Source organism: Notamacropus eugenii, chromosome 7 (assembly GCF_028372415.1).
Source record: "Notamacropus eugenii isolate mMacEug1 chromosome 7, mMacEug1.pri_v2, whole genome shotgun sequence".
Lineage (NCBI taxonomy): Eukaryota > Metazoa > Chordata > Mammalia > Diprotodontia > Macropodidae > Notamacropus > Notamacropus eugenii.
The window spans coordinates 14,253,156-14,397,334 of record NC_092878.1 but is presented as its reverse complement, the minus strand read 5'-3'; the positions used below and the strand labels follow the sequence as shown (position 1 = coordinate 14,397,334).

The 144,179-nt window shown below is 37.0% G+C and overlaps 7 protein-coding genes across 7 annotated transcripts; all 7 read left to right on the top strand.

Moving 5' to 3' along the window:
* The first annotated feature begins 15,924 nt into the window (after nucleotides 1-15,924).
* LOC140513452 (olfactory receptor 11G2-like) lies at nucleotides 15,925-16,860 on the top strand. The gene has a single exon (XM_072623143.1). The coding sequence runs from the start codon at nucleotides 15,925-15,927 to the stop codon at nucleotides 16,858-16,860; it is 936 nt and encodes a 311-aa protein (XP_072479244.1).
* Nucleotides 16,861-35,355: 18,495 nt separating this feature from the next.
* Nucleotides 35,356-36,291, top strand: LOC140513185 (olfactory receptor 11G2-like). The gene has a single exon (XM_072622589.1). It carries the CDS (start codon nucleotides 35,356-35,358, stop codon nucleotides 36,289-36,291), a length of 936 nt encoding a protein of 311 aa, XP_072478690.1.
* Nucleotides 36,292-66,175: 29,884 nt separating this feature from the next.
* On the top strand, nucleotides 66,176-67,126 carry LOC140513190 (olfactory receptor 11G2-like). Its single transcript, XM_072622601.1, has one exon. It carries the CDS (start codon nucleotides 66,176-66,178, stop codon nucleotides 67,124-67,126), a length of 951 nt encoding a protein of 316 aa, XP_072478702.1.
* Nucleotides 67,127-88,508: 21,382 nt separating this feature from the next.
* LOC140514067 (olfactory receptor 11G2-like) lies at nucleotides 88,509-95,805 on the top strand. Its single transcript, XM_072624052.1, has 2 exons — nucleotides 88,509-89,436; nucleotides 95,771-95,805. The coding sequence occupies exons 1-2, from the start codon at nucleotides 88,509-88,511 to the stop codon at nucleotides 95,803-95,805; spliced, it is 963 nt and encodes a 320-aa protein (XP_072480153.1).
* A 99-nt stretch (nucleotides 95,806-95,904) lies between these two features.
* LOC140514066 (olfactory receptor 11H4-like) lies at nucleotides 95,905-105,363 on the top strand. The gene is made up of 2 exons (XM_072624051.1): nucleotides 95,905-95,980; nucleotides 104,369-105,363. The coding sequence occupies exons 1-2, from the start codon at nucleotides 95,905-95,907 to the stop codon at nucleotides 105,361-105,363; spliced, it is 1,071 nt and encodes a 356-aa protein (XP_072480152.1).
* A 17,266-nt stretch (nucleotides 105,364-122,629) lies between these two features.
* LOC140514065 (olfactory receptor 11H4-like) lies at nucleotides 122,630-123,785 on the top strand. Its single transcript, XM_072624050.1, has 2 exons — nucleotides 122,630-122,648; nucleotides 122,809-123,785. The coding sequence occupies exons 1-2, from the start codon at nucleotides 122,630-122,632 to the stop codon at nucleotides 123,783-123,785; spliced, it is 996 nt and encodes a 331-aa protein (XP_072480151.1).
* Nucleotides 123,786-139,306: 15,521 nt separating this feature from the next.
* LOC140513477 (olfactory receptor 11H4-like) lies at nucleotides 139,307-140,269 on the top strand. The gene has a single exon (XM_072623193.1). It carries the CDS (start codon nucleotides 139,337-139,339, stop codon nucleotides 140,267-140,269), a length of 933 nt encoding a protein of 310 aa, XP_072479294.1. The 5' UTR covers nucleotides 139,307-139,336.
* The last annotated feature ends 3,910 nt before the right edge of the window (nucleotides 140,270-144,179 follow it).

The following is a 144,179-nucleotide window of genomic DNA, read 5'->3' as shown; positions in this document are numbered from 1 at the left end:
GCCAATAGAGATGGCAAATTCTAGTGAGACTTTTTAAGGGTGAGTGACATCGGTACCCAACCCCTTCATGATACCCTTCCAGAAAAACTCTCTAGAGATCTCTGGTTAATTTTTTATTGAGGGATATTTTGAAAAAGATGGCTCATGAAGGTCCAACTGCTGCACAAAATCCTTATTTTTTCAGAACTGAGGTAAAATTTAGGTTTAGTTTCTTTATTAGTTTATTCCAGGGATTAAGGCAGTTTAGTTTTGATTAAATTACCTCAGGCAGTGGGATGGTTTAGCTTTGTTTAAGTTTTCCCCAGGAATGGGATGGGTCAGGATTAAGATTAGGTTTTGGTTTTCTTTTTAAGTTTAACCCTAGGGATGTTGACATATTATGGATTCCTGTGTTCCCCCTGTGAATAGATTTCTGGTAGCCTCTGACCAAGAGAATGCTCTTCATGGTTATGAGAATGACTAATCAGCATGCTATTGAATTAAATCTTCAAGGAATTCAAATGGTGGTTTGTTTTGCCTCCCAAAATTTCAGCTTTTTTTAATTATTGCAAGTTTGAAAAAATTAAGCCCAGGAAAAATGTGTTTGTCTTATCACTTTGTCTATATTTTTGTTTCTTTGTAAAATGTAGAAAAATCTTTGTCTTTCATCATATTTAGTGTTTCTGGTATATTCAATTAACTTGAAAGATTTCTGAAAGCAAAATGCAGTCAGTCAGAAAAATTGCTAAAAAGCTGTAGCCAAAGAGCTTGGTATACAAGGAAAGGTTAATGAAGTTTCATACTTGAAGCTGTTGTCCAGGTAAGCAGTAACTCATTCCGCTTTAGGCCTTCAGTGGGAAATGGTTTTTAAAAAACTACTAATAGACTTTGGAGCTTGGGAGATTAATCATTTTAATATTGTAAACTCCTAAGACTTTGGGTAATTCCAGAATGTTACACCTTCTGAAATATCATAGTGAGTTTAGGGGTACCATTGTGGAATTTGCTGGAGGGAAAAAGAAAAATTAAAATCTGTAGAGGTTTTAGGAGTAAACAGCACCTAGACAATTCCCCCTCTCCCCCAGAAAAATGTTAGGTCTATTGTTTTAGGGTAAAGGAGGAAGCAGCTAGTTTGAAAGTGATCCCAGGATGAAGAAAAATAAACAAGTATGCAATTTGCAGTTTATATTTGCCTGATACTTAACCCTTCCTTGATCATGAAAAAAGAAAATATTGTTTAAATCAGGGAGTAAGTTAAACATGAGTAAAATTTATTAAGGAATGGAAAGGGTAATTTAAAACACAAAGGGCCTATGAAGAACTTCCTGAGTTCCCTCATTCCAAATCAGAGACGTCCTCGACTGCTCTAGATCACAGAGCCTCTCCCTCTGATCATTTTAAGCCCCCTCATCTCAGCACAGGTTCCCACACAAAGGTGCTGAACAACAACAACAATGAAAGCTGAAAAGATTCAGGGAAACCTGAGTTACACTCCAGTCTCAGACATTTATTAGCTGTGTAATGATCTTAAACAAATTATCCTATCTCTCTTGCCTCAGATTCTTGATCTGAAAAGAGGAGAATAATAAGGGGCTTTTGTAAGGATAAAAATATAAGATTTTATAAGGTTTTTATAAGAATCCAAACATAAGTTTTATAAGGTTACTATAAGGATCAAAATGATATAACGATTGTGAAGTGCCTAACACAGTAACTAGTCTATGGCAAATACCATATAAATGTTGATTATAGTTATTTTTATTTTTTTGTTTTGATGAAGTTATTCTATACTGGATTTTAAATGCTGTTAGTATAACCCCCCAAAACAACAAAATTAATTATATTATGTACAATAATTTGGAAATTTGTTGAGTTGAATTTATGTCATCTGACTAGTAAGTTTTGTTTCACATTTTTAAAACAGTAATGCATATGTTTTTATTGTATCTCTATTCTCTTTTATATTGTAGAATTTGACAGACCATTGGATAAGAACTGTTAGAAAAACAACCTTTTTTGCATTTATTTAGAATTTAATTTTCCCCCAGTTACATGAAAAAAAAAAAACAATTTTCAACAGTTATTTTTAAAACTTTGACTTCCAAATTCTCTCTTTTCCTGCCCTCCAACCCCACCCACCTTGCATTGAGAAGATAAGTAAATCAAATAGTTTATGCATGTGTAGTCACTAAAACATATCCAAAACAGTCATGTTGTGAAAGAAAACACAGACAAAAAAAGCAAGAAAAATAAAATGCAAAAAGTATGTTTCAATCTGCACTTTTTGTTTTTTACCTTGTTTGGGATACAGACCTAGCAGTAGTATTGTGAGCTAAAAGGCATGGTTTTATAGCCCTTTGGGAATAGTTCCAAATTGCTCTATAGAATCATTGAATCAGCTCACAACTCTGACAACAAAGCATTGATACCTCCTCCAACATTTGTCATTTACCTTTTCTGATCTAATAGTCAATGTAATAGATATGAGGTAGTACCTCAGAATTTTTTTAATTCACATTTCTTCAATCAAAAGTGGCTTAGAATTGTTTTTCATATGGCTAGATATACCTTTGGTTACTTCATCTGAAAACTGACTATATCTTTTGATCACTTATCAATTGGGCAATGGCTCTCATTTTTATAAATTTGTCTCGGTTTTTTGCATGTTAGAGAAATTAGGCCTTTATCAAAGGAACTTGCTTCAATTTTTTTCACAGTCACTATTCCTAACTGTATTTCCCTCCATCCTATTCTCCCTACCCCTGTTTAATCTATTCTGTCTCCTTTCACCCTATCCTTTCTCAAAAGTGTTTTGCTTCTGACTACCCCTTCCCACAATCTTCCCTTGCTTTTCTCATCCCTCTTTCTCTTACACTCTTCCTCTCCTACCTTCTTATATGGCAAGATAGATTTCTATACAATTGCCTGGGTGTCTTATTCCCCCTTTGAGCCAATGCTGATGAGAGTAATGTTCACTCACTCCATCTTACCTCCCTCCTCTTCCACTACACAGTAAAAGCTTTTTTCTTCCTCTTTTATGTGAGAAAATTTACACCATTCAACCTCACCCTTTCTCTTTCTCCCAGTCCTTCTCTTATTTTTTAGATTTATTGTTTTTATTTGTAAGGGCTTTTTATTTTTACTTTTTAGATATCATCCCTTCATATTCAACTCAGACCTATGTCCTCTATCTATGTATACTCCTTCTAACACCCCTAATAATGAAAGAGGTCTTATGAGTAACAAACACCATCAACCCATGTAGGGATATAAACAGTTTAACCTTATTAAGTCTCTTGTGATTTCCCTTTCCTGTTTACCTTTTTTATGCTCCTCTTGAGTCTTGTATTTGAAAGTTGAATTTTCTATTCAGCTCGTGTGTTTTTCATCAAGAATATTTGAAAATCCTCTATCTCACTGACTGTCAATTTTTCCCCCAAAGGATTATACTCAGTTGTGCTAGGTAGATAATTCTTAGTTGTAATCTGAGCTTCTTTGCCTTCCAGAATATCATATTCCAAACCCTCCAATTCTTTTATGCAGAAACTGATAAATTTTGTGTTATCCTGACTGTAGCTCCACAATACATGAATTCTTTCTTTCTGACTGCTTCCACTATTTTCTTCTTGGCAGTTTTCATTTTGGGATGTCATTGAAGAACTGATCAGTGGATTCTTTCCTTTTCTATTTGACCCTGGTTTTCCGGAATATCAAGTCAGTTTTCCCTCATAATTTCTCTAAAGGTGATGGCTAGGCTATTTTTTTATCTTGACTGTCAGATTGTCCAATAATTTTTAAATTACTTTTCCTAGATCTATTTTCCAGGTCAGTTGTTTTTCCAATGAAATATTTCACATTGTCTTCTACTTTTTCATTCCTTTGGTTTTGCTTTATTGCTTCTTGGTTTCTCATAAAGTTTCTCATAAAGCTTCACTTTACTCTATTACAATTTTTAAGGAATTATTTTCTTCAATGAGCTTTTGGATCTCCTTTTCCATTTGGTCAATTCTGTTTTCTTTCAAGGCATTCTTCTCCTCATTGGAGTTTTGGATCACTTTTGCCATTTGACCTTGTCTGTTTTTTAAGGTACTGTTTTCTCTGGTATTTTTATGTCTCCTTCACCAAGCTATTGACCCTTTTCTCACGATTTTCTTGCATCATTCTCACATCTCTTCCCAATTTTTCCTCTACCTCTCTTACTTGATCTTCAAAATTCTTTTTAAGCTCTTGCATGGCCTGAGATCAGTTTGTATTTTTCTTGGAAAATTTGGTTGTAGGAGCTTTGACTTTGTTGCCTTCTGAGTGTGTTTGATTTTCTTTTTCACCATAATAACTTTCTATAGTCAGAGCTTTTCTGTTCTTTGCGCATTTTTCCAGTCTATTACTTGACTTTCAACTGTTTTAAAGTAGGACTCTGGAAGGAACACTGTTCCAAGCTTCAGGGGTTTTGTATAACTGTTTTCAGAGATACTTCTAGGGACTTATAAGTTTTTAGTTCCTTCAAAGGTGACAAGATCTAAGGGCAGCTGTTTTCTACTTTCCTGGTCTGTGTCGTCATCTTGTGAGTGACCACAAGTCCTCTTTTCTGCCCTGGAACAGTAAGGAGGGTACCCACTCCACTGTTGTCATAAGCTGTGGTGTGCTAGTACTCCTTCTCACCCTGCTACTGCCACCTGGCACTTGGATTTGAATGTGGGCAAAGCAACAGAGGCCTGTCTCAGAGCTATCAAAGAAAATCATATTATCTCCTTCAGACCAGTTGTTCAACTCCCTTAATATCTGTGGTCTGAGGGACTCAGAAGCAACTGCTGCAGCTACCACTGTTGATTTAGTCATTACCAAGGTCTGCTCCTAGCCTGCTGGGGCTGTGCTGTGCTGTACTGGCAGGACCTGGGCTGAACTGCCCTCCACTCCTACCCTGGAAAAATAAACCCTTCTTGCTAACCTTCTAAGGTATCCCTGGTGTCTGTGCACAGAGAGAACCAGAAACTGCCACTACTGTGAGTGATTCAGTCACCACAATGCCTGCTCTGTGCTTGTAAGACCCAGTCTGTGCTGGTGTGGCCTGCACTAGACTGCACTCATCTTTCAAACTGATGCAACAGATCTTTCCTTCCAAATTGTCTTGGGCTGGAAATTTGTTTTACTCCATCTCTTTATGGGTTCTTCTGCTCTAGAATTTGTTTAGAGCCATTTTCAAAAGATATTTGGAGGATTTTGGTGGAAAACTCAGGTGAGTCCCTGCCTTTACTCTCGCAATTTAGCTCCACCCCCAAAAACCAACTTTTTAACTGGAAGTTTCTCGAATATGAATTGTTTTTAAAAGAATGTGACAAGAAAAAATAACAATTTACACAATAAGTTTGTTGTATATTTGAAAGAAATAGCCAATTGTCAATAGTAGATTTGCAATTTTGTGTACAGTTTTTATTATATTATGTTATGGTGGGAAAACCTGTAAGTACATATGAAAAAGATACTATCTAAGAATCAATAAATAGAAGTATGTATAGTATAATCCTACATATACTTTTCTATTTGTATAGCCACCTTAGAAAAAGGGGAAAAAACAAATGCCCATGATAATTCTGTTGTATATTTGAATGTAACAGCAAGTCATACATAGTAAATTTTCAGTTTCATGTATAATCATGTTTTTATTACATTATGTTAGAGAAATGTCTTTTTTATACCATAAATTAAAAAGAAAACTTAAAAGAAATAAAGAAATAATAGTCTTCTAGCAGTATTCAAATAAACCAATATCAGTATATATCTTGAAAATAGATATTTGAAAATATTTAATGGAGTATATTTGGTTTTCAGGAAGATAATAAAAATATTACCACAACAGTGAATTCTCATGTAAAATATGTTGTCTATCAATTATAAAAATTATGAAAATGTGTAGGGTAGTCTCAATGTGTAACTTCAATATACTAATATGAGTCAACTATGCGATATTTGTTGTATGTGTGAAACCCCACAATGTAGTTAGTTTTCATTTACAAGTAAAGGGTAAATGAAATGTAACTCTTAGGTCAAGATGAGAAGCTGATAATGGTGAAGCCCAATCTGTGATTAATGAAGTTTTTCCATTTGAGATAAAACTCTTAGGGCTATACTTTACTATTGGTTTGATTTGTAATTACAGGGGTAGTTGTCTGGCTGTCATGCAGCCAGTAATAGAAAATGGCAAGGGATGCAACCTGAGAACTACAGGTAGAAAAATTTTGTACCTGGACAAATTTGAAGGGACAGCCTTCATATGACCTAAGATAATAACCCCTTGACTCAATTTCCCCATTGTACTATTTCCTTTCTGAACAGGAAATCATCCACCTGCTTAACCTGCCTTTTGATACTCTGTGACTAATTGGTGACCTGTCAAATATGACTAATGCCTGGCATCAAAGAGAGTTAATGGAGTTTTTACCCTCTTAAGATAGAGGTCAGGTCAGTCTGTGCCATTAAAGGGCCAAGTCTTAATATGGTTATAGCTGCATCCCTCCTTCTTCTTTCATATAAAATTTCTATAATAAGAGAAAGTGAGCAGTACAACTTTTGTAAGTACAATGCTAAATCTGTTAGTAAAGTGATACTGCTCTTATTTCTGAACTACTATAATAGGAAGGAAATTCGAAAAATCTTGAAATTTTAATCAGCATTTGTGGTCAAATTATGATATATGGATGACAGCCTCCAAAAGTGGAATTAGACAAAGTAATGAGACAAAGATGTAATGAAAAGTTTTCAGATTAAATGGAATAGTAACATTGAGAAACAGGATTGGGCTCTTTTCTTATACACATATACATATATATATATATACACACATGTATATACTTATATGTGTGTATACATATATACATAAACTTGTATATGTGTATGTATACACATTCATAATATGGATATAGATATATATCCCAAATATATCTTGTGTGGAAATTCAGATTTTAAGTATGTTTCAGTAATAAGTTCTCAAAATTGCAATAAGGATTGTATATACAAAATTTATCGACAATTGTAAAGAAAGTGAAATTATTTTCCCATTTGTAAAGTACCTGTCTGATAATTTAAAAGACAGAAGGGTTCATTTTATGGTTAAACCTACATGAACGCTTTTTAGATTCTTATTTCAGGTACAGGACTTGGGCAAAGATAGAAATAGCAAGCATTACATTAAAAACTAAATTCTCTGAAGCCTCAAATTTGAAAAACCAAATTTTATAGATTATATTTAATTGTATTGTCTTGTTAATGACAGATATTATTAGCAGAATTACCCAGGAATCTCTACAAGTAATTTGGAACCAGAGAAGCAGACTCTTCCTCAGAGCTGTCCTGAGAATGAGGCATATTCCAGAATTTCCAAGAGAAGGTATGCAGGAACCAGATGACTACATAAGACATTTGGGACCCAGAATGTACTGATTAAAAGGATATCACTAGTGATACAAGGAGATTTGATGCTAGTTAATATTGAGGATCTTATTGTACTGTTTTGTTCTTTTGTTTTACGGTGTTTATATTTCAGTTTTCTTGATTACCTTGATGACTTGTACATCTCCCTGTTACTCCATCACAAGCTCTCCAAGTAGTTTGATCTGTAACTTGAGTTATATAATTGTGATTATGGCTTACAGATAAGTGATTGAGGTAAGAGGAGTGGGCTGCACCACCACCATCCCCGCTTAAATCAAAAGGAAAATTAAGAGGATTAGAAAGAGAAGTGGTTAATTGCAAGAACTGAGTGAATCACACTGACTCCATCTTGTGACTAAATTTTGGAGTTACCTCAGTTGCTTTTCTATTCAATTATGGGTCTAGTCCAATTTCTGCATTGTTAGAAAATTTTATTCAATTGTGGAAATCGGGAGAAAATCTTGCTCCATTGTTTGAACCCAGCCCTGTTTGACTGGGAATCTGGAACATTTCTGCCTACTCCTTAGAGAGCCTTAACTAAGGATCTAGATTATTTTGACCAGAAAGTCAATCAGATCCTAAGGTTGATGCAAAGAGTTTTCTCATAATTCATATATCTCATGCAACCCATAAATATTATTTAAAGACTGACCCCATATTGATCAATCAATTATTGTTTCCATGTTCCTTTGATTGTTTATAGACACTTGGTGGGGGGAGTGGGACACCTCTTTTTCTGAATTCAGGGCATTGTACCTGTTTGCTCTCCACCTCCCAATTTACAAGATTCTTAATTTTTCACCCAATTAGTAATCAAATTACCTATTATATTGCTCTTTTTAAATTAATTGACCTTATTTGAGTAAATGTATTAATGTATAAAAGTTTGTTTCCTCTTGTATTCAGGAATCAGTGCCAAAGTTGAGGAAGGTGACTGCTCCTGGTTTGTTGGAAAATTAGCATTCATTGCTTAATAACCATGCTTCTAGTCAACTACATTTGTAATATCAGTGTAGTCTTTTGTTTTCTCCACTTTGACTCACTCCAGAAAATGAGTTACCAAATCTTATCATTTCTTATTGACATCTCTCTGGTATGCCTTCATCTCCCACTAAAAAAATGCCACCCTAGTTCAGTTCTCTTATCACCTCTCACCTGGACTATTAAAACAGCCTCATAATTATTTTCCCTACTTCAATACTCTTCCCAATAAAAATGATTTTCCTAATGTACAGATATGTTTATGTCACACATACCTTAGCTGATAAACTACAGAAGCTCACTGCTACCTCTTGAATTAAGCAGAAAATCCTCTGTTTGATTACTAAAGTTCTTCACATTCGGTAACTATGTTGAGGAACCTGTGGCCTCCAGGCCAGATGTGGCCCTCTAGGTCCTCAAGTATGCTCTTTGAATCAAAACTTCACAGAACAAATCCCCTTAATAAAAAGATTTGTTCTGTGAAACTTGGTTGGACTCAGTCAAAGGGCCATACTTGAGGACCTAGAGAGTGACAAGGCTCTCAAGGCCACAGGTTCTGCACCTCTGCTCTGGACCATTCCTATCTTTCAAGACTTATCACACATTACTCCCCTTCACAGTTCCTATGATCCAGCCACGCTGGTCTATTTGCTGTTCTTCACACGTCAGATTCCATCTTCTTTCACCTTGCCTTTTTGTATATTCTCCCTCCTCACTTCTCTCTTAGAATTCTTCACTCCTTTCTATTTATTCAATATTTTCTTTCTCCTCAAGTATATGTAAAACATTTTTAAAATTCAGATTTTTTTCAATTTGAGTTCCAGCATCTCCCTTCTTCTCTCTCCCCCTTCCATTGAGAAGTCACGCAATTTGATATACTTTATGCATGTGCAATCATGCAAAATATTTTATATTAATCATGTAATAAAAAAAATACAGATTAAAAATAAAGGAAAAAAGGGTGCTTCAATCTGCATTTAGACTCCATCAGCTTTTTCTCTGGAAAAAAAAAAGCTTTTCCATCCTAAGTCCTTTGTAATTGTCTTTGATCATTGTATTTCTGAGAACAGCTAAGTCATTTACAACTGTTCATTACATAATATTGCTGCTACTGTACACAATGTTCTCCTGATTTCACTCATTTCACTTTGTATCAGTTCTTTTAAGTCTTTTCAGATTTTTCTGAGTGCATCCTACTCATCATTTCATGTAGTACAATAGTTTTCCATCACACAAGTTGTTCAGTCATTCACTGACTGATGAGCATCTCCTCAGTTTCCAACACTTTCTCATCTCTAAAAGAGCTGCTATAAATATTTTTGTATACATAGGTTCATTTATTTTTAGTTTTTAAACTCTTTGGGACAAAGACCTGTTAGTGATATTTCTGAGTCAATAGGTGTCCTTGGTTTTCTAGCCTTTGAGCACTGTTACAAATTGTTCTCCAAAATAGTTGAATCAATCCACAACTCCACCAACCGTGCATTAGTGTCTCTATTTTCCCACATCCTCTCTAACATTTGTCATTTTCCTTTTCTGTCATATTAGCCAATATTATAGGTGTAGGGCGGTATTGCATAGGTATTTAAATTTGCATTTCTCTAAGCAGTAGTGATTTAAACATTTTGAATATGACAATAGAAGTCTTGGATAACTTCATCTGAAAACTGCTAGTTCATATACTTTGACCATTTACCAATTGGGGAATGGGTCTCTTTTTTTGTAAATTGACTCAGTTCTCTATATATTTGAGAAATGAGACTTTTATCAGAGAAACTTGCTATAAAAATTTTTTGACAGTTATGATTGCTAACATTATCTTTTCCTTCGTCCTATTTTTCCCTGTTAATCCTTACTCTCTCCTGTCATCTTGTCCATCTTCAAAAGTGTTTTGCTTCTGACTACCACATCCCCTAATCCACCCTTCCTTCTATCAGCCTCCTTTCCTTTTATATCCTCCCCACACACATATACTCTTGGATGGTAAGAAAGATTTCCATTCCTAACTAAGTATGTTATTCCCTCTTTTACCCAATTCTAATAAGAGTAAGGTTCAAGCACTCCCCCACCTCCTTTATCTCCCTCTCTACTGTAAAGGCTCTCTCACACCTGCTGCTACCTATTCAGTTGTCCCCAAGGCTTTACCCCCTTAACTGACTTTTCAAACAAAATAATAACTTGGCTCATTGTAATGAATGCAGTTGCAATCCAGGGAAAGTCTAACTGAGCAGAGAAACGAAACAGAAGAAGAGAACCGGAAAAAATCACTCAGTACATAAACAAGCTCTCTTTATGATAGAAGAACTTTCTAGGGACAGGTCCTGAGATAGAAAGAAGTCACCGAAATTTAAAATTCTGGAGCTACAGGCTATTCTGAGCACATGATCTCCCCTCACTCATGTGTCTTTAAGGAAGGTTTCTCTTGTGCCCACTCTCACCTGCAGATGCTGAGCCCATTGCTTTAGGTAGTAGAACAAAGATTAATTTGTTGATCTTTGTAGATTGTGATGTTTATTATATGTGCATTTGTTTTGATACATGAGTCCTTATGATATTTAGTATTATCTCTTTTGAATTTATTGTTAAATGTTTATGATTAAGGCTTAAAGGTGTAATTATGGTACATGGCTTTGTATAAACAGAATCATGGTGCTGGAGGTTTAAGGGGAAGCAAGATGAGTTGGTGAAGTATATTCCCACATAACTGGAAAGAAAGGCATCTTTAGGGAGAAAATCTAGGAATAAGGCCAGAGGAATAAAGCTAAGGACAAATTCTAAGTCTTCTAGCAGACGTGAAGTCCCCTTACCACAGGATACTTTCAGCTTTGCCCATAATTAATCATAGTAATAATTCCTGGTGAAAATTCATTATGAGGTTTGAAACATAACTAGATTCTCATTTGATAATAATGATGGCTAACATTTACATTACAATTTAATGTTTGCAAAGCATTTATATGCATTATAGCATTTTGATCCTCACCATAATGCAATCAGGTAAGTGCCATTATTATCTCCATTTCACAGATGCAGAAATTGAACTGAGAAGGGTTCTGACTGGTCCATGATCACATAATAAGAGCCTGAGGTAGGATTCAAACCCAGATCTTTCTTTCTGCTCTGTCATGCTGTCTCCACACAAAGCATGAAATATGCTCTCAGTAATTTTTTTCTAATCAGCCAACCTACACACATTAACAAATAGCTTTGAGCTCCAGGGAGGAAGGTGAAAGCCTCTTATAATTATTATCTAAGAATTTCCAAAGTCAAACCTGTCTCTATACTCAAAGAACTTAGATTATGCAGGGGAAGCACATTACATAAATGAATAGAAATTAATTAATCAGGAGAGAAAGCATTAATGCCTGGGAACTGGAGTGGGATGGGGGATTAGTGGTAAAAGGGGAAGTACCCCAAAGGCAACCTTTTCACATAAAATAAAGGGTATCTTTGCAGGCAAGCAGCCTTTTCAACTCACTCCCCCACTCTCCACAGTGGCTTATTCACACTTTTTTTCCCTCCTTAAACTTCCCATGGCTCTCCCAGAAGAGCAAGAGTAGAAAGTGACCTATACGAGTGAAGAAGATCACAGACTCATCCAACTATAATGTAGTTAAGTGGTAAAGTGGATACAGTAATGGACCTGGAGTTAGGATGATCTGGGCACAAATCTAGCCCAGACATATACTAACTGTGTGGCAATGGGCAAGTCACTTAACCAATCTCAGTTTCCTCAATTATAAAATGCTACCATTATAGCACGTGTTGTTCTACATTATTTTGAAGATCAAATGAGATAATATTTGTCAAGTTATAGATTGGTGCTCAGACCTTCTTGGAAAAAATCAAAAAAAGTACTGGTGTTATTTCCCAAATGTCATAGATTAGAAATAAGGAAGAAACCCAAAGGGTTTTGCTTTTTTGGATTTTTTTAAGATTTCAATACGATGACTCAGAAGCGGCAAGCTCTCAAGAGGAGGAAAAAACTGGAACAAAGTTATCCCTAGACACTATTCTTCTTCTGTAGATAATTAATTGACCCCTCAAAGAGTAGAGTTTGGACACGCCCTACAAAGCAGTTTATACATATACCCTTCCCTCCTCCAGCAAACACTGAGATAACATCATACCAACCCCATGGTCACTGCCTTTCTCTAGCCTGGTTGTTAGATTGAACACAAGTTTTACAGCAAGAAAAAAACAATCAGAAACTAAGAGAACCTCAGAGCTATGAGGGACTTGTGAGTTCATCCAGTGCAACCCTCCTCCTTGAAGCATGAATCCTCTCCAACCATCACCACAAGAGCTCATACTTCCTTTGCTTGAAGACCTCTACTGATAAAATCTGTAGCCCTCAAGAGAAAAGAAGAAAGGGGAATTCTTGACTCCAGGTTTCTCTGTAGTTCTCCAGCAAAGAAGGTGATGTAGCACTTACAGCTAATACAATTGTCTAAATACAGAGATTCCCAGGCTCAGTCTGAGGCTCCCTCTCTGTCTGGTTACTGGGCAGTTGATTATGTGGTACTTTTTCCCTCCAAGGGGCATTTTTATATATCACAATGGAGAATATATTCATTATTTGTGAGGGCTTTGAGCACAGAATGCATGAAATGGGAAATAAATTTTAACTATATCCTCAAGCCCTCACCAAAGCAATGAAAGACCATTATTTACCATGCTACTTATCTGAATTAGACTGTCTGAGTTAGGCAAACTCAGGGTGTGTGTGCGTGTGTGTGTGTGTTGGGGAGGGGAAATCTAGTGCTCTAGCAGTCTCATAAGTGTCCTACTAATGGCAGAATGAGTCCATCCAACCCCTACTATAAATACACCTAAGCAATCAGCAATGTCTTCACCTAACTGGTTGCAATGGAAAAGTCCTTCCACAAACCTCTGAGTCTGCTTCTTGAGGTTCAGTGAGTTAGTTCCCCTCCTAATCGCACTCTCTAAAGCCATGTGTAAGGCCCATGATGCAGGAGAGGGGTTTGCTCAGGTTTTGTCTACAGAATGGGAAACCAGCGAGGGGAAATTTCAGTCAAGTAGGATAGGTGGTAAGCTGGTTCTCACACTAATAATAACAGGTGATGTTTCCATAGTATATTAAGGTTTGCAAAACCCATTTGGAAGCACTTTGTGTATGGGTTTCACAATGATCCTGTCGTGTGGATGCTGTGACTTGTACTATCTCAATTTTAAAAAAGAAAAATATAGAAGCAGTGTGCCATAGTGAACTGGGAGTCAGGCTTAGAGTCAGGAAGACCTGAGTTCAAATCATGCTGAAGAGTCCTAGGACAATCACTTAGGCTCTATTTACCTCAATTCCCCAGAACTCTAATAAATAATAGGTGGATTGAGATTTGCCTTCATGTGTTGTTGAAATCACATATATTTGCATAAAAATGAAGAAACTGAGGTTCATAAAGGTTAAGGCACTTGCCCACAGTATTAGTATTGGAGTCAGAATTTGAACCCAACTTTTCCTGACTCCAAGTCCCACAATATATTCTCCCATGATGTGATATCAGATTCAATTACAACAGTTTTCATTTCTCTATCAAACTGGTTCAGTCTGAGTAATTTGTATGTATACACACAACTTCAGAATAATTCTACCTGTGTCCCCATCCAATATGGCACAATGTCCTGTGTAAAACAAATATTGAAGGAAGCTCTGCTTCCAGGTCACTAAAATTAAACTTGGGTGAGCCCAATGGGACAGTGCTTCTCTAAAGAGCAGAGACTTCACTAAAGTGTCAGTCTTGGAATCAGGAAGATGAGATGCTCACTAGCCATGTGACCCTGAACAAACCATTTAACCTCTCTCAACTTCAGCTTCTTTATGTGTAAAATGGAGATGATAATAGGACCTACTTGGGAGGAGAAAATGGCAAACTTTCAAGCACTATGCAAATGCTACCTGTTATTACTATCACATTTGGGTAAATAATGTTGAACTCAATGAGAGCCATAATTTAGAGCTCTAAAGACTTTTGATATCCTCAGATCCTACTAAGATCAAAGAAAGTAAGTACTTTAGTCACGGTTGAACAGGTAGTAACCAGATAAGCCAGTATTTGTACCCTAGATTTATGACAAAAAATCCAGCTCTGCATTTGACCCTGAAGCTGTCTTAGATGCAAACTATTTTTGTAATCCATGCACTCTGGTTGAATGTCCTGGCACAGTGATAATCTCACAGGCATGGCAGTAAATGAACTTTTCTTTCCTTCTCATGTTTTCTGAGAAACATCTGAGTCACATCTTCAGACAATCAGAATTACACAGAAAAGGAATGTTTTAGAAAATTATTTGAAGAGTTAAAATGAAATAAAATAGATATTTCATAACTTTCAAAAATATAAAACCCTTATATGTATTTTATATTACCTATCAAACATACAAGCCGCATGGCCATCGGTTACTCATGTAACTTCTCTGTGCCTCAGACACTTCTTTCAAAGTATAAATTGGAAAAGATTTGCAAAACAGATCAGTAGTAAGAGCTTCTAAATTAGAAGTTCCCAATGCTAATTAAATGAGACAGAGCTTCCCTCTTTCCCTCCCTGAAAGAGGGAGAGAGACTGAGACAGAGAGAAATAAGAGAGAGAGAGACAGAAAGAGAGGGGAGAGAAAGGAGAGAGAGAAAGAGAGAAAGAAATGAGAGATGAGATGAGACAGAGATGATAAAGATGCTAGTAAATATAAAGACAAAGAAATACATATATAAGTGATACAGATATGGATTAGATAAGTATGGATATCACTGTAAATATAGGTTAGACATAGGATATAGGACATAGATAAATGACACTAATTGATATTGCCAGTAGATGTGGGGACCTGATTAGACACTGAATCACAAAAGAGCAGATCTAAGAGAAAACTTGGAGATCACTTGATAAGCTATTGTCATTTTACAGATGAAGAAACTAAGTCCCTGAGAAATTGAGTAATTTATCGAAGGATACATAGTCAGTAAATAGCAGACCTGGGGTTGAAAACTCAGGGCTTTGACTTCAAGTTTACTGCCCTTTCATGATAAATGCTGGGATTGGATGGTCTCAGCAATCACTTCTTCCTATCTGGGAGTCAGGAAGCTCTCCCTTCAAATTCCACTTCTGTCACAAACTGACTGTGTGACTTTGGGGAAACCATTTAACCTGTCTATGTCCCAGGCAACACTCTTATACATTTGCATAGCCAATCTGGACTGGTAGAAAAACTTCCCTATATCAATGAAAATTCGAAGAGCAAGAACCATGACTTATTGAGGCTTGATATGTATGTGTGTGTATACATATACACATGTGTATGTATATGTATGCACGGGTATACACATACATATATGTATACACACACACAATTATATATATAATTGCATATGTACTACATATAGTACAATATTCTGATTGATTAAGAAATTTGATTAAGAAATGTTTGTCGTATGTAAATTTGTTATTAAGATCTTCAAAGAGCTTTTCCCATTGGTGAACATTTTTTCATTCAATAATTGCTATTTTTTTAATGACATGCAGGAAAATGAATGTCTCCAACACCTACAACAACTTTAGTGATACAGATGGTTTCATCCTCCTTGGATTCCCCTGTAGCAGAGACTTTCAGATCCTCCTTTTCATACTGTTCTTCATCATCTATATCATGATCCTTATAGGAAATGGTTCTATCATCTGTGCTGTGCGCTGGGACAAACGTCTTCATAACCCCATGTACATCCTCTTGGCCAACTTCTCTTTCCTGGAAATCTGGTATGTCACTTCTACTGTCCCCAATATGTTGGTCAACTTTCTCTCTAAGACCAAGATGATTTCCTTCTCTGCATGCTTCCTCCAGTTCTACTTTTTCTTCTCCTTAGGTGGTACAGAATGCTTTTTTCTGGCCATTATGGCATTTGATAGGTATCTGGCCATCTGCCGACCTCTGCATTACCCTACCATCATGACAGGACATCTCTGCATCTGTCTGGTGGTCAGCTGCTGGGTGGTTGGCTTCCTCTGGTACCCGGTTCCCATCATCCTTATTTCCCAATTGTCCTTCTGTGGTTCCAAGGTCATTGACCACTTCCTATGTGACTCAGGCCCACTGCTAGCTCTCACCTGCACCAAGGCCCCTTTGATAGAGTTCAGCTGTACTATCTTGACTGCTTTGATCCTGTTTGGACCCTTCCTCTACATCATGGGAACATATGCCCTGGTCCTGAGAGCTGTGTTGAGAGTTCCTTCAGGAGCACGTTGGCATAAAGCCTTATCCACCTGTGGGTCCCACTTCACTGTGGTGTCACTGTTCTGTGGCTCTGTGATGGTGATGTATGTAATGCCAACATCAAGCCATGACGCAGGAACACAGAAGGCTGTGACCCTCTTTTATTCTGTGGTGACCCCACTTTTAAACCCTTTCATATATAGCCTTAGGAACAATGAGATGAAGGATGACCTGAGAAAATTTCTGGGTATATAGGGTTGAAAGTCTTAGCAAAAAAAAAAAAAGCCTCAGAGAATCATATTAATTTTAGATTCTTTCTTCAGGGAAGTATCAAGAATAGCCAGCATATATCGTGGCTCCATTCCCACCATTCCAGCTACATTTCCACTCAGATATCTCAATAAGACCTCAACTATCCAAAACTGAATTTATCTTTCCCTCTCAAAAAAATTTCCCGTTTCAAATTTTTTAATTGTATTAATAGTACATCCATTGTCATAGTACTTTGACTCAGAAATCTTCTTCCCTTCTTACTCTTTTCTTTCTCTCAGACTGTATTTCCTCCCCAAGGTTATATCTTTACAAAATTTCTTCACATCTGTCCACGTCTACATCTATATCATTGCAATCTTCATTACATTACCTTGAATGATTCCTGGCTAGGCTATTATAATGGATTCCTAACTGGTTTTCTTGACTTATGTAAGTGCAAGTAAGATGGAATTTTTGTTGTTTACTTTTTGGAGTTCAGTTTCCCAGGCTCATGCTAAATTGTAAGCATCTGAAGGATCAATCTCCTTTGAACTCCAGTAATTCACAGCTCTACTGAGTCAAGTAGGTTTGGTGCCTTCTGACTCTGAGCCTATTAGTGGAAAGGGTATATACAAATTCTGAGATGAGATACAGACTTTGGGACTTGCTTATGGAAGTATGTTTACCTGTGAAGTATCCCCTGGACCCTTTACACTCCCCACAGCTATGAATGTGAATCACTCATCAAGGCTTAGAGAGGAGACATCTGAAAGAGAGAGGAGACTTCTGATACCAATGCTTATAAAAACACTGGAACAATGGACTAGGATAAAGTGCTAACAGTGAGTATGGGACTAAGTGAGGTTGGGATAATTATTTGTTATTGTCTGATTATTCTATTACTTTGCTGTGTGCTGAGTTCAGACTGAAGCAGCCCCTCTCCATGTGTTGTACCACAGTTGAGGTGGTGCAAGCTCAAGATAGAGGTTGGGAGCAGGAACCCTTGGAGCCTTCTGTGCCTGGACTCACTCAGGAGAAGGGAAACCTTGGAAGGTAGCAGTTCCTTCCCCATGATGTGGGACATGCAACAGAAGTGGAGAGTTGTCTGTGTGTGAATCCAAGCAGGACCCCAGAGCAGTCAGCCCCAACATGAAGAGGAATCCAGACCTCTTGAATCAGTTCAGAGATGAGAATAAGACTTGGCAGCAGGGCAGGAGTAGTAAGAGTGCTTTCCTGCCACATTCCCCTGGGATGAGTTGGGACCCAGGGGGTCGAGTTGCCTATATTGTGATGGGAAGTATTATAACCCTCAGGGAGACAGCCTGCTGACCCAGCTGCCCCTCAGTACTTGGAAGCAGGGACTGGAGCAGTGTTAAGAACTTGGACATGTGGCTCATGCTGGCAGTGGTGCAGATGAGAATACCAGATGGGAGCCTGAACCAGCAGTATGGAAAGGACACACCCCTAAGACAACTTTAATTGGACATTCTTTTTGAACATTCTCTGATCTAGAAGTGAATTGTGTTGTGTTCTCTGCTAAATCTGGGAATGTGCTGTGTTAGGGAAGACCTTGGCCTGGGATTTCCTGATTGTATAAACAAGTGTAAAGTGTGGGGTATGTTATGTTATGTTGCATATTTTGAGTATATTTGGGGCCATGTGGCTATCCTGGTAATTATTTATTATGTTATGGATTTTGATGTTATATTGTGAATGCTTTAGCTTCTGAGCTCAAGGTTTACTATCAAATAAATGGAGAGACTATTACACTTTATGGTTCAACCCTAAATACATTAACAACAGCTTGTAATGCTAATGAGATTACAAATCTTCCCCATCATTTAATGGGCTCGCTCATTAGGGGAAGTTTGATTAGGGGAGTCCCACACATTCTCTTAGTTTCTAATGCACTGGTTCTTAGGAGTTGTGATGACCTCTGGCTCTGAAGAGTCCATGAATATTCTGAGGTAAGGATTTACTTTGGGATTTACACTTTGGAAGTGTTTCTTTGGTCACAAGAGACTCTGGGAAGCCATTAAAGAGTCTGTCAGCTTTGAAAATCCAGAGATTGGTGCTTCTCCCTCTAGTAACTATGTATGTATGGTCCTTTTCTATCTGTTGATTTGTAATGCATGTACTGGTTAAGTTCAGACAGTTGGAAGCTCTGTCTGTTAGCTGATCTTTGTTTCTCTATCTTTTCTCTGAAGTTCAGGGTACTGACTTTTCTCCTGGACTAAGTAAATGATATATGTGCTTGATTAAAGTGATTGTTCACCCCTCAAAATCTGCATCTGTAGAAATGCAGATCTACAAAACAACTCTGAGATACCACATCACACCTATCAGATTGGCTAACATGACAAAACAGGAAGATGATAAATGTTGGAGAATGTGTGGGAGAGTTGGAACACTAATTCATTGTTAGTGGAGTTGTGAGCTGGTGCAGCCATTCTGGAGAGCATTTTGGAACTATGCCCAAAGGGCTACGAAAATGTGCATACCCTTTGACCCAGCAATACTGCTTCTAGGACTGTATCCCCAGCAGATCATAAAAATGGGAAAGGGTCCCACATGTGCAAAAATATTTATGGCAGCTCTCTTTGTGATGGCCAAAAACTGGAAATCAAGGGGATGCCCATCAATTGAGGAATGGCTGAATAAATTGTGGTATATGAATGTACTGGAATACTATTGTGCTATAAGAAATGATGAACAGGAAAACTTCAGAGAGGCCTGGAAAGACTTAAATGAACTGATGCTGAGTGAAAGGAGCAGAACCAGGAGAACTTTGTGCACAGCAACGAACACAGAGTGCAAGGAATTTTTCTGGCAGACTTAGTACTTCTTTATAATTCAAGGACTTAAATAATTCCCAGTGGTCTCTTAAGGAAAAATGCCTTCCACATCCAGGGAAAGAACTATGGAATTTCATGGGAGAATGAAGCAGATCGTTTTCCTTTGCATTATGTTTTGATTTGTTTTATGATTTCTTCCATTCATTTTAATTCTTCAATGCAACATGACTAAGAGGAAAATGTGTTTAATAGGAATGGATATGTAGAACTTATATAAAAGTGTATGGCATCTCAGGGAGGGAGTGGGAAGGTAGAGAGCAAGGAGGGGAGGGAGAGGAAAAATCTAAGATATATGGAAGTGATTGTAGAACACTGAAAACAAGTAAAATAATAAAAAAAGAAAAGTTAAAAAAAAAGAAATGCAGATCTAAGAACCTGTGAAAGCAGGCTCACCTGTCTATGTCGGGGTGCCTGCTTTTTCACAGCTGACCTCAAGTGTGGTGTTGGTTGGTGTTCTAACTTGTCACATCATTTCTCCAATCTTGTCTAATGTCTAATATTCAGGAATCATCTTCTTACTCCTCTGTTCAAAAAGATTCAGTGGATTCTCATTTCCTTCAGGCTAAAATAAAAGCCTTGTTTGGGACTAGCACAGTGTTTTTATTGGGTTAGCAGAGGAACTGGCTTACTGTTCCATGAAATGAGGACATTCACAGTGTAAAGTATGTATGCTGTGTGTTCAGAACCAAAGCTGCATTGAAGTTGTACATTGTGTCATGGGCAAACCCTGCCAGAAACACCTCTTATTCTTTACACATTTGATTTTCAATTAATTTTTGGTCATTGTACATTCAGAAACCTTTCCATATTGCCAAATTTTTCACAGCTCTATATCAGTTCAAAACCAAAAGTTTCACAAGTCCTGGTTTAGAAAACTGCCTCTAAAAAGAACTCGGTGATTGAAATCCTCCACAATCTGACTCCAGTCTGTTTCTAGTCTCATTGTGTCTGTTTCCAACTCTGTATGGGTCACCATCACCCAACACAACTCAAGCTTGAAACACATTTCCTAGACATTTTCTCTTCTTGATATCCTTACATTTCTTCTGGACTCAGGTGCTTCCTCTAAAGCAATGTACATGATACCCCTCAAAAAAGAGCACTCTCTTCCTCAAAGTTCTGATAACATTTTTGCCTAGCACTCTCTTATACATTTATCACATTATACCTTACATTTATTTCTGTGCATATCTTATCCTCACTATCATATCTCAAGTTCCTTGACTACATAGTCTGTTGTTTTTCCTCTTTATGCCCCTAGTAGCTAACAATGTTGTGCACCTGTATTTAAAGCACTGAATTGAGTCCTGTTACCAAACTGCAGGAACCTTTGAGTCTCTTAACTTTCCTGAATTTGCTTCTATTTGTAATTTCACAACATAAAATATACACATCCTCTCAGATTTAGAATCAAGGAAGTCATCCATAATTTCTGAGTTCTTTGGGGAATTGTGTATTGTGTTTCTCATTATCAGAAAGGAATAGAAAAGTAGAGGTAGGAAGACCTTGCCTTATCTTACTCACCCTATTTGATACCATGGACAGTGTTTAAAATTTCTTCTTTTAAAGACCTAAATCATGACTAAATCAATAAAGTAATGTTTTCATTGGACCATGGATTGGGCTTCATGAGCTGATATACTCATGGTTGAACAACATGATGTACTAACAGCTAATAATGAGTGCCAGATAGGGGAATCACCAGCTCCTGGATGTAATTTTTGTTGGACATTGTCTTACTAATTATAACTTTAAATATGCTGAAGAATGTGTATCAGTACATGAAATTTCATTCCATAGATTATGAAGAAAACTTAAGGAAACAAAGGAAAACTTAAGCTGAAATTCTGGAAAACATTCACCCAGTTCAACTAAACCTCTCCTATTGTCTGTTCTCATTTCTTCCAACAACTTTTCATAATAAATTCAATGCAATATGTTTCCAATATATCTCAAAATCGCTTATAATTTTAAAAATTACGGTCTTCTTTCATAAAAGAGACATTGAATATTATCAACAACCAGCAATCGAGAGGATTTGGCGGAAGTTGCAATAGACCTCTTGGAAATTCCCTTCTGAAATATTATGGTGAGTTTTGGGGTACCATTGTGGAATTTGCTGGAGGGAAAAAGAAAAATTGTCATCTGTAGAAGTTTTAGGACTAAACATCACCTAGATAATTTCCCTCCCTGGAAAACTGTTAGAGTTACTGTATTAGCATAACTGAGGAAGGCAGATAGTTTGAAAGTAATCCCAGAGTGAAGAAAAATAAATAAGTATGCACTTCTCAGTCTAAATTTGCCTGGTACTTAACCCTTCCCTAATGATGGAAAAAGAAAAGTGTTTCAATCAGGGAGCAACTTAAACATGAGTAAAATGTAATTAAGGAATGGAAAGGCTGATTTGAACCAAAAAGGGACTTGTGAAGAAGGACCACCTCAGTTCCCCATCCCAAATCAGAGACCTCTATGACTCCTGCAGAACAGAGACCCTCTCCTTCTGATCCTTTGAAGCCCTCTCAAATCAGGACCCCTATAAAAAGGTGATGTACAACAACAACAAAAAATAAAGGTGAAAAAATTCAGGGAAACCTGAATTACACTCCAGTCTCAGAAATGTATTAGCTTTGTAATGATTTTAAGCAAGTTATCTTATCTCTGTTTGCTTCAGGTTCTTGATCTGAAAAGAGGAAAATAATAATGGTACCCACCTCCTAGGGTTATTGTAAGGATCGAAATGATATAATTATTGTTAAGTGTATAACATAATAACTAATCCACAATAAATACTATATAAAAGTTGACTATAGTTATTATTTGTGTTTTGATGAAGTTATTCTACACTGGATTGTAAAAGTGATAAGTATAAAATACCAAAAATAATAAAATTATTTTATGTAGAATAATTTGCAAATTTATTGGGCTGAATTTATCTGACTAGTAATAAATTTTGTTTCATATTTTCTGTACATGATATTTTGTATGTTATTATTGTATTTCTAGATTATTTAAAATTGTAAAACTTGAGAGACCATTGAGTAAGAAATGCTGTTAGAAAAAAAGGTTTTAATTTTTTTTTGCATTAATTTGGTATTTATTTTTACCCTATTTACCCTATTTATTTTTACATATAAAAACAATTTTCAACAGTTGTTTTTAAAACTTTGAGTTCTAGATTGTCTCTTTTCCTCCCTTCTAGCCCCCTCCCACTGAGAAGGCAACTAATGCAATATAATTTAGGCTTGTGTACTCATGAAAACATATCCATAATAGTCATGTTATGAAAGAAAACATGGAAAAAACTCAAGAAAAATTAAGTAAATAATGTATGCTTCAATCTGTATTCAGACACCATCAGTTCTTTCTCTGAGGAAGAATAGGCTTTTTCATCATAAGAATGTCCGAGTTCTCTTGGATCATTGCATTATTAAGAATAACTAAGTCATTCATATCTGATCATCTTACAGTATTGCTGTTACCTTGTACCCAGTACATTTCAGTTTGCATCAGCCTATACAAGTCTTTCCAGGTTTTTCTGAGAGCATCCTGCTCTTCATTTCTTATAGCACAATAGTATTAGATCATAACTACATATCCAAACTTCTTCAGTCATTCCTCAATTAACAGGATTCCCTCAAGTTTTAATTCTTTACCCCCAGAAAGAGTTGTTATAAATATTACTATACATGTGGATCCTTTTTTTTAATTTTTATCTCATTTGGGATACAGACTTACCAGTGGTATTGCTAGGTTAAAGTCCTTATAGCCCTTTGGCAATAGTTCCAAATTGCTCTATAAAATCATTGAATCAGTTCACATTTCTGACAACAATGCATTGATGTCTTATTTTTCCTTCATTCCCTCCAGTATTTGTCATTTGCCTTTTCTAACCTAATAGCCAATATAATAGATATGAAGTAGTACCTCATAATTGTTTTAATTTACATTTCTCCAATCAAGAGTAGCAATATTTTTATTCAAATATCTAGAGATAGTTTTGGTTATTTCATCTGAAAACTGACTCTATCTTTTGATCATTTTTCATTTGGGGAATGGCTCTCATTTTTATAAATTTTTCTCAGTTTCTTGCATGTTAGAAAAATTAGGCCTTTACCAGAACTTCAATTTTTTTCACAGTTACTATTCCTAACTAATTCCTAACCAAAAACATTCCTATATGCAATTGCCTGTGTATCTTATTCCCTCTATGAGCCAATTCTCATGAGAGTAAGGTTCCCCTCTAACCTCCCTCCTCTTCCACTCCACAGTACAAAGCTTTTTTTCTTCTTCTCTTATGTGAGACAATTTCCACCATTCTACTTCTCCCTTTCTGTTTCTCCCAGTACATTCATCTTTCACCTCATAATTTTATTTTTTTGGTATCATCCCTTCATATTCAACTCACACCTATGCACTCTCTCTATATATACTTCTTCTAACATGCCTAATGGTGAAAGAGGACTCAAGAGTAGCAAATTCCATGAACCAATGCAGGACTATGAACAGTTTAACCTTATTAAGTCCCTTATGATTTCCCTTTCCTACTTACCTTCTTATGCCCCTCTTTAGACTGGTATTGAAAGACAAATGTTCTATTCACCTCATTTTTTTGTCAAGATTATTTGAAAATCCTTTATCTCATTGAATATCCATTTTTCCCCAAAGGATTCTACTCAGTTTTGCTAGGTAGGTCACTCTTAGTTGTAATCCTAGCTCCTTTGCCCTCCAGAATATCATATTCCAAACCCTTCAATCCCTTAATGTAGAAGCTTCTAAATTGTGTTTTATCCTGATTATGGCTCCACAATACTTGAATTGCTTCTTTATGGCTGCTTCTAGTACTTTCTCCTTAACCTGTAAACTCTGGAATTTGGCTACAATATTTCTGGAAGTTTTCATTTTGGTATTTCATTCACAAGCTGAACAATGGATTCTTTCCATTTTTATTTTACCCTCTGGTTTTAGAATATCAGGGCAGTTTTCCTTCATACTTTCTGTAAAGATGATGTCTAGGTTCTTTTTTTAACCATCGCTGTCAGATTTTCAAGTAATTTTTAAATTATCACTCCTAGGTCTATTTTCCAGGTCAATTGTTTTTGCCAATGAGATATTTCACATTGTCTTCTATTTTTTCATTCTTTTTGTTTAATTTTGTTGCTTCTTGGTTTCTCATAAAGTTGTTAGATTCCATTTGCTCTATTCTAATTTTTAAGGAATTATGTTCTTCAGTGAGGTTTTTTACCTCCTTTTCAATTTCACAAATTCTGTTTTTCAAAGCTTTATTCTCCTCATTGGAGCTTTGGACCTGTTTTGACATTTGACCTAGTCTCTTCTTTAAGGTACTATTTTCTTCAGAATTTTTGTGTCTCCTCCACCAAACTGTTGACTCTTTTCTCATGATTTTCTTTCAACATTCTCATTTCTCTTCCCAATTTTTCCTCTAACTCTCTTACTTGATCTTCAAAATTCTTTTTGAGTTCTTCCATGGCCTGAGACCAATCCATATATTTCTTGGAGGCTTTGGATGAAGGAGCTTTGACTCTGTTGTCTTCTGAGCATGTTTTGATATTCTCTGTCACCATAATAACTTTCTACCATGAGAGATTTTCTGTTCTTTGCTCATTTTCCCAGCCTGTAACTTTAGTTTTAACTGTTTGCTAAAGTAGGGCTCTGAAGAGAACATTGACCCAAGTTTCATGGATTTTGTGCAACTGTTTTCAGAGATACTATCAGGGACCTATAAGTTTTCAGTTTTTTCCAAGGTGGCAAGATCTCAGGACAGCTGTTTTCACTCTCCTGGTTTGTGCTCTGGTCTTGTGAGTGACCCTATTTTCTGCCCTGGAAGTGTGAGGAGGGTCCCCACTCTACTATGGCCACAAGGTCTGGTCTGCTAGCACTCCTACTTGCCCTGATACTGTCACCCAGGACTGGATTTGAGCATGGGCAAAGTAACAGAGGCCTGCTTCAGTTCTAGCAAAGAGACCTTTGTAATCTCCTTTGGACCAGTTGTTCAATTGTTATACTATCTGCTATTGGAGCCACTGCTGATTCAGTCATTCCCAAGGCCTGCTCCTGGCCTACTGAGGCTGCACTGTACTGGCAGGACCTGAGCTGGAATGCACTTCACTCCAAGCCTGGCACAATAAACCCTTCTTGCCAACCTTCTAGGTTGTCCCTGTTGTCTGTGGGCTGAGAGGTCCTGGAACCACCACTGCTTTGAGTGATTCAGTCACCACTCTGTATCTGCTGAGGTCCAGGCTATGCTAGTGTGGCCTGTACTGGACTACCCTCCTCTCTCAAACTGATGCAACAGATCTTTCTTGTTGAACTTTCAAATACTCTTGGGCTGGAAATTTGTTTCACTCCAACTTTTTATGGGTTCTACTGCTCTAGAATTTGTTCCAATTCATTTTCACAAGGTATTTGGAGGGTTTGAGAGGAGAGCTCTGGAAAGCCTGGCCTTTGCTCTGACAAACTGGCTCTGCCCCAGAAACCAACTTTTTTATCAGGGTGCTTTTAGAATACAAATTGTTTTCCTAGGAATGTAATAAAACAAATAAAAATTCATATGATAATTTGGTTGTATATCTGAAAGGAATAGTAAGCTGTCTATAGTAAATTTACAATTTCATGTGCAATGATCTTTTTATTATACTATGTTATGGGGGAAAAGCTATAAAGGATGTATGAAAACAGTAGCTATCTACATCAGAGAAAGAACTGATAAATACAAGTACATATATATATATAGTATAATCCTACATATACATACATATTTGTGTCTACTGGTAGCCATCAGAGGAGAGGGGAGAAAACAAATATACAGCATAATTCGGCTGTATATTTGAAAATAACAAGTTGTACGTAGCAAATTTTCAGTTTCATGTATAATCATATTTTTATTGTACTATGTTAGAGAAATGTCTGTTTTATTCCATAAATTAAAAAGAAAATTTGAAAGAAAAAAAGAAGTAAAGTTTTTCCAGCAATATTCAAATAATCAATATCAATATGTATCATAAAAATGGACACTTGAAAACAGTTAAATAATTAATGGAGCATATTTGATTTTAAAACAGATAAGAAAAAGGTTACTATAATAGGGAGTTTTTCATTTCAAATTTTTTGTCTACCAGGTACAAAACATGAAAATATACTGAGTGATTCATTTCAAGTTGTAACCTCACTAACATGAGTCAACTAATAGGTATTTGTTGTAAATATGAAACCCCAGAATGAGAATAGTTTTAATTCATAAGTTAAGGGTAAATGAAATGTAATTGTTAGGGAAAGATGAGAAGCTGATAATATTCAAGTCCATTTGGTGATTAGTGAAGTTTTTCCATTTGAACTAAAACTCTTGGGACTATAATTTACTATTGTTTTGGGTTTGGATTACAGAGAGTTTTCTGGATTGTCATGCAGCCAGTAGTAGAAAATGGCACGTGATGTACCCTGAGAACTACAGGTAGATGTTTGTGCCTGGAAAAATTTGAAGGGACAAACTTGGTATGACTTAAGGTAGTAGCCCCATCATTCCAAATTGTTTTCCAGAATGGTTGAATCCATTTCCAACTCCACCAACAGTGCATCATTGTCTTCATTTTTCCCACATCCTCTTCAACATTTGTCATTTTCCTTTTCTGTCATATTAGCCAATATTATAGATGTGGAATGTTATTGCAGAGGTATTTAAATTTGCATGTCTCTAACCAGTAGCAATTTAAGAGTTTTGAATATAATTATAGAAATATTTTTAACTTCATCTGAAAACTGCTTGTTCATATCCTTTGATCATTTATCAATTGGGGAATGGGTCTTTTTTTGTAAATGTGACTGGGTTCTCCATATATTTGAGAAATGAGGCCTATGTCAGAGAAACCTTCTATAAAATTTTTTGACAATTGTGATTACTAACTTTATCTTTTTCTTCCTCCTGTTTTTCCCTGTGTTTCCTTACTCTCCACTTTCATCTTATCCATCTTCAAAAGTGTTTTGCTCTTGATTACCATGTCCCCTAATCCACCTTTCCTTCTAATGGCCTCTTTTCCTTTTATGCTTTCCCCACACACATATTTTCTTGTAGGGCAGGAAACTTTTCTATACCTAACTATTTATATTACTCACTCTTTGACCCAATTCTGATAAGAATAAGGTTCAAGCAATCTCACCACCTCCTTTATATCCCCCTCTGCTGCAAAAGCTCTCTCATACCTCTTTTTAAAGCAAAATTTACCCCAATTATATCTCTCTCTTTCCCCTTCTCTCAATGCATTCCTCTTTCTCCTCCCTTAATTTTATTTTTTTCGATAACATCCCATCATATTCAGCTCAACACCATATACTCCTTCTAATACCCCTAATAATGAGAAAATTCTTAGGAGCTAGACTTATTTTCCAATGAAGGAATACAAATACTCAAATCTTACTGAGTCCCTTATGATTTCTCTTTCCTGCTTATGCTTTTTATACTTCTCTTGAATCTTTTTTTTTGAAAGTCAAAACTTCTATTTATCTCTGGTCTTTTCAGCAGGAATGCTTGGAAGTCTTCTATTTTATTGAATATCCATTTTTTCCCCTGAAGGATTACACTCAGTTTTGCTGGGTGGGTAATTCTTGGTTGTATTTCTAGGTTCCTTATCCTCTAGAATATCATATTCCAAGTTCTTCAGTCCTTTAATTTATAAGGTATCAAATCTTGTGTGATCCTCACTGTGTTTCTATCTTGTTTGAATTGTCTCTTTCTGGCTGCAGTGACCCATACACCACATTTGTGCAAGGCAATGGACCTCTGTCTCCAGACTCAGCAAGGGGACCCCTGTAATCCTTCTAACCAGTTATCTGACTCCCTTACTGTCTGTGGACTGAGAGCTTCAGAATCTGCTGCTGCCTATTCATTAGCCCCCAATGCTTCCTGCTGGCTTCACCTCCTTAACTGATTTTCCTTACAAAATAATAACTTGACTTGTAATGAATCAAGTTGCAATCAAGAGTAACTCTAGTTGAACTGAAAAATAAATCAGAAGAGAACCAGAAAAAAAAAATCACTCAGTACATAAATTAGTTCTCTTTCTGATAGAAGTACTGTCTAGGGACAGGTCCTGAGGTAGAAAGAGGTCACAAAATTTAAAATTTTGGAGATACAGGCGATTCTGAACAGATGATTTCCCCTCACTCACGTGTCTTTAAGGAAGGTTTCTCTGAGTACCCACTCTCACTTATAGATAATGAGTGCATTGCTTAAGATAGTAGAACCAAGGTTTATATATGTAGATTGTGATATATTTATTATATATGTATTTGCTTTGATACAAGAGTACTTATGATATTAGCATTATCTCTTTTCTTTTATTGTTAAGTAATTTATTATGATTAAGGCCTAAAGGTGTAATTATGGTAAATGACTTTGTGTAAACAAAGTCATATTGTTTGAGACTTAAGAGCAAGCATGGTGACTGTGGAAAATATATTCCCTCATAAATGGAAAAAGAGGCATCATTAGGTAGAAAATCCAGGAATAAGGTCATAGTAGTTCCCCATAAAGTTAAGGAAAAATTCTAAGTCTTTTAGAGGATGTGAAGTTCCCCTACTACAGTATATTCTCTGCTTTGCATGTAATAATAATAGCTCCTGGTGAAAATTCACTATGAGGTTTGCAAGATAAACACATTCCCATTTGATAATAACGATGCCTAACACTTACATTACTGTTTAATATTTGCAAAGCATTTCTATGCATTGTATCATTTGATCCTCACAGTAATGCTCTCACGTAAGTGCCATTATAATCTCCAGTTCACAGATGTACAAATGGAACTGAGAAAGGTTCTGACTGGTACATGGTCACATAGCTAATAAGTGTCTGAGGTAGGATTCCAACCCAGATCTTTCTTTCTACTCTGTCATGCCATCTCCACACAAAACCTGAGATATGCCCACAGTAATTTCTTTCACATCAAAAAACCTGTACACAATAACAGGTTTACATGTCCAGTGGGGAAGATGAAAGCCTCTTCCTACATTTATTGTCTAAGAATTTCCAAAGTCAAAACTGTCTCTGTACTCAAAGAGCTCAGATTACATTGGGGAAGTACATTACATAAATGAACACAAACTAATTAATCAGGGGAGAAAGCATTAATTAGTGGAATTTGATGTGTGATGGAGGGTTGGTGATAAAAAGGGAGGACCCCAGTGGAGACCTTTCTACATCAAATAATAGGTACCCTTATGGGCAAGCAGCCTTTTCAACTCACTGTCCCACTCTCCACAGTGGCTCTTTCACACTTTTCCTCCCTCAAACTTCCTATGGCTCCCCGAGGATGAGCAAGAGTAAAAAGTGACTCATACAAGTGAAGGAGATGACAGATTCATCCAAATATAAGTGTAGCCAAGTGGCATACAGTAATGGACCTGGAGTCAGGACTATCTGGGTACGAATCTAACCCAGACACATACCAACTATTTGGCAATGGGCAAGTCAGTTAATCTACCTCGCTTTCCTCAATTATAACATGTTATCAATAGAGCACCTGTAGTCCTAAATTATTTTGAAGATCAAATGAGAAAACATTTGTAAATTCATAGATTGATTCTCATACCTTCTTGAAACAAATCAAAAAGAAATCACTGGCGTCATTTCCCAAATATCACAGATTAGAAAGAAGGAAGAAATCAAAAGTTTGGGGGTTTTTTTTCTTAGATTTCAATACGATGACTCAGAAGTGGCCAGCTCTCAAGAAGAGGAAAAAATCGGAACAAACTTATCCCTAGACACTACTTTACTTCTGTAGGTAATTAATTGATCCCTCAAAGAGTGGAGTTCAGACACTTACTACAAAGCACGTTATACATATACCTTTCTCTCTTCCAGGAAACATTGAGATAAAAACACCATGGTCACTTTCTTTCTCTAACCTGGTTGTTAGATTGGACACAAGTTTTGCAACAATTAAAAAAAAAAATAGGAGACATAGAATCTCAGTTATGAGGGACTTCTGAGTTTATCCAGTGCAACCCTGAATGAATCCTGTCAAACCATCACCACAAAAGCTCATCCTTCCATTGCTTGAAGACCTACAGTGGAAAATCTGAAGCCTTCAGGAAAAAAGAAGAAAGGGGAGTTCTTGACTGCAGGTTTCTCTGTAGTTCTCCCACAAAGTAAGTGATGTAACTCCTTCAGCAAATACAGCTGTCTACATGCAGGGATTTCCAGACTCAGTCGGAGGCTCCCTCTCGATCTGATAACTAGGCAGTTGAGTATATGGCATTTTTCCCTCCAAGGGGGATTTTTATATATCACAATGGAGAATGCAATCATTATTTGTTAAGGGGTTTGGGCATAGAAGGCATGAAACGGGTAATGAATTTTAAAGGTATCCTGAAATCCTTCTGCAGAGCTATCCACACCAAAGTAATTAACGATCATTAATTGTACTGCGCTACTTATCTGAATTAGACTGCTGGGGTCAGGCAAATTTGGGGGATGGGGGGTGTCTGTGTGTGCATATGTGGGTGAATGTTGGGGAGGGGAGATCTAAGGCTCTGGTAGTTTCATAAATGTCCTACTGATGGCCAAGCAAGTCCACTCAACCCCTACTATAAATACACCTAAGCAATCAGCAGTGTCTTCACCTAAATGGCTGCAATAGAAGAGGCCCTTCAGACACCTCTGAGTGTGCTTTTTGAGGTTCAGCCAGTTAGTTCCCCTCCTTATCACCCTCTACCAAGTCAAGTGTAAGGTCCATAACCCAGGAGAAGGGTTTGCTCAGGTTTTGTCTACACAATGGCAAACCAACAAGGGGACAGCAGTAAATAGGGGAGGTGGTGAACTGGTTCTCACACTAAAATAATAGCTGATGCTTATTTACTATACTAAGGCTTGCAAAAAAAAACCCTTTGTAAGGTTTTTTTCCTGTGGGTCTCACAATGACCCTGTGATGTAGAAACTATGCCTTGTACTATCCCCATTTTACAAAGAAAAAACATAGAAGCAGTGTGTCATCATGGACAGGGAACTGAGCTTAGAGTCAGGAAGACCTGAGTTCAAATCTTGCTGAAGAACCCTGGGCAAATCATTTAGGTTCGATGGACCTCACCTCCCTAGAACTCTTCAATCAACGATACATGGCTTGAAATTTGCTTTCATGTGTTGCTGGGATCACAGATGTTTGCATACAAATGAGGAAAATGAGGTTCATAAAGGTTAAGGGACTTACCCACAGTATTAGTTTTGGAGTCAGGATCTGAACTCAACTTTTCCCGGCTCCAAGTTCAACAATATATTCTCCCATGATGTGATACCAGATTCAATTACAACAGCTTTCATTTCTTTATTAAATTCTCTATTAATTGTACCTGTGGCCCCACCAACTCTGATACGATGTCCTGTGTAAAACAAATAATGAAGGAAACTTTGCTTCCAGGTCACCGAAATTCAATTTGGGTCAGCCCAATGAGACAGTGCTTCTCTAAAGAGCAGAGGCTTCACTAAAGTATCACTCTTGGAATCAAGAAGATGAGATGCTCACTAGTCTTCTGACCGTGGACAAATCACTTAACCTGTCTCAGCTCCATCTTCTTTATGTGTAAAATGGAAATGATAATAAGACCTACTTGAGAGGAAGAAATGAGGTAAGATATGGAAAGTGCTTGGCAAACGTTCAAGTACTGTGTGAAAGCCACCTATTTTTATTATTACATTTGGGTAAATATTTCTGAAATCAATCAGACCTGTAATTTAGACCTGTGAAGGCCTTTGATATCTTCAGATCCGACCAAGATCAAAGAAATTAAGCGCGTTAGTCAAGGGTGAACAAGTGGCAACTAGAGAAGCCAGAATTCGGACCCTAGACTTGTTACAAAACAATTCAGATCCATCTGCATTTCACTCTGAAGCTGTCTTAGACACAAGCTATTTTTGTAATTCATGTACTCTGGATGAATATCATTGCACAGCGATAATCTCACAGTCCTGGCAGTACATGGATTTTTCTTTCCTTCTCATGTTTTCTGGGTAGCATCTTAGTCACTTCTTCAGATAATCAGAATTACAAAGAAAAGAAATTTTTCTAAAGATTATTTACAGGGTTAAAATGAAATAGAATGAATCTTTCATAATTTTGAAAAGTATGAAACACACACATATATATATATTGTATAACTTCTCATACATACAAACTACATGGCTATTCACATAAATTCTCTGTGCCCCACACAATTCTCTCCAACTATAAATTAGAGAAGAACTGCTGAACAGGATCAGTAGGAAGAGCTTCTAAATTAGAATTTCCCAGTGGTCATTAAATGAGAAAGAGAAGGAGGGAAAGAGGGAGAAAGACAGAGACAGAGAGAGAGAAATGAGAGAGGTAAAGATGAGATAGAGATGAGGGAGAGATAAGAGAGAGAGACAGAAAGAGATGAGAGAGAGATGAGAAAGAGATGAGATATCAGAGAGAGAAATGAGAGAGAGATGAGAGAAAGAGAAGAGGCAGAGAAAGAGGGAGGGAGATGAGAGATAAGATGAGAGAGACAAAACAGAGATGATAAAGATATGAACAGATATAAAGATTAAGAAATAAATACATAGTTGTTATAAATTTGAAAGTAGATAAGTAAGATTATCACTGTAAAGATAGCTTAGATATGGGAACAAATGTAGATGGAGAGAGGGAGAGAGAGAGAATGAAAAAAGAGTTCAGAGATCCTTTTTCACCACAAGGTATTATTACTTTTGAAGATATTTCCATCATATATTTCCATAAGGTTTTCTTTAATGGGAAGCAGCAGAAGCATGATCATCAGGTCCCAGGACTCAGAGCAGGAAAGGAGTTCAGAGTTCATCCAGTCCAACATCCTCATTTGCTAAATGAGGCCCCAAAGATAAAATGACCTGAGCCAAGATCATAGAGTTCATAAGGAGTTGATCTGGGAATCTATCCAAGCTCCTCTCACTACAGATCAAATGTACTTTGGAGTAGACCCAAGGGTACGAGTGGGGAATCTCTGATCTTTTATTAAGGGGATATGTTTTCTGAAGCTTAGATTCAGTCAAAGGGCCACATCTGAGGAACCACAGGACTACATGTGGCCTAAAGTCTACAGGTTCCCCACCCTCGCCACAGGGAGTCTTCAAAATTGTATAGTGGGAGCACTGAGCTTTCTCTGCAGAACTGACAGATACTGAGTGGGAATCAATACACACATGAACATCTAGGATCAGAGTTCTGAGTGGGTGAAGTAGTTTGACACCCACAGAATTGTAGATCCAGAGCATCAGGAAGTCCAGAAAACCAAACACGTCTCCCCACCAACTTTCAGAGGGCTTGAAATCTAACTACTAGAAGTAAATGCCCTTCTTTCTTCAAAACTTTTGGTCTTTGCAACTTCCATGTTAAAAAATGAAAGCAACAAGGGGAACATCTTAATGACATACCACCTAGCCACATACCAGATTTATTATTACAGTAGACTAAAATCTAATCTATAAGGAGACTTGAGAAAGTAAGGGTCCTGGGGAACTCATAGATTGCAGAAGGATTGCGAGAATAAAGATGGTAGATCATTAAAGACTAACTTTAAAATTCTAAAATTTTGTACACCCCTGCCCAAGCCTCAATTATGACTTGCAGAAATTGCTGAGACAGAGATGAGAAAGAAATAGACGTATGTCCCTCAAAACTTTATAATGTATCAGTTGACAGATAAGCCATATTTTAAATATACAAAAAGACAAATGAGAGGGCATCCCAAATTAAATCTTATACAGCTTTTTATAAGAACTGTTACGGAAACTGACTTCATAAATTAGAAGTTAATGAATTAAATGGCACCAATTCACATTGACAATAGGTGGGGGCTCGATTAGACACTGAATCACCCAACAACAGATCTCAGAGAAACCTCAGAGATCACTTGATAAGGTGTTGTCATTTTACCGATGGGGAATCTGAGTCCCTGGGAAGTTGAGTGCTTTGCCAAAGGATGCATAGCCAGTAAATAGCAGAGTTGGCATTGAAAATTCAGCCCTTTTGACTTCCAAGTTTGCTGCTCTTTCCCAATAAATGCTGGGATTGGATGGTTTCAGAGAAAACTTCCTCCTATCTGGGAGTCAGGACAATTTCTATTCAAGTTCCACTTCTGATCCATACTTTCTGTGTGACATTGGGGAAAACATCTAACCTCTCTGCACCACAGGAAGTTCTCTAATACATTTGCATAGCAAATGTCAATGTGCACTGATAGAAAAACTTTCTATACCAATGAAAATCACAGGTTGGGTAAAAAGAACAATCCAAAGAGCAAAAACATTGAGTTATTGAGCCTATATAAGTGTGTGTGTGTGTGTGTGTGTATACACACACACACACACACATATGTATATCTGTGTATATACATATATAGGTGTACATATATACATGTACATATGTGTATGTGCATGTATACGCACACACATATATATATATAGACAAAATTGTATATAATTGCATATATATCTAGAAAAATATTCTGAACTCAGTAGTTGATTAAGAAATATTTGGTGTATCTAAATTTGTTATTGAGATCATCAAAGAGCTTTTCCCACTGATGATCATTTTTTCATTCAATCACCTCTAATTTTTTTTTATAAATCAAAACCAGGAAAATGAATACCTCCCACACCTACAACAGTTCCAGTGATACAGATGGTTTCATCCTCCTTGGATTCCCCTGTAGCAGAGACATTCAGATCCTTCTTTTCATACTGTTCTTCATCATCTATATCATGATCCTAACAGGAAATGGTTCTATCATCTGTGCTGTGCACTGGGACAAACGTCTTCATAACCCCATGTACATCCTCTTGGCCAACTTCTCTTTCCTGGAAATCTGGTATGTCACTTCTACTGTCCCCAATATGTTGGTCAACTTTCTCTCTAAGACCAAGACGATTTCCTTCTCTGGATGCTTCCTTCAATTCTACTTTTTCTTCTCTTTTGGTACTACAGAATGCTTTTTTCTGGCCATTATGGCATTTGATAGGTATCTGGCCATCTGCCGACCTCTGCATTATCCTACCATCATGACAGGACATCTCTGCATCTGTCTGGTGGTCAGCTGCTGGGTGATTGGCTTCCTCTGGTACCCAGTTCCCATCATCCTCATTTCCCAATTGTCCTTCTGTGGTTCCAAGGTCATTGACCACTTCCTATGTGACCCAGGCCCACTGTTAGCTCTCACCTGCACCAAGTCCCCTTTATTACAGATCACCTGGACTATCTTGACTGTTTTGATGCTATTTGTACCCTTTCTCTACATCATGGGAACATATGCCCTGGTCCTGAGAGCTGTGTTCAGAGTTCCTTCAGGAGCAGGTCGGAGTAAAGCCTTATCCACCTGTGGATCCCATTTGACTGTGGTGTCACTGTTCTATGGCTCTGTGATGGTGATGTATGTGAGTCCAACATCAGGCCATGATGCAGGAACGCAGAAGACTGTGACCCTTTTTTATTCTTTGGTGACCCCATTCTTAAACCCTTTCATATACAGCCTTAGGAACAATGAGATGAAGGATGCCCTGAGAAAATTTCTGGGTATATAAGGATTAAAGTCTGAGCAAAAAAAAAAAAGCCATAGAGAACCATATTAATTTGGGATCTCCTCCTCAAGTATCAAGAATAGCCAGCATATCTCCTGGTTCCACTCTTACCTTTCCAACTACATTTCTACCTGGATATCTCAATAACACCTCAAGTTCAACTGTCCAAAATTGAACTTCTCTTTCCCCCTCAAAAAAACTTCCTCTTCCAAATTCCTTAATGGATTGATATTACATCCATTGTCATAGTACTTTGACTCAAACTCTTGCACCTCTGTTACTCTGTTCTTTCCCTCAGACTGTATTTCCTCCCTAAGGTTATATATCTTTAAAAAAAATTTTCACAGCTGTCCATGTCTACATCTGTATCATTACAACCTTCATTACATTACCTTGAATGCCTCCTGCCTAGACTATTATAATGGATTCCTAACTGATTTTCTTGACTTGTGAAAGTGCAAGAAAGATGAGAGTTTTGTTGTTTTCTTTCGGGAGTTCAGTTTCCCAGGCTCATGCTAAATTGTAAGCATCTGAAGGATCAATCTCCTTTGAACTCTGGTAATTCACAGCTGTGCTGAGTCAAGTAGGTTTGGTGCCTTCTGACTCTGAGCCTATTAGTGGAAAGGGTATATACATATTCTGAGATGAGATACAGCCTTTGGGGCTTGCTCATGGAAGTATGTTGGCCTGTTATTAAGGACCCCCTGGAACCCTTCCATTCCCCACAGCTATGAATGTGAATCACTCATCAAGGCTTAGAGAGGGGACATCTGACAGAGAGAGAAGACCTCTGATACCAACCCTTGTAACCACACCATAACACTGGACTGGAGTAAAGTACTAAAGGACAGTAGGGGGCTTAGTAAGACTAGAATAGTTATATGCTATTTTCTGGTTATTGTACTATTTTGTTGTGCCCAGAGTTCAAACTGGAGCGACCCCTCCTCATCTACTGTCCCAGAGTTGAGGTGGTACAAGCCCAAGATGGAGAATGGGGGCAGAAACCCCTGGGGCCTACTGTGCCTGGACTCAGGCTAGAGAAGGGAGAGCTTGGAATGCAGCAGTCCCTTCCCTCATGAAGTGGGACATGGAGCAGGAGTGGAAAGTTCTCTGTGTGTGAATCCAAGCCTGAGCCCAGAGTGGTCAGTACCTGCAGGAAGAGGAATGTGGAGCATAGAAATCAACCCCAAGTCGAGATCGAGACTTTGCAGCAGGGCAGGAGTAGTAAGAGTGCTTTCCTGCAACATTCCTCTGGGATGAGTTGGGACCCAGTGGAGCTGTCATTATAGATGGGGGGGGGGAAGTATCACAACCCCCAAGGGCATACCCTGTTGACCCAGCTGCCCCTCAGTTCTTGGAAGAAGGGGCTGGAGCACTGTTAAGAACTTGGATTCTTTGGTTCATTCAAGCATGCATGCATCCAAGAGTGCCAGGTGGGAGTCTGCAATAACAGTGTGAAGTGAACATAGTCCCAAGAGGACTTTACTTGGACACTCAGTTTTGAAATAATTGTAACATAGGGGTGGATTGTGTTGTGTTCTCTGCTGCCCCTGGGGAAGGGCTGTGTTAGGGAAGACCCTGGCCTGGGATTCTCTGATTGTATAAACAAGTATAAGGTGTGGGGTATGCTATGTGATGGTATATATTTTGTGTATATTTGGGGCCATGTGGCCACTCTGGTAATTATTTGTTTTGGTATGGATTTTGATGTTATATTGTGAATGCTTTAGTTTCTCAGCTCAAGGTTTACTGTTGAATAAATAGAGAGCTTATTACAATTTGTGGTTCAACAGCAGCTTGTAATGCTAATAAGATTACAGATCTTCCCCACCTGTTAATGGTCCTGCTCATTAACGGAAGCTTGATTAGGGGAGTCCCACACATTTTCTTAATTTCTAATGCCCTGGTTCTCAGGGATTGTGATGCCCCCTGGCTCTGAAAAGTGTATAAATGCTCTGAGGTGAGGATTTGCTTTAGAGCTTGCTCACTGGAAGTGTTTCTTTGGCCAGAAGAAATTGTGGGGAGATGTTAAGGAGCCCCCAGCTTTGAAGTTGGCCCAGTTGACTTGGATTTTACTGGCTAGTTTCCTTTCCTGCCCTGTCTTTTTATTCCTTTGCTTTCTTTTTGTTTCTTTAACTTTTTTTTCTTTTTGTTTGTTAAACTTTTCTTTCTTTTCCTGACCTATCCTGTCTTTTCCTTTCCCAAAACCTTAAACCTACTGCACTCTGAAGCTTGGATGCCAATGGGCTCCTGCCTACAGGATCATCTGGACCATCCTGGCTTTAAGTGATTATCAATAGTAACTGTTGCTGTTTCCCTCCCAGCCTGATGTCTTTTCTTTTTTCTTAGCCTCATTAAAGGGGCCATGCCCTGGCTACTTCTTAAACAGGCCTATTCAATGAATAGGCATCACCTCACCCTAAGTGAGTACATGCAAAGACCTTGGCCTAAAGGGCCCAAGGTCTCCCATTGCATCCTGGGTCATCCCCAGGGACAGCTAGGTGGTGCAGTGGATAGAGCACCAGTGTAGGAGTCAGGAGGACCTGGGTTCAAATATCACCTCAGACAGTTGACACTCACTAGCTGTGTGATGTTGGACAAGTACCTTAATTCCAATTACCTCATCCTGGGTCATCTCCAGTCATCCTAATGAATATCTGGTCACTGGATTCAGATGGCTCTGGAGGAGAAGTGAGGCTGGTGACCTGCACAACCCTCCCTCACTCAAAACAGTCAAGTACAAGTCATGTCATCATTTCTCTGATGGCATGGTCTTCTTCAGCAACAAAGGATGAACACAACTACGTATGCATGGTTACACAGTTTTCTTTCTGTTAATCTGTGATGTATGTATTGCTTAAGGTCAGACAGTTGGAAGCCCTATCTGTTGGTTGATCTTTGTTTCTCTATATTTTCTCTGAAGTTTGGGGTGCTGATTTTTTTTCTGAACTAAGTGAATGATACATGCGCTTGATTAAAGTGATTGTTGGACCCTCAAAAGTTCTTTTCCTTTTAGAAATGCAGATTTAAGAACCTGTGAGAGTAAGTCCTCCTGTGTATGTTGGGGTGCTTGCTTTTTCACAGCTGTCCTCAAGTGTGCAGTGTTGATTGGTGTTATAACTTGTCACTCTAATTCTCCAGTCTTATCTAATGTCTAATGCTCAGGCATCATCAACTTATTCCTCTGTTCAAAAGGATTCAGTGGATCCTCATTTCCTTCAGGCCAAAATATAAGGCTTGTTTGGTACTAGAGCTGTGTTTTTATTGGATTAGCAGAGGACTTCTTAAACTTTTTCCACTTATGACCTCTTTTCTTCTTTTTTGGAGGTTGACTAGTGTTACATGGCCTGAGGGCATCCACAGTGTAAAGTGTGCATGCTTTGCGTTCAGAACCAAGGCTTCATTGAAGCTGCACATTGCATCGTAGGCAAAACCTGCCAGAAACACCTCTTGCTCTTAACACATCTGATTTTGAATTAAATTTTCATCATTGTACATTCAGAAACTTTTTACTGTTGCCAAATTTTTCGCAATTCCATATAGGGTCAAAACCAAAAGTTTAAGAAGTTCTGGTTTAGAAAACTCCCTCTAAAAAGAACTCAGTGATTAAAATCCTCCACAATCTGGCTCCAGTCTGGTTCCACAGTCTCATTGTGTCTGTTTCCAACTCTGTGTGGGTCACCATCACCCAACCCAACTCATTCCTGAAACACATTTCCTAGACATTTTCTCTTCTTGATATGCTTACATTTCTTCTAGGCACAGGTGCTCCCTCTAAAGCAACTTACATGATACACCTCAAAAAAGAATACTCTCTTCCTCAAAGTTCTGATAACATTTTGCCTAACACTCTCCTATACATTTTTCACATTATACATTATATTTATTTTTTGCATATCTTATACTCACTATTATATTTCAAGCTCCTTGAGGACATAGTCTGTTGTTTTTCCTCTTTCTGCTGCTAGTACCTATCAATGCTGTTCGTGTGTATCTGCAGAATTGAATTAAATTCTGTTACCAAACTTTAGAAACCTTAGAGTCTCTGACCTTTCCTGGCTTTGTTTCTATTTGTAACTTCAGAACATGTAATATATATATATATACATATATGTATATGTACACACATACACACAGATATATATAGAGATATAGATACATATCTATATCTATATGTGTACACATATATGTTTTCTCAGAATTAGAATGATCCATAATGTCTGAGTTTTTTGGGGAACTATGAAATGGGTTGCTCATTAACAGAAAGGAATAGAAAAGTAGAACTAGGAGGATCTCATCTTATCTTACAAAAACTCTTTGATACTATAGCCAATGTTTAAAATTTCCTCTTCTAAAGACTTACAAGAGTGACTAATTCACTAAAGTAATGTTTTTCATCGGACCATGAATTGGGCTTCATAAGGTAATGTACTCCTTGTTGAACAACATGCTGTACTGAAAGCTAATGATGAGTATCAGTCTGGAGAATAACCAGTTCCTGGATGGAATTTTTGTTGAACATTGTCTTATTAAAGTCTAAAGTTCTTAATATCCTGAAGTGAGTATATCAACATGAAATTTCATACAGAGAATTATGAAGAAAAGTGAAAAGAAAACTTAAGCTGAAATTCTGGAAGACATTCACCAGGTTCAATGAAACCTCTCACATTGTCTGGTCTCAATTCTTACAACACCTTTTCATAATGAATTCAATGCGATATGTTTCCAACATATCTCAAGGTTGTCTATAATTTTAAAAATTAGGGTCTTCTTTCAAAAAAGAGACATTAAATATTATCATCACCCAAAAACCAAGAGGATTTGGCAGAAGTTACAATAGAACTCTTTGAAATTCCCTAAGGTCTTTCATATGAATCCTTAACAGTTCCAGGTATATCAGTGAAGATCTTGTCATGCTTGATGCTGACAAAACTCCTCAGTCATTCTGTGAAAGGTCTTAAACAAGGTTCTGTGATCTTGTGTTTTGTTACTGTAGAAGATATGGAGGATTACCTATTGCCAGGAAGGATTGTACAAAGGAGTGGACAGGTATTCAAAAGGTCATTGGACGTTGGTCTCCAATTATGTTCTAAGAAGATACCTAATCCTGAGTGTAAGTGTCCCATGACAATCGGTGAAAGATTCATTATGCCAAACTTATTTGAGTTTGAGTGCTCCTGAATCTGTTGGTGTGTCTGTCTGTGTGATAGATCTATCATGTGTCTAAATTTGTCACTTCATGATAACTTTTTCAAGAAGGTTATTTTAAATGTTGATATATAAGATGATAGCTAATGGAAATGGCAAGGTCTAGTTACACATTTTAAGGATGAGTGACACAAGCACCCAACCCCTGCGTGATAGCCTTCCAGAAAAACTCCCTAGAGATATCTGGTTAATTTTTTATTGAGGGACTTCTCTGTGAAAGACTGTACGTGAAGGTCCAACTGCTGCACACAATCCCTTATTTCTTCAGAGCTCAGATAAGGTTTAGGTTTAGTTTTTTATTGTTTGCTCCAGGGAATGTGGAGTTTTGATTAAGTAACCTCAGGCACAGGAGTGGTTTAGTTTAGTTTAAATTTTCCCCATGAATGGGATGATTCAGGATTAAGATTAAGTTTTAGTTTTCTTTTTCAGTTTAACCCTAGGGGTATTAAAGGATTATAGAATCCTGTGGTCCCCCCCCTTGAATAGAATTCTGGTAGCCTTTGACCAAGGGACTGTTCTTGATAGTCATGAGAATGACAAAACAGCATGCTATTATGTGACATTGTGCATAAATCTGCAAGGGATTTAAATGGTTGTTTGTTTGCCTCCCAAAAAATTCAGTTTTTTTTTTAATTATTGCAAATATGAAAAACATTAAGCCTAGCAATTATGTGTTTTTATCATTTTATCTATTTTTTTGTTTCTTTGAAAGATGTAGAATAATCTTTTGTCTTCAGTCTTATTTAGTGTTCCTGGTGGATTCTATAATCTTGTAAGATTTCTGAAAACAAAATGCAGCCAGCCAGAAAAATTGCTAAAAAGCTGTAGCCACAGAGCTTGGCATACTGGGAAAAATTAATGAAGTTTCATACTTGAAATAGTTGTCCCAGCAAGGAGTACTTAGTCCTATTTTAGGACTTCAGTGGGAAATGGTTTTTAAAAAACTACTAAAAATATCTTAATAGATTTTGGAAGTTGGGAGATTAATCATTTTGAAATTGCAGTAGGGACCTCTTGGGACTTTTGGTTATTCCAGAAACTCAGTCCCTTCTGAAATATCATAGTGAATTTGGGGATATCACTGTGGAATTTGCTGGAGGGAAAAAGAAAACTTAAGATCTGTAGAAGTTTTAGGAGTAAACAGCACCTAGATAATTTCCCCCCTACCCCAGAAAAATGTTAGGGCTATTATTTTAGAGTAACTGAGGAAGCAGCTAGTTTGAAAGTCTTCCTAGGTTGAAGAAAAATAAATAAGCATGTAGTTTGCACTTCAATTTTGCCTGGTACTTAACACTTCCCTGATCATGAAAAAAAAAATGATTGTTTAAATCAGGGAGCACTTAAACATGAGTAAAATGTAGTTAATGTGGAAAGGGTGATTTACATCAAAAAGGGGCTTGTGAAGGACTCTGTTTATTTCCCATCCCAACTCAGACACTCCCATGACTCCTCTAGAGCACAGATCCTCTTTCTTTTATCCTTTTAAGCCCTCTCAATTCAGGTCCCTTATAAAAAAGTGCTCAATAACAACAAAAAATAAATAGAGCTGAAGAAATTCAGGGAAACCTGAGTTACACTCCAGTCTCAGAAATTTATTAGCTGTGTAATGATCTTAAGCAAGTTATCTTATCTCTATTTGCCTCAGGTTCTTGATTTGAAAAGAGGAAAATAATAATGGTACCCACCTACTGGGGTTGCTATAAGGATCAAAATGATATAATTATTGTTAAGTGTATAACATGATAATGTTTAATATAAAATTTTGGAATAATCTCTTTGTTCTCTCTGAAGCAAACTCAGAGAATGCCTCTTCCTATGTCAGCAAAAGCCAGCCAAGGCTGACTCTACATTCCTTAGGAGACCTTTAACCTAAGACACTACATATACTATGTTTGTTATGGTATATTAGTGGTAAAGAAAACACAGACATCTTAGGTCGTAATTTCTATTGAACTTTGCTTACCCTTTCCTATGTCAGTTATCTGTTTAGGGCAGGAAGCCTGCCACTCACTAGTGGTGTGATTTCCTTCCTTGTCACAAAGACATATGTTTACCCAGCCTGGAATCGCAAGGCCTGACCAACATTACTTTGTTAATTGTCTTGTCTTACTAAATTTATGATTTGTTCAACTAGGAGAGTTCCTTCCTCTCAGCAAAATGTATATAAGCCAGAAGATTTCTGCACTGCGTAGCCAGAACATTTCTGGCTCCATAATGCATTATGTTACCATTGTCTTTAATAGGGAATTGATCAATTAATTAATTAAATCATAAAATGTATGCAATTAGCCTGTTGCCTTTTCTTTAACCAAGTTTTTAGGTCAACAAACACAATAGCTAGTCCACAACAAATACCATATAAATGCTGATTATAGTTATTATTTTTGTTTTGGTGAAGTTATTCTATACTGGATTGTAAATGTGATTAGTATAAAATACCACAAATAATAAAATTAATTATGTTATGCAAAATAATTTGGAAATTTATTGGGCTGAATTTATGTTATGTTGACCTGAAAACTTGTTTGGAGAAAAGGCAACAGGCTAAATGAACACATTTTATGATTTAGTTCATTAATCAATTCCCCATAAAGAAAACAGTTGTATAGTGCTATGGAGCCAGGATCAGAACTGGCTGACTTAGCACAGAAATTGACTGTCTTAAGTACATTTTGCCAGGAGAAAGGAGTGCTCACATTGTAAACACATTGTAATTGGGTTTTGTGATCCCAGGCTATGGGCATCTTCCTTCCATAGCATGCCTTTGTGATTCAAGGTAAGGAAAAGTCCCATCACCCAGATTGCAGACATCCTGTCCTAAACAGGCCTTTGAAATGTTTATTCACAACCCAAGGTGTAGGCATCCTCTAAACAAAGGAGACTATTAGGTCCAGACTCTTCTTAATTCAAACGTTGGCCCTTATTAAAGTCTAAAATTTATATTAAATATTAACAGTTACCTAACTAGTAATAAGTTTTGTTTCATGTTTTCTTCCATGATATTGTGTATGTTATTGTATTTCTAGATTCTTTTATACTGTAAAACTTTAGAGACCACTGGGCAAGAAATGCTGTTAGAAAAACAATGTTTTTATTTTTTTGCATTAACTTAGTATTTAATTTTTCCCCAGTTACATGTAAAAAACAATTTTCAACAGTTGTTTTTAAAACTTTGAGTTTCAAATTCTCATTTCTTCCCTCCCAACCTCCTCACAATTGAGAAGACAAGAAACTCAATATAGTTTATGCATACGTAGTCATGAAAAACATATCCATAATAGTAATGTTCTGAAAGAAAATACAGAAAAAAAACTCAGGGAAAAGAAAGTTAAAAAGTATGCTTCAATATGAATTCAGACAACATCAGTTCTTTCTCTGGGGATGGATAACCTTTATCATCATAAGTCCTTCAGAGCTGACTTGGATCATTGTATTACTGAGAATAGCTAAGTCATTCATAACTGATCGTCTTACAGTATTGCTATTACTTTATACCCAGTACATTTCACTTTGCATCAGTCTATGCAAGTCTTTCCAGGTTTTTCTGAGATTTTCTGTATTTCTTACACTCCAATATTATTACATCATAATTATGTAGCACAACTTGTTCAGTTATTCCCCAATTGATTGGCATCCCCTCATGTTATAATTCTTTACCCCCAGAAAAGAGTTACTATAAAAATGTAAGTACATATGGATCTTTTTATTTTTGTTTTTATCTCATTTGGGATACAGACCAATCAGTAGTATTACTAGCTAACAGATATGGTTTTATAGCCCTTTGGGCATAGTTCCAAATTGCTCTATAGAATCGTTGATTTCCTCCAATACTTGTCATTTACCTTTTTTGACCTAATAGCCAATATAGTAGATATGAGGTAATATTTCAGAATTTTTTAAATTTGTGCTTTTCCAATCACTAGTGAGTAACAATATTTTTATTCATATGGCTAGAGATAGCTCTGGTTACTTCATCTAAAAACTAACTATATCTTTTGATCATATATCATTTGGGGAATAGCTGTCACTGCAAATTTGTTGCAGTTTTTTGCACGTTAGAGAAATTACACCTTTATTAGAGGAATTTCCTTCAATTTCACAGTTACTATTCCTAATTGTATTTCCCTCCATCATATTCTCCCTACCCCTATTTATTCTATTCTCTCTCCTGTCACCCTGTCCCTTCTCAAAAGTGTTTTGCTTCTTATTACCCCATCCCCCAATCTTCCCTTTCTTCTATCAACCCCCTTTCTCTTACACCCTTCGTCTCCTACATTCTTATAGGGCAAGACAGATTTCTATACCCAATTGCTTGCGTATCTTATTCCCTCTTTGAACCAGTGCTCATGAGAGTAAGGTTCACTCACTCCCTCTCACCTCCCTCCTCCTCCACTCCACAGTAAAAGGCTTTTTTCTTCCACTTTTCTGTGAGACAATTTAGACCATTCTACCTCTTCCTTTCTCTTTCTCCCAATACATTCATCTCTCACCCCATAATTTGATTTTTTACATATCATCCCTTCATATTCAACTTACACCTATGCCGTCTATCTATATATACTCCTTTAATACACCTAATAATGAAAGACATCTTATGAGTAACAAACACCATCAACCCATACAGGAATATGAATAATTTAACTTTATTAAATCCCTTATGAATTCTTTTTCCTGTTTAACTTTTTATGCTCCTCTTGAGTCTTGTGTTTGAAAGTCAAATTTTCTATTCAGATCGTGTTTTTTCATCAAGAATGTTTGAAAATATGTCATTAAATATCCATTTTTCCCCAAAGAATTATACTCAATTTAGTTAGGTAAGTCACACTTCATGGTAAACCTAGCTTCTTTGCCTTTCTGGATATCATATTCCAAACCTTACAATACTAAATTTTGTGTTATCTTGACTGTGGCTCTACAATGCTTGAATTGTTTCTGTCCAGCTGCTTGCAGCATTTTCTTCTTCATCTGGCAACTCTGAAATTTGGCTATAATGTTCCTTGCAGTTGTCATTTTGGTATCTCATTAAGGAGCTGATCAATGATTCCTTCCATTTCTATTTTACCTTATGGTTCTAGAATATCAGCAAAATTTTCTCAGATAATTTCTCTAACTATGATGTCTAAGCTCTTTTTTTGATCATGAGTGTCAGATTGTCCAATAATTTTTAAACTATCTCTCCTAGATCTATTATCTATTTTTTCCAATGGGATATTTCACATTCAGCTCTATTTTTTCATTCTTTTGATGTTGTTTTATTGCTTCTTGGTTTCTCATTAAGTCATTAGCTTCCATTTGATCCATTCTAATTTTTAAGGCATTATTTTCTTCAATGAGCTTTTGGACCTCCTTTTCCATTTGGCCAATTCTGTTTTGGTTTTTTTTGGTTTTTTATGGCATTATTCTCATTGAAGTTTTGGACCTCTTTTGCAATTGAGCCTAGTCTGGTTTTGAAAGTACTATTTTCTTCAGTATTTTTGTGTCTCCTTCACCAAGTTGTTGACTCTTTTCTCATGATTTTCTTGCATTATTCTCACTTCTCTTCCCAATTTTTCTTCTACCTCTCTTACTTGATCTTCAAAATTCTTCTTGAGCTCTCCCATGGCCTGGGATTCATTCATATTTTTCTCGAAAGGTTTAGATGTAGGAGTCTTACTTTGTTGTTTCCTTAGTGTGTTTTGATATTCTTTGTCAACATAATAACTTTCTACAGTTAGAGTTTTTCTGTTGTTTGCTCATTTTCCCAGCCTATTACTTCACTTTTTACTGTTTGTTAAAGTAGAGCTTCAGGGGTTTTGTACAACTTTTTTCAGAGATATTTCTAGGGACCTATAAATTTCCATTTCTTTCCAAGGTGGCATGATATAAAGACAGCTGTTTTCCACTCTTGTGGTCTGTGCTCTGGTCTTGTGAGTGACCACAAGCCTTCTTTTCTGCCCTGGAACAGTGAGGAGAGTCCTCACTCCACTGCAGACATAAGCTCCAGTGTGCTAGTACTCTTTCTCAACTGGTATTTTGATCTGTGTCAGCAAAGCAACGAGTCCTGCTTCAGTGCTAGCAAAGAGACCGTCATAATCTTCTTTTGTGTGTTTATTCAACTGCCTTACTAGCTGTGGTTTGAGAGCCCCAGAAGCAACTGCTGCTGCTGCCACTACTGGTTGAGTCATTCCCAAGACCTACTTCTGGCCTGCTAGGGCTGTGCTGTGCTGGCAGGACCTGGACTGGACTGCACTTCACTCCTACCCTGGCACAATAAACACTTCTTGCCGACCTTCTAAGTTGCTTCTGGTGACTGTGGACAGAGAGGTCAAGAAACTGCAACTTCTGTGAGTGATTGAGTCACCACAATGCCTGCTCTCTGCTTGCAGGGGTGCAGTCTGTGCTCGTATGGCCTGCACTAGACTGCACTCATCTCTCATACTGATGCAGCAGATCTTTTCTGCTTACTTTCCAAGTAATTTTGGGCTTGAAATTTGTTTCATTCCATCTTTTTATAGGTTATGCTATAGATTTTGTTTAGAGTCATTTTTAAAAGGTATTTGGAGGGTATTGGTGGAGAGCTCAGGACAGTCCCTTCCTTTACTCTTACATCTTGGCTCTGCCCCAAAAAAACCAACTTTTTTTGCCTGGATGCTTCTGGATTATGAACGATTTATAAAAGAATGTGATTTTAAAAAATTTACACAATAGTTTTGATGTATATTTGAAAGGAATAGTAAGTCCTCTAAAGTAGATTTGCAATTTCATACACAATTTGTTATTAAGGGAAAAGCCATAAAGGACATATGAATAAAGATACTATCTACACCAGAGAAAGAACTGATAAATAGAAGTATGTATACTATAATCCTATGTGTACATACCTATTTGTGTCTCATGGTAGCCATCTCAGGAGAGGGGGAGAAAACAAAAATTTGTTGTACATTTGAATGTAACAGCAAGTTGTGCATAGTAAATTTTCAGTTTCATGTAAATACATGTTTTTTTATTATACTGTGTTAGAGGAATGTTTCTTTTAACCCATCAATTAAAAAGAAAATTTAAAAGAAAAAAGAAGTAAAGGTTTTCTAGCAATATAAAAATGAACATCAGTATATATGTTAAAAATAGATATTTTAAGACATAAATATTTAATAGAATATATTTGGTTTTAAAACAGATAATAAAGAGCTTACTATAATAGTGAGTTTTCACTGAAAATTTTTTGTCTACCATTTAAAAAATTATGAAAATGTATAGGGTGATTTCGTGCTGTAACTTCAATATACTAATATGAGTCAACTATCAGGTATTTGCTATATATATGAAACAGAGTGTGGTTAGTTTTAATTTATAAGTAAATGGTAAGTGAAATGCAACTGTTAGGGAAAGATGAGAAACTGATAATATTCAAGTCCAATCTGTGATTAGTGAAGTTTTTCTACTTGAGATAAAACTCTTAGGGCTATAATTTACTATTGTTTTGATTTTTGATTACAGGGATAGTTGTCTGGATTTGTCATGTAGTCAGTAGTAGAAAATGGCATGTGCTGCAGCCTGAGAACTACAGGTAGATGTCTGTACCTGGAAAAAGCTGAAAGGACAACCTTTGTATGACCTAAGAGGACAACCTTTGTATGACCTAAGGTAATAACTTTTTGACTCAGTTTCCTCATTGTACTGTTTTCTTTCTGAACAGAAAATTACCCACCTGCTTAACCTGCCTTTTGATATTATCTGACTAAATGATGGCCTGTAAAATATGACTAATGCCTGGCACCAAACAGAGCTAATAGAGATTTTATCCTCTTAAGGTCCTCTTAAGAAAAGTCTTAACATAGTTGTAATTGCATCCCTTCTTTTTCTTTCATAGAAAATTTCTGTAGTATGAGCTGGAGGGCAGTAGAAGTTTTGTAAGTACAATACTAAATCTGTTAGCTAGTAGAGTGATACTGGAACATTTCAGAGTTACTATAAAAGGATGCAAATTTGAAAAACCTTACAATTTTCATCTGTATTTGTGGTCAAATTATGATATATGGATGGCAACCTCAAAAAGGGGGAATTAGACAAAGTAATAAGACAAAAAATGTAATGTAAAAGTTTTCTAATTAAATGGAATAGTAAATTTGAGAAAGAAACAGGATTAGGCTCTTTTCTCTAAGAATTACTTACATACATATGTAGACACACATGTATATACTTACATATGTATATACATAAATATGAGAGTGCATATACATATGCATGTATACGAGAGTGTGTATATACATATATACTTAATATAGATATAGATACACATCCCAAATATATCTGGCATGGAAATTCAGGCTTTGAGTAATTGAGATCTTCATAAATGCTTTTTAGATTCTTATTTCAGATTCTTATTTCAGGTACCAGATTTAGGCAAAGATGGAAATAGCAAGCACTAAATTTACTGAAGCCTTAAATTTGAAAAAGCAAATGTAATAGGTTATTCTAAATTGCATTGTCTTGTTACTGACAGATAGTAGCAGAATTACCCAGGCATCTCTGCAAGTAATTTGGAACCAGAGAAGTAGAGGCCCTTCGGAGCTGTCCTGAGAATGAGACCTATTCCAGAATGTCCAAGAGAATATATGTAGGAACCACATGACTACATGAGACATCCGGGACCCAAAAAGTACTGATTAAATAACTGTCTGGAGTGCATTACTAGGATACAAGGCAATTTGATGCTGGTTAATATGGATGATCATTATTATATTACTTTGCTTACTTATTATTTATTATTATTACTTATTACTACTTATCATATTTACTATATTACCTTATGTTTTATGGCATTTATTTTTCAGTTTTTTTTATTACTTTGGTGACATGTAAAATCTCCCTGTTACTCCACCATAAGTTCTCTAAGTAGTTTGATCAGTAACATGAGTTATATAATTCTGATTATGAACATATTTTTTAAAAACTTATAGGTTTGACTTACAGATAAGTGATCTGGGTGGAAGGAGTGGGCTATTCCCCTCCCCCTTAAATCAAGGGGGGAAATTAAGGGGATTAGGAAAATAAGTGATTAATTGCAAGAACTGAGTGAATCACACTATCTCCTTCTTATGACTAAATTCTGGAGTTAGCTCAGTTGCTTTTCTATTCAATTTTGGGTCTAGTTCAATTTCTATCTTGTTAGAAAACTTTATTCTACTGTGGAAATTGGGAGAAAACCTTAATCCACTGTTTGAACCTAGCCCTTTATGACTGGGAATCTGGACTACTACTACTTATTGCTTAGAAACTGTTAACTAAGGACTTAGGTTGTATTGACCAGAAAGTCAATCGGATCCCAAGACTGATGTAAACAGTTTTCTCATAATTTATACATCACAAATGACACATGTATCTTATCTGAAAACTGAACCCATACTGATCAATCAATTATTGTTTCCATGTTCTTTTGATCTAAGACACTGGGACACCTCTTTTTTGGAATGGAGAGAATTGTACCTATTTGCTCTTCATCTCCCAACTTAAAAGATTCTTAATCTTTACCCAATTGCTAATCAGACTCCATGGTGTTGTATTGTTTTCTTTTAATTAATTGACCTTATTTGAGTAAATATTTTAATGCATAAAAGTTTGTTTCCCCTTGTATTCAGGAACCAGTGCCAAAGTTGAGGAAGGTGACTGCTCCTGATTTGTTGGACAATTAGCATTCATTACTTATTAACCATACTTCCAGTCCACTACATTTATAATATCAGTGTAATCTTTTTTTCTCCACTTTCACTTTCTCCAGAAAAATGAGTTACCAAATCTTTTCATTTCTTATTGACATCTCTCTGGTATGCCTTTGCCTCCCACTCACAAAACTAACACTCTAGTTCAGTTGTCTTATCCCCTCTCACCTAGACTATTGCAACACCCTTATAATTATTTTCCCTGCTTCAATCCTCTTCCAACTACAAGTGATTTTCCTAATGTACAGTTATGTTTATGTCACACATACCCTAGTCGATAAACTACAGTAGCTCACTGTTACCTCTTGAATTGAATAGAAAATCATCTGTTCGATTATTAAAGTTCTTCACACTCTGGAAAAGGGGTGGGGAACCTGTGGTTTCGAAGCCATATGTGGCCTTCTAGCTCCTCAAGTGTGATCTTTGAATCAAAACTTCACAGAAAAAATCCCCTTAATAAAAAGATTTATTCTATAAAACATGGTTGGACTCAGTCAAAGGGCCACACTTGAAGACCTAGAGGGCCACATGGAATCTTGAGGCCACAGGTTCCCCACACCTGCTCTGAACCTTTCCTATCTTTCAAGATTTCTCACACATTACTCTGCTTCACAATTCCTGTGATCCAACCATAATACTCTATTTGCTGTTCTTCACACATCAGACTCCATTTTTCTTCACCTTGGCTCTTTGGTATATTCTCCCTCCTCACCTCTTTCTTAGAATTCTTGACTCTCGAGATCTAACAATGCGTATTAACCCCTGCCCTTCAGATAACCAGATTACCCCATGCTTGGCAATATCATTGAGAGTTTTGTCACAAAATGCATTTGAATTAGTTTTCCACAGATATTTTTATCAATACTACCAAACTGATCTGACAGTACTGCACATTTCAATTTTTTTTCAGAATTTTAGTATATTGAGGTTTTATTACATTCAAGTATATTTTTCTTTATTTTAAAATAATATGGAATGAGTTTAAAAATCCTATTGCTATCTGAAACCAATTGGATCATCTCTACATTTGATTCCATAGGCCTTCCAATTTACACCATGGGACACTAAGACCAAAACCATAGCTATAGCTAAGAGGACATATGTGTGTATACCTATATGTATAGATGTATGTGCATGTGTCACTACATGTGCCTTCTGATATACATGCATTGGACGTAAAATATGCATTGTGTTGCTGTGTCTATCTTCACACTGTGTACTGATGTACTTGTCATTAATTGAACAGTTGATTTAATTGATAGCAATTTCACTTTGAGCAAATATTTGAAGAAGAAAAATTACTATTGACATGATTGTTTTAAACATTTCCCTCTACATTTTTTTCTGTAGAAATGATTGAGATTGTTATTCTTCTAAAATAAAACTATATGGGCAAAAAATGGTTTTAAAGGTATATATAGAAGGCTGTGCTAATAATTCAACAAAAATGGGGAAAAAATAAAGCATAAAAGACAAAAAAAAAAGAATTCTTGACTCTCTTCTATTGATTCAAAATGTTGTTTTTCCTCAATTACATGTAAAACATTTTTAACATTCGGATTTTTTTCAATTTGTGTTCCAATCTCTCCCTGCCTCTCTCTTCACCCTTCATTGAGAAGGCAAGCAATTCGATATAGTTTGTACGTGTGCAGTCACACAAAATTTTTTCATACTAATAATTTAATTTAAAAAACAGACAAAAGAATAAAGTTAAAAAGCTGTGCTTCAATCTGAATTCAGTTTTTTTCTCTGGAAAAAACTTTTTCATCATGTCTTTTGCAATTATATTAGATTATCATATTACTGAAAATTGCTGTCATTTGCAGCTGATCATTGCATAATATTGCTGCTACTGTACACAGTGTTCTCCTGCTTTTGCTCATTTCACTTTGTATCAGTTCATATAAGTCTTTCCAGGATTTTCTGACTGCATCTTACTCATCATTTCATATAGTACAATAACTTTCCATCAGAGTTGTATATCACAAGTTGTTTAGCAATAAACCAATTGATAAGCAACCCCTCAATTTCCAATACTTTGCCACCTCTAAAAGAACTGTTATAGGAGGGCAGAGTCAGGATGGTGCAATAGAAAGACAGACCTGTAGAAGCTCCCCCCATAACCCATAAAATAACTGTAAAGAATGACTCTGAACAAGTTCTGGAGCAGCAGAGGTCTTGGAATGACAGAGTGAAAGAGATTTCCAGCCCAAGACCACCTAGAAGGTTGACAGGAAAGATCTATTCCGCCAGACATGGAGCAGAGCACAGCTCAACATGGGCCAAGGCAGGGGTAGGACCCAGAACAAGCTTCAGGGCACCACCAGCAACAGCAGTTCTCAGATTGTTCAACACACAAATGCAAAGACAGCTTCAGGGGTCAGTGAGAAAGCTCTTAGTGAGAAGGGAATGTGATCTGGACCCACCAGCAGCAGCCACTGCAGTGGCAGTTTTCATTATTGGAGCCCTGTGCTGGAGACCCTGGGGAAACCGAGCCTTGGATCTGGGTCTCAGATCTGAGTGACTCTCCTGAGCTGAGGAAGAGTGCTGGTGGTGAAGCTGGTGGAGGTTCTGGAGAGGGAACCCTGTAGACACATCCTGGGCAGAACAGAGTGCCTGTGGTTGCTTCCAGACAAGAGTACAGTCCAGGAGAGAAGTAAACTCCTCTCCCTTGATTGTACCACCTTGGAGGACCTGAGAACTTACAGGTCCCCAGTGCATACTCTTTTCTTGACAAAGGACACAAAAGTCAAGTAACTGGTTGGGGAAATGCCAAAAAGGGGGGGGAGGGGAAGACTATAGAAGGTTACTTTCTTGGTGAACAGGTATTTTCTTCCATTCTTTCAGATGAGGAAAAACAAGGCATACCATGAGAGGAAGACATAAAAGTCAAGGTTTCTTCATCCAAAACCTCCAAAATAAATATACAATGGTCTCAGACCATGGAAGAGTGCAAAAAGGATTTTGACAATCAAGTAAGAGAGGTGGAGGAAAAATTGAGAAGAGAAATGAGAGAGATGCAAGAAAATCATGAAAAGTGAGTCAACAGCTTGCTAAAAGAGACCCAAAAAAATGCTGAAGAAAAAAATACCTTTAAAAATAGGCTAGCTCAATTTGCAAAAGAGGTCCAAAAAGCCAATGAGGAGAAGAATGCTTTAAAAAGCAGAATAAACCCAGCAATATCACTACTAGGACTGTATCCTCAAGAGATCATAAAAATGGGAAAGGGTCCTACATGTACAAAAATATTTATAGCAGCACTCTTTGTAGTTGCCAAAAATTGGAAATCAAGGGAATGCCCATCAATTGGGGAATGACTGAATAAATTATGGTATATGAATGTAATGGAGTACTATGGTGCCATAGGAAATGATGAATAAGAAGACTTCAGGGAGGCCTGGAAGGACTTATATGATCTGATGCTGAGCAAAAGGAGCAGAACCAGGAGAACTTTGTGCACAGCAACTACCACAGTGTGCAAGAGTTTTTTTCTGGTAGACTTGGAACTATGTAATAACACAAGAACTTAAAAAAAAATTCCCAATTGTTTTCTAAGGCAAAATGCTTTCCACACTCAGGGAAAGAACTCTGGAGTTCATTCACAGAATGTAGCAGATCATGTTTGTGTGTGTGTGTGTGTTTGCATATTATGTTTTGATTTGTTATATGATTTCTTCCATTTATTTTAGTTCATCTGCATAGCATGACTATAATGAAAATGTATTCAATAGGAAAGTATTTATAGATCCTATATAGAATTGTATGCCATCTTGGGGAGGGAGGAGGGAGGAGGGGTGTAGGTGTGGATGGGTTAAAATCTAAGTTTTATGGTAGTGGTTGTAGAACATTAAAAAAAATAAATAAAATAAAATTTTAAAAAAAACACAAAAAAAGCAGAATTAGCCAAATGGAAAAGGAGATTCAAAAGTTGACTGAAGAAAATAGTTTTTAAAAAATTAGAATGGAGCAGATGGAAGCAAATGACTTTATGAAAAACCAAGAAATTACAAAACAAAACCAAAAGAATGAAAAATTGAAGACAGTGTGAAATATCTCATTAGAAAAACAACTAACCTGGAAAATAGATCCAGGAGAGAAAATTTAAAAATTATGGGTTGAAATTCATGATCAAAAAAGAGCCTAGACATCATCTTTCATGAAACTATCAAGGAAAATTGCCCACATATTCTAGAACCAGAGGGCAAAATAAATATTGAAAGAATCTACTGATCACCTCCTGAAAGAGATTTGAAAAGAGAAACTCCTAGTAATATTGTAGCCAAATTCCAGAGTTCCCAGATCAAGGAGAAAATATTGCAAGCAGCTAGAAAGAAACAATTCTAATATTGTGGAAATACAATCAGGATAACACAAATCTAGCAGCTTCTGCATTAAGGGATCGAAGGGTTTGGAATATTCAAGAAGTCAAAGGAGTTAGGATTAAAACAAAGAATCACCTACCCAGCAAAACTGAGTATAATACTTCAAGGGTAACAATGAACATACAATGAAACAAAAGACTTTCAAGCATTCTTGATGAAAAGACCAGAGCTGAATAGAAAACTTGACTTTCAAACACAAGCATCAAGAGAGGCATGAAAAGGTAAACTGGAAAGAGAAATCATAAGGGATTTTCTAAAGTTGAGCTGTTCACATTCCTACATGGGAAGGTAATATTTGTAACTCTTGCAACTTTTCTCAGTATTTGAGTAGTTGAGGGGACTGTACACACACACACACACACACACACACACACACACACACACACACACACACACACATACACACACACGCACGCACACACAAATGTATATGTATATAGACAGAAGTCACAGGATGAGTTGAATAGGAAGGGATGATATCCAAAAAAACCAATATTAAGGGGTAAGAGAGTAATGTATTTGGAAGAGAAAGAGAGAAATGAATTGGGGCAAATTATCTCTATAAAAGAGAGTAGAAAAAGTTTTTTCAATGGAAGAGAAAAGGGGGGAGGTGAGAGGGAAAAAATGAGGCTTGCTCTCATCACATTTGACTTAAGGAGGGAATAACATGCTCACTCAATTTGGTATGAAAATCTATCTTACACTACAGAAATGTAGGAGAGAAGGGGATAAGTGGAGTGGGGGGATGATTGAAGGGAGGGCAAAAGGGAAGAGGGTGTAATTAGAAGTAAATGGTTTTGGGGAAGAACAAGGTGAAAAAGAGAGAATATAATAAATGGGGAGCAGGATAGGATGGAGGGAAATATAATTAGTCTTACACACCATGACTATTATGGAAATCTTTTGCAAAACTGCACATATATAGCCTATACCTAATTGCTTGCCTTCTCAGTGGAGATGGGTGGGGAGGGAGGGAAGGAGAAAAGTTTCAACTGAAAGTTTTAGGAATAAATGTTGAGAATTGTTTTTGTATACAACTGGGAAATAAGCAATACAGGTAATGGGATATAGAAATCTATTTTGCTCTACAAGAAAAGAGAGGAGATGGGGATAGGAGAAGGGAGGAGTGTGATAGAAGGGAGGGCAGATTGGGGAAAGGGTAATCAAAATACATGGTGCTTTGGGGTCAGGGGAGGGGAGAGATGGGGAGAAATTAGGAACTCAAAATTTTGTGGAAATGATTGTTGAAAACTAAAAATAAATAAACATAATATTTTTTAAAAAGAACTGCTACAAATATTTGTGCATATATAAGTCCATCTATTTTTAATTTTTAGTCTCTTTGGGACATAGACCTAGTAATGATATTGCTGTCTGAAAGGGTATCCTTGGTTTTATAGCCTTTGGGCATTGTTCCAAATTGTTCACCAGAATGGTTGAATCAATTCACAACTTCACAAACAGTGTTGTCTCCATTTTCCCACATCCTCTCTAACATTTGTCATTTTCATTCTCTGTCACATTAGCCAGTATTATAGGTGTGGAGTGGTAATGCTGAGGTATTTAAATTTACACTTCTTTAACCAGTAGAGATTTAAGCATTTTGAATATGACTATAGAAATCTTGGATAACTTCATCTGAAAACTTTTTGTTCATATCCTTTAACCATTTCTCAGTTGGGGAATGAGTTTTTTTTGTTTGTTTTTTGTAAATTTGACTCTATTCTCTATGTATTTGAAAAATGAGGCCTTTATCATAGAAACTTGCTCTAAAAAATTTTTTTGACAGTTATGATTACTAAAGTTATCATTTCCTTCTTCCTGTTTTTCCCTGTTTATCCTTACTCTCTCCTTTCATCCTGTCCATCTTCAAGTACTTTGCTTCTTACTACCACCCCCCCAATCCACCCTTGTCAGCCTCCTTTTCTTTTATGCCCTCCTCACACACATATTTTCTATTGAGTAAGAAAGATTTCTATACCTAACTATGTATGTTATTCTCTCTTTGACCTAATTCTGATAAGAGTAAGGTTCAAGCACTCCCCCTACCTCCTTTATCTCACCCTCTACTGTAAAAGCTCTCATATATCTTTGATAAAAGATAATTTACAATCATTTTATCCCTCCATTTCCTCTTCTTTCAATACATTCCTCTTTCTCATCCCTTAATTTTATTTTTTTAGATAACATTCCATCATATTCAACATATATATATGTATACTCTTTTTAACTGCCCTAATGATGAGAAAGTTCTTAGGAGTTACATTATCTTACAATGAAGGAATATACACAATCAAATCCTATTCAGTCTGTATGATTTGTCTTTCCTGTTTATGCTTTTTTTGCTTCTCTTGAGTCTTGTATTTGAAAGTCAAATTTTCTACTCATCTCTGGTTTTTTTCATCAAGAATGCATGAAAGTCTTCTATTTCATTGAATATTCATTTTTCCCCTCAAGGATTATACCCAGTTTTGATGGGTGGGTAATTCTTGGTTGTAATCCTAGTTTCTTTGCCTCTAGAATATAATATTACAATTTCTCTACTCCCTTAATTTGGAAGCCATCAAATCTTGTGTGATCCTGTAGCTCCATCTTTTTTGGATTATCTCTTTGTGGCTGCTTACAGTATTTTCTCCTTGACCTTGAAGTTCTGGAATTTGACTGTAATATTCCTGGTAGGTTTCATGTGGGAACCTCTTTCAAGAGGTAGTCAATGGATTCTTTCAATTTCTATGTAACCCTCTGCTTCAAGAATATCAGGGAATATATGATTTCTTGAAAATGATTTCTAGCCTCTTTTTGTCATCATGCCTTACAGGTGGTCCAATAATTCATACATTATCTCTCCTACACCTATTTTTCAGGTCAATTGTCTTTCCAATGAGATGTCTCATATTTTCTTCTATTTTTTTTCATTCTTTTCATTTTGTTTTATTGTTTCTTGATGTCTCAAGAAGTCATTAGCTTCCATTTGCCCAATTCTTATTTTTCAGGAATTATTTTCTTCAGTTATCTTTTATACCTCCTTTTTCATTTGGCCAATCCTACTTTTTAAAGAGTTCTTTTCTTCAGTGAATTTTTATACTTTTTTTCCATATGGCCAATTCTTCTCTTTAAGTAGTTCTTCTTTTCAATGGATTTTTTTTTACCATTTGGCCTATTTTGATTTGTTAAGTGTTATTTGCTTCGATATTTTTTGTGCCTTCTTTATGAAGAAGTTGATTCTTTTTCCATATTTTCTTGCATCACTCTCACTTCTTTTCCCAATCTTTCCTCTGTCTCTGTTATTTGATTTTTTAAACCCCTTTTGAGCTCTTCTTGACATTAGTTTTTCAATCTGAGACCAGTTCACACTTTTTTTTGAGTTGTTGAATGTAGAAGATTTAATGTTGTTGTCTTCTGAGTTTGTGTTCTGCTCTTCCTTACCACAATAACAATTGTGCAAGGTCATATTTTTTGTAGTTTGATCATTTTTCCAGCCTATTTCTTGACTTTTGACTTTATATTGAAATTGGACTCTGTTTTCTGGCTGGAAGGAGCACTATTTAAAGCTTCATATTTCTTTGCAGCTATTTTTAGAACAAGTATTGGGGGGGGGGGGGGTCTGTAAGTTTTCCATTCTCTCAAACTGTTGTGACCTGAGGAGAGGTGTGTTTACTACTCTCTTGGCCTTGCCCTGGCCTGTGTGTGGCCACAAGCACACATTCTTTTTTGCCTTTGAACTGTGACCAAGTTCCCTGCTCTTCTGCAGCCAACACTCTGGAATGCTAGTGCTCTTCCTCACCTTAGAACTGAGACCCAAGACTGTGACTCAGATACAGCACTCGGGGAATGCAAAAGAACTCTGCATCCAGTGTGAGCAAAGGGACCCCTGTAATCCTTCTGACCAGTTATCTGTGCCCCATCTGTGGGCTGGGTGCTCCAGAGTCTCCTGCTGTCTATTCATTAGCCCCCAAGACCTTCTTCTGCCTTGAGCTCCTCAACTGACTTTTCTAACAGAATAATAACTTCACTTATTGTAATGAATCAAAGTGCCATCAAGAGTAAGCCCAGTTGAGCAGAGAAACAAATCAGAAGAGGACCAGAAAAATCACTCAGTACATAAATTATTTCTCTTTTCGACAGAAGTACTTTCTAAGGACAGGTCCTGAGATAGAAAGAGGTTATTGAAATTTAACATTTTGGAGCTACAGGCTATTCTGAGCAGATGATTTCCCCTCTCTCATATGCCTTTAAGGAAGACTCTGTGTGCCCACTCTCACTTATAGATAATGAGTGCATTGCTTCAGATAGTAGAAAAAAGGTTTCTATATGTAGATTATGATGTTTATTACATATGTATTTGTTTTGGTATCTGAGTACTTATGATATTAACATTATCTCTTTTGTTTTGTTGTTAAGTAAATGTTTATGATCAAGGCTTGACGGTGTAATTATGGTGAATGACTTTGTGTAAACAGAATCATGTTGTTGGAGACTTAAGAGCAAGGATGATGATGAGGGAAAGTATGTTCCCTCATAACTGGAAAGAGAGGCATCTTTAGAGTGGAAAATCCAGGAATAAAGTCATAGGACTCCTCTGTAAAGCTAAAGAAAAATTCTAAGTCTTTTAGTGGATGTGCAGTTCCCCCACCACAGTATACTCTTGGCTTTACATGTAATAATAATTGATAATAATAATACCTCCTGGTGATAATTTGCTGTAAAGTGTGCAATATAAATATATTTTCATTTGATAATAATGATGACTAACATTTACATTGCTTTTTAATGTATGCAAATCATGTGCATACGTCATATCATTTGATCCTCACAACAATGCTGTCAGGAAAGTGTCATTCTTATCTCCATTTCACAGATGCAGAAATTGAACTGAGAAAGGTTCTGACTGGTCCATGGTCACATAACTAATAAGCGTCTGAGGTAGGATTCAAACCCAGATCTTTCTTTCTACTCTGTCATTCCCTCTGCACACAAACTCCCCACTAGCCTGAGATATGCCCACAGTAATTTTTTTCAAACCAACAAACCTGCACACATTAACAAATTGCTTTTGCTCTCCAGGGGGGAAGGTGAAAGCCTCCTCTTATAATTATTGCCTAAGAATTTCCAAAGTCAAAACTGTCTCTGTACTCAAAGAACTTAGATTAAATTGGGGGAGTACATTGCATAAATAAATATAAAGTAATTAATCAGAGGAGAAAGCATTAATTCCTGGAATTTGGTGTGTGATGGGGGGGTTGGTGGTAGAAGGGGAGGTCCCCCAAAAGGGACCTTTTCACATCAAATAAGGAGTACCCTTGCAGGACAAGCATCTTTTTCAACTCACTCTGCCACTGTCCACAGCTTTCTTTCACAACTTTTTCACCCTCCTCAAACTTCCTATGGCTCTCCCAGGATGAATAAGAGTAGAAAGTGACATACAGGACTGGAGTTGATCACAGAATCATGCAAATATAAGTGTAGCTAAGTAGTACAGTAGATAAAGTCATGGACCTGAAGTGAGGAAGATCTGCTTTCAAATCTAGCCCAGACATATACCAGTTTTGTGGTCATGAGCAAGTCACTTAACCAATCTCAGTTTCCTCAATCATAAAATGCTACCAATATAGTACTCATTATCTAGAATTGTTCTGAAAATCAAGAGAGATAATATTTGTAAAGTGATAGATTGATTCTCATACCATCTTGAAAAAATCAAAAAGAAAGAAGTGGGTCATTTCTCAAATGTCATAGATTTGAAAGCAGGAAGAAACCAAAGGTTTTGCTTGAGATTCCAATGTGATGACTCAGAGGTGGCAAGCTCTCAAGAGGAGTAAAAGACAAGAACAGAGTTATCCCTAGACGCTATTCTCCTTCTGTAGATAATTAATTGATCCCTCAAAGAGTAAAGATTAGATACTTACTACAAAGCAGGTTATATGTATAGCCTTCTCTCCTCCATCAAATGCTGAAATAACATCACACTAACCCCATGGTCATTTCCTTTATCTAGCTTTGTTGTTAGATTGGACACAAGTTTTACAAGAAAAAAAATCAGAGATTAATAGAATCTCAGAGTTATGAGAGAATTCTGAGTTCATCCAGTGCAACCCTCCTCCTTGAAGCATGAATCCTCTCAAACCATCACCACAAGAGTTCATGCTTCCTTTGGTTGAATACTTCCACTGATAAAATCTGAAGAGAAAAAAGAAAAGGCAAGTTTTGACTCCAGGTTTCTCTGTAGTTCTCCAGCAAAGAAGGTGATGTAGCCCTTACAGCAAATATAATTCTCTAAATACAGAGATTTCCAGACTCAGTTTGAGGCTCCCTCTCTGGCTGATACCTGGGCAGTTGAGTATATGATATTTTTTCCCTCCATGGGGCATTTTCATATTATCACAATGGAGAATACAATCATTATTTGTAAGGGCTTTGGGCACAGAATGCATGAAATTGGAAATGAATTTTAACTGTATACTGAAATCCTCTGTAAACCCACACCAAAAGAATCAAGGACCATTATACTGTTCTATTTATCTGAATTAGACTGCCTGGATCAGGCAAATTCAGGATGTGTGTTTGCATGTGTGTGTGTTGAGAAGGGAAGATCTAGAGCTCTGGCTATTTCATAAATGTCCTACTGATGGCAGAACCAGTCCATCAAACCCCTACTATAATTACACCCAAGCAATCAGCAGTGTCTTCACCTAACTGGTTGCAATGGAACAGTCATTCCACATACTTCTGACTCTGCTTCTTGAGTTTCAGCCAGTTAGTTCCCTTCCTAATTGCCCTCTCCCAAGCTGTGTGTAAGGCCCATAACCCAGGAGAGAGGTTTCCTCAGGTGTTGCCAACAGAATGGTAAACCAGCAAGGGGATACTTTAGTCAAGTAGGGGAGATGGTGAACTGGTTCTCACACTAATGATAGCTGATGTTTATATAAACATTAAAAAACCCTTTGGAAGCACTTTTCGTATGGGTCTCACAATGACCTGTGATGTAGAAATTATGCTTTGTATTATCTACATTTAACAAACAAAAAACATAGAAGCAGTGTGTCATAGTGGACTGGGAGTTGGAAACAGGAAGACCTGAGTTCAAATCTTGCTGAAGAGCCCTAGGCAAATCACTTAGTTTCTGTATGCCTCAACTCCTTAGAACTCTTTAATAAATAATAGATGGCTTGAGATTTTCCTTCATGTGTTGCTGAAATTACAGATATTTGTATAAAAATGAGGAAACTGAGGCTCATAAAGGCTAAGGGATTTACCCACAGTATTAATATTGGAGTCAGGATTTGAACCCAACTTTTCCTGACTCCAAGTCCAACAATATATTCTTCCATGATGTGACATGAGATTCAATTACAACAGTTTTCATTTTTCTATTAAATTGATTCAGTCTGAGTAATCTGTATGCATACACATAACTTCAGAATAATTCTACCTGTGTCCCCATCAACTGACACAATGTCCTGTATAAAACAAATATTGAAGAAAACTCTGCTTCTAGGTCACTAAAATTAAATTTGGGCCAGCCCAATGAAACAGTTCTTCCCTAAAGAGCAGAGGCTTCACCAAAGTGTCAGTCTTGGAATCAAGAAGTTGAGATGCTCACTAGCCATGTGACCCCAGACAAATCATTTAGCCTCTCTCAGTTTCAGCTTCTGAATATGTAAAATGGAAATGGTAATAAGATCTATTTGGGAGGAAGAAATGGCAGACTTTCAACACTATGTAAATGCTTCCTGTTATGATCATTATATTTGGGTAAATAATTCTGAAATCAATCAGAGCTGTAACTTAGAGCTGTGAAGACTGGTATCATCATATCCTACCAAGATCAAAGAAATTAAGTGCTTTAGTCAAGGTTCAGTAAATAGTAACTAGATAAGCCAGGATTCATACTCTGTATTTCTGACAAAAAATCCAGTTCCACATTTGACCCTGACGCTCTTAGACACAAACTATTTTTGTAATTCATGCACTCTGGTTGAATGTCACTGCACAGTGATAATCTCACAGGTGGAGCAGTAAATGGACTTTTCTTTCTTTCTCATGTTTTCTTGGAAGCATCTGAGTCACATATTCAGACAATCAGAATTACACAGAAAAGAAATTTTTAAATTTTGTTTTAAATATTTAAAGGATGAAAATGAAATGGATCTTTCATAACTTTGAAAAATATAAAACCCTTGTATATATTTCATATTATCTCTCATACATGCTAGCTGCATGGTCATGCACTATTCATACAATTTCTCTATGCCCCAGACAATTCTCTCAAACTAAAAATTAAAGAGTTAACAATCAGGATCAGTAGGAAGAACTTCTAAATTAGAAGTTCTCATTGCTAATTAAATGAGATAAAGAGAGAGGGAAAGAGGTAGAGAGAATGAGAGAGATATGAGAGAGAGGGAGAAAAAGAGAGAAAGGGAAGGAGGGAGGGATAGAGGGAAGGATAAAGAATGGGAAGAAGGGAAGGAGAGAGGGAGAGACATGAGAGGGGAAGATGAGTGATAACTTGAGAGAGAGAGAGATGAGAAACAGAGATGATAAAGATATGAGTAGACACAAAGATAAAGAAATAGATACATAGGTGATACAGATAAGGATGTAGATAATATGGACATCACTGAAAATATAAATTAGATATGGGAACAAATGTAGATGGAGAGAAGGAGAGAGAGAAAGAAAAAATTAAAGAGTTTTAGAGATCCTCTTTCTCCCAAGGGATTATTATATTTGAAGACATTTCTATGATATATTTCCATAGGGTTTTCTTTTGGAAGCAGCAGAAACATAATCATCAGGTTTCAGGACTCATAACAGGAAAGGAGCTCAGAGTTCATCTAGTCCAACACCCTCATGTCCTCAAGATAAGGAACTTGAGGCCCAAGAAGATGCAATGACTTGAGCCAAGGTCATTCACTTCATAAGGAGTTGATCTGGAGATTCATTCAAACTCCTCTGACTACAGATCAGATGTACTTTGTAGTAGACTCAAGGGCAGGAGTGGGGAATCTGTGGACTTTTATTAAGGGGATTTGTTCTCTGATGTTTGGGTTCAGTCAAAAGTCGGCACTTGAGGACCCAGAGGACCACATGTGGCCTCAAGGCTGCATGTTCCCTATCCCCTGCCATAGGGACTCACCAGAATGGTAGAGTGGGAGGACTGGGCTTCCTCTGAAGAAGTGACAGCTGTTAAAAGGTAATCAATACATACATAACCATTCAGGACCAGAGTTCTGAGTGGGTGAAATAGGTTGATACCCACAGAATTGTAGATCCAGAGCATCAGGAAGTCAAGAAAACCAAACCTATCTCCCCACCAACTTTCAGAAGGCCGGAAATCCTACTATTAGAAGTAAATTCCCTTTATTCTTCAAAGCTTTTGGTCTTTGCAACTTCCATGTTAAAAAATGAAAGCAACCAGGGGAACATCTTAAAGACATGCCACCTAACCCCTTACCAGATTTATTACTGCAGCAGACTAAAATCTAAGCTCTAAGGAGACTTGAGAAAGGAAAGGGTCTCGGGGAACTCATAGATCACAGAAGGTTCCTGAGAAGAAAGATGGTAAGTCACTACAGACTAACTTTAAAAATTCCAAAATTTTGTACACCCCTGCCCACAGCCTCAGTTGTGAATAACTTGGAGAAATTGCTGAGGCAGAGATAAGGAAGAAAAAGGCATGTGTCCCTCAAACCTTTATGATATATCAATTGAGAGATAAGCCAAATTTTAAATACATGAAGAGATGAAACAAGAGGTCATCCTAAATATAATTTTATACAATTATTTATAAGCACTGTTATGAAAATTGTCGTCATAAATTAGAAGGAACTGAATTAAATGACACTAATTCACATTGTCAGTAGATGTGGGGGCCTGATTAGACACTGAATTCCAGAACAGCAGATTTCAGAGAGACCTCAGATACTACTTGACAAAATATTATCTTTTTACAGATGAAGAAACTGAGTCCCTAAGAAGGTGAGTGATTTGCCTAAGGATGCATATAGGTATAAACAGCAGACCTGGGGTTGAAATCTCAGCACTTTTGACTTCAAGTTTAGCGCTCTTTCATGATAAATGCGGGAATTGGATGATCTCAGAGATCACTTCCTCCTGTCTGGGAGTTAGAATGATCTCTGTTCAAATTCCACTTCTGATACACACTGACTGTGTGACTTTGGGGAAACCATTTAACCTCTCTATGCCCAGGCAGCTCTCTAGTACATTTACATAGCAAACATCAGTCTTCATTGATAGAGAAACATTCCTTGAAACTTGACTTGCTGAGCCTTTATGTATAGATATGTGTGTATACATATATACACATATGTGTGTGCATGTATGTATGCATGTGCATCTATATGTATATATAAACACATATATTGTATATACACAAATATATTTATACACAATTGTATGTATAATTATATATATATATACATATATATATAGCGTATAGGACAATATTCTGAACTCAGTAGTTGATTAAGAAATATTTGTTGTATGTAAATTTGTTATTGAGATCTTCAGAGAACTTTTCCCATTGATGATCATTTTTTCATTCAATCACCCTTATTTTTTTTAATCACATCCAGGAAAATGAGTGTCTCCAACACCTACAACCGTTCCAGTGATACAGCTGCTTTCATCCTCCTTGGATTCCCCTGTAGCAGAGACATTCAAATCCTCCTTTTCATACTGTTCTTCATCATCTACATCCTCACCCTTATAGGAAATGGTTCTATCATCTGTGCTGTGCACTGGGACAAACGTCTTCATAACCCCATGTACATCCTCTTGGCCAACTTCTCTTTCCTGGAAATCTGGTATGTCACTTCTACTGTCCCCAATATGTTGGTCAACTTTCTCTCTAAGACCAAGATGATTTCCTTCTCTGGATGCTTCCTCCAGTTCTACTTCTTCTTCTCTTTAGGTACTACAGAGTGCTTTTTTCTGACCACTATGGCATTTGATAGGTATCTGGCCATCTGCCGACCTCTGCATTATCCTACCATCATGACGGGACATCTTTGCACCTGTCTGGTGGTCAGCTGCTGGGTTGTTGGCTTCCTCTGGTTCCCAGTTCCCATCATCCTCATTTCCCAATTGTCCTTCTGTGGTTCCAAGGTCATAGACCATTTCCTATGTGACCCAGGCCCACTGCTGGCTCTCACCTGCACCAGGGCCCCTTTGATAGAGTTCAGCTGGACTATCTTGAGTTCTTTGCTCCTATTTGGACCCTTCCTCTATATCATGGGAACATATGCCCTGGTTCTGAGAGCTGTGTTTAGAGTTCCTTCAGGAGCAGGTCGGCGTAAAGCCTTCTCCACTTGTGGATCCCATTTGACTGTGGTGTCACTGTTCTATGGCTCTGTGATGGTGATGTATGTGAAGCCAACATCAGGCCATGAAGCAGGAACACAGAAGACTTTGACCCTCTTTTATTCTGTGGTGACCCCCTTCTTAAACCCTTTGATCTACAGCCTTAGAAACAATGAGATGAAAGATGCCCTGAGAAAATTTCTGGGTACAGAAGGATTAAAGTCTTAGCAAAAAAAAAAGAAAGCCTGAGAGAACCATATCAATTAATTTTGGATCTCTTCCTGAGTGAAGTAGCAAGAATAGTCAGCATATACCCTGGCTCTATTCCCACCTCTCCAACTACATTTCTACTCAGATATCTCAATAACACCTCAAGTTCAACTATCCGAAATTGAACTTATCTTTCCCCCTCAAAAAAACTTCTTGCAAATTTTTTAATTGCATTGGTGGTACAGTACAATCACATTACTTTGACTCAAAACCATGGCCTATTTTTGCTCTTTTCTTTCCCTTAGCCTGTATTTCTTCCCCAAGGTTATATCTTTAAAATGTTTTTCACATCTGTCTATGTCTACACCTATATCGTTGCAACCTTCATTATGTTACCTTCAATGCATCTTGCCTAGACTAATGTAATTGATTCCTAACTGGTTTTCTTGACTTATCACTCAGATTCTCCAATCTTGTCTAATGTCTAATACTAGGGCATCTTCATCTTACTCCTCTGTTCAAAAGGATTCAGTGGATCCTCTTTTCCTTCAAGCTAAAATATAAGCCTTGTTTGGGATTAGAGTTATGTTTTTCTTGGTTTAGGAGAGAACTTAAATTTTTTCTACTCAAGACCCCTTCTCCCACTTTTGGCAGTTCCTTAGTGCTACATGGCCTGAAGGCATACACAATACGAAATGTGCATGTTTTGTGTTCAGAACCAAGGCTGCAGTGAAGTTGCATGATGCATCATAGGCAAGGCTGCCAGAAATACCTGCAATTCTTTATACACATTTGATTTTGAATTAATTTTTGGTTTTTACATGTTCAGAAACTTTTCACTGTTGCCAAATTTTTCACAACCCCATGTGAAGTCACAACTCAAAATTTAAGAAGCACTGGTTTAGAATACTCCCTCTAAAAAGAACTTGGTGTTTAAAATCCTCCACAATCTGGCTCCAATCTGGTTCCACAATCTCATTGCGTCTGTTTCCAACTCTGTGTGGGTCACCATGACCCAACCCAACTCATGCCTGAAACACATTCTGTAGACATTTTCTCCTCTTGATATTCTTACATTTGTTCTGGACTCAGATGCTTCCTCCAAAGCAACTTACATGATGCCCTTCAAAAAGGAATACTCTCTTCCTCAAAGTTCTGATAACATTTTGCCTAGCACTCTCCTATACATTTATCACATTATATCTTATTTTTATTTCTGGACATATCTTATCCTCACTATCATATTTCAAGTTCCTTGACGACATAGTTTGTTGTTTTTCATCTTTCTGTCCCTGGTGCCTAACAATGTTGTGCATGTGTATGTAAAGAATTGAATTGAATTCTGTTACTAAACTTCAATAACCTTAGAGTCTCTGACCTTTCCTAGCTTTGCTCCTATCTGTAACTTCACAACACATAATCCATAAATTTCCCTAGAATTGGAATCAGGGAAGTCATCCATAACTTCTTAGGTCTTTGGGGAACTATGAAAAGTATTGCTCATTAACAGATACGAATGGAAAAGTAGAGCTAGGAAGATCTTGCCTTGTCTTACTCAACCTCTTTGGTACTAAGACAGTGTTTAAAATTTCTTCTTCTAAAGACTTACAAGAATGACTAAATCACTAAAGTAATGTATTTAATTTGACCATGAATTTACAGCTGAAAAAGAAGCCTTTCAGTCCACCTCCCTGATTTTTTTAAATTTTTTACAGAACTAAGGGACAGAAAGGCTAAGTGAACTTCCAAGAGTCATATAGTTAGTAAATGACTGAGACAGTATTTCAATTCAGGTCTTCCTGACTCCAAATTCATTGTGCCACCTCCCTTCTTGTTTCAAAATTATTTCTCCATCATGTCATTATCTATTGACAAGTGTCGAATCAACCACTTCATAGAAAATTTAGCTGAAATGAAATCGTCTTGTACAATGATAACTGTAGAATGGAAACTCTTTAAAGGAACTGTTACAGTTTTATTTTTAAATACCCATACCTAACACAATCCTGACGCATACCAGGTGCTTAATGCAAGCAAACTGAAAGAGATAAAAAAGGAATTAATTGAATCAAACTGAATTAATATACACAATACAAAAGTACAACAAACATAGACCCAATGTGTAATACAAATTATTAATCAAAGTATAGCAGACTCATTTAAATCAAATATAGAAAGGAAAATTTTTAATTTTGTGATGAAACATGAAAAATTGTTCTAAAATGATATCTCCTCATATTGAAACTTTTAAAAAACCACCATACTGTTTTTTCTTAGCAGTAGATTCATGAAGCTTAGAGATGTATCCCTGGTTTCACTGCCCCCTTTCAACTGAACATGTGGTTTCCCTTCCTATCCCAATGTGGCATTCCTATTTAAAGTCTCGTGGACTTGGGTTGTTCTTTCTCATTCAGTTTATCTTAGTAAATAACTTTATTCCGTGGTACCCTTTGCAGAAAGAGATAATACTAAAGCAGATTGTAAGTTCCTTGTGAGTGGAAACACAGTGCTTTCTAACAGCTCCCTTGAGATAGTAGGAGATTAATAAGTGCTTTTGATTGACTGAAGAACAAAATTATGCACTCAGAAATCAGTCCAGAAAGAATTACACTTTACAGCACAACTTCCCTTTCCTCTGCTGTTGTGTCTGAAGATGATGGAGTTGGGGCAGGGGTGTCTGGTACTCTTTTCCTAATTTTGTCTTGATGGTGCTTTTTCTATAACATTGTTCCATTAGATTCCAATGACATTAAAAATTTGAATTTCATTGAATAATTTATAAGACATGAAAAAAATAAATAAAAATTGATTCTAAACAACTTTCTGGAATATACTAGGTATATATATACCCACGTTTGCAGGTTCTATCTCCTCAGTTGAATAGAGTTTCTGGAGGACAGAGTCTGTTTTTAATTTTGTTTGTATATATCAGTGCTTAATACAGATCCTTGCAAAATTTCCAAATCTTTGACTTCATCAGTGTAGGAATCTCCCCTACAATTCCCCTGCCAATGCAAAGCAACACTTTCTCTGCAACTTATAAATATATACCCTTACCAAGGGGCTTGGAAACGTTAAGTGACTAGCCCAGGGTCACACAGCTAGTGTGTGTCAGAGGTAAGGTTTGAACTCGGGTCTTCCTAATTTCCTAATTCCAAAACCAATTCTCTCTACACAACACTCTGATTCTCTGTTTTGCACACAGTAGGTATTTTTTTAAAATCCTTGATTGATTAGATTATATTACTAAAGTATCATGGTTTCCATGATACTATCTATCCATCTCATCCTCTGCCATCACTTTTTCCTTTTGCCTTCAATCTTTCCCAACATCAGCATCTTTTCCAGTGAGTTCCATCTTCTCATTATGTGGTCAAAGTGGAATGAGCACAATTGTTCAGTAATTTGAACATTCTTTAGCACTGCCTTTCTTTAGGACTAGGACATAAACTGATCTTTTCCAATCCAGTGACCACTACTGTGTTTTTCAAATTTGCTGGTATATTGAGTGCAGCACTTTTAAGATATCATCTTTTAGGTTTTAAAATAGCTCATAGCTTATAGTTCTTTTCTTTCCGAGAACACAGATAAAGCAATTCTATGCATTTCAAAAATATCAAATAAGCCTCCATTCTACCACTAGTAAGTTGAAATTTCATTCATCTTTTGTATGAGCAATGGACTCCCTACCTTGTAAATCTCAGATGGAATAGAATTAGCACCTGGTGCTTTGCCACATGAAGGGAGTCTAATAGCATTCAAAACCTCTTCTTCAGTTGGAGGTTAAGCTAGAGAGGGATTGACTTCAACTTGAGGTAAATAGTCAATGGCCTCATCATTAATTGATGATGGTACCCGTTATGTAACCCTCATGAAGTTCTCTTCAGGTATGTTACAGCTCTCTGCACAGTTCTTTGTAGAGTCTTGAATCTGCCTTTTATCAATATATCTAGTTTTTCCTCATCTCTCAAAGTAGGCGCTACTACCAGTCTCTACTGTCCCAGGGATACTACTAGGGTACAGATGAGAAGTCCAAATCCTCCAAAACTCGCAAGGTTGTCTTCTTTCGATTGTATAGATGTGGGGCTGACAAAGGTAGAAGTCATTTTTCCCCCCACAAAAGATTTTCTCTGAGGCTCTTGGCTGAAACCATTCTCTCCTCAAAGCTGACACTCAGATCCTCAGTTCCTAACTGGATTGCTGTTTTAGAGAAGAGCCACAGGGAACTTTAGGGTGTGTTAGTTTAATACTTCTGATTAAGTGATTGATTCAATAGAGATATTCTCACCTGATCAAGACACAGTACTAGAACATTTTGTTACCTACTTTAAATAATCTTGGATTGTTGATTAATTGACTCCTTTGGCCCCCAGAATGTTCATGTACAGAGAGAGAGAGAGAGAGAGAGAGAGAGAGAGAGAGAGAGAGAGATCTATAGATCTATAGATCTATAGATCTATAAATATAAACCTCTATAGATATATCTATACCATTATTCAGTCTTGTCTGACTCCTTGTGACCCATGGACCATAGCAAGCCAGGTCCTTCTGTCCTCCACTGTTTCTTGAATTTTGTACAATTCATGTTCATGGTTTCCATGATACTATCTATCCATCTCATCCTCTGCCATCACTTTTTCCTTTTGCCTTCAATCTTTCCCAACATCAGCGTCTTTTCCAGCAAGTTCCATCTTCTCATTATGTGGTCAAAGTATTTAAGTTTCAGCTTCAGTATTTAACTTTTCAGTGAATAACCTGAATTAATTTCTTTAATACTGACTGCTTTGACTTCCTTTCTTTCCAAAGGACTCTCAAAAGTCTTCTCCAGCACCACAAGTCTAAAGCGTCAATTCTGTAATGCTCAGCTTTCCTTATAGTCCAATTCCCATGGTCTACAGTGCTACTGGAAAAACCATAGCTTTGACTATATGGACCTTTGTGGACATTGTGATGTCTCTGCTTCTTAGTATGCTCTAAAGATTTGCCATAACTTTCCATCCAAGGAGAAAGCATTTTTTAATTTCATAGGGGCAGTCAATATGTATGGTGATCTTTGAAGCCAAGAATATAAAATCTGACACTACTTCCATTTCTTCTCCCTCTACATATCAGGAAGTGGTGGAACTAGTTGCCAAGATCTTAGGGTTTTGGTTTTGGTTTTGTTTTTGTGTGTTAAGCTTCAAATCAGCTTTTACTCTCTCCTCTTTCACCCTTATCAAGAGGTTTTCTATTTCCTCTTCACTTTCTACTATCAGAGGGGTATCATCTACATACCTGAAACTGTTTATATTTGTCCCTGCAACCTTAATTCCAACTTTTGATTCATCTAGCCTAGCATTTTGCATGATGTACTCTGTATATAAATTAAATAAATAAGGTGATATATACAGCCTTGTCATATTTATTTTCCAACCTTAAATCAATCAGTTCTTGCATGTTTCATTCTAACTGTTGGCCTGCATTTTCTCAGGAGACAAGTAAGATGATCTAGTACTCCCATCTCTTTGAGGGCTTATCACATTTTGTTGCCTTAATGTAGTCAAGGTAGCAGAAGCCGATTTTTTTTTCTATAATCCAGCAAATGTTGACAATTTGAGTTCTAGTTCCTCTGCCTATTCAGAATCCAGCCTGCTGTTCTGGTATTCCCAGCTTACATATTGCTAGCTTGCAAAATTGGCACATGGAATGAGCACAATTGTTCAGTAATTTGAACATTCTTTAGCACTGCCTTTCTTTAGGACTAGGACATAAACTGATCTTTTCCAATCCAGTGACCACTACTGTGTTTTTCAAATTTGCTGGTATATTGAGTGCAGCACTTTTAAGACATCATCTTTTAGGTTTTAAAATAGCTCAGCTATACTTTTATCACTTTAACTAGACTTATTGTTAGCAATGCTTCCTAAGGGCCTCTTGACTTCATTCTCCAGAATGTCTAGCTCTAAATCAGTGACCATACCATCATGGTGTTTGGTGATCTTGTGATCTTTCTTCTTTAGTTCTTTTGTAAATTCTTGCCACCTCTTTTCAATCTCTTCTGTTTCTATTAAATACCTACCATTCTAAATATCTACCACAAGGGAACAAAAACCTCAATGAACTTACTGTGAAATTTTAAAAATTTAATCCTATTTTACCAGAAAAAAAGAATCAAACATTCTCTCTAACATTCTAAACATAGAAGTAAACAATAAAATAAGTGCTATGTTAGGCTAGTTTTCAACTAAACACAGAGAAATAAAGAGAAGTCACTTCAAATACACCACTTGATGTATGTTTCTAGCAATAAGGAGAAAGAACAAAGATTTTTGTGAATAAAAATCTGGTATTTTCCACACAAAAAATGGGGTTGTAATAAATGAGAGGAGAAACACTGAGCAAATAAAATTTAGGGAATTATAATCAATAGTCTTGTTTGGAATTTAGTGACTGTCCATGCATTAATTTATTTAGAATCCCTTATCAACATTCCTTATAGTCAAAGAGAGCTGACCTTTCCACAACTTGGAGTATCAGGAACAGTTAACGGAATCATTGTTCATTAGCAGTTTAGTCAATCAATCGATCAGCAATTATTTATTAACCATTTTCTATATGTGGTACTGTGCTAAATTCTGGGAATACAAAGAAAGGCAACAACAAAAAAAAAACCCTGCTTTCAAGGAGCATACATTTTCATGTAGAAAACAACATGTAAATAACTGTATATATACAAGATACAGAGAGAGTCAAGGCAATTTCAAAAGGGAAGGCATTAGTAGTTGGAGGGAACTTCTGTAAAAGGTGACATTTGATTTGAGTCTTAAAGGAAACCAGAGATCCCAAGACACAAAATTGAGAGGGAAGAGCATTACAGTCCCTGCTGAAAATTGAAATAGCACTAAAGACAATGAAGAAAATAAGAGTCAGTCAGACCAAACCAAGCATTTACAGAGAAGGTCCATGTTGGAGGAAATAAATTTTAAGAACATTAAGGAATCTATTCTCAAGATCTCTGAAAAGGGGAGGAGCCAAGATGGTGGAGTAGAAAGATACACATATACTAGACCCAAACCCACAGCCCATAAAACACCTGTAAAGAAGAACTCCCAACAAATTTTGGAGCAGCAGAAGCCACAGAACTATGGAGTGGAGGAGATTTCTGTTCCAGAGAGACCTGAAAAACCAACAACAAAGATCCATCACGCAGGACCAGGAGCAGAGCCTAGCCCCACCTCTGTGGCACGGCACTAAGAGGAGCAGATCTGAGCAGGCTTCAGAGACAGAATCTCCAGCAGCCGCGCAGGTCCCTCCACCCATGGGCACCAAAGGTCAGTGAGAGAGTCTTTTTGGCTGGCCGAGAGAGGAGCAGAGTGTCCCCATAATTTAGTCCCCCTTGGGAGGCAGTAGCAGAGGCAGCAGAGGACAAGGGCTCCCAAAGCAGGCAGGAGCTCTGATCCATTGCTGAAGGTCTCCCCATAAACCCTCTGAGGTAACTAAGCCCCATGTGGCGGCCCTGCCCTCACCTGAGCACCTGAATTTAATCTCACACTGAATAGCAGCCTGCCCCCACCCCTGCCCTGAGGCTGGGAAGCAGCATTTGAATCTCAGACACCAAGCACTGCCTGTGCAGATCTGGAGGTGAGGTGGGTGTGGAGAGGACACTTGGAAGTCAAGTCACTGGCTGGGAAAATGCCCAGAAAAGGGAAAAAAATAAGACCATAGAAGGTTACTTTCTTGGTGAACAGATATCTCCTCCCTTCCTTTCTGATGAGAAGAACAAGGCTTACCATCAGGGAAAGACACAGAAGTCAAGGCTTCTATATTTCAAACATCCAGAATAAATATTCAATGGGCTCAGGCCATGGAAGAGCTCAAAAAGGATTTTGAAAATCAAGTTAGAGAGGTGGAGGAAAAACTGGGAAGAGAAATGAGAGAGATGCAAGAAAAACATGAAAAGCAGGTCAACACCTTGCTAAAGGAGACCCAAAAAAATGCTGAAGAAAATAACACCTTGAAAAATAGGTTAACTCAATTGGCAAAAGAGGTTCAAAAAACCAATGAGGAGAAGAATGCTTTCAAAAGCAGAATTAACCAAATGGAAAAGGAGGTTCAAAAGCTCACTGAAGAAAATAGTTCTTTCAAAATTAGAATGGAAGAGATGGAGGCTAATGACATTATGAGAAACCAAGAAATCACAAAACAAAACCAAAAGAATGAAAAAATGGAAGATAATGTGAAACATCTCATTGGAAAAACAACTGACCTGGAAAATAGATCCAGGAGAGACAATTTAAAAATTATGGGACTACATGGAAGCCATGATCAAAAAAAGAGCCTAGACATCATCTTCCATGAAATTATCAAGGAAAACTGCCCTGAGATTCTAGAACCAGAGGGCAAAATAAATATTCAGGGAATCCATTGATCACCACCTGAAAGAGATCCAAAAGGAGAAACTCCTAGGAACATTGTGGCCAAATTCCAGAGTCCCCAGGTCAAGGAGAAAATATTGCAAGCAGCTAGAAAGAAACAATTCAAGTACTGTAGAAATACAATCAGGATAACATAAGATCTAGCAGCTTCTACATTAAGGGATTAAAGGGAATGGAATAGGATATTCCGGAAGTCAAAGGAACTAGGACTAAAACCAAGAATCACCTACCCAGCAAAACTGAGTATAATACTTCAGGGGAAAAAATGATCTTGCAATGAAATAGAGGACTTTCAAGCATTCTTGATGAAAAGACCAGAGCTGAAAAGAAATTTGGACTTTCAAACACAAGAATGAAGAGAAGCATGAAAAGGTAAACAGCAGAGAAGTCATAAGGGACTTACTAAAGTTGAACTGTTTACATTCCTACATGGAAAGACAATATTTGTAACTCTTTTCAGTATCTGGGTACTGGGTGGGATTACACACACTCACATGCACACGCACACGCACACACACATAGAGACAGAGTGCACAGAGTGAATTGAAAAGGATGGGTTCATATCTTTAAAAAATGAAATCAAGCAGTGAGAGAGAAATATATTGGGAGGAGAAAGGGAGAAATGGAATGGGGCAAATTATCTCTCATAAAAGAGGCAAGCATAAGACTTTTTAGTGCAGGGAAAAAGAGGGGAGGTGAGAGAGAAACATGAAGTTTACTCTCATCACATTCCACTAAAGGAAGGAATAAAATGTACACTCATTTTGGTATGAAAACCTATCTTACAATACAGGAAAGTGGGGGAGAAGGGGATAAGCAGGTGGGGGGGATGATGGAGGGAGGGCAGTGGGAGAAGGGAGCAATTTGAAGTCAACACTCTTGGGGAGGGACAGGATCAAAAGAGAAAATAGAAGCAATGGGGGGCAGGACAGGATGGAGGGAAATATAGTTAGTCTTATACAATATGACTATTATGGAAGTCATTTGCAAAACCACACAGATATGGCCTATATTGAATTGCTTCCCTTCCCAAAGGGAATGGGTGGGGAGGGAGGGATGAAGAGAAGTTGGAACTCAAAGTTTTAGGAACAACTGTCAAGTACTGTTCTTGCTACTAGCAAATAAGAAATATAGATAATGGAGTATAGAAAGTTATCTGGCCCTACAGGACAAAAGAGAAGATGGAGATAAGGGAAGGGAGGGATGATAGAAGAGAGGGCAGATTGGTGATAGGAGCAATTAAAATGCTTGGTGTTTTGGGGTGGGGGAGGGGACAAATGGGGAGAAAATTTGGAACCCAAAATTTTGTGAAAATGAATGTTAAAAATTAAATAAATAAATTTTAAAAAAATAAAAATATAATGAACTGGAGAAGGAAAAAAAAGATCTCTGAAAAGGTAACAAATGATGAACAACTGGAGGGAAGGGATCACAGATGGTTTAATTACTCCCATAAAAAAGGCAGTTAAAAATCAGTAACCCCTGATTTATTTGCCCCGTTTTCAATCACTGCAAATCTTTGTGAAACTAATCATTATCAATATCATTATCTTGTTGAAAATATGAGGAACTTTTACAAATATATTTTATTTATATATATATGTATGTATGTATGTATGTATGTATGTATGTATGTATGTATATATACATTAAAAATATATTCACAGGACAACTGAACTTGAGAATTGCCTGGGACCTTAGCAGACATCTAGTACAGCCCATAATTGAAAGAAAGCAGCACACTGAACAAATAGTCATGCAGCTCCTTTGAACACCCCCGTGAAGGGAGAACGCACCAGCTCTAGTCATAGCTGTAACTGTTGGAAAATTTTCCCTGATCCTTTTTAACATGAGAGCACTTTGAATACTTTAAGACTATTATCATATCCTTCTGACATTTCTACTGCAGGTTAAACATACCCAGTTCCTTCAATTGAATCTCATATGATGTGGACTCAGGAGCCTAAACCATTACACATGCCCTCTGCTGGACACTCTTCAGATTGAAAATGTCCTTCTTGGGGGCAGAGCCAAGATTGCAGAGTAGAAAGACGGACCTGTAAAAGCTCTCCCTCATAGCCCATAAAATACCTGTAAAACTGACTCTAAACAAATTCTAGAGCAACAGAAGGCACAAAATGACAGACTGAAAGATGTTTCCAGCCCAAGATATCCTGGAAGGCCAACAGGAAAGGTCTATTACACCAGGCGTTGAGTGGAGCACAGTCCAGTGTTGGCCAAGCAGTATGGCAGGGACAAGAACCAGAACAGGTTTCAGGGAGGCACTGGCAGCAGCAATTCCCAGATTGCTCAACCCACAAATGCCAAAGACAGCTTCAAAGTTCAATGAGAAAGTTCTTTCACCCAGGAGAAGGGAACAAGATCTGGACCACTGGCAGCAGCCACTGCAGCTGCAGGGACCATTTTTGAAGCCCTCAGTCTAAAGACTCTGGGGGAATTGAGCAGCTGATATAATCTAAGCCCTAAGTGGCGGGCCTAGGGTAAGGAAAGGCACTGGCATGGTGGAGTGAGAGGTAGTTGTGGAGAGGGAATTCTACTTGCAGATCCTGGGCAGAAAAGTTTTTGGTTGTTCCCAGACCAGTGTGCAGGCCAGGAGAGAAGAAAACTCCTCTCCCTTGATTATGCCACCTTGGAGGAACTGAGAACTTACAGGTCCCCAGAGTATATGCTCCTATTGACAAAGAACTCAAAAGTCAAGTAACTGGCTGGGAAAATGCCCAAAAAAGGGGGAACAAATAAGACTATAGAAGGCTACTTTCTTGATGAACAGATATTTTCTTACATCCTTTTGGATGAGGAAGAACAATGCCTATCATCAGAGGAAGTCCAGGCTTCTGCATCCAAAACCTCCAAAATAAATATGCAATCATCTCAGGACATGGAAGAGCTCAAAAAGGATTTTGAAAAAGAAGTAAGAGAGGTGGAGGAAAAATTGAGAAGAAAGATGAGAGCAATGCAAAAAAATCATGAAAAGTGAGTCAATGGCTTGCTAAAGGAGGCCCCCCAAAAAAAATATTGAAGAAAATAAAAGCTTTAAAAATAGGCTAACTCAATTGGCAAAAGAGGTCCAAAAAGTCAATGAGGAGAAGAAATCTTTAAAAAGCAGAATTAGCTAAATGGAAAAGGAGGTTCAAAAGCTCACTGAAGAAAATAGTTCTTTAAAAATGAGAATGGAACAGATGGAAGCTAATGACTTCATGAGAAACCAAGAAATTACAAAACAAAACCAAAGAATGAAAAAATTGAAGACAATGTGAAATATCTCAATGGAAAAACAACTAACCTGGAAAATAGATCCAGGAGAGACAATTTAAAATTTATGTATATGTTTAATAAATACATGATTCCTTCCTTTCTCCCTTGCCTGCCTCTCCTATCTAACATTTGTGAAGTTAATTTTTTGTAACAAAATATAAAACTTTACATTTCTCCCTACTGAATTCATCTTATCAGATTCATCTCAACCCTCTAGCCTATCTAGATCTTTTTGGAGTCTGACTCCATCATGTAGCATGGTGGCTATCACTCTTAGTTCTTTGTTATCAATAGATTTGATAAGTATGGCTTCTATATCATTATCCAAGTCAATGTTAAAATATTGTTTAAAATGTTAAACAGCACAGGACCAGTCACATATCCCTGAGGTAGTGAACTGGATATTTTCTCCCATATTGAACCATTAATAACTACTTTTGGGGGCTGGCCATCTAGCCAGTTATGAATTTATATATTAGTATAATAATCTCAACAGCTCTCCATATTCTTCCCAAAATTGGTATGAAATACTCTATCAAAAGCTTCATTAAAAACTAGGCAAGCTACATCCACAGACATCTTTTCATCTTCTAGTTTAGCAATCCTGTCAAAAAAAAGAAAGAAAATGAAGTTAATATGGAATGAACTGTTCTTAATGAAACTATACTGGCCCTTTGAAATCACCAGTCCAGAATGGTCTATCCTTAGTCTTGCTCAGTCACAACCTTCCCTGGACCTTAAAGATGAAATTGAGCAGTTCCTCAGTCACATCGGGATTCTCATGGGAAGAAAACTGAATAGAGAACATGAAAACTCCTTGGATGAGCCATGCTAGCCATCGTTATTACAATGTCAATTAATGGACAGGAATCAGATACACAACTCATGTGGCACTTCCAACACTAATTGTACTTCCTTCTGTCTAGCTGGGGAAAAGGAGGATTATAACCTAGTATTCAAACCATTTGGCAGTCATCAAGGCTACACCCTGGGTTCTTTTTTCTTTTCTTCTTACACTCCCACTTGGTGCTGTCATCTCCTACCATAAATTTAATAGTCATTTTTATGACAAATGACACCAAAATCTATATAAACAGCCTTAGGTTCTCTCTGCACTTCATTAACTGGCTAATACATACGTCAAATTGACTGTCCTGTAAACATCTCAAACTCAAAATGGTCAAAATAGCACTCACTATATTCTCATTCTCATTTTGAACTTTCTTTCTTTCCTGACTGCACCACTATCCTTCCAATTACTCTTGTGCTCAACCTTGATGACTTCATTAACTCCTCACGCACACACCCAGATATCCAATACATTGCAAATTCTTGTCATTTCTATCTCTGCATTTACCAAATATGCTCCCTTCTCTCCATTCATACCCTAGTTCAGTACTTCAGTTTCCAGTCTGGTCTGCCTTCCTCTCTCCCTTCTCCAATGTGTCCTCCATACAGATACCAAAGAGATTGTATTGAAATGTATCTGACCATTTGTAAGTGTGAACAAGGTGGGATTTTTGTTGTTTTCTTTCTGGACTTCAGTTTCCCAGGATCAAGCTAAATTGTAAACATCTGAAGGATTAATTTCCTTTGAACCCTGGTAATTCACAGCCATGCTGAGTCATGTAGGTTTCATGCTTTCTGGCTCTGAGACAATCAGGGGCCAAGTCTTTGTTTTATATATTCTGGGAGATTGACATTTTGCTTTGGAGGCTCACTCATGAGAAGGACCTTTTGGTTCACTGGATAGGACTCTGAGTAGCCTTTTGTTAAGACCTCCCCCTCCCAACAACTCAGATGTTGGTGCTCTCCTGATGTAGTGGTGTATGTAGATGGTTGTATTATTCTGCTTAGACATTTGGAGCCCTATCTATTGGAGTTTTCCTTGGATTACTTATCTGTACTTATCTGTCTGCTAATTAAGTAAGATTGTTAACCCCTTTAAAGCTATCTTTCCTTTAGAAAAATAGATCAAAGAACCTGTGCTAGCAGCCCACGATGTGAGCTAGTGTGGTTGTTAATACATCATTTTCTCCCTACTCCCATTCTGTAAATTCCAGAAATCCCTTAATTCCTATAGAATCATCAGAAATTTTTCTTTCAGACATTTAAAAGTCCTCATAACCTGGGCCCTTCTTACTTTTACATTTTATTTGCATAGCACTCCCATCCATGCTCTTTGTGATTCATCCATCCTGGGATGCACAGTGTTCCTCACACACAAAGTTCCATTTTATGTCTCCAGATCTTTGCATAGGCTATCTCCCATGACTGGGATTTTCTACCCTCTCACCTATTCCTCCTGGAAACCCTGGTTTTCTTCAAGATTCAGTTCAAGCACCATCTACTGGTGGAGACCTTTCCTGACCCCTTCTGCTCCCAGATATTAGTACCTTCCCCTCCAAGGTTACCTTGCATTAGATTTGCATAATCTGCTATATACCTATCTGTGTCATGTTATCTTCCCCATTATACTATATACTTCTTCAAGGGAGGGACTACTTCAATTTTTTTAATATCCAGCACTTAGCACACTGCATGACATATGCTATTGATTTATTTATATGCTTTATTGAAATCTTAATTAATAACTTTCACAAAGAATCCTCCTTTGTTCTAAGAGTCTTGAATTAATTTATTCTTGGGTATTGAAGTACTTCTTGAGTGATTGATTCTCATATGTTATGGTGGAAAATATACTGGCTCTGGAGTCAGAGGACCTAGGTTCAAACCCTGCCTCTGAAGCTTATAATCTGTGTGATCTCAGACCAATTGCTTAACCTCTCTAGGTCTCCATCTCTTCATCTATAAAACAATTGTGTTGAACTAAATGCCTTCTGAGATCCATTGTCACTGTAGAGTCATCATCCCATATCTCTGATATGTTGGGAAGGAAGGATTGTAATTATTTCCTCCATTTTAAAGATTAACAAACAGGAAGAAAACAATGCATTTGCCTTAAGTCTTGGCATGAGTCATGGGGAGAAAGGTCTAGAACTTAGCTATTCTGAATCCCAGTCCAGATTTCTATCCACAACATGCTGCCTGCCAAGACTAATATTCTCCTGATGCTCACCTCAAACCTACATTGCAAGCAAAACTGCCAGGGCCCTGAGGGACTACTCTAGACTGACAGGATCAGTTTTTTCTCTGTCCCCTAGAAGATCTGAGAAGAAAAGCAGAAGAAACACAACCAGAAGTGCCTTGAGTATCACACAGACATTTTATAAGAATCATTGCTGAAAGTGAGTCCTCAGAAGGAGCAGGTTCTTAAGAGGAGGGAAAAAATAGGCACGAAGTTGTCCCCAAACACTATTCTCCATCTGCAGACAACTAATTGGTCTCTCAGAGAGTAAGAATTAGTGATTTACTACAGAGTAGGTTTTATCTATAATCCTTCCCTTTTCTTTAAAACACCGAGAGTTCTACCAACCCCACATTGTATCCTTTTCCTCTGCTGATTGTTGGATAGGAAACATTTTTCCTATTAGAAAAAAATCATAGACTAATAGAATCTCAAACTTCTAAGGGATCTCAGTGCTCATTTAGTCCAAAACTCATCCACAAAACATGAATCCTCTGAAACCATTCCCACAAGAGCTCATCCAGGCTTTGCTTTGAAGATCTTTAGTAAAGAAATCTGAAGCACTTGTGAGAAAAGAAGAAAGTGGACCTTGACTTCACACTCCTTTGTCCTGCTCCAGGAAAGAAGGTGAGGTAGTGTTTACGGAAAATTCAACTATGTAAGTACAAAAGTTACCAGGCTCTATCAGAAACTCCTTTAATATGGGCTTACTAGATAACTGAGCATGTCATTTTTGCCTCCAGGAGTCATTCTCTTTTATCACGATGCAGAAAGCTATTTTTTATTTTCAAGGGTTTTGAGAACATAGTATAATGAAATGGGAGGGAACCATGATTGACGTCTTCATGTAACCTTCTATCACAGCTGCACCCTGGAAGTAAATTGAGGCCCAAGTTATCTGAACAGACTGCCAAGAGAGGCAGGCAGGCCTGAGTAGGTGGGAATCTATGGGACTGGCAAATACTTTGATAGTTGCTCCACTCCAAAGACCCTGTCCATATGCCCGCTATAATATGGTGTGCATGTATACACAAAGAGATGCTAGGTAGCTACCCATATAATAGCAAGACTCTCTACAATACAAGTATCACTCCTCCTCATGCCCTCTATTCCTTCTTCAAGTTAGGGTTATCCTAGGATCCGTAGGACACTCTAGGTCTACCAAGTACTTAATGAGAAGGGAAAGGATATCAGTATGTTAAGGTTTAGTCAAACAAGTTAATCAGTCTCATGTAGATCAGAGGAATTGGTCTTCAACTAAGTGCAATCACTTTTCAGTTTTATGTCTGCTGGTAAATATATTTGTCAAAGCAATTTGTAATGACACAGCTCCAGGACCATTTTGCTTGTGTTTTCATAAACTGTTGAAAAAAACTCCTCTGTCCAAAAGAGCTTCTGAAGGAGTCTGTCTATCCTTCTCAATGACTGCAGGTTACATATACAGCAGGTCAATGGCACAGTTTCTCTCTATAAAATGATAAAAGGATGCATGATTGTTGGATAGGATAAATTTTTCCTTCTGAAATATAATCTTTTTTTTTTACTGTGGCACACTGAGTTCTAATTAGTGATATTGCACAGACTATGTCAACAAACATACGCATACACACATACACACACAGACACACACACACACACACACACACACACAGAAGAAATTCTCAGCTCAGTAGCATAGTGAATAGAGAGTTGGCCCTGAAGTCAGGAGGACCTGAGTTCAAATCTGGTCTTAGATACTTACTGTGTGACCCTAGACACAATCCCAAACCCCTGCCAAAAAAAAGTCAATGTCTCTATTGACCTCCTAGACCTAATATAATAAGTTCTTTGACAATTAGAGTTTTTCACAGTCTGGCCTCTTCTTACCTTCTGCCTTATTACATTCCATACCCATTCACACACTCCAACTTCCAGTTATATTGACCTACTTGCAGCTCCTCACACTCCATCTCCTACTTTTGTACTGGCTGTCTCCCATGCTACAATGCTGTTCAAACTTACCTCTTTCAAGATTCAGCTGAGTCACATCCTTGGACAATGAAAATTACCCATGAAAAGATCTGGCATCAATCCTATTAAAGATCATAGAGGTATAGATTTGGAGGTATAGAAGGAACCTCAGAGACTAGTTAGTCTAAATGGTCTAATTTAAAGATGAGGAAACTGAGACAAAAAAAGAAATGATATCTCCATATCATACAGGTGGTTGTTCAGTCATATCCAACTCTTTGTGACTCCATTTGAGGTTTTCTTGGCAAAGATCCAGGTGTGGTTTGTCATTTCCTTTTCCAATTCATTTTACAAATGAGGAAACTGAGGCAAAGAGAATTTGCCTGGAGTTATAGAGCTAGTAAGTGTCTGATGCCAGATTTGAACTCAGGAAGATGTTTCCAATACCACTGGGGTAAATTCAATTTATCTGGAGTTGTGTATTTTATATAGGATTCTGAGAGTCTAGACTGAGAGTTGGAAGGGATTTCTGAATTCAACTGTCTCATTTTAGAAATGAGATAATGACTTAGAAAGATTAAATGCTTTGCCCGAGTTTGCAGGTCTTCTAACTCCAAATCCAATGTTTTGTTTTGTTTTTTCACTCTCTTGCACTTCCTTCCTCCACTGGATATGCAATCTAAATCTAGGTTCAAGTTTCAGCTTTGCCTCTTGTTCCCTGTGTGACAGAAAGGTGAGGCAGGCAGCTAGGTGGGGCAATGAATAGAGCACTGGACTTGCAATCAGGAAGACTCACTTTACAGGATTTGGATTTAGCACAAGATTTGGAAATAGGAAGTCTTGAGTTCAAATCCTGACTCGAACAGCTAATAGCTAAGTAATCCTGAACGTACTATTTAATGTCGTTGTGATTCTGTTTCCTCATCTGAAAAATAAGTGGATTGGACTGGAAACTTCTAAGGTCTTTCCTTTCTAAATCTGTAAACCTGTGATCTTACTGGCATCCAGGAAAATAGTTCTAAGTGTGAGAATTATGCTATGATGTAGTATATAAGGAACACTAGGACAGCAACATTAGTAGCAATAATGGCAGTCATTTAAACTTTAACAGAACAGTGGTTTCAGAGGTTTGGCAACTCCCTTCAAAGACACTGAACATAACTCCTTCATACTCGCCTATCTTGTGGGGCAGTTGTTCATTTTGGTCATTTCCATCCTTAAGTTCAAAGGGAATTAACCCAACATCTTGAGGGCAGTCCTTAACCTCTCGATAACACAAAAAGTTACCAATGGAACACTCGGGCAGCTCATCACATGACCAGCCAGTCACCTATTTTCATCAAACTTCCCCTTGGCTTCCTTTTGCCCAAGTAATGATATTTAAATAGCGTTTCAAAATTACCAAAGTGCTTTACATACATTTACATGTACATTTGGCTCTCACAATAATCCTGTGATGACAGGTATTCTCCTTGTGTTACAGAAGAGGAAACTGAGGATCAAATTAAGTGAATCGTTCATGTGTACACAGCTACTAAGTTTCCGAGGCAGGATTTGAACTCATCTTCCAGATTTCAAATCCAGCCCTCTACTTTCATGTTCTCATCTCCTGTCATGCTTCCTAAAATCCCACCATCAAAAGACTTGGGGTCTTTAGGACAATCCTGTCAAAATAAAAGAAAATTGGGGAATGGTAATACCTTAAAGCAAGATCTTAAAGGCTTAAATCTATATCAGCTGACACCTCACACTTTAATTTATCATACTAAGCTAAGACCAAGTACTTTGAGAATATAACATTTGATGGAAGCCTGGGAAAAAATTATAACCAGAAGAGGGGCTTTGAAAAGAGAAAAATGTTCATCACAGAATACCTTCTTCCATTCATAAATTCTACCTAGTGTCAGTTCTTGCTAATAATTGCCCAAACTAACTTCTAGACTTGATTAATGGTCTGAGCAAATATATTGAAATAACCAACAATTTGTCCAATATAAAGCTAGTCAATCAAGAAGGCCTATGGAAGGGATTCCAGTTACACGGATTGTTATCCTATCTGAGCCTGTTCATTTTAATGGAAATCCGTAAACAGTTGCATGCTACATCATATATTTGGAAAATCAAGTCATTTTCAGAGAGCATGTGGCATTGACTTAATCTTCAGGGCAAGTCTTCTCTGACAGTCAGTATCATACATGGGAAAGAATTCTAGGGGATTTGGATTCAAATCCCACCTCTGGTGTTTATCACTTGTGGGACCTTTGAAAAGTCATCTCACTTCTCAGGACCACAGAAAGATAAAGGTGTTTGAATGAGATGGTCTTTGAGGTCCCTTCCAACTTGAGATCAATGATCAGTCAAGGATATTAATTTGGTGGCAGGGTGAAGAATGGACTAAAGAAATGAGATGAGTAGTCCAATCAAGAAGTGATATGGACCTGAATTGGAGTAGAACATATGAGTAAAGATAGATACAAGAGATTCTGAAGAGGGAGAATTGACAGGATTTGGCAACTGATTAGATATGATCAGGGAGAGGCAAGGAAGAGTCAGTGATGATCCTGAGATTGTAGACCAGGAATACTAGAAATATGTGAGTACAGCAGAAATTGTAAAGTTCAGGGTGAGGGTAGATTTCCAGGTGAAAGGTAAAGATTCCTATTGAGCATATATGAAAGTAATATGCCCCAGGCATATGCAGGTGTAGATGTCCAGTAAGCATTGATTGAAGTTCAGAAGAATGACTAGAACATATAGGCTTGGGGATAACCTTCACAGAGCAAATAATTAAAACCACAAGAGCTGATTATAACACCAAGAGAGAGTTTAGGGGGAAAAGACAGTATGGCACAGGAGAGATCCTTAGGAAACACTACTCATTGATGGTTGGGAGATGGAGCAACCAACAGAGGAAACAGACAAAACTGTGAGCAGGGTAAGAGAAACAAGGGAGTTCTGTCACAGAAATAAGGAAGAAATTATTCAGGAGGAGGGAATGTTCTAGAGTATCAAAAGCAACAAAGATATCAAGGAGAATGAATACTGAGAGTTACTGTGACTTCGAAGTTAAGAGTTTAGAGGTAACATTAGAGAAAATTATTTCAGTAAGAGTGATAGGATCAGAGACCAGAATTCAAAAAGATGAGGAGTAGATGAGGAAAGGGAATCAGTGAGTGTAGATGACTCTAGAAGTTCAAGTAGTAAAGGGAGAAGAAATAAAGGACATACTGGGATAGTAGGATAAAGATATTTTTAAGGAGATAACTGAGTTTGAAGACAAGAAAAAGGAGGAAATAATCAAGGCAGGAAGTTCATGGAGAAGAAAAGAAGAAATTGCATCAAGGTCTCAAGTACAGTTGTTGACTTTGTCAAGAAAAGGGGCACTTCATCACCTGAGACTAGAACAAAGGAGGGGAAAATAGTAGATGATGTTGAGGGGTTTTGAGTTGTTGAGTAGAAAAGAAAGGGGCAGCTAGGTGGTGCAGTGGATAGAGCACCAGTACAGGAGTCAGGAAGACCTGAGTTCAAATCTCACCTCAGACACTTGACAATCACTAGCTATGTGACCTTGGGCAAGTCACTTAATTCCAGTTGCCTCATCCTGGGTCATCTTCAGTCATCCTGATGAATATCTGGTCACTGGATTCAGATAGAGGAGAAGTGAGGCCAGTGACCTGCACAGCCCTCCCTCACTCAAAACAAAGTCAAGTGCAAGTCATGTCATTATTTCTCTGATGGTACGGTCTTCTTCAGCAACGAAGGATGAACACACACAGAAAAGAAAGGGGAGTTAACAATGTATGAGTTCATTTTTTTTCAGTTAAATATCAATGAAAACTATTCAAAGTATCCTAAAAAACTTAGTTCAGTTCTTAGCTTTAATAGACTTAATAACTTAAAACTTCACTTACACTTTCTGTACACCCCACATAATAATATAGAGAAAGGGAATGATTAGCAAAGTTGATATGAAGATAAGTTACTACATTTTAAGCATATAAGTGAAATAGGAAATTGTTATGCCATGGTAACTGAAGCTCTGAGTATATTATTCTTATCCATTAGACACCAAATCAAATATCAGCTACTTCATAACTCCTTTTTTATAAAAACCTCTTGATCCATAATGACAAATACCTTCCTACCTCAAAGATTAGTTTGTTTTATAGCTCTCTGACATGGTCATCATGTCTTATTTTGTATTATATATAGCCTGTATTGGCAAGGTAGACTGAAGAAAAATGTAGGGGTTTTTTTCTCATTTGGAAGGACTTTCCATCTTGAGGAACTGTAAGAATCAGGGGAGCTCAGAGACTCGGGTCCAGAGAAATTCAGGTAGTTTTGAGCTAGGTTTCCCTGATCTAATGAGTCTCTTATTTTCCATCACTCTTCAGTCTCTTCTTCCAGCTCAGAAGAACCATTCTTCTCATCAGTTACTTGCCATTACAAGATTATGATAATGTTTGTTGGTGTATAATCCCTTTATTACACTATAAGCCCTTGTGGGCAGGGATCTTAATATAAAGAAGCTTTATATTTCCCCAGTGTTCTACACTCAGTATTGATTAACAAATATTTGTTAAATTTTTATTTACTTTTAACATCTTCAAAGAGTGTAAAAATGATCAATTTTCAATCAATAACCTCTGGTTATTTTATAGCTTACAGGCAAATGAAAATTTCCAACACCAACCACAGTTCCAAAAGTACTGCTGGTTTCATTCTCCTTGGATTCCCCTGTAGCAGAGACATCCAGATCCTCCTCTTCATACTTTTTTTGATCATCTACATCTTGACTCTTCTAGGAAATGGTTCTATCATCTGTGTGGTGCATAAAAACAAGCGACTTCAAACCCCCATGTACATCCTCTTGGCCAACTTCTCATTTCTAGAGATCTGGTATGTCACCTCTACAGTCCCTAATATGCTGGTCAACTTCCTCTCTAATACAAAGACAATTTCCTTCTCTGGATGCTTCCTCCAGTTCTACTTTTTCTTCTCCTTAGGTGGTACAGAATGTTTTTTTCTGGCCATTATGGCATTTGATAGGTATCTGGCCATCTGCCGACCTCTGCATTATCCCACCATCATGACAGGACGTCTCTGCATCAACCTGGTGGTCAGCTGCTGGGTGTCTGGATTTCTCTGGTTCCTAGCTCCCATCATTCTCATCTCCCAACTGTCCTTCTGTGGCTCCAGAGTCATTGATCACTTTCTTTGTGACCCAGGCCCACTGCTAGCTCTCACTTGTACCAGAGCCCCTTTGGTAGAATTCACCTGCTCCATTGTGAATTCTTTGCCATTGTTTATTCCTTTTCTTTTCATCATGGGAACCTATGCCATGGTCCTGAGAGCTGTGTTGAGGGTTCCTTCAGCAGCAGGTCGGCGTAAAGCCTTCTCCACCTGTGGGTCCCATTTGGCTGTGGTGTCACTGTTCTATGGCTCTGTGATGGTGATGTACGTGAAACCAACATCAAGCCATGAAGCAGGAGCACAGAAAATTGTGACCCTCTTTTATTCTGTGGTGACCCCATTCTTAAACCCTTTGATCTACAGCCTTAGGAACAAGGACATGAAGGATGCCCTAAGGAAAATACTGAGCAACTGAACATTATATATAGTGTCTACAAAAGACATCCTTGGGACCCAAGATAGATGGTGCAATATCTATATCAGGTGAAAAAATCAAAAATGAGAAAGATCAACGTAAAAGAAATGTGTTCAATCCTTCATTTGCAGTGGTCTTTTGCACATCTCTACCACAATACGCCACTTGCATTTCAAATTCAGCATGGCCAGATTTGCACTCATCTTCTTTCCCTAAAAATCTACCTCTCTTTCCATTTTCCATATTTTTATTGATTATTCAATAACAGGAGAATGGGCATTTGTCCAATAATGAAATTCAAAATACTGGAATCATTTATTATACATTCTTCTCCCTCAGTCTTCACATCCAATCTGTTCTCAAACCTTGTCAGCTCATCCTTGGCAATATCACTCTTATTGGTTCCTTGACTTCCATTCATACTGCTATTATCTTCATTACCTCAGTATAATATTGTAACAAGCTTCTAATTCATCTTCCTGAATCCCATCTTTCCTTTCTCAAATCCACCTCATTTACTTGTCAAAGTAATCTTCCAAATAAACAGAGAATCATGACATTTACTTCCTTACTCAAAATGTTTCAGTGGCACTGAATGGTTTATCAGATAAAATAAATATTTTCAGCTAAGACTTTCTGGTCCTTAACAGTCTAACTCCAACTTTCCTTTCCAGATTTTTTTCTATTGCCTTTTATACATGCTATATTCCAGTGAAAGACCACTAGCTCTTTCCTAATCTCATCTTGCCAAATTCAAAGATAATCCCTTTTGCCTAGAGCATACTTTCTCTACATCTCCACCTTTATAACCTTTTTGTTCCTTCAAAGTCAAAAGCAGAAAACTCCTCTTCCATGCAGTTTTTCCTAATCCTTCCAACTTTAAGTAGCATTTTCCACTTTAATTTCTTCTAGCATATTGTAGAGACCCCTTTTTATTTCTTTTTTGTTTTTTCATTACATTTACAGATTACTCCCACTTTGTGAGGTCTCACAATTTAGAAAAACAATTTAGGTAAAATTAATAATAAAGTGATCTCATCTGAAAGTGCTTGTAATATTTCACAGTGGTACCTCTCCACTCAATCACCTCTCTATTTTTTTTTAAATTAACAAAAACTATGCTCTCTCCCTCCCACTTCATTGGAGGGGTAAAGATAACTAAACAAAGATCTTGTAACAAATATCAAGTCAAGGGGGAAAATGTCCTTTGGTGTATCTCTACATGTGTGTGGTGTGTATTTATACTACTGCACCCTAAATCTATCACCTTGTTGCAATGGATAGCATGTTTCATCACTGGTCCTCTGGAATCATGAATGCTCCTTGTATCAATCATAGTTCTAACAGTTTTTAAAATCATTTTTCTGTGCAATGTTATTATTATACAAATTGTCCTCCTGGTTCTGCTCATTCCATTCATCATCAGTTTATAAAAGTCCTCAAAAGTGTTTGTTTTATAATCTTGATGTTTCAATATCCATTTTTTTCTGGTTCTGTTCCTTTTGCTCTATATCAGTTCATAAAGAGATCAAAGAAAGATCAAAAGAGCCATATGTACAAAGATATTTATAGCAGTTCTTTTGTAATAGCATAGAATGAAAACTGAGGGGGTGCCCATCAGTCAAGGTACGGCTAAGTTGTAGAATGTGCATATGACAGCATACCACTGTGGTAAGAAATGAGGAAAGAGATTATTTTTAAAAGAAACATAATTTTTTCTTCTTTGTCTTTCTTTTGTCTTTTTTACTTTTTCCTTTGTCTCAAATAGATCTGTAAATGTCTTATCTTACTATTCTATTGTAAGTTCCTTGACAATAAGGATTGTGATGGTTTTGTCTTTGTATTCCTTAATGCAATTTATACATAGAAGGCAGGCAATGAATGTATGTTCTATTGAATGGCATCCAATTATTAAATTTTACTGACTATTGTGTCTCTTACCTTTCCTGACTTTGTTTTTATTTGTAGTTTGCCAAGCTCCATTTTTCCAAATTTTGTCAAAATTAAAACCATGTAGGAAGGTGGCAGTTTCAGGCTTCTTTCACAACTGTGAAATAAGGGTGCTTGTGAATATATGAGGCAGTGTGGTGTAATGGAACAAACACTACGTCAGGAGTTAGAAGAACAAAGGTGGAATCTCGGCTTTGTTTTTATTTGTTGGAGATCCTAAGCAAGTCATTTTAAAACTCTGAGTTTCAATTACCTTGTCTACAATAGAAGGGATTTCTAAGGTCGATGACCAGCTCTAAACCTTAATGTAAATAACCGATTCCTATGGAGAGAGAAGAAAAACACTTTTTAGGCATAAACTGTGTGTAAGGCATGATGGAATACATGTGCTAGGGATACAAAGACAACAAGAATACTAGCTAGCATTTCCATTGTACTTTAAGTTTTGCAAATTTATTTAGATATTTGCAAATTTATTTAAATATTTTCAAATATTTAAAAATATTATCTGATTTTGTCCTTACTAGAACCCTAAGAGGTAGGGGCTATTATTACACTCACTTTGCAGATGGAGAAATGGAGACAAAGATTAAGTTATTTTTTTCAGTCTCCCACGTATAGTCTGAGGCCAGATTTTAACTTGGGTCTTCCTTAGTTCAGACTCAATGCTCTGTTTACTGTGCAGCTCTTACCTATTGGTGCTCTGCCCAAAGTGTAAACCTGAAAGTTTGGTTAAAGAAATAGCAACTGGCTAAATGCATACATTTTATTATTTAATTCCTTAAAATAACAGTTACATAGTACTACAGAGACAGATATTATCTGACTGCTGATACAAAAATTGGCCAGGTTTAAGTCTGTTTTAGGACAAAGAAGGTGGTCTGTGTCCTTCAGATTTATGGTCTCCATAAGTGATTAACTTATAGAATTTCTTAATTGCATAGGTTGTAAATACAAAAGATAACTGAGTCTGACAAAGTTTCAATTGAAATTACAACCCAAGATGTCTGTGTTTTCTTTACCATTAATATGCCATAATATTGTATATATCCACAATATATTAAGATATGTAAAACGTCTCATTATTCAGAAAAAGTGTCTTAGATTAAAGGTCTCTTAAGGAATGTTAAGTCAGCCCTGGCTTTGTTGACATAGGAAGAGACATTCTCTGAGTTTGCTTCAGAGAGAATAAAGAGATTATTCCAAAATTTAGATTAAATATTATCAAAAGAAACATAAATTTTGATTGCTGAAACTTCACAATGTATCTTGGAGTTTGTAAGCTAGGTTTCTTTTTTAAGGACCATGCCTTAAACCCAAATCACTGGTCCTCATTGATTGGCCGACAATAGGTCCCAGCCCAAGTTTCACTTAGTCATTGTTTGAGTTTTTATGGCTCAGAGTGAAAGTAAATATCAATTATTTCTGTTTGGCCCAAAACCCTGAGGTGCTCCTGCTCCCAGAAAGATCTTTTTTTTCACTAGGTAAAAGAGGTCATTCTTTGCCTCATTTCTTACCTAGCCTTAGTCACTAATTGGACATTGCTTCAAACTGAGACTTGGGAAAGACCTTAGTTTAAAAAGTTCAAGGTCTTGGGTCTCCTCAGATGGTTTCCCCTCCTGGGCATTGGTGTACTCCTCTGCTGAGCCCATGGTCCCTCCCAGAGCCTAGGCTTGGGTAGTGAAGCCTGCAGAAAGTTGCAGTGACCGCATTTAGGGTTAGGGATGATGCAGGCCACCCAGACTCCCCCGACACCCCTCCACTGCACACCTACAGTCCTCACTGGGGGCCTCACTGACACCTTCCCAGTCCCTGCAGCCCCAGGCTGCAGGCACTGCCCTCCCTGCAGGGCCAGCCTCCAGGGCCTTCCAGGCTCTGGCAGGATCGTGTCCCCTTCCTGGGCAGACAGGGTTCAGTGGAAATGGCAGCTGCCCAGGTCTTGGGCTTGCTGAGGTCAGAGAAGGCATGACGACCATGTCCCTGAATTCCAGCGACAAGCCTATGACCCAGAGGTCTCTATTGGTGCTGATAGTGGTGACCCTCTGTGGTCCTCGTGCCCTTCGTGATCAGAAGCATCAGAATGAAAAGAAGAAATAGAAAGACAGGAAGATATAGAGTTTGGGACACAACTCTAGAAAATACGGAGTTAACACCTTTAGAACAAGATGATGAAGACCATACAACTTTGTTTGATGCTAATCATCCCCAAGATAAGAATGTGCCTTTTAATGAGAAAATTTCATTGGTGAACATCAAAGGAAGAAGCTTATGATTGAGGAATAAGAAATCAGTATCAGTCACGGCATGGGGGTGGGGTGGTATTTAAGTTATGTATATTATGACTTTTAATTTGTTGCTGAAATTAATACTGTATCAGTTTGATGAATCTTTGTGTATATAGGAATGTTCTATTAATGAGTTCAAATCTGAAGAAAAAAGAAATGCAGTGTAATAGAAATCTCCTTGTAAATTACCATTAAAATAGGGTGTTTTCAACTTTGTTTTCTTTACTGCTTACTATAATGTGATGAAGTTTTTGTTTATATGTTAATCAGCAAATATTAATTATTTTGCTGGTATAATGTTTTAAATAATCATCAGTTATAACTACCCACTGAAGTACAAATTTTCTAATGTAGTTTGATGTTTTCCTCCAACAAAATGTATATCTCATTTGGGGGGCGAGGGGGAATGTCCGGTATATTGCTTTGTTTTTGAGTATTTTTAATTACATCAGTATATGAACTATTGTATGCAAAGCAATAAATGTCATTTTAAATTGTTTTAACTGTTCAGAAAGGGAAATGAAAGACAGAATAATTTGAAGATAAAAGCTTATTTCCAAAATAAAATTTTTATAAAGGTCAAGGTCTCCCATTGAACTGAGTACCATTTCCAGTCATCCTGATCCATATCTTGCCACTGAAACTAGATGGTTCTAGAGGAGAGGGTAAAGCTGGTAACTCTGCATGACGCTGCCTCACTTGAATCCAATTCACTTGCAAGTCATGACATCACTTTCCTGATGTAATCGTCATCTTCGAGAATGAATGACAAACAGATTGGCTAATATGACAAAACAGGAAGATGATAAATGTTGGTGAAAATATGGGAGAGTTGGAACACTAATTCATTGTTGGTGGAGCTGTGAGCTGATCCAACCATTCTGGAGAGCAATTTGGAACTATGCCCAAAGGGCTACAAAAATGTGCATACCCTTTGACCCAGCAATACCACTTCTAGAACTGTATCCCCAGGAGATCATAAAAATGGGAAAGGGTCCCACATGTACAAAAATATTTATAGCAACTCCCTTTTTGGTGGCCAAAAACTGGAAATCAAGGGGATGCCCATCAATTAGGGAATGGCTGAATAAATTGTGGTATATGAATGTAATGGAATACTATTTTGCTATAAGACATGATGAAAAGGAAGCCTGGAAAGATTTCTATGAACTGGTGTTAAGCAAAAGGAGCAGATCCAGGAGAACTTTGTACACAGCAACAACCACAGTGTGCGAGGAATTTTTCTGGTAGACTTAGTACTTCATTGCAATGCAGGGACTTAAAAAATTCCCAATGGACTCTTGAGGCAAAATGTCTTCCATATCCAGAGAAAGAACTACGGAATTTGATCACAGAATGAAGCAGACCATTTATTTTTGTATTGTTTTGTTTTGATTTGTTTTATGATTCCTTCCATTCATTTTAATTCTTCTATGCAACATGACTAAGGTGAAAATGTATTTAATAGGAACGTATGTGTAGAACCTGTATAAGATTGTGTGCTGTCTCAGGGAAGGAATGGGGAAGGTGGGGGGAAGAAGGGGGAGGAAGAAGAAAAAAACTAAGATATATGGAAGTGATTGCAGAACACTGAAAACAAATGAAATAATTTAATAATATTTAAAAGAAAGAATGAATGACAAACATCAACAACACCAACCTAGGTGCCTCTACAACAAATAAAACAATCTCTACTCACAGGAAGCTTACATTCTAATGGGAGTCAGTCATTGCTTTATTTTATTCAATATCTTTGGTACTATAGACAGAATTGCAGATTTCTCTTCAATTTTGCGACCTTGAGAAAATAAATAAATTACATGAGCCTATATTTAATATATTTAAGAAGGGTTATTATCATCCTTCTAATAGTTATTTTAGAAGTGTATTTCATTTTACTGAATAAACAGGAATGAAGTAAAAAAAGAGCAAGAGGAAAGGAAATGGAAGAAATATTGTATTTTAGTCATAAAATGCAGGAGAGATGTGCAGATGGAAGGATCAGATGAAGGTTTTTGTGGATGGAAGACATGAGTATGTTTGTAGGCAGTACGAGAAGCTGAAGGTAGACAGAAAAAGAATGAAGAGAAGTAAGTGTGAGAATGATAAAAGAGATAATCTGCTGAAGTAAATGGGATAGAATGAGATCATTTGTGTAAATAGAGGGCTTTGGTTTCCAAGCAGAAAGGTAACCTCTTCTTGTGAGGCAGGGATATATAATGCTAATGGTGGATGAGGTGAAGAGTGAAAGATGTTCCCAGCCCATTATTGGTTATGGTCAGGCATCTGGAAGCCCTGTCTGTTGGTGTTTATTTCTTTGTATTTTCTCTGAAGTTCACACTAAAACACAACTCTACCAAAAAAAAATTTCATTGGATAATATATTTTACCTATATATTATATAAATACATATATGTGTGTGTATATCTATATGTATATTTATATACATAAAGAAATAAAATAGTGGTGATTTCAAATGATGCATCATAAAAATTTTGCTTGCTCCAATTTTTAAATGTTTAATGAAACTTTATTTAATAGTTAGCAAATTGACAGATACTACCAATGCGATTTCCAAAAATGCAAGTAGTTCCTTTATGCGTAATGAAAATCTTCAAAATCTATGGGAAAAAGAAGATGAACTTCAAAAATTGAACTTAGGAGGGAACTTTACACATTATATAATTAGGAAATTGAGATAAGACTCAGAAACCTCAAAATAAGTGGCAATTGAGCCAATGAGGTATTTTCTGAAAATTTTGTTTCTGCAAGAAAGACAAAAATAAATTGTCTGGTCATCAACCTCAATATACCCAATGGTGAACATTAAACTGGATAGCTATTCTAGGATAACCTAAGAAAAACACAAATAACATAAAGGAGTCATTGCAAATATTCTACCATTTGCTTCCTAAAGCTGATAGTGAGCAGAAAGCAAGAGATCCGTGTCAATAAAATCCTGTGTTCACTCCTAAAATCTGTTGGGATACAAATACGTAAAGAGGGAAACACTGAATAGATAACATAAATTAAAAATCAAATTCAATAGCCATATATAGTGTTTAGGGATTAGTGACATCTTCATATGCTGTCTTCTATTAATTTATGACCACAAACTACCTTTTCACAAAGTAGAATTTATCAGGTATGGTTAAAGGTTATCATTACCATAAGTAGTTCATAACTTATGAAGGTTATCAATTAAATTCCAAGACAAGATTTGTTAAATTGTTGTGAATCTGAAATGCATTTTCCATAAAGCAATTAAGGAGGACTGGCTAAACAAATCATGATATGTGAACATAATGGAATATTATAGCTCCATGAAAAATGATAAAAAGGATAGATTCAGAGATAGAGGTAAAAATTTACATGAACTGATGCAGAGTGAAGTGAACAGAACCAGGAGATCAATTTATACAAACACTACTGTAATATGAAGGAAGCAACGTATGACTTTAGAACAATGCAATAACTGATTTTGACTACAAGTAACTGATGATGAAGCATGCTGCCACCTTCACACTAAAAAGGTGACATACATTTTTTAAGCAGTCATGAGTCAATGAGTGCTTTTATTTTGATTGACTGTATCTATTTCTTACAAAGGAGGGCTTAATTTGTTTTTGTTTAAGAGGGTTGTGAAGAGGAAGAAACAGTGATAGTGAAGTACCTGACAGAAAATGCAAAAATTATTAATGAACCACTGTTAAAAACTCAAAAGAAAACATAAAGATGTTCAAAAGATAACATAATCAGGCCAGTTTTGTTATTTTATACTGAAGTGAATGTTACTATAAATACTACATAAGAGAAATTCATAGTTTAGATACAATGCTCCTTTTCTGGTCTTCTTTGTATATTTACCCTTCTCTGTACATGTAAAAATTATATGTTTGTTGATGTTTTTTAAGTAAATAATTTTAAAAACAAAAAAGTTTAAATAAATACCTCTGTGTGTGTCTGTCTCTGTGTCTCCATGTGTGTTTCTCTCCCCAATCCCCAAAACTCATTTCCATTACCTCACAAAAAAACTGTCTCCCCAAAATTTCCCAGTAGGCTACAGATACACAAAATTGGCTTTGGAAGAGTTGTGAGGTAGAAAAATGGACTTTAGTCTCCATTTCGATTCAACAGGCATTTATTAAATGCTGACCATGTGTCCAGCTGTGCTAGGCATAGTTCATACTGTGCTACACACTGGATATACAAAAAAGGAAAAACAGTCCTGGTATTCAAGGAACAATAAACCTTGGGAATCAAGGAAAAAACTCAGTCACAATTTAGCACATTACTATGCTCACCTAACATGATTTCACAGAATCACAGGAATATAGATTTGAAATGGAACCCAACCAGCATCTAGTCCAACTCATTAATGAAAAAGAAATATCCTCTACAACATCAAGCTTGTCTCGACTGGAGATTGATCTCCAGTGATAGAAGCCATCACCTCCCAAGGTAGCCCCTCTTCTAACAGTTGTTCAAGTACTTATGGTCATATTTCCCTTCAATCTCTGTTCAGGCTAAATTTCCTCAATTTCTTCAATTGATCATCATATGACTTTGGATCAGGGCCTTGCCCATCCTCATTGCCTTATAACTGAAACTCTTCAGACAATCTTTCCTAAATCTGGCACCTAGAACTAAACACAAAACTGCAGATTTCCTCTAACCATGCAGAATGCAGGAGGACTATCACTTCCTTAGTCCTGTAAGCTATACCTCTCCTAGGATAGGGCAGTGAATAGAGTGCTCATCTTGCTGAGTTCAAATCCAGCCTTAAACACTTGGTAGCTGTGTGACCTTGGGCAAACCACTTAACCCTACTTACCTCAGTTTCCTCATATGTAAAATGTGCTAGAGAAGGAAATGGCAAGAATCATTGCCACAAAAACCCAAAATGGGATCACAAAGAGCAAAATCCAACTAAAATAGCTGAACAACAAAATGCAACCCAAAACCTGGTACTTTTTTTTTTTACTGTGAGAACACACTGCTGCATAGATTCCTCCTAAAATACCTGATCTTTTATTCAGACAAATTGCTATCTTACAATTCCTTCCTCTCCCACCCAATTTAATGTGCAATCTGGTCCCAAGCAAATCAGTAAATAATCAGTTAATGAAAGAAACCTTTGAAGTGAGAATTGGAACACTAAATCAGATGCTGTGTTGTTAGGTAAGAGTAACTATTCAATAAGAATGCTATTACATAGATCATATTTAACTCAATTTATGTGAATATATATTAATAGACTATCCCAGGCAGGCATGGTGGCCTAAACTTATAATCTCTTCTACAAGGAAAAACTAAAGCCAGTGAATCACTTAAGTTTAAGAATTCTGAGCTACAGTAGGGCTAGAACTGATCTGATGTCAACATCTCATGTAAGAGAAATATGCTGAACCCTTGAGGAATAAGAAACCAGTCAGCTATTTAAGGAGTGGCAAACCAGCCCAAGTCAAAAATGAAACAAGTCAATGTTTCAATGTCAATCACCAGTGGAATCTAGGCCACAAGTGTCAATTTCCTTCCAATCTGAGCAAGATTTAAAGATCTATCTCAAAAAAAACTGTTCAGTTGATCATAGTTTGTTGGAAAATAAAAATATCAAAGGAATAGGGTAAAAACTAAAGACAATTTAAAATTTTTTATCTTGAATTGTATTAAATAAAATTGATCATGCAAAGTTCACAACTGATAGATCACGTAAAAAAATCCAATGCAAAAATGAAGTCATGAGAAGGTCAAAGTGTGTGAGGCAAATATTTCAACACAAAGCAAGGACCTCAGTGTATTATGAACCTCTTCCTCATTCCCAAAGCAAGATGATTTCTCAATGCCCTCTTTAAACAAACAATAGTTCTCCTGAAGTCATCCTAGATACTTCCCCAAGTATGTTTCTTACTTTACTCTCCCTAGTTATACCTTCAGGAGAAATATACCCCAAATTGATGAGGAGTTGGGATGATGGAGGGAGGAGTAGTGTATGAAAGATACAAATCAGCCAACAAGGAGCCTGAGAACTGGGAATTCAGAACAATTTACATTAAAAACCAATTGTGTCCTATGGGAGTCTCACCAGGGCTTCCTTTAGCTTCTCTCTATCCATTTCAAAATGTGTCCTACAGGAATCAGACCCCCAAGAGAAGCTTTTTCTCCCCAAGAGTTTTCAGCTCTTCACTGGGGGAAAAAACAGAACGTGAAAGTCATAATAAGGGGCACATTATTAAAACACTTCTCTACCTAACTACATCATTTACGGAATGCATAAAGCAAGGGAAGCCAGGTTCCAGAGTTAATGCCATGGTTGATACAGAGCTTTGGAAGGTATTTGGTGACAGATGCAGACCTGAGATTAGAATAAAGACTTGTTCAGATTCTTTGGGATAAGATTCCAGGTGAGAGAATGAGTGCTATGGATGGGAAGTTCAGACTCAGGGTTTCTCTTCTTAGATCGTGACTATATGATTTAAGGATATTTAATGTATATGTACATGGCACATATACTTTTTCTCTCTCCATGTGGTGCATCACATGGTTCTCCCTAGAAAACCTGATTAGAAGCACAGCTATGGTAGATCCCCTTTGTATTTTGGCATGTTCTGAGGCATACAATTTTTCTCTTTAAAGGAAAAATAATTCCAAGAACATGCCAATCTATGAAATACTAGACTATGTTCAAATATGGTGTTATTCCAATTAGAAATCGGCTTTCTTAGTGCAAATCCTCCAACACTGAACTCCAACAAGAAACTCCTGATATTGACTATTCATTTCCAAGGTCCATGAATGATCCTCAACTTTAGAATCCACTCTTCTCATAAGAAGTAATAAGTTATGCCTCACAATAGAGAAACTTGATAATACAGAAATTTGTTCTTCTTGTTCAGTCATCTCAGACCCTTCATTATCCCATTTGTAGTTTTCTTGGCAAAGATACTGAAGTCGTTCACACTGTCCTTCTCTTTTTATAGATGAGGAATCTGAGGCGAACAGGGTTAAGTGACTTGCTCAGGGTCACTCAGATAGTAAGTTATTGAGACCAGATTTTAATTCAGGAAGATAAGTCTTCCTGACTTCAGGCCTGGTGCTGTATTCACTGTGCCAACAAGCTTTCCCATACAGAAAGCAACTGTTCTGTAAAGTAGAACGTATTAGAACAAAGTAGGAAGTAAATATATGTAATTATTGTCAGGTAACCCTGTGATGACCATCGTGTTTCACATCAGCTTACTGACTGGTAATTGTCTATACTAACTGTTATGAAAGATTATCTCTGCTTTATTATTATGAAAAATATCTTCTAGACTTCCTACTTCACATATCTAAACTTACATGCTAGATAATTTTGCATATGACAATAAAAGTATGTTGATCTGCAAAAATTTTTATATGCAATAGCTATTTTAGGCAGCATGGTATGATAAAAAGAACAGTGGATTTAGAGTCAAGAGACCTGTATTCAAATTGCACCAACAACGGTGACTGTCCTTGTAGCCATGGATATATCTCTCCACTTTAGTTTCCTTATCTACTAAGTTAGGATAATAATAGCTATCACACCTACCTCTCAGCACTATTGTGGATAACAAAGGAGACATGTTTAAAGTGCTATAAATACTTCAACTATTTTTAATTATACTGAATGAAGATCCTGACAAAATACAAGATCTTTAGGGCAAAGGCTGGTTCATTTTTGTCTTTGCCTGCCTAGAAACTATCACAGTGCATGCACATAATTGGAACTCAATAAATATCTAGCAGATTGATTGATGGATTAATGGATTCTAACATTTGTAAAAGTGTTTGGAAACATTTGTTCTTTAAAAATATACTTTATGCATCACCAAGATGAGATGCTCCATGACATCTTCTGACTTTCTGCCATCACCAGAAAAGGAGTTATGTTTCTAAAGTACTGACTATTTATCATTATCTGATCCTCATTCTGAATTCCTTGCAGGTTAAGTATCAGTTACAAATGCAGGGATTTGGCTATCCATAAACTCTGGACAGCAAAACAATGCATCCTGGTAAGTTCTTTCACAATATAGTATAATGTTCAGTCCTTTGTCTCAGATTAACATGTGTCTATACATGATTAAAAGTGATTCTTTGAAAAAAATCTGTTAAAACATGCTCAGTGTTGAAAGCAGATAAGATAGCCCAAGGAGCTACTTATAAAGAGTTGAAAAAAGAAAATTAATTGCAATCTTATGCAAACTCATTTCTAATCTCAAAAGAAAATTAACTCTGTCTCCTCTTCGATATATCTCTGGTCTAAGAAAAGGCATAATCATTACACTGTTGGAGGGGAATCGTATTGGTACAAACAGCTCAAGGGAACAAATAAACCCAGTATCTCAACAGAGGGTTTCACCTGGCAGAAGTCAAGCTATTAACAATCATTCTGTTTTTCAGCTGAGGTCTCTTAGTCAGTTTCTGCAATTAGACAATAAACTGGTTCATCAGCAAGTACAGAGCAGCCTATCTGGCATCGGAAGAAATCCAAATGAAACACTATTTTCTGCTTTGGGGAGCCCATAACGAGAAGCATTTATCCTTTCAGAGAAGTAACTGATTCATTAATAAAGTTCAGGTGGTTTATCAGTTGGGTGATTCCTCTTTGTTGAACTGATTCTAGCTGAAATCCAGTGTCATTCTAATTATTAAGAGTTACTACTCAAGGTTTGGAGCAGTGAGCTTTGGGGACGAGAAGAGGAAAAGTGATTTCTTGCTGGAAATGTGTAAGCGAGGCAACATAGACCTTATTTTTTGGAAATGTCCAGTGAGCCAGAGAGATAGGTCCCAAGAGGATCAAGCTAGGGATTTCTTAAATGTTACCCCTATCTGAAATCCAGACTTTAATAGGAAGAACAATGGAAGAAAAAGCCACATGACTGGAAAAATTGGCTCAGGCCAGAAAATCCCAAGGCTTATAGAGCCAGACATACAAAGGTATAGATTCACAGCAATTTTAGCTAAAATGGAGATGGGGGGCAGGGGGAACATTCAGAGCTCCATTTTTGGCACAAGCCTGTTGCTTAGAAAAAGATGAGAAAAGGGGAAAGTTACCTTGCATTCTGTCCACTTTAACCGATACCTTCTTCTCTTTTATATTAACCAGGGGAAAAAATTCCACAATGAAGATTTTTTAAAAAGTCACAAAATTCATGTTAAAGGTTACTTTACCTGTTCCAACAGAACTTTTGAAAAATTAATTTTGATGATGCACCCTTTTAAAAATATTTAATTTAAACATTTTTTTTTGTTTTGAGTTCCAAATTCTCTTCTCTTCAACTCCAACCTCACCCACTAAGAAGGCAAATAATATGATAGAAATTGCACATGTGAAGTCATGCAAACCATATTTCCATACTGATCATGCTGCAAAAAGATGCAAGAAAAATAAGTAGCTTTTAAAAATTATGTTTCATCAGATTTCTCTTTGGAGGTGGATAGCATTTTTCATCCTGAGTCCTGCAGAATTGTCTTGGTCGTTGTATTGATCAGAGTAGCTAAGTCTGTCCCAACTCATCATGATTATATTATTCCTGTTACCATGTACAACGTTCTCCTGGTTCTGCTCACTTCACTCTGCACTAGTTTATGTATAAATTTCCCAGGTTTTCTGAAATCATACTGCTTATCATTTCTTACAGAACAGTAATATTCTTTCATAATTACATACCACAACTTGTTAAATCTTTCTTTAATTGCTGGGCATCCACTCAGTTTCCAATTCTTTGCCACCACGAAAGGGACTACTATAAATAATTTTGTACATATAAGTCCTTTTCCTTTTTCTTTGATCTCTTTGGGATACAGAACTAGTAGTAGCATTTCTAAGTCAAAGGGTATGCACAGTTTAGTAAACCTTTCAGCATAGTTCTAAACTATTCTCCAGAATGATTGGACCAGTTCTCAATTCTACTAACAATGCATTAATGTCCTTATTTTTCCACATACTCCCCAACATCTGGAGGGGAGATGCTCATGTCAATTGATCTGACAATCATGAGGTAACATGGTGGAGTCATTTTCATTTGAATTTATCTAATTATTAGTGATTTAGAGCATATTTTATCTGACTGTTGTTAGTTTTGGTTTTCCTCTTCTGAAAACTTAATTACCCTCTGATGAGTTATTATAGAAATGATTTCATTCAGATTAGACCAAAAACTTCAAAATAAAATTTTGTTAGTGTTTCAGAAAATAACAAGAGTACTTGATATTATATGCTGCCACAGAAATAAAAAATATGCAAACATTTCATAGTAGGAAAAGAATCACAACTAACCTAGAAAAAGCTTTGTAAGTTGAATTGCTTGCCCCCCTAGTTGTTACTTTACAATACATCCATTTAAAGTTTCCCCTAAATAGCACATTCTCCTTAACCACCTAAGAGGTGGAATCATAGGGAGCAGGTAAAAGGGAAAACTTATTGTCTTTTTTTTAATAGGGACCTAAGTCTTCAGAATCCTAGTAAGCAAGAAATAATGACAACTTGAAATCTGAAGGACGGTACAAGAAAGTGGAGGTATGGGCTGACTGGGACAAGAAAAAAAAAGAGAGATTACAGCGTGGAAAGAAGCTGACATTATTGAGTCTGGTTTCCATATGCCTAAGTTATTAACCCTAGAAGCTCTGAAAAGGTCTCATTAAAATCCTTGTACTAAGAAGATCCAAGATGCAAAGCAATTGATGTAATTGTGTCTTCTGTCTTTTCCACAGCTCAGGGAACAAGGAACAAGTCAGGAGCACACACTGTGACTGAATTTGTCCTCCTGGGCTTCCCTGGTCACTGGGAGATACAAATCTTACTCTTTTCTTTGTTTTTGATAGTCTACATCCTGACCTTGATAGGCAATGGGGCCATTGTCTGTGCAGTAAAGTGGGACCAGAGGCTCCACACCCCCATGTACATCCTACTAGGGAATTTTGCCTTCCTAGAGATCTGGTACATCACATCCTCTGTTCCCAGCATGTTAGAAAACTTCCTCTCAGAAACCAAATCCATCTCTTTTGCTGGCTGCTTCCTTCAGTTCTATTTCTTCACCTCCCTTGGTACAACTGAAGTCTATTTTTTGTGCATCATGGCTTATGATCGTTATCTTGCCATCTGCCACCCACTGCACTACCCAACCATCATGACCTTAAAGCGTTGTTTCACCTTGATGTCTGTGTGCTGGGTGCTTGGCTTCTTAAGTTATTCTCTCTCTGCTGTACAGCTCTCCCAGCTGACATTTTGTGGTCCCAACATCATTGACCACATTATTTGTGACATAGATCCACTGATGTCTCTATCATGCACTCCTGCCCCTGCCACTGAAATTCTGTTCTATATCCTAAGCTCCCTCATCATCATCCTCACCACGTTGTACATCCTTGGCTCTTACATACTGCTGCTAAGAGCTGTGCTGCAAGTCCCCTCAGCAGCTGGCCGGAGGAAAGCCTTCTCCACATGTGGATCCCATCTGGCTGTAGTGTGCCTCTTCTTTGGGAGCCTTATGATCATGTATGTGAGCCCAACATCTGAGAACTCAGGAGAAGTACAGAAGATAATAACCTTGTTCTATTCAGTTGTGACACCATTTTTAAACCCCATGATCTATAGCCTCAGAAACAAGGAAATGAAGGCTGCTCTAAGAAAAGTCATGGGGATCACTTCAGAATAAACAAGGCATATGTATGAATTTCCCATATGGTTCTATACTCTAACACAATTCAAGAAAAATTGATTACATACTTCCTGTGGGCAAAACACTGGAGAAAATGCAAAGATGAATAAAGACAATTGAGAAAGGCATGGTCTCCCACTGCTGCTGAAGTGAATACTTTGGAGGTGGGTTGGGAACATCTCAGGATGATTCCTCATCATTTCATGTACAACATGTCCTGATCCACCTATGTCTCTACTCAATAACAGTAATATTCAGATAGACATTTACTCTTAATCCACTGAGTCAACCTTGACTCCAAATTCTTGAGTGTGAAGTTGTTGAGTGTGAAAAGAACTTCATCTGTCTGGGTCATGGTATACCAAACTAACCTAACTTGTATCTGCTGAGTTCTTTTTACTTGGATCACTGCAGGTTTTCTTATCGTCTCCCAAGGGCCTTTTCAAAGTTTCCAAAGAACAGGAGACACAAGGGTTATCTGATCAGGTGCCTCTCATCCATACCATGAAGCAGCTTACCTCTGTAATCACCATCATTCTCCTCTCTGCCCCCTTCTACACAACTTACTTAGCAGAGACACAACTTCTCAAATGTTCTTCTTTCTAACTCAGACTTGAAATTGTCAGCACAGTGCCCTAATTCAGATGTCTGTTCTCAGTCTTATACAAGTATGAAACTAATGAAGACATTGCAATAGGTATCAACTGGAGTCTCTGGTTTCTCATTTTGCTTCTGCTGAAGTGGGGTTAGGAGGGCATAAATTCAGAAAGATAACAAGAGACAAATCCAAGTACATGCAAACATGAAATTTGGAACTCCAGAGAAAAGACTATCAAACTTCTCAAGTTTACTAAATGAAAGGAAGGATACAGTTTTGAAATAAGATTCAATTTGCTTTTCCAAGGGGAGATGAAAGGGAAAATCTCTAGTTTTCAGAACATGTATTGGTACTTTTACACTTAATTTCAAAGCCCTGATACATTATTCATTAATATTAAGTTATTTCAAGAAATATTTGCTGAGTTGAATCAACAGAAAGAATTTATGGAATACCAGTTGTGTTCACAGGACTACCTTGCCACTTGAGGATACAAAGAAGAGCCATTCCTCAATAAATGAATCATCAAAAAATATGAACACTTTTTTAAAAGAATTTCAGGTTATAAATTGCACTAACTACTATTTGGAAATCTGATCCAAATCAATAGTGATATGAGAAATGCAAATTAAAAACTCAATGAGCTTTTGCCTTTCACTCTGACCAAGAAAACAAATAGAGGAATAGTCAGTGTTTGAGGGATTATGGGAAGAAAGAACACATATATTGTTAGTTGAGCTGCGAATAAGTCCAAACATTCTAGGTAACCATTTGAAATTATTTTTTAAAAAAGTAACTTCACTGATCATATTTTTGACCCAATAAATCCTGTTACTAGACATATGCCCCAAAGAGTTCAAAGGCACAAACAAAAAATCACAGCAGGACTCTCTAAGGTAGCAAAATACCGGAAACAATGTGAATGCTCATCAGATGGAGAATAGCTGAGTAAATTGATGCATAAATGTAGTTTATATTATTTTGCAGTATGATAAAAGGAATTCAGAGAAAAATAGGACAAATCTATATGAAATAATACGGATTAAAATAAGTGAAAACAGTATATACCATCCACAATGACAACTAAAATAGAAAGGAAAATATCTCAAGAAGGAATTTGAGCTTTGAATGATTGAGAAAGGGGAAAAGTGATCCTAGAGAACAGATAATGGAACATGCCTATCTCTTTGCAGTGGAGAGAAGGGATATAGCAGGGTGGGATGCTGTATATATTATTAAATATGGTCACTATGAGGTACTTTGGATAATTGTTTTCCTTTGTTATAAAGGAGGGTGCAATGGGGGAGGGGAGTGGCAATGGTATAAATCTAGAAATAACTGTGATGTAAAAATCAAAGGAATCAATAAAACAATTTTGAAACATAAAAAAAAGAACCAGGTAGAGCTATTACCTTGCAATCATGCCAGATCTTATAAGTACCATTATGGTATCACTGATTCTATGTTCTTTGAACTATCCCATTGGGTTTTGTTATAACCTTCAGGGAACAGCCAATATTTTTATATAATCTACTCATTTTGTTTATGCCTTTGGCCATGTAGAAGCTAAAATTGAAAATCTACTGGAGGAACAATTATATAGACTGATGTTTCAAATTGGTAGAACTACTGACTCCTTTGCCTCCATTTTTTAATGTTTCATTTTTTTCCAATTACATGTAAAATTTTTTTAAATTTTTTTTTAAATTTTGAGTTCCAAATTCTTTCCCTTCCCTCACTCCTTCCTCCCATTTCTCACCTCCCCCTGGGATGGCAAACAATTTGATAATGCATGTGCAGTCATTCTGTGGTCCTCACATTACTGAACATTTTATTTGTGACATAGACCAATGATGGCCCTGTCATGTTTTCCTCCTGCTGCCACTATAATTCTGTTCTATATCCTAAGCTCCATCATCATCTTCCTCTCCATACTCTACAGCCTTGGCTCTAACATCATCCTGCTAAGAGCAGTGCTGCAAGTTCCTTCAGCTGCAGGCCAGAGTAAGGCCTTCTCCATACATGGATCCCATGTGGCTGTGGTCTGTCTATTCTTTGGGAGCTTGTGACCATGTATATGAACCCAACATCGCAGGGGAAGTACAAAAGATAACAACCTTGTTTTACTCAGTGGTGATTCTCTTCTTAAATTCCCTGATCTATAAAGCCTTCGAAATGAGACAAAGGTTACCCTGAGAAAAGTAATGAGGATAGCTTGAAAATAAACAGTCGCATGTATGAATTTTACATGTGGTTCATTACTCTATTGACTTCCAATTCATGGGATTTTCTTGGTTTGTAGAACCTGTTTTCATAGACTTTCATTTTCTGAACCTTTTCAATTTTTTTGGAATGAGCTACAAGGGCTCTTTCCATACCACTCCCAGTAAAAAGTTGAAATGGTAGCTGTTGGCTTGATGAGGTCTTAAAATTTGCAATTTCTATAAAATTTAATAATAATAATTGAATATAATTCAACCTTCTTAACTTAATGGTAAGAAGCAGCATGGCATAATAGACAATCATTACATCAGCATGACATAGATTCAAATCCCATCTTTGACGCACATTTACTATACCTGTGAGCAAGTCATTTAACCTCTCAAGGGGTGCCCCAGGCAACTTTCTAAGACTATAAGTTACAGATATGTTGCAGATCTGAATTAGTAGAAGGAATCTCTACACAACAAACTCCCTACACTGATGAAATCACAGGGCCAGACCCCAAAACAAAAAAAAAACATTTAATGGAAAAAATTAATAAAGTGGGTGAAATCTTGGCTAGAAAAAAATAAAAATAAATTCATTTTCTTACAAAACTGAGTGTTTAAAAAGTATCTGAGGAAACTTCTTCAGAAAGAAAATTAAACCAGATATTTATATACAATTTCTTTGGTTCTCTTGAGTAGGGGCATAAAGCAAAGAGATTTTGTGCAAGTTATCCCCCTAAATTGTAGCTGAGTGTTCATATGATGAGGTGCAATGACAAAAAGATGATACTTTGAGATGAGGTTGTCATCTGGAATTGTCATCCGAAATGCTTTTGGAGAAGTTAGACAATTCACCAAGACCAAATCAGAGGAAGGTCAAATGAGACCAGAAAGACCCTAACAAGGAAGTCTACCATCACTTCTATGATATATTTCAGTGTGAGATATGTAGTCTATTTTCTTAATGCTTCATCTATTCCCTCTTCCCCACTAACTAGTCTAGTATTTTCTGGTCTTCATACAAACAAACTCTACCACATTTTCCTGCTTTGGTTATTAGATTGCCTCACCTGTGTATATTGTCTTAATACAGAATTACATTCTTCCTCCCTTTTTTCCTGTCATAAATCTTTTTTTTCTTTTTTTATAGTTTTTTATTTTGTTTAATTTATTTTGAACTTAAATACTAAAACTTAAATACACAGTAAGAAAATAACCTTAAACTTACTGCACTCTGAAACTGGGACTCCAATGGGTCCCTGCCTAAAGGCTCCTCTGGACCCTCCTAGATGCAGTGATTATCAAGAGTAACTGCTGCTGTTTTCCTCTCACCCTAATGTCTTTGTTTTTCTTGACTTCACTAAAGGGACAATGCCCTGGCTACTTCTTAAACAGGCCTATTCAATGAATGGGTGTTGCCTCACACTAAGTGTGTACCTGAAAAGACTTTGGCTTAAAGGGCCCAAGGTCTCCCAGTGCATCCTGGGCCACCTCCAGTCATCCTGAGGAATATCAGGTCACTTCAGTCAGATGGCTCAGGAGGAGAAGTGAGGCTGGTGACCTGCACAACCTTCCCTCACTCAAAACAAAGTTAAGTGCAAGTCATGTCACCATTTCTCTGATGGCGTAGTCTTCTTTGGCAAAGAAGAATGAACATGACTAAACATAACTCATTCATACCTAGTTATCATGTGTGCCAGTTTGTGATGTTGTTCATTTCCTTCCTTAAGTTCAGAGGGAATTAATCCAACATCTTGAGGGCACTCCTTAACCTCTCTTGAGAACACAAAACTACCAATGGAACACTCGGGCAGCTCATCACATGACCAGCCAATCATCTTTTCCCATCAAACTTCCCCTTAGTTTCATTATGCCCACGTAATGATATTTAGAGAGCATTTCGAAATTGCCAAAGTGCTTTACATACATTTACATATATACTTGGTTCACACAATAACCCTGTGATGGTATGTATTATCCTTGTGTTACAGATGAGGAAACTGAGGCACAGTCAAACTAAGTGAATTGTTCATGTGCACATAGCTACTAAGTCTCCAAGGCAGGATTTGAACTCATCTTCCAGATTTCAAATCCAACTCTTTACTTTCATGTCCTCATCTCCTGTCATGCTTCTTAAAATCCCACCATCAAAAGACCTGGGTTCTTTAGGACAATCCTATCAAAACAAAAGAAAATTAGCGAATGGTAATACCTTAAAGCAATATCTCAAAGGCTTAAATCTATATCAGCTGACACCTCACAGTTCAATTTATCATAGTAAACTAAGACCAAGTACTTTGGGAATATAACATCTGATGGAAGCCTGGGAAAAAACTACAACCAGGAGAGGGGCTTTGAAAAGAGAGAGAAAGATGTTCACCACAGAAGAACTTCTCCCATTCCCAAATTCTAGCTAGTGTCAGTTCTTGCAAATATTGCCCAAATTAACTCAGAGACTTGACTAATGACCGGAACAAACGTACTGTGTCCAATATAAAGTCAGTCAATCAAGAAGGGTTATGGAAGGGATTCCTGTTACAGGGATTACTATCCTATCTGATCCTGTTCATTTAAATGAAAATCTATAAAACAGCTGCAATGCTACAACATATATTTGGGAAATTAAGTCATTGTCAGAGAGCATGTAGCATTGACTTAATCTTCAGGCCAAGTCTTCTCTGATAGGCAGCTTCATACATGGGAAAGTATTCTAGGGGATTTGGTTTCAAATCCCAAATCTGGTGTTTATCACTTGTGGGACCTTTGACAAGTCACCTCACTTCTCAGGACCACAGTAAGATAAAGGTACTTGAATGAGATGGTCTCTGAGGTCCCTTCCAACCTGAGATCAATGATCAGTCAAGGATATTAATTTGGTGGCAGTGTGAAAAATGGACTAAAGAAATGAGATGAGTAGTCCAATCAAGAAGTGATATGGACCTGAATTGGAGTAGAACATATGAGTAAAGAGAAAAGGATAGATACAAGAGATTCTGGAGAGGGAGAATTGACAAGATTTGGCAACTGACTAGACATGATCAGGGAGAGGCAAGGAAGAGTCAATGATGATTCTGAGATTGTAGACCAGGATAAGTAGAAGGATGTCAGTACCCTCAGCAGAAACTGTAAAGTTCAGAGCAAGGGGAGATTTGGGGTGAAAGGTAAAAATTCCTTTTGTGGACACATAAAAGTAAAATGCCCCAGGCATATCCAGGTGAAGATGTTCAGTAAGCATTGACTGAAGTTCAAAAGAATGATTAGAATATATAGGAAAGACAAAACCTGCACAGAGCAAATAATTAAAACCACAAGGGCTGGTTATATCACCAAGAGAGAGTTTAAGGAAAATGACAGTAGGGTCCAAGAGAGATCCTTAAGAAGCACTACACATTGATGGTTGAGAGATGGAGCAACCAACACAGGAGACAGACAAAACCGTGAGGTGGGTAAGACAAACGGGAGGACTGTCACAGAAGTAAGAAAGAAATTATTTAGGAAGAGGGAATGTTCCAGAGTGTCAAAAGCAACAAAAATATCAAGGACAATGAATACTGAGAAAGAGTTACTGTGACTTAGAAGTTAAGAGATTAGAGGCGACCTTAGAGAAAATGATGTCAGTAGAGTGATAGGATCACAGCCCAGAATTCAAGAGGATGAGAGGTAAGTAGAAGGTGAGGAAAGGGAATCAGTGAGTGAAGATGACTCTAGAAGCTCAAGTAGTAAAGGGAGAAGAAATAAAAAACATCTTGGGGTAGCAGGATAAAGATGTTTTTAAGGAGATAACTGAGTTGCACATGTGGATAAGGAAAGGAGACAATGGATAAAGAGTGCTTGAAGACAAGAAAAAGGAGGAAATAATCAAGGCAGCAAGTTCCTGGAGAAGAAAAGAAGAAATTGGATCAAGGTCTCAAGTACAATTGTTGACCTTGTCAAAGAAAGGGGCATCTGATCACCTGAGATTAGAGCAAAGGAGGGGAAAATAGTACATGATGCTGAGGGGTTTCGAGTGGTGGGGTAGAAAAGAGAGAGGACTTAACAATGTGAGGTTTGTTTTTTTCAGTAAAGTATCATTGAAAGCTATTCAGGGTATCCTAAAAAACTTAGTTCAGTTGTCACCTTTAATAGTCTTAATAACTTCAAACTTCGCTAACACTTTCTGGACACTCTGCATAATAATACAGAGAAAGGGAATGATTAGCAAAGTTGATATGACAAGAAATTGCTGCATTTTAAACATATAAGTGAATAGGAGATTGCTATGTCATGGTAACTGAAGCTTTGAGCCTCTTATTCTGATCCTTTAAACACCAAATCAAATGCCAGTTACTTCACAACTCCTTTTTTTTAACTCTCTTGATTCATATTGACAAATACCTTCCTATCTCAAAAATGATTTTGTTTTATAGCTCTCTGACGTATTCACCATGTATCATTTTGTATTACATATATTGGCAGGGTGGACTGATGGAAAATGTAGGAGTTTTTTTTTCATTTGGAAGGACTTCCCATCTTGAGGAACTGTAAGAATCAGGGGAGCTCAGAGACTCGGGTCCAGAGAAATTCAGGTAGTTTTGCGATAGGCTTCCCTGATCCAATGAGTTCCTTATTTGCAACCATTCTTCAGCCTCTCCTTCCAGCTCAGAAGAACCATTCTTCTCACCAGTTACTTGCCGTTACAAGGCAATGTTAATGTTTGTTGGTGTATAATTCCTTTGTTACACTATAAGCCCTTGTGGGCAGGCATCTTAATATAATGAAGCTATATTTCCCCACTATTCTATACTCAGTATTGATTAACAAATGTTTGTTGAATTTTTATTTACTTTTAAGATCTCTAGAGAGTTTAAAAATGGTCACTTTTCAACCAATCACTGGTTATTTTGTAGCTTAGAGGCAAATGAAAATTTCCAACACCAACCACAGCTCCAAAAGTAGTGCTAGTTTCATTTTCCTTGGATTCCCCTGTAGCAGAGACATCTAGATCCTCCTCTTCATACTTCTTTTGGTCATCTATATCTTGACTCTGCTAGGAAATGGTTCTATCATTGTGGTGCATAAGAACAAGGGACTTTACATCCCCATGTACATCCTCTTGGTCAATTCACACTTCTAGAAATCTGGTACATCACTTCTACTGTCCCTAACATGTTGGTCAACTTTTTCTCTACTACCAAGACAATTTCCTTCTCTGGATGTTTCCTCCAGTTCTACTTTCTCTTCTCCTTAGGTGATACAGAATGCTTTTTTCTGGCCATTATGGTATATGATCGCTATCTGGCCATCTGCCAACCTATGCATTATCCCACCATCATGAGAGGATGTCTCTGCATCAACCTGGTTGTCAGCTGCTGGTATTATAAATACCACACCCTAATTCTATCACCTTGCTGTAATGGATAGCATGTTTCATCACTGGTCCTCTAGAATCAGGAATGCTCTTCGTATCAATCATAGTTCTAACAGTTTTTAAAATCATTTTTCTTTAAAATATTGTTATATGATTTGTCCTCTCTCACACACACACTCAATCACTCACACACACACATACGTACACAGAGGACAATCTCTCATCTCCTACAAACTTCTACTTCAGTGTCAGACATAACACTCCCCCAACAATTGACACAGCTGGAAAAGGGAAAACTGGTTCACAGAACATCTCTCACAGCTCTGTCTCCCAACAGTCATCATTATTTTACTGCTCCTCCATTTCTGCCTTTACATCTGCCTGTCCTCTCTACTTCTGAAACTGCTTCTGTTCATCTGTTGATACAGCTTTTCTTTATCAAAGAAAGTGTCCTCTGTTGGGAGACTGTCCCTGGAAAATCTCCTAATCAGCATTCTCAAGTCTCTTATTCAGACATAGGAATTATATCTGACATAGTCAGAAAGCTACCAAAATCTGTTCTTAGTTTGACTCATTCATCAGCAACACACAGTAGCTTGAATTCTCCCTTTCTTGCATTAAGGTCAGTGAATTCTTTTTGATTCCTGACATTTTCTGAAAACCTAATTTCTGGGCTATGCAAATCACCTGGAAGCTTTTACAAACCGTGGGGAAGCATTTTTTTACACTGACAGTGGAGGGGAAGAACATGATATTTGCCCAGCATTTCAGCCAATGTGCCAAAGTTGTCCCTCTGACACATGGCTGATGTGGGACGAATTAAAACATCAGGCTGAAATGAACATGTAAAGAACTGAGTTTTATAGCACAGCCTCCCTCGCTGTGCTACTTACATTGATTCGTTCAGGAAATATTGATTAGCCAGCAGTATATACCAGGTACTATATGGGCAATTAACTGAAAAAATCCACTAAAGGAACTTCTGCTTTTTCCACCTTTTTGTTGTTGGTTTCTGATAACGATGTTTCTAGAACATTAGCCCTGCTAAGACACAACTAAAGCAAAAAACAAAAAAGATTTCATTGGATAATATATTTTACATATATAACTTATAAATACATATATATGTGTGTATCTGTGTATACATTTATATATGTAAATAAATAAAATGGTGCTGATTTCAAACATAAGCTAAAGGCATCATTAAAACTTTACTTGTTGCATTTTTAAATGTTAAATGAATCTTTACTTAATAGTTAGTAAATTGAGAGATAATACCAAGGATGCAATTTCTAAAACTGTAAGTGATTATTTTATGCATAATCAAAATCTTCAAAATTCTATGGGAAAAAAAGATGAACTTCAAAAATGAACTTAGGAGGGAACTTTACACATTATGTAATTAGGAAATTTAGATAAGACTTAGAAACCTCAAAATAACCGTCAGTTGAGCCAGTGAGGTATTTTCTGAAAATTTAGTTTCTGCAAGAAAGACAACAATGAATTTTCTGGTCATCAACCTGAGTATACCCAATGGTGAACACTAAACTGGGTAGCTGCTCTAGGATAACCTAAGGAAAATAAAAAGATATAAAGAAGTCACTGCAAATATTCTACCATTTGCCCGCGAAAGCTGATAGTGAGCAGAAAGCAAGAGACTTGTGTCAATAAAATCTTGTGTTCACTCCTAAAATTTGATGGGATTTAAATACGTAAAGAGGGAAACACTATATAAATAATATAACTTAAAAATAAAATTCAATAGTCATATATAGTATCTAGGGATTATTGATATGACCATATGTTGTATTCTATTAATTTTTATGGCCACAAATTACCTTTTCACAAAGTAGAATTTAGCAGGTATGGATAAAGGTTGCCATTACCATAAGTAGTTCATAACCTATCAAGGTTATCAATTAAATTCCAAGACAAGATTTGTTAAATTGCTGTGAATTTGAAACTCATTTTCCCATAAAACAATTAGTGAGGAATGGCTAAACAAATTATGATATGTGAACATAATGGAATATTATACTACCATGAAAAATGATAAAAAGAATAGATTCAGAGACAGAGGTATAAATTTATATGAACTGATGCAGAGTGAAGTGAACAGAATCAGGAGATTAATTTATAAAAAGACTACTCTAATATGAAAGAAACAACTTATGAATTCAGAAAAATGCAATAACTGATTCTGACTACAAACAACTGATGATGAAGCATTCTATCACCTTCAGACTAAAAAGGTGACATACATTTTTCAAACACAGTCATGAGCCAATAGTGCTTTCATTTTGATTGACTACATTTATTTGTTACAAAGGAAGGATTCATTTGTTTTTGTTTGGGGAGGAGGATTGTGAAGAGGAAGAAACAGGTAGTGAGAGTGAAGCAAGAGAGAGAGAACACAAAAAATCTTTAATGAACCACTGTTAAAGATTCAGAAGAGAACATAAAGGTGTTCAAAAGAGAACACAATCAGGACAACTTTGTTATTATTACACTTAAGTTAATGTACCTCTTACAAAAAATATTACATAATAGAAACTCATAGTTTCATTTATAATGCCCTTTTCTGGCTTTTGTTATATATTTAAACTTCCCTGTATATAGAAATAGTATATGCTTATTGATGTTTGCTAAGTATATAATTTTAAAAAGCAAAAAAATTTAGAGAAATCTCTCAGTGTGTGTCTGTCTCTGTATCTCTGTGTGTGTTTCTCTCCCCAATCCCAAAAAGTCACATCCATTACCTCACAAAAAAACTGTCTCCCCAAAATTTCCCAGTAGGCTACAGATTAGTACACACAAAGTTCACTTTGGAAGAATTGTGAGGTAGGAAAATGGACTTTAGTCTCCATTTCAATTCAAAAGGCATTTATTAAATGCTGACCATGTGTCCAGCTGTGCTAGGCATAGTTCATCCTGTGCTACACACTGGAGACAATAAGAAGGAAAAACAGTCATGGTATTCAAAGGACAATAAAACTTGGGAATCAAGGAATAAAGTCAGTCACAATTTAGCACATTTCTATGCTTATCTAACATGATTTCACAGAATCATAGAATTATAGAACTGGAAAGGAATGCAGTCAACATCTAGTCCAACTCATTAATGGAAAAGAAATCCTCTCTACAACACACCCAAAGACAGGATGACAGTGACAGAAGGTATCACCTCCCAAAGTAGCCCCTCTTCTAACAGTTGTTCAAGTACTTATGGTCATATTTCCCCTCAATCTTCTCTCTTCAGGCTAAATTTCCTCAATTTCTTCAATTGATCATCATATGACTTTGGATCAGGACCTTGCCCATCCTCATTGCCTTATAATTGAAACTCTTCAGACAATCTTTCCTAAATCTGGCACCTAGAACTAAACACAAAACTGCAGATTTCCTCTAACCATGCAGAATGCAGGAGGACTATCACTTCCTTAGTCCTGTAAGCTATACCTCTCCTAGGATAGGGCAGTGAATAGAGTGCTCATCTTTCTGAGTTCAAATCCAGCCTTAAACACTTGGTAGCTGTGTGACCTTGGGCAAACCACTTAACCCTATTTACCTCAGTTTCCTCATATGTAAAATGTGCTAGAGAAGGAAATGGCAAGAATCATTGCCACAAAAATGCAGAATGGGATCACAAAGAATAAAATCCAACTAAAATAACTGAACAACAAAATGAAACCCAAAACCTGGTACTTTTTTTTTTACTGTGAGAACACACTGCTGCATAGATTCCCTCTAAAATACCTGATCTTTTATTCACACAAACTGCTGTCTTGCAATTCCTTCCTCTCCCACCCATTTTAATGTACAATCTGGTCCCAATCAAATCAGTAAATAATCAGTTAGTGAAAGAAACCTTTGGATCGAGAACTGGAACTCTGAGTCAGACACTGTGTTGTTAGGTGATAGTAACTATTCAATAAGAATGCTTACATAGATTATATTTAACTCAATTTATGTGAATATATATTTAATAAACTACCCAAGGCAAGCATGGTGACCTAAATTTATAATCTCTGCTAAAACTAGTCCAGGTCAAAAATGAAGCAAGTCAAAGTTTCAATGTCAATCAACAGTGGAATTTAGGCCACAAGTGTTAATTTCCTTCCAATGTGAGCAAGATTAAAAGATCCATCTCAAAAAAAAAAACTATTCAGATGATCATAGTTTCTTGGAAAATAAAAATATCAAAGGAACAGGAAAAAACTAATGAAAATTCAAAATTTGATACCTTGAATTGTATTAAATAAAATTAATGATTTAAAGTTTACACCTGATAGATCACATAAAAAAATCCAATGATAAAATGAAGTCATGAGAAGGTCAAAGTGTGTGAGACAAACATTTCACCACAAAGCAAGGACCTCAATGTTTTACGAACCTCTTCTTCATTCCCAAAGAAGATGGTTTCTCAATGCTCTCTTTAAACAAATAGTTTTGAGGTCATCCTAGATACTTCCCCAAGCATGTTTCCTACTTTACTTGCCCTAGTTATACCTTCAAGAGAAATATACCCCAAATTGGTGAGGAGTTGGGATGATGGAGGGAGGAGTGGTGTGAGAGAGATACAAACCAGCCCACAAGGATGCCTGAGAAGAGAACTGGGACTTCAGAACAATAATTTACATTAAAAACCAACTGTGTCCTATAGGAGTTTCAGCAGGGCTCCCTTTAGCTTCTCTCTATCCATTTCTCAATGTCTCCCACAGGAATCACACCCCAAGAGAAGCTTTCTTCCCCAAAACTTTTTAGCTGTTCATTGGTGGGAAAAAAACAGAACATGAAGTCATAATAAGGGGCACATTATTAAAACACTTACCTACTTAAAAACATCATTTACTGAATACATAAAGGAAGGGAAATGATCTAGGAAGATTCCAGAGTTCATGGTTGATATAGAGCTTTGGAACGCATTTGGTGACAACTGCAGACCTGAAATTAGAAGAAAGACTTAGTTGAGACTCTTTCGGATAAGATTCCAGGTAAGGTAAGAACTGTGGATGGGGAAGCCCAGACTCAGAGTTTCTTTTCTTAATTCCTGACTATGTGATTTAAGGACACATCTTCCATATATATTTTCTCTCTATATGGTGCATCACATGGTTCTCCCTAGGAAACCTGATTTGAAGCACAGATATGGTAGATCACCTTTGTATGTTGCTGTGGTCTGAGGCATACAATTTTTATCGTTAAAGGAAAAATAATTCCAAGAACATGCCAATCTATGAAATACTAGACTATGTTCAAATATGGTGTTATTCCAATTACAAATTGGCTTTCTTAATGCAAATCCTCCAACACTGAACTCCAACAAGAAACTCCTGATATTGACTATTCATTTCAAAGGTCCATGATTGATCCTCAACTTTAGAATCCACTCTTCTTGTAAGAAGTAAGAAGGTATGCCTCATAATAGAGAAACTTAATAATACAGAAATTTGTTCTTGTTGTTCAGTCATCTCAGAAGCTTCATGATCCCATCTGGAGTTTTCCTGGCAAAGATACTGAAGTTATTCATCATTTCCTTCTCCAGCTCATTTTACAGATGAGGAATCTGAGGCAAAAAGGGTTAAGTGACTTGCCCCAGGTCACTCAGATAGTAAGTGTTTGAGGCCAGATTTTAATTTAGGAAGATAAGTCTTCCTGACTTCAGACCTGGTGCTGTATCCACTGTGCCAACAAGCTGCCCCATACAGAAAGCAACTGTTCTATAAAGTAGAATGTATTAGAACAAAGTAGGAAGTAAATATATGCAATTATTATCAGATCATGCTGTCATGACCATCTTGTTTCACATCATCTTACTGATCTGAAAATTGTCTATACTGTTATGAAACATTGTCTCTTGTTTTATTATTATGAAAAATATCTTATAGACTTCCTACTTCAAATATCTAAACCTACATGGTTGATAATTTTGTGCATGCTAATAAAAATATGTTGATCTGTAAAATTTTTTATATGTATTAGCTATTTTAGGCAGCATGGTATGATAAAAAGAACAGTGGATTCAGAGACAAGAGACCTATATTCAAATCCCACCAACAATGCTGACTGCCCTAGTAGTCATGGGCTACAACATTAGTCTCCTTATCTGCTAAGTTAGGATAATAATAGCTATCACACCTACCTCTTAGCACTATTATGCATAACATAGGAGACATGTTTAAAGTGCTATAAACTGTTTGGCTATTTTTAAATCAAATCAATGAAGATCCCAACAAAATAGAAGATCCTTAAGGGCAAAGACTGGTTCATTTTTTGTCTTTGTATCCCTAGAAGCTATCACAGTGAATGCACATAATTGGAACTCAATAAATATCCAGTAGATTGATTGATTGATTGATTCTAACACTTGCAAAACTTTGGAAATGTTTGTTACTTAAAAGTATGTTCTATGCATCACCAAGATGAGATGCTCCATGACATCTTCTGACATTCTGCAATATTGGGCAGCCATCACCAGAAAAGGAATTATGTTTTTAAAGTATTGACTATTTATCATTATCTGATCCTCATTCTGAATTCCTTGCAGGTTAAGTATCAGTCACAAATGCAGGAATCTGGCTATCCATAAGCTCTGGACAGCAAAACAATGCACCCTGGTAAGCTGTTGCACAATATAGTATAATGTTCAGTCTTTAGTCTCAGAATAACATATATCTATATATGATTAAAAGTGCTTCTTTGAAAAAAATCTGTTAGAAAATGCTCAGTGTTAAAAGCAGATAAGATAGCCCAAGGAGCTACTTATAAAAAGAGGTGAAAAACAAAATTAATTGCAATCTTATGCAAACTTATTTCTAACCCCCCAAAAAATTAACTCGAATGTCTCCTCTTGGTTTTTTCTCTGCTCTAACGAAAGGCATACTCATTAGTTGGAGGGGAATTATATTGGTAGAAACAGCTCAAGGGAACAAATAAACCCAGTATGGCAACAGAGGGTTTCACCTGGCAGAAGTCAAGCCATTAAGAGTCATTCTGTTTTTCAGTTGAGGTCTCTCAGTCAGTTTCTGCAATTAGACAATAAACTGGTTCATCAGCAAGTACAGAACAACCGGCTCAGAAGAAATCTAAATGGACTCTTTTTCTGCTTTGGGAGAGCCCATAATGAGAGGTTTTTATCCTGTCAAAGAAGTAACTGATTCATTGATAAAGTTCAGGTGGTTTAACAATTTGGCAACTCCTCTTTGTTGAACTGATCCTAGCTGAGATCCAGTGTCATTCTAATTATTAAGAGTTACTACTCAAGGTTTGGGGCAGTGAGCTTTGGGAAGCAGAAGAGGAAAATTAATTTCTTGCTGGAAATGTGGAAGAGAGCCAAGGTAGGCCTTTTTTTTAGCCATGTCCAGTGAGCCAGAGAGATAGGTCCCAAGAGGACCAAACTAGGGGTTACTTAAACGTTAGTGCTATCTGAAACCTGGACTTTAATAGGAAGAACGATGGAAGAAAATACCACATGATTGGAAAAATTGGCTCAGGCCAGAAAATCCCAAAACTTATAGCTCCAGACATATCAAGGTATGGATTCACAAGAATTTTAGCTAAAATGGAGATGTGGGTGGGTAGGGAATTCAGAGCTCCATTTTTGGCACAAGCCTGTTGCTTAGAAAAAGATGAGAAAAGGGGAGAGTTACCTTGGCATTCTGTGCACTTTAACTGATACCTTTTTCTCTTTTATAGTCATCAGGGGAATAAATTCCATAACGAATATTTTTTAAAAAAACACAAAGTTCATGCTAAAGGTTATTTTAGTTGTTCCAACAGAACTTTTAAAATATTAATTTTGTTGATGCACCCTTTTAAAAATATTTAATTTCAACACTTTTTTTTGTTTTGAGTTCCAAATTCTCTTCACCTCCAACCTCACCCACTGAGAAGGCAAATAATATGACAGAAATTACACATGTGAAGTCATGCAAACCATATTTCCATATTGATCATGTTGCAAAAAGCTGCAAGAAAAATAAGTAGTTTTTAAAAATTATGTTTCATCAGATTTCTCTTTGGAGGTGGATAGCATTTTTCATCCTGAGTCCTTCAGAATTGTCTTGGATCACCGTATTGATCAGAGTAGCTAAGTCTTTCACAACACATCATCATTATATTATTCCTGTTACCGTGTACAACATTCTCCTGGTTCTGCTCACTTCACTCTAGTTTATGGATAAGTTTCCCAGGTTTTCTGAAACCATACTGCTTATCATTTCTTACAGAACAATAATATTCCTTCATAATTATATATCACAACTTGTTAAATCTTTCCTTAATTGCTGGGCATGCACTCAGGTTCCAATTCCTTGCCTCCACAAAAAGGACTACTATAAATAATTTTGTACATATAGGTCCCTTTCCTTTTTCTTTGATCTCTTTGGGATACAGAACTAGTAGTAACATTTGTAAGTCAAAGGCTACGCACAGTTTTGTAAACCTTTCAGCATAGCTCCAAACTATTTTCCAGAATGAATGGACCAGTTCACAGCTCTACGAACTCTAACTAATGCATTAGTGTTCCTATTTTTCCACATACTCTCCATCATCTAGAGGGGAGATTCTCATGTCAATTGATCTGATAACCATGAGGTAATAAGAGAGGGTCAGTAAGATACAGTTGTTTTCATTTGAATTTATCTAATTATTAATGATTTAGAGCATATTTTATCTGACTGTTGTTAGTTTTGGTTTTCCTCTTCTGAAAACTTAATTATCCTCTGATGAGTTATCATAGGAATGATTTCATTCAGATAAGACGAAACACTTCAAAATAAAATTTTGTTGGTATTTCAGAAAATAACAAGAGTACTTGGTATTATGTGCTGCCATAGAAATAAAAAATATGCAAACATTCCATAGCAGGAAAAGAATCACAACTAACCTAGAAAAAGCTTTGCAAATTGAATTGTTTACCTCCCTAGTTGTTACTTTACAATACATCCATTTAAAGTTTCCTTTAGATAGCACATTCTCCTTAACCACCTAAAAGGTGGAATCATAGGGAGCAGGTAAAAGGGAAAACTTGTGGTCTTTTTTTTAATAGGGACCTAAGTCTTAAGAATCCTAGTAAGCAAGAAATGATAACAAGTTGAAATCTGAACGATGGTACAAGAAAGTGACAGTATGGGCTGACTGGGACAAGAAAAAAAAGAGAGATTACAGCCTGGAAAGAACCTGACATTATTTAGTCTGGTTTCCATATGCCTAAGTTATTAACACTAGAAGCTCTTCAAAGGCCTCATTAAAATCCTTGTCCTAGGAACATCCAAGATGAAAAGCAGCTGATGTAATTGTGTCTTCTGTCTTTTCCACAGCTCAAGGAACAAGGAACAAGTCAGGAGCACACACTGTGACTGAATTTGTCCTCCTGGGCTTCCCTGGTCACTGGGAGATACAAATCTTACTCTTTTCTTTGTTTTTGATAGTCTATATCTTGACCTTGATGGGCAATGGGGCCATTGTTTGTGCAGTGAGGTGGGACCAGAGGCTCCACACCCCCATGTACTTCCTACTTGGGAATTTTGCCTTCCTAGATATCTGGTACATCACATCCACTGTTCCCAGCATGTTAGAAAACTTCCTCTCAGAGACCAAAACCATTTCTTTTGCTGGTTGCTTCCTCCAGTTCTATTTCTTCTCCTCCCTTGGTACAACTGAAGTCTATTTTTTGTGCATCATGGCTTATGATCGTTATCTTGCCATCTGCCATCCACTACACTACCCAACCATCATGACCCTAAGGCATTGTTTCATCTTGATGTCTGTGTGCTGGGTCCTTGGCTTCCTAAGTTATTCTCTCTCTGCTGTACAGCTCTCCCAGCTGACATTTTGTGGTCCTAACACCATTGACCACATTATTTGTGACATAGATCCACTGATGTCTCTATCATGCATTCCTGATCCTGCCACAGAAATTCTGTTCTATATCCTAAGCTCCCTTATCCTCTTTATCCCCATACTCTACATCCTTGGTTCTTACATCCTGCTACTAAGAGCTGTACTACAAGTTCCCTCTGCAGCTGGCCGGTGGAAAGCCTTCTCCACATGTGGATCCCATCTGGCTGTAGTGTGCCTCTTCTTTGGGAGCCTTATGATCATGTATGTGAGCCCAACATCTGAGAACTCAGGAGAAGTACAGAAGATAATGACCTTGTTCTATTCAGTTGTGACACCATTTTTAAACCCCATGATCTATAGCCTCAGAAACAAAGAAATGAAGGCTGCTCTAAGAAAACTCATGGGGATCACTTCAGAATAAACAAGGCATATGTATGAATTTCCCATATGGTTCTATACTCTAACACAATTCAAGAAAAATTGATTACATACTTCCTGTGGGCAAAACACTGGAGGAAATGCAAAGATGAATAAAGACAATTGAGAAAGGCATGGTCTCCCACTGCTGCTGAAGTGAATACTTTGGAGGTGGGTTGGGAACATCTCAGGATGATTCCTCATCATTTCATGTACAACATGTCCTGATCCACCTATGTCTCAACTCAATAACAGTAATATTCAGACATTTTCTCTTATTCCACTGAGTCAACCTTGACTCCAAATTCTCTAGTGTGAAGTTGTTGAGTGTGAAAAGAGCTTCATCTGTCTGGGTCATGGCATACCAAACTAACCTAGCTTGTGTCTGCTGAGTTCTTTTTACTTCAGGGATCACTGAAGGTTTTCTTATGGTCTCCCAAAGGCCTTTTCAAGGTTTCCAAAGAACAGGAGACACAAGGGTTATCTGATCAGGTGCCTCTCATCCATACCATGAAGCAGCTTACCTCTGGAATCACCATCATTCTCCTCTCTGCCCCCTTCTACACAACTTACTTAGCAGAGACACAACTCCTCAAATGTTCTTCTTTCTAACTCAGACTTGAAATTCTCAGCACAGTGCCCTAATTCAGATGTCTGTTCTCAGTCTTATACAAGTATGAAATTAATGAAGACAGATTGCACTAGGTATCAGCTGGAGTCTCTGGTTTCTCATTCTCCTTCTGCTGAAGTGGGGTTAGGAGGGTGTAAAGTCAGAAAAATAACAAGAGACAAATCCAAGTACATGCAAGCAGAAAATTTGGAACTCCAGAGAAAAGACTATCAAACTTCTCAAGTTTACTAAATGAAAGGAAGGATACAGTTTTGAAATAAGATTCAATATGTCTTTCCAAGGGGAGATGAAAGGGAAAATCTCTACTTTTCAGAACATTTATTCGTACTTTTATACTTAATTTCAAAGCCCTGATACACTATTCATTAATATCAAGTTATTCCAAGAAATATTTGCTGAGTTGAATCAACAGGAAGAATTTGTGGAATACCACTTGTGTTCACAGGACTACCTTGCCTCTTGAGGATACAAAAAAAGAGCCATTCCTCAATAGATAAATGATCAAAAAATATGAACACTTTTTTAAAGAATTATAGATTATAAATTGCACTAACTGCTTTTTGGAAATCCACTCCAAAACAATAATGATATGAGAAATGCAAATTAAAAGCTCAATGAGGTTTTGCCTTTCCCCCTGACCAAGAAAACAAAAAGAGGAAGAGTCAGTGTTTGCGAGATTGTGGGAAGAAAGAACACATATATTGTTAGTTGAGCTGCGAATAAGTCCCAGCATTCTAGGTAACCATTTGAAATTATTTTTTAAAAAAGTAACTTTACTGATCATATTTTTGACCCAATACATCCTTTTACTAGACATATGCCCCAAAGCATGTGGGGCTTCTTCTCAAAGAGAGAAACAAAAATGACAAGGACTCTCTAAGGTAGCAAAATACTGGAAGCAATGTGAATGCTTCTCAGATGGAGAATAACTGAGTAATTTGATGCATAAATGTAGTCTATATTATTTTGCAGTATGATAAAAGGAATTCAGAGAAAAATAGGACAAATCTATATGAAATAATACGGATTAAAATAAGTGAAAACAGTATATACCATCCACAATGACAACTAAAATAGAAAGGAAAATATCTCAAGAAGGAATTTGAGCTCTCAATGATTGAGAAAGGAGAAAAGTGATCCTAGAGAACAGATAATGGAACATGCCTATCTCTTTGCAATGGAGAGAAGGGATATAGCAGGGTGGGATGCTGTATATATTATTAAATATGGTCACTATGAGGTACTTTGGATAATTGTTTTCCTTTGTTATAAAGGAGGGTGCAATGGGGGAGGGGAGAGGCAATGGTATAAATCTAGAAATAACTGTGATGTAAAAATCAAAGGAATCAATAAAACAATGTTGAAACATAAAAAAAAGAACCAGGTAGAGCTATTACCTTGTAATCATGCCAGATCTTATAGGTATCTTTTTGGTATCACTGATCCTATGCTCTTTGAACTATCCCATCTGGTTTTGTTACAGTCTTCAGGGAATACACAAAATTTTTATATAATCTATTCACTTTGTTTATGCCTTTGGCCATTTAGAAGCTAAAATTGAAAATCTACTGAGGGAACAATTATATAGACTGAAGTTTCAAATGCCTCCCTTTGCCTCCAATTTGTAATGTTTTATTTTTTCCAATCATGTGCAAAATTATTTTCAATTTTTTTTAAATTTTGAATTCCAAATCCTCTCCCTTCCCTAACTCCTCCCTTCCTTTTCTCACCTCTCCCTGGAATGGCAAACAATTTGACAATGAATGTGCAATCATTCTGTGGTCCCAACATTACTGAACATTTTATTTGTGAGATAGATGGCCCTGTCATGTTTTCCTCCTGCTGCCACTATAATTCTGTTCTATATCCTAAGCTCCATCATCATCTTCCTCTCCATACTCTACAGCCTTGGCTCTAACATCCTCCTTCTAAGAGCAGTGCTGCAAGTTCCTTCAGCTGATGCCCAGCATAAGGCCTTCTCCATACATGGATAAAGGTGCTTGAATGATATGGTCTCTGAGGTCCCTTTCAACTTGAGATCAATAATCAGTCAAGGATATTAATTTGGTGGCAGTGTGAAGAAGGGACTACAGAAATGAGATGAGTAGCCCAATCAAGAAGTGATATGCACCTGAATTGGAGTAGAACATATGAGTAAAGAGAAAAGGATAAATACAAGAGATTCTGGAGAGGGAGAATTGACAAGATTTGGCAACTGACTAGATATGATCAGGGAGAGGCAAGGAAGAGTCAATGATGATTCTGAGATTGTAGACCAGGATAAGTAGAAGGATGTCAGTACCCTCAGCAGAAACTGTAAAGTTCAGAGCAAGGGGAGATTTGGGGTGAAAGGTAAAAATTCCTTTTGTGGACACATAAAAGTAAAATGCCCCAGGCATATCCAGGTGAAGATGTTCAGTAAGCATTGACTGAAGTTCAAAGAATGATTAGAATATATAGGAATGACAAAACCTGCACAGAGCAAATAATTAAAACCACAAGAGCTGGTTATATCACCAAGAGAGAGTTTAAGAAGCACTACTCACTGATGGTTGAGAGATGGAGCAACCAACACAGGAGACAGACAAAACCGTGAGGTGGGTAAGACAAACAAGGGAGGACTGTCACAGAAGTAAGGAAGAAATTATTTAGGAAGAGAGAATGTTCCAGAGTGTCAAAAGCAACAAAAATATCAAGGACAATGAATACTGAGAAAGAGTTACTGTGACTTAGAAGTTAAGAGATTAGAGGCGACCTTAGAGAAAATGATGTCAGTAGAGTGATAGGATCACAGCCCAAAATTCAAGAGGAAGAGAGGTGAGTAGAAGACGAGGAAAGGGAATCAGTGAGTGTAGATGACTCTACAAGTTCAAGTAGTAAAGGGAGAAGAAATAAAAAACATCTTGGGGTAGCAGGATAAAGATGTTTTTAAGGAGATAACTGAGTTGCATATGTGGATATAATGAAAGGAGACAATGGATAAAGAGTGCTTGAAGACAAGAAAAAGGAGGAAATAATCAAGGCAGCAAGTTCCTGGAGAAGAAAAGAAGAAATTGGATCAAGGTCTCAAGTACAATTGTTGACCTTGTCAAAGAAAGGGGCATCTGATCACCTGAGATTAGAGCAAAGGAGGGGAAAATAGTACATGATGTTGAGGGGTTTTGAGTTGTGGGGTAGAAAAGAGAGAGGACTTAACAATGTGAGGTTTTTTTTTCAGTAAAGTATCAATGAAAGCTATTCAGGGTATCCTAAAAAACTTAGTTCAGTTGTTAGCTTTAATAATCTTCCAAACTTAAAACTTCACTAACACTTTCTGGACACTCTGCATAATAATACAGAGAAAGAGAATGATTAGCAAAGTTGATATGACAAGAAATTGCTGCATTTTAAACATATAAGTGAATAGGAGATTGCTATGTCATGGTAACTGAAGCTTTGAGCCTCTTATTCTGATCCTTTAAACACCAAATCAAATGCCAGTTACTTCACAACTCCATTTTTTTTTAAATCTCTTGATTCATATTGAGAAATACCTTCCTATCTCAAAAGTGATTTTCTTTTATAGTTCTCTGACATATTCACCATATATCATTTTGTTTTACGTATAGCCTGTATTGGCAGGGTGGAGTAATGGAAAATGTAGGAGTTTTTTTTTTTTTTTCATTTGGAAGGACTTCCCATCTTGAGGAACTGTAAGAATCAGGGGAGCTCAGAGACTCGGGTCCAGAGAAATTCAGGTAGTTTTGAGCTAGGTTTCCCTGATCCAATGAGTCTCTTATTTTCCATCACTCTTCAGTCTCTTCTTCCAGCTCACAAGAACCATTCTTCTCATCAGTTTCTTGCCATTACAAGGCTATGTTAATGTTTGTTGGTGTATAATTTCTGTTACACTATAAGCTCTTCTGGGCAGGGATCTTAATATAATGAAGCTGTATTTCCCCACTATTCTATACTCAGAATTGATTAACAAATGTTTGTTGAGTTTTTATTTACTTTTAAGATCTCTAGAGAGTTTAAAAATGGTCACTTTTCAATGAATAGCCACTGGTTATTTTGTAGCTTAGAGGCAAATCAAAATTTCCAACACCAACCACAGTTCCAAAAGTACTGCTAGTTTCATTTTCCTTGGATTACCCTGTAGCAGAGACATCTAGATCCTCCTCTTCACACTTCTTTTAGTCATCTATATCTTGACTTTTCTAGGGAATAGTTCTATCATCTGTGTGGTGCATAAGAACAAGGGACTTCACATCCCCATGTACATCCTCTTGGTCAATTCTCATTTCTAGAAATCTGGACGTCACCTCTACTGTCCCTAATATGTTGGTCAACTTTCTCGCTAATACTAAGACATTTCCTTCTCTGGATGTTTCCTCCATTTCTACTTTCTCTTCTCCTTAGGTGGTACAGAATATTTTTTTCTGGCCATTATGGCATTTGATCACTATCTGGTCATCTGCTCACCTATGCATTATCCCACCATCATGACAGGATGTCTCTGCATCAACTTGGTGGTCAGCTGCTGGGTGTGTGCATGATGTGTATTTATAATACCGCACCCTAATTCTATTACCTTGCTGTAATGGATAGCATGTTTCATCACTGGTCCTCTAGAATCAAGAATGCTCCTCGTATCAATCATAGTTCTAACAGTTTTTAAAATCATTTTTTTTACAATATTATTATATAATTTGTCTTCTCACACACACACACACTCACTCACTCACACATGCATACACAGGACAATCTCTCATCTCCAACAGACTTCTACTTTAATGGCAGACATAACACTCACCCAACAATTGACACTGCTGGAAAAGGGAAGACTGATTCACCAAACATCTCTCACAGCTCTATCTCCCAACAGTCGTTATTTTACTGCTCCTCCATTTCTGCCTTTACATCTGTCTGTCCTCTCTACTTATGAAACTGCATCTGTTCATCTGTTAATACAGCTTTTCTTCATCAACGGAAGTGTCCTCTGTTGGGAGACTGTCCCTGGACAACATGCTAGGCAGCATTCTCAAGTCTCTTATTCAGACATAGGAATTATATCTGACAGATAGTCAGAAAGCTACCAAAATCTGTTCTTAGTTTGACTCATTCATCAGCAACACACAGTAGCTTGAATTCTCCCTTTCTTGCATTAAGGTCAGTGAATTCTTTTTGATTCCTGACATTTTCTGAGAACCTAATTTCTGGCCTATGCAAATCACCTGGAAGCTATTACAAACCGTGGGGAAGCATTTCTTTACACTGACAGTGGAGGGGAAGAACATGATATTTGCCCAGCATTTCAGCCAATGTGCCAAAGTTGTCCCTCTGACACATGGCTGATGTGGGAGGAATTATAACATCAGGCTGAAATGAACATGTAAAGAACTGAGCTTTATAGCACAACCTCCCTAGCTGTGCTACTTGTATTGATTCGTTCAGGAAATACTGATTAGCCAGCAGTATATACCAGGTACTATATGGGCAATGAACTGAAAAAATCCACTAAAGGAACGTCTGATTTTTCCACCTTTTTGTTGTTGGTTTATGATAACAATGTTTCTAGAACATTAGCCCTGCTAAGACACAACTAAAGCAAAAACAAAAAATAAAAGATTTCATTGGATAATATATTTTACATATATAACTGATAAATACATATATATGTGTGTATCTGTGTGTACATTTATATATGTAAATAAATGAAATGGTGCTGATTTCAAACCTAAGCTAGAGGCATCATAAAAACTTTACTTGTTGCATTTTTAAATGTTAAATGAATCTTTACTTAATAGTTAGTAAATTGAGAGATAATACCGAGGATGCGATTTCTAAAACAGTAAGTGATTATTTTATGCATAATCAAAATCTTCAAAATTCTTTGGGAAAAAAAGATGAACTTCAAAAATGAACTTAGGAGGGAACTTTACAAATTATATAATTAGGAAATTCAGATAAGACTCAGAAACCTCAAAATAACCGTCAGTTGAGCCAATGAGGTATTTTCTGAAAACTTGGTTTCTGCAAGAAAGACAACAATAAATTTTCTGGTCATCAACCTGAGTATACCCAATGGTGAACACTAAACTGGGTAGCTGTTCTAGGATAACCTAAGGAAAATAAAAAGATATAAAGAAGTCACTGCAAATATTCTACCATTTGCCCGCTAAAGCTGATAGTGAGCAGAAAGCAAGAGACTTGTGTCAATAAAATCTTGTGTTCACTCCTAAAATTTGATGGGATACAAATATGTAAAGAGGGAAACACTGTATAAATGATATAAGTTAAAAATAATATTCCATAGTCATATATAGCATCTAGGGATTATTGATATGATCATATATTATCTTCTATTAATTTTTATGGCCACAAATTACCTTTTCACAAAGTAGAATTTATCAGGTATGGATAAAGGTTGCCATTACCATAACTAGTTCATAACTCATTAAGGTTATCAATTAAATTCCAAGACAAGATTTGTTAAGTTGCTGTGAATTTGAAATTCATTTTCCCATAAAATAATTAATACGGAATGGCTAAACAAATTATGATATGTGAACATAATGGAATATTATAATACCATGAAAATGATAAAAAGAATAGATGCAGAGACAGAGGTAAAAATTTATATGAACTGATGCAGAGTGAAGTGAACAGAACCAGGAGATTAATTTATAAAAAGACTTCTATAATATGAAAGAAACCACTTATGAATTCAGAACAATGCAATAACTGATTTTGACTACAAACAACTGATGATGAAGCATGCTGTCACCTTCAGACTAAAAAGGTGACATACATTTTTGAAACACAGTCATGAGTCAATAGTGTCTTCATTTTGATTGACTATTTTTATTTCTTACAAAGGAAGGATTCATTTGTTTTTGTTTGGGGAGAAGGTTTGTAAAGAGGAAGAAACAGGTAGTGAGAGTGAAGCAAGAGAGAGAGAACACAAAAAATCTTTAATGAATCACTATTAAAGATTCAGAAGAGAACATAAAGGTGTTCAAAAGAGAACACAATCAGGACAACTTTGGTATTATTATACTTAAGTTAATGTACCTCTTACAAAAAATATTACCTAATAGAAATTCATAGTTTCATATACAATGCCCCTTCTCTGGACTTCATTATATATTTAAACTTCCCTGTATATATAAACAGTATGTGCTATTGATGTTTGCTAAGTATATAATTTTAAAAAGCAAAAAAGTGTGTGTCTGTCTCTGTGCCTCTGTGTGTGTTTCTCTCCCCAACCCCCAAAACTCACTTCCATTACCTCACAAAAAAACTGTCTTCCCAATATTTCCCAGTAGGCTACAGATTAGTATGCATAAAATTGACTCTGGAGAGATGTGAGATAGGGAAATGGACTGTAGTCTCCACTTCAATTCAACAGGCATTTATTAAATGCTGACCATGTGTCCAGCTGTGCTAGGCATAGTTGATACTGTGCTACACACTGGAGACAATAAAAAGGAAAAACAGTCATGGTGTACAAGGAACAATAAAACTTGGGAATCAAGGAATAAACTCAGTCACAATTTAGCCCATTACTATGCTTATCTAATATGATTTCACAGAATCATAGAATTATAGAACTGTAAAGGAATGCAGCCAACATCTAGTCCAACTCATTAATGGAACAGAAATCCCCTCTACAACACACCGAAAGACAGGATGACAGTGACAGAAGCTATCACCTCCCAAAGTAGCCCCTCTTCTAACAGTTGTGCAAGTGCTTATGGTCATATTTCCTCTCAATCTTCTCTCTTCAGGCTAAATTTCCTCAATTTCTTCAATTGATCATCATATGACATTGAATCAGGGCCTTGCCCATGCTCATTACCTTATAACTGAAACTCTTCAGACAATCTTTCCTAAATCTGGCACCTAGAACTAAACACAAAACTGCAGATTTCCTCTAACCATACAGAATGCAGGAGGACTATCACTTCCTTAGTCCTGTAAACTATGCCTCTCCTAAGGTAGTGCAGCGAATAGAGTGCTCATCTTTCTGAGTTCAAATCCAACCTTAGGCACTTGGTAGCTGTGTGACCTTGGGCAAGCCACTTAACCCTATTTACCTCAGTTTCCTCATATGTAAAATGTGCTAGAGAAGGAAATGGCAAGAATCATTGCCACAAAAAACAAAAATGGAATCACAAAGAGCAAAATCTGACTAAAATAGCTGAACAACAAAATGCAACACAAAACCTAGTACTTTCTTCTTTACTGTGAGAACACACTGCTGCATAGATTCCCTCTAAAATACCTGATCTTTTATTCACACAAACTGCTGTCTTACAATTCCTTCCTCTCCCACCCATTTTAATGTACAATCTGGTCCCAATAAAATCAGTAAATAATCAGTTAATGAAAGAAACCTTTGGATTGAGAATTGGAACATTGAGTCAGATACTGTGTTGTTAGGTGAGAGTAACTATTCAATAAGAATGCTATTACATAGATTATATTTAACTCAAATTCTGTGAATGCATATTTAATAGAGTGTCCAAGGCAAGCATAGTGACCTAAACTTACAATCTCTGCTAAAACCAGCCCAGGTCAAAAATGAAACAAGTCTAAATTTCAATGTCAATTAACAGTGAAATCTAGGTCACAGGTGTTAATTTCCTTCCAATCTGAGCAAAATTAAAAGATCCATCTCAAAAAAAAACTATTCAGTTGATCATAGTTTCTTGGAAAATAAAAATATCAAAGGAAGAGGTAAAAACTAATGAAAATTCAAAGTTTGATAGCTTGAATTGTATTAAATAAAATTGATCATGCAACGTTCACACCTGATGGATCACATAAAGAAATCCAATGCCAAAATGAAGTCATGAGAAGGTCAAAGTGCGTGAGACAAACATTTCACCACAAAGCAAGGACCTCAATGTTTTACGAACCTCTTCTTCATTCCCAAAGAAGATGGTTTCTCAATGCTCTCTTTAAACAAATAGTTTTGAGGTCATCTTAGATACTTCCTCAAGTACATTTCTTACTTTACTTGCCCTAGTTATACCTTCAAGAGAAATATACCCCAAATTGGTGAGGACTTGGGATGATGGAGGGAGGAGTGGTGTGTGAGAGATACAAACCAGCCCACAAGGATGCCTGAGAAGAGAAGTGGGACTTCAGAACAATAATTTACATTAAAAACCAACTGTGTCCTATGGGAGTCTCAGCAGGGCTCCCTTTAGCTTCTCTCTATCCATTTGAAAATGTCTCCCACAAGAATCACACCCCCGAGAGAAGCTTTTTTGCCCAAAACTTTTTAGCTGTCCATTGGGGGGAAATAAACAGAACATGAAGTCATAATAAGGGCACATTATTAAAACCCTTACCTGCTGAACAACATCATTTACTGAATACATAAAGGAAGGGAAATGATCTAGGAAGATTCCAACGTTAATGCCATGGTTGATACAGAGCTTTGGAAGGAATTTGGTGACAACTGCAGACCTGAAATTAGAAGACTTAGTTGAGACTCTTTCGGATAAGATTCCAGGTGAGGGAAGGAGGATGGGGAAGCCCAGACTCAGAGTTTGTGTTCTTAATTCATGACTATGTGATGTAAGGATACAAAGTACATAAACATTTTCTCTCTCCACATGGTTCTCCCTAAGAAACCTGATGGAAGCACAGCTATGGTAGATCCCCTTTGTATGTTGGCAGGTTCTGAGGCATGCAATTTTTATCTTTAAAGGAAAAATAATTCCAAGAACATGCCAATCTATGAAATACTAGACTATGTTCAAATATGGTGTTATTCCAATTAGAAATCGGCTTTCTTAGTGCAAATCCTCCAACACTGAACTCCAACAAGAAACTCCTGATATTGACTATTCATTTCAAAGGTCCATGATTGATCCTCAACTTTAGAATCCACTCTCTTGTAAGAAGTAATACGGTATGCCTCATAACAGAAAAACTTGATAATACAGAAATTAGTTCTTGTTGTTCAGTCATCTCAGACCCTTCATGATCCCATCTGGAGTTTTCCTGGCAAAGATACTGAAGTTATTCATCATTTCCTTCTCCAGCTCATTTTGCAGATGAGGAATCTGAAGCAAACAGGGTTAAGTGACTTGCCCCAGGTCACTCAGATAGTAAGTATTTGAGGCCAGATTTTAATTCAGGAAGATGTCTTCCTGACTTCAGGCCTGGTGCTGTATCCACTGTGCCAACAAGCTGCCCCATACAGAAAGCAACTGTTCTGTAAAGTAGAATGTATTAGAACAAAGTAGGAACTAAATATATGCAATTATTATCAGATCATGCTATCATGACCATCTTGTTTCACATCATCTTACTGATCTGAAAATTGTCTATACTGTTATGAAATATTATCTCTTGTTTTATTATTATGAAAAATATCTTCTAGACTTTCTACTTCAGATATCTAAACCTATATGTTAGATAATTTCGTGCATGCTATTAAAAATATGTTGATCTGCAAAATTTTTATATGTATTAGCTATTTTAGGCAGCATGGTATGATAAAAAGGACACTGGATTCAGAGACAAGAGACCTACATTCAAATCCCACAACAATGCTGACTGCCCTAGTAGTCATGGGCTACAACATTAGTCTCCTTATCTGCTAAGTTAGGATAATAATAGCTATCACACCTACCTCTTAGCACTATTGTGCATAACATAGCAGACATGTTTAAAGTGCTATAAACTGTTTGGCTATTTTTAATTCAAATCAATGAAGATCTTAACAAAATAGAAGATCCTTTAGGGCAAAGACTGATTCATTTTTGTCTTTGCATCCCTAGAAACTATCACAGTGCATGCACATAATTGGAACTCAATAAATATCCAGTAGATTGATTGATTGCTTGATTCTAACAGCTGTAAAACTTGGGAAATGAGTGTTACTTAAAAGTGTGTTTTGTGCATCAGCAAGATGAGAGGCTCCATGACATCTTCTGGCCTTCTGCAATATTTGGCTGTCATCACCAGAAAAGGAGTTATATTTTTAAAGTATTGACTATCATTATCTGATCCTCATTTTGAATTCCTTGCAGGTTAAGTATCAGTCACAAATGCAGGGATTTGGCTATCCATAAACTCTGGACAGCAAAACAATGCACCCTGGTAAGTTGTTGCACAATATAGCATAACATTCAGTTCTTTTTTCAGATGAACATATATCTATATATGATTAAAAGTGATTCTTTGAAAAAAATTTGTTAGAAAATGCTGAGTGTTAAAAGCAGATAAGGAGCCCACGGAGCTATTTACAAAGAGTTGAAAAAAGAAAATTAATTGCAATCTTATGCAAACTCATTTCTAATCTCAAAAGAAAATTAACTCTAATGTGTCCTCTTGAATGTATCTCTGCTCTAAGAAAAGGCATAATCATTACACTGTTGGAGGGGAATCATATTGGTACAAACGGCTCAAGGGAACAAATAAACCCAGTATCTCAACAGAGGGTTTCACCTGGCACAAGTCAAGCTATTAACAATCATTCTGTTTTTCAGCTGAGGTCTCTTAGTCAGTTTCTGCAATGAGACAATAAACTGATACATTAGGAAGTACAGAACAGCCTATCTGGCATCAGAAGAAATCTAAATGCAGGACCATTTTTTTGCTTTGGGGGAGCCCATCACGGGAGGGATTTATCCTGTCAAAGAACTAACTGATTCATTGATAAAAGTTCAGGTGGTTTAACAATTTGGTGACTCCTCTTTGGTGAACTGATTCTAGTTGAGATCCAGTGTCATTCTAATTATTAAGAGTTACTACTCAAGGTTTGGGGCAGTGAACTTGGGGAAGCAGAAGAGAAAAATTAATTTCTTGCTGGAAATGTGGAAGAGAGCCAAGATAGGCCTTTTTTTAGCCATGTCCAGTGAGCCAGAGAGATAGGTCCCAAGAGGACCAAACTAGGGGTTACTTCAATGTTAGTCCTGTCTGAAACCTGGACTTTAATAGGAAGAGCAATGGAAGAAAATATTGTATGACTGGAAAAATTGGCTAAGGCCAGAAAATCCCAAGAATTTTATCTAAAAAGGTGTGTGAGGGGAAAAATTCAGAGTTTCATTTTTGGCACAAGCCTGTTGCTTAGAAAAAGATGAGAAAGAGGTAGTTACCTTTGTATTCTTTCTCCTATAACCAATATCTTCTTGTATTTTATATTAATCAGGGGAAAAAATTCCACAATGAAGATTTTTTAAAAACACGCAAAGTTCATGTTAAAGGTTAGTTTTGTTTTTCCAAGAGAACTTTTAAAAAATTAATTTTGAGGATGCATCCTTTTAAAAATATTTCATTTTAACATTCTTTTTATTTTGAGTTCCAAATTCTCTTCTCTTCAACTCCAACCTCACCCACTGAGAAGGCAAATAATATGATAGAAATTACACATGTGAAGTCATGTAAATCATATTTCCATATTGATGATGTAGCAAAAAATGCTAGAAAAATAAATAGTTTTTAAAAATTATTTTTTATCAGTTTTCCCTTTTGAGGTAGATAGCACTTTTCATCATGAGTCCTTCAGAATTGTCTTGGATCATTGTATTGATCAGAGTAGCTAAGTCTTTCACAACTCATCATCATTATATTATTCCTCTTAACATATACAATGTTCTCCTAATTCTGCTCAGTTCACTCTGCACTAGTTCATATATAAGTTTCCCAGGTTTTCTGAAACCATACTGCTTATCATTTCTTATAGCACAATAATATGCCATCATAATCATATATCACAACTTGTTAAGTCTTTCCTTAATTGCTGGGCATAGATTCAACTTCCAATTCTTTGCCACCACAAAAAGGGATACTATAAATAATTTTGTACATATAAGTCCTTTTCCTTTTTCTGTGATCTCTTTGGGATACAGAACTAGTAGCAGCATTTCTGAGTCAAAGGGTCAGCTCAGTTTTGTAAACCTTTCAGCATAGCTCCAAACTATTCTCCAGAATGGTTGGACCAGTTCACAACTCTATCAACAAAGCATTAGTGTCCTTATTTTTCCACAGACTTTCCATCATCGGGAGGGGAGATTCTCTTTTTTCTCTCATGTCAGTTGATCTGATAGGCATGAGGCAGTAAATTACAGTTGTTTTCATTTGTGTTTCTCTAAATATTAGTGATTTACAGCATTTTTTAACTGACTTGATAGTTTTGCTTTTGTCTTCTGAAAACTCATCTTCTGATGAGTTATCAATTGGAGAAAGTCATTATTTTTATAAATTTCACTCACTTCCCCAAATATTTCAGAAATGGGGTCTTCATCAGAAAAGCTTATTGTAAACTTTTTTTATATTACTTCATTGTCTATGGTACCTTTTAGCAAAATGTAGTTTCCCTGATTATCTTTTTTAATTAGCTCTGTTTTTTATTTTGCTTTATCTAAGATCAAGTGCTACTCCTACTTTTTTACTTCAGCTGAAGCATAATAGATCTTGTTCCAGCCCCTTATTTTAACCCTGTGTATGTACTTCTCTTTCAAGGATTCCTCTTGTATACACCATATTGGTAAATACTGATTTCTAATCCAATCTACTATCTGCTTCCATTTTATGGGTGAGTTCATCCCATCACCGTTATGATTACTCCCTGTATATTTCTTTCCATCTTATTTCTTTCTGTCTATCCTTCTCTCTCACTTTTTACCCTGTCATCTTCTCAAAATTTTTTCACTTCTGATCACTGCCTCTCTTAATCCATCTTCCTTTTATAACTTCTCATTTTCATTTATAAGTCCTTTTATAGCTTCCTTTATAACCCCTTTCCTTCTTCCCTGTAGAGTAAGGTAAATTTCTATACCCAGCTGAGCGTGTGTGTGTGTGTCTGTGTGTGTGTGTATGTATATGTATGTACATATAAATTCTGGGTTCTTTAAACCAATTCTGCTGAGAATGAGGTTCAAGAGCTGCCTGCCACCATTATGCCCATTTTTCTCTCCATTGTAAAAGCTCTTTGTTGTCGGTCTCTTGTGCATGAGGAGAGATGCACCTTTGAAGATGATAATCTTCCCAGAAAACCAAGGTCAGGTCCAGGATGTAACAAAAGGTTACATCCCAGGAGTTTCTCCATAATAAAACTAAGAGTTCCTTTGGTTAACAAAGCGGCATTCTCTATTTAATGATACCCATGATGGTTGTGTCTTTCAGCCTGGTTAAAGATAAACTCAACAGATTAACCCTTTAAGTATTAAAAAAAAAAATTTCCTGCACTTAGTCTGAAAATCAATGAAATCCATTTGAGTAAGGATTCCTTCCTAACCTTAGTTAAATCAAGGTCCTCAATGAGAAAGAAATCAAGGACTTTGGAATAGAACACTATTTTCTTGGTATGGATAGTTGAAAAAAGAAATTTCATTCACATTAGACCAAACACTTAAAAATAAAATATTGTTAGTATTTCAGAAAATAGCAAGAGTAGTTGGCATTATGTGCTGTCACAGAACTAAGGAAATTATGCAAATATTTCATACTAGGAAAAGAATCACAACTAACCTAGAACGAGCTTTGTAAATTGAACTTTTTACTTCCCTAGTTGTTACTGTACCATACATGCTTTAAGGGTTTCCCTTAAATAGCAAATCCTCGTTAACCACCTAAGAGGTAGACACAATATTACTGAGCAAGGAGAAGGGAAAATTTATGGTCTTTTTTTTATAGGGACCTAAGTCTTAAGAATCCAAGTAACCAAGAAAAGATGACAAGTTGAAATCTGAAGGATGGTACAGAAAATGGAGGTATGGGCTCACTGGGACAAAAAAAAATAGAGAGATTACAGGCTGGAAAGAAGCTGACATTATTGAGTCTGGTTTCCATATGGCTAAGTTATTAACCCTAGAAACTCTGCAAAGGTCTAATTAAAATCTTTGTCCTAGAAAAACCCAAGTTGTAAGGCAACTGATGGAATTGTGTCTTCTGTCTTTTCCACAGCTCAGGAAACAATGAACAAGTCAGGAGCACACACTGTGACTGAATTTGTCCTCCTGGGCTTCCCTGGTCACTGGGAAATACAAATCTTATTCTTTTCTTTGTTCTTGACAGTCTATATCCTGACCTTGATGGGCAATGGGGCCATTGTCTGTGCAGTGAGGTGGGACCAGAGGCTCCACACCCCCATGTACATCCTACTGGGGAATTTTGCCTTCCTAGAGATCTGGTACATCACATCCACTGTTCCCAGCATGTTAGAAAACTTCCTTTCAGAGACAAAAACCATCTCTTTTGCTGGTTGCTTCCTCCAGTTCTATTTCTTCACCTCCCTCAGCACAACTGAAGTCTATTTTTTGTGCATCATGGCTTATGATCGTTATCTTGCCATCTGCCACCCACTGCACTACCCAACCAAAATGACCTTACAACACTGTTACACCTTGATGTCTGTGTGCTGGGTGCTTGGCTTCTTAAGTTATTCCCTCTCTACTGTACAGCTCTCCCAACTGACATTTTGTGGTCCCAACATCATTGACCACTTTCTTTGTGACATGGACCCATTGATGGCTCTATCATGTGCCCCTGCTCCTGCCACTGAAATTCTGTTCTATATCCTAAGCTCCCTCATCATCATCCTCACCATGTTATACATCCTTGGCTCTTACATACTGCTACTAAGAGCTGTGCTGCAAGTCCCCTCAGCAGCTGGACAGAGGAAAGCCTTCTCCACATGTGGATCCCATCTGGCTGTAGTGTGCCTCTTCTTTGGGAGCCTTATGATCATGTATGTGAGCCCAACATCCGAGAACTCAGGAGAAGTACAGAAGATAATAACCTTGTTCTATTCAGTTGTGACACCATTTTTAAACCCCATGATCTATAGCCTCAGAAACAAGGAAATGAAGGCTGCTCTAAGAAAAGTCATGGGGTTCACTTCAGAATAAACAAGTCATATGCATGAATTTTACACATGGTTCTATACTCTAACACAATTCAAGAAATACTGATTACATACTTCCTGTGGGGAAAACCCTGGAGGAAATGCAAAGATGAATAAAGACAATTGAGAAAGGCAGTGTCTCCCACTACTGCTGCAGGTTATACTTTGGGGGTGAGTTGAGAACATCTCAGGATATTCCTCATACAACATGTCCTGATCCATCTATATCTCAACTCAATAACACTAAGAATCAGGTAGATATTTACTCTTAATCCACTCAGTCAGCCTCCACTCCAAATTCTATGTTGACTACTAAAAGAGCATCATCTATCTGGGTCATGGCGTACAGAACTAACCTAGCTTGAGTCTGCTGAGTTTTTTTTTTTCACTTGAGGAATCCCAGTAGGTTTTCCTGTGGTCTCCCAAAGGCCTTTCAAGGTTTCCAAAGAACAGGAGACACAGGAGTTATCTGATCAAGTGCCTCTCATCCATACCAGGAAGCAGCTTACCTCTGTAATCACCATCATTCTCCTCTCTGCCCACTCCTACACAACATACTTAGCAGAGACACGTAATATCTCCTCAACTGTTCTTCTTTCTAACTCAGACTTGAAATTTTCATCACAGTGCCCTAATCCAGATGTCTCTTCTCAGTCTTTTACAAGTATGAAACGAATGAAGACAGATTGCAGTAGGTATCATCTGGAGTCTCTGGTTTCTCATTCTCCTTTTGCTGAAGTGGGTTGAGAGGGGTGTAAAGGGAGAAAGACAGCATGAGACAAATCCAAGTACATGCAAGCATGAAATTTGGAACTCCAGAGAAAAGATTATAAAACTTCTCGTTTACTAATTGAAAGGAAGGATACAGTTTTGAAATAAGATTCAATTTGCTTTTTAAAGGGAGATGAAAGGAAAAACCTTTACTTTTCAAAAAGCTTAATGGCACTTTTACATTTAATTTCAAAGCCCGGATAGTTTTTTTCCTTCTCATTATTTATTAATATCAAATTATTTCAATAAATATTACCTGAGTTGAATCAACAGGAAGAATTTATGGAATACCAGTTCTTCTCACAGGTCTACCTTGCCCGTTTAGGATACAAAAAAGAGCCATTCCGCAATAGATAAGTGATCAAAAAATATGGACACTTTTTTAAAGAATTGCAGGTTATAAATTGCACTAATAGCTATTTGAAAATGTGCTCAAAATCAATAATAATATGAGAAATGCAAATTAAAAACTCTATGAAGTTTTGCCTTTCACCCTGACCAAGAAAACAAAAAGAGGAATAGTTAGTGTTCGAGGGATTGTGGGAAGAAAGAATAAATACATTGTTGGTTGAGTTTTGAATAAGTCCAAAGATTCTAGCTAACCATTTGAAATTATTTTTTACAAAGTAACTTCACTGGTCTAGTTTTTGACCCAATAAATGCTTTTACTAAACATGAGCCAAAAAGAGTTCAAAGGTACAAACAAGAATGACAGCAGGACTCTCTAAGGTAGCAAAATACTGGAAACAATGTGAATGCTCATCAGATGGAGAATAACTGAGTTAACGGTGATACATAAAGGTAGTTTATATTATTTTGCAATGTGATAAAAGAAATTAAGAGAAAATAGGAAGATTTATATGAAGTAATATGAATTAAAATAAGTGAAAACAGTATATACTATTCACAATGACAACTAAGGTAGAAAGGAAATTATCTCAAGAACGAACTTGAGCTCCCAATGATTGAAAAAGGGGAAAAGTGATCCTAGAGAATAGATAATGGATCACACTTGTCCCTTTGTAATGGGGGTGGGGAGGGAACGGATATAGTAGGGTAGAATGTTGTATATATTATTAAATATGGTTACTATGAAGTACTTTGGATCATAGTTTTCCTTTGTTATGAAGGAGGCTTCGAAGAGGATAGGGGGAGACACTCTAGAAATAACTGTGATGTGAAAATCAAATCATTTTAAAAATCATGTAAAAATCATTTTATCCAACAATAAAAAGTGTTAGAAACATAAAAAAGAACCAGATACAACCATTACCTTGCAAACACGCCTGATCTTACAGGCATCATTACGGTATCACGCATTCTGTGCTCTTTGAGCGATCCCATTTTGTTTTGCTATAGGCTTCTGGGAATAGACAACGTTTTTACGTAAACTACTCATATTGTGTAAACCTTTGGCCATTTAGAAGCTAAAATGGAAAATCTACTAGGGGAACAATTACATAGACCGAGGTTTCAATTTGGTAGAACTACTGACTCCCTTGCCTCCATTTTTATAATGTTTTATTTTTTTCCAATTGCATGTAAAAAATTTTTTTTTTTTTAATTTTGAGTTCCAAATTCTCTCCCTCCCCTCACTTCTCCCGTCCTTCCCTCACCTCTCCCTGGGATGGCAAACAATTGGATAATGCATGTGCAGTCATTCTGAAGTCCCAACGTTATTGAACATTTTATTTGTGACATAGACCAATGATGGCCCTGTCATGTTTTCCTCCTGCTGCCACTGTCATTCTGTTCTATAACCTAAGCTCCATCATCATCTTCCTCTCCATACTCTACATACTCTACAGCCTTGGCTCTAACATCTTCCTACTAAGAGCAGTGCTGCAAGTTCCCTCAGCTGCTGCCCAGCGTAAGACCTTCTCCATACATGGATCCCACGTGTCTGTGGTGTGTCTCTTCTTTGGGATCCTGTGATCACGTATGTGAACTCAACATCTCAGGAGTAGTGTGGAAGATAACAACCTTGTTTCACTCAGTGGTGATTCTCTTCTTAAATTCCCTGATTTATAAAGCCCTGGAAATGAGACAAAGACTACCCTGAGAAAAGTAAAGAGTATAGCCTCCGAATAAACTGTCACATATATGAATTTTATATGTGGTTCACTCCTCTCATGACTAATTATTTTATGTTTATATCTTCATGGAATAATAATAATGAGTATTTCCACAGTGCCTACTGCGTGCCAGATACTGTGCTAAATATACGAGTACCATCTCATTTGATGCTCACAACAATCTTGAGAAATAGATGTTTTTATTATCCCCATATTATAGTTGAGGAAACTGAAGCAAACAAAGATTAATGGATCCGCCCAGAGTCATAAAACAAGTGTCTGAGACTGGATTTAAAGGTAGTTTTTAGTGAGTACAGACCCAGTGCTCTGCACACTATGCCACCTAGCTGCCCCTAAATGGAATCTAAGCCACTGCTACACCAATATATAGTCAGGATCCTACTCAAATTTGGAATTTATCCTCCTTGAGTTTCAGTAAAGATGTTTTAGGTAAACACAATTATGCAAACACAGCTTCATTCCTCATTCAGTACAGTCATTACCAACACACCAAGCAGAGTTGTTTTTTGTTTTTTGTCCTTGCTTTTTGAAGAAGACAGATGACAGATCAAGTAGGAAGCATATATCAAATAGCATAACATTGAATGAAGACAGAATAACCCAGTACGTAACAGTGGGAAACTAACTGTTAAAATCATTCTGCACATACACACACACACACACACACACACACTCACTGGCACATATATACACAAAGGACAATCTTACACAAACTTCTACTTCAATGGGAGGCAAAACACTCCCCAAACAATGGACACTGCTGGAAAAGGAAACATTGCACAGAACATCTCTTACACCTCTGTCTCATGTCCCCCAACAGTCATCACTACTTTACTGCTCCTCCATTTCTGCCTTTACATCTTCTCTCTACTTTGGAAACTGCTTCTGTTCATCTGTTAATACAGCTTTTCTTCTTCAAAGGAAATGTCACTCTGTTGGGAGACTGTCCCTGGACAATGTGCTCAGCAGCATTCACAGTTCTCTAATTCAGACATAGGAATTATACCTGACAGGTAGTCAGAAAGCTACCAAAATCTGTTCTTAATT

Excerpts from the sequence above, each read along its gene's own strand:
- LOC140513190 (XM_072622601.1), top strand. The coding sequence starts at position 66,176 with ATGAGTGTCTCCAACACCTACAACCGTTCCAGTGATACAGCTGCTTTC.
- LOC140513185 (XM_072622589.1), top strand. The coding sequence starts at position 35,356 with ATGAATACCTCCCACACCTACAACAGTTCCAGTGATACAGATGGTTTC.
- LOC140514066 (XM_072624051.1), top strand. The coding sequence starts at position 95,905 with ATGGTGGATGAGGTGAAGAGTGAAAGATGTTCCCAGCCCATTATTGGT. Across the intron at positions 95,981-104,368 it reads GGCATCTGGAAGCCCTGTCT|ATCCAAGATGCAAAGCAATT; the intron begins GTTGGTGTTTAT and ends TGTACTAAGAAG.
- LOC140513477 (XM_072623193.1), top strand. The coding sequence starts at position 139,337 with ATGAACAAGTCAGGAGCACACACTGTGACTGAATTTGTCCTCCTGGGC.
- LOC140513452 (XM_072623143.1), top strand. The coding sequence starts at position 15,925 with ATGAATGTCTCCAACACCTACAACAACTTTAGTGATACAGATGGTTTC.
- LOC140514067 (XM_072624052.1), top strand. The coding sequence starts at position 88,509 with ATGAAAATTTCCAACACCAACCACAGTTCCAAAAGTACTGCTGGTTTC. Across the intron at positions 89,437-95,770 it reads TGCCCTAAGGAAAATACTGA|TAAGTGTGAGAATGATAAAA; the intron begins GCAACTGAACAT and ends AATGAAGAGAAG.